This window comes from Siphateles boraxobius, unplaced genomic scaffold (assembly GCF_051911475.1).
Source record: "Siphateles boraxobius isolate OS27281-9 unplaced genomic scaffold, OSU_SipBor_1 84, whole genome shotgun sequence".
In the NCBI taxonomy this organism is placed as follows: Eukaryota; Metazoa; Chordata; class Actinopteri; order Cypriniformes; family Leuciscidae; genus Siphateles; species Siphateles boraxobius.
In genome coordinates this window covers 1,948,035-2,069,930 of record NW_027509213.1, presented here as the reverse complement: position 1 = coordinate 2,069,930, position 121,896 = coordinate 1,948,035, and the positions used below count along the sequence as shown (strand labels likewise).

The 121,896-nt window shown below is 38.8% G+C and overlaps 4 protein-coding genes and 1 long non-coding RNA gene across 6 annotated transcripts in view; 3 read left to right on the top strand and 2 right to left on the bottom strand.

The window, feature by feature from the left end:
- Positions 1-3,238: 3,238 nt before the first annotated feature.
- On the top strand, positions 3,239-6,517 carry LOC143730908 (uncharacterized). Its single transcript, XR_013200678.1, has 3 exons — positions 3,239-3,371; positions 3,811-3,871; positions 6,387-6,517. It is a non-coding gene; the product is annotated as an uncharacterized LOC143730908 (long non-coding RNA).
- Positions 6,302-9,649, bottom strand: LOC143730907 (leukocyte elastase inhibitor-like). Its single transcript, XM_077221479.1, has 8 exons — positions 9,519-9,649; positions 9,181-9,357; positions 8,506-8,661; positions 8,203-8,355; positions 7,979-8,096; positions 7,620-7,762; positions 7,358-7,525; positions 6,302-6,780 (listed from the first exon to the last, which is right to left on the bottom strand). Exons 2-8 carry the CDS (start codon positions 9,346-9,348, stop codon positions 6,382-6,384), a joined length of 1,305 nt encoding a protein of 434 aa, XP_077077594.1. The 5' UTR covers positions 9,349-9,357; positions 9,519-9,649; the 3' UTR covers positions 6,302-6,381.
- A 3,819-nt stretch (positions 9,650-13,468) lies between these two features.
- Positions 13,469-27,449, top strand: LOC143730932 (uncharacterized protein C1orf232). The gene is made up of 4 exons (XM_077221520.1): positions 13,469-13,778; positions 16,402-16,479; positions 16,711-16,814; positions 25,974-27,449. The coding sequence occupies exons 1-4, from the start codon at positions 13,698-13,700 to the stop codon at positions 26,323-26,325; spliced, it is 615 nt and encodes a 204-aa protein (XP_077077635.1). The 5' UTR covers positions 13,469-13,697; the 3' UTR covers positions 26,326-27,449.
- A 26,272-nt stretch (positions 27,450-53,721) lies between these two features.
- Positions 53,722-70,049, bottom strand: fam110d (family with sequence similarity 110 member D). Its single transcript, XM_077221596.1, has 2 exons — positions 69,937-70,049; positions 53,722-57,548 (listed from the first exon to the last, which is right to left on the bottom strand). Exon 2 carries the CDS (start codon positions 56,923-56,925, stop codon positions 55,618-55,620), a length of 1,308 nt encoding a protein of 435 aa, XP_077077711.1. The 5' UTR covers positions 56,926-57,548; positions 69,937-70,049; the 3' UTR covers positions 53,722-55,617.
- Positions 70,050-103,544: 33,495 nt separating this feature from the next.
- slc9a1a (solute carrier family 9 member A1a) overlaps positions 103,545-121,896 on the top strand; it is a 44,259-nt gene continuing 25,907 nt past the window's right edge. Inside the window, exons 1-2 of one of the 2 annotated variants that reach the window (XM_077221590.1) lie at positions 103,545-105,007; positions 121,858-121,896. The exon at positions 121,858-121,896 is cut by the window's right edge and continues 422 nt beyond it. In XM_077221590.1, the coding sequence (XP_077077705.1) occupies positions 104,749-105,007; positions 121,858-121,896 (298 nt within the window). In that variant the 5' untranslated portion in view covers positions 103,545-104,748. Of the gene's footprint in view, positions 105,055-121,817 lie in introns of both variants that reach the window. The other variant, XM_077221589.1, reaches the window with a different exon arrangement.

Below are 121,896 nucleotides of genomic sequence, written 5' to 3'. Positions count from 1 at the left end.
CACCTGACTCAGAGAGCGTACGGCCACTTTCGTCGCTCGGAGAGCAAGGTCAGTGGCGGCGCGCAGCTCACTGAAGAGCCTCAGGTCAGTCCCGCCCTCCTGCATGTCCATGAGCATCTGGGTCAGGTAGACCAGCAGAACGGTAATGGGATGCATTGAGACGGCTGCCTGTCCTGTGGCACTATAGAATTTCGCCACAGATCAGTGTAGACGAAAAGAACTACAGGCTTTGGACGGGTGCTTAGGATTGCGCCGGGAAGCACTCTGAGGACACAGTAGCGTGGCAACAGAGCGTTCAACCGGGGGGACCCCAGTGTACCCATGGGCAGCGGCCCCTGAGGGGAGGAAAGGCGGATGAGACCAACGAGCGAACCCCTGTTCTCATCATGCACATCCGGGAGGAAAGATATTGGGGTTTGCCGTGGAAACGGGTCGGCGGCCTCACCCAAAAACTAATCGTCCCGGGAAAGCATGGCCGTCATCTCCGGATCAGACTCATGCACAGCCGTATAGACACCAGAGGGTGGCAGCTGTGACGAGTCGTCATTTCCAGAAGAATCAAGCCCACCTAGTGATGCTGCTACAGACACAGCATCATCCTCTGTAGCTTCAAATGAAAACACACGGGCCACACGAGGGTAGACTCGTGGAATCATCAGTTCGCTAGGGGGCACCGTCATTAAAGAGGGGGGCTGGGGTCGCGGACACAGAGTCGGCGCCTTGTTCCAGACCAACACCCTCAGGTCACCCTGGCCACCAGCCGAAGATCGGGGGGTGGATGAGGGGACTCTCACTCTTGAGAGTTCACCGAGTCTCGACCTATATATGACGCGATGATCCGTTCCCAGAGAGTACATGAGTCATCCACGAGCGCTGTTCAAGCATGATCAAAGCCCAAACACACTAGACAGCGCTCGTGCCCATCAAGAGTCCGATACCAGTCCGCTGCAACCAGAAATGCACGGGTGAGCCGTCTTTAAAAAGACGTGCCGCGTGCGAGCTCTTTTAAGAGAGGAGAAAAAAACTCTCAAACCAACATCGGAGAGAGAAGCTCGTCTCGTAGAGCGAAGTCAGAGATGACTGTGGAGTGAAGAAATATTCTTGGCTCCGAAGGAAAAACCTTATCTGCATGTTGCCGGCGTCCTCCTTTTATACCCACGAGGTAAGGCGGGGATACGCTATGCAAATTCTGCAGACCCATGGCATTTCTTTGCCATTGGCTCGTTTTGTAATACTCAAAGTCGATAGGTGTTCTAAGCGAAACCCCATTCGTCGTCATCCGACGTAACTCGGAGTGACAACGAAAGGGAACTAAGTGCACGATATTTAAAACAAACCGAAATCAAGAAACAAGAAGGACAAGAACATAAACAAACTAACACAGCAAACAGTGAGGCTTATATACACAGAGAAAACTAGATGAACAAGATACAGTTGCAAACAATTAGAGAGTACTGAAAGGGAAACCAAAAGAACTACAAAGGCTCTGTCCGAAAACTTAGGCAGCCGACTTGTTGCCTCGCTGCCTTATAGGAAATGACTTTGCAGGCAGCTTTTGAGCACAAAGCTTCGTCACTAAACTCATTTTGGACAGACTTCTGAGGCAACGGGAAGCACCGGATTGTGGGATATCAAAGGCAGCAAAGGATACATCTATGCTAAGAAATTACGGTATTTCAGAAAAAGTGACGGTGCGCTAAAGGTTAATGTATAGAAGTGACTGTAATGCGGCCCACTTCAAGCACTGAATACAGATCATTTGATGTTCTCTCTGACAATCTTTCATATTGAGATACTCTCTCAGCTGTTAAGAGTGCATGTGTCTGATGGATTCTTGTGTAGAGAAACAGGTTATACAGTATGTCCCATTAGAGAAGTGAAGTGCATGAGTTCAACAGTGGTAACACAAGCTGAGTCCAGTATTACAATTGATTTCACTTTATTTTGATGGTCCCTTTAACACATTCTGTTGACTACAAGCAACGTTGTAACTCTCATTAGAGTGTTTGTAGAGTATTAGTCGCTTGATAGGGTTAGGATTAGAATAAGATAACATGTAGTTGCAAAGCTACTTATAGTCAGTAGAATGTGTGTTGGAGGATCATCACAATAAAGTGTTAGCAGATATTAAACAGACAATCTACTAATACTCTAATGAGAGTTAGACATGTGACTTCTGTGGAGCATGTGGCAAACTTATAGTCAACAGAATATTCAAATGGGACCATCAAATAAACCTTGAAATTTAGTGTTTTAATAAATTGACAGTGATGCCATGTCACGGGTCAGGGTGTCACGGGTTCTTCTCTTTGGTTTTTGATGGTCAGCCCAGTGATTTGAGCAATGTGCGCACAATCACAAGCAGATCTCCCACACATGTCGCTCGTTCCCTTTACTCTATATATTCCCAGCTGTGTCTACACCTTGTTGTTAGTTTATCCCTATTCGTGGTGCGTGAATGTTTCATGTCTGTGCTCTCATTCATGGGTTTTGCTTCTGTGACTTACCTGTTTGTTACATGAGTTTATAGCAAGGAATATGTAGCAAGGAGTATGTAGCAAGGTGATTTCACTTGGAGGACTCAGGTAAGTCATCAGTTGGTCGTCTTGCTTTCGTTTCCTCTTGGTGGTCTCCTCAAACTGTGTGTCCACTGATGTGTGTGCGGAGAAAATGGGAGCTACCATAGTCTACAATCTCACTGTGTCACATTGACTGTTCAAGTTTGTTCCTAAAGTTTTCTAATAAACTTTATTATGTTTGCTCACCGCAATTGAGTCCTCCATTTATCTGAAGCCTGGCAGAATCAACTGACCAAGATGGACTCAGCGGATGAACTTAAGTTGCATCGAGCCATTGCTCAACAGGGCATTCTTTTAAGACGGCAGCGGGAAGAAAACTTACGGCTTCTCATCAGGCCATCTCGGAGATGTCACATCAGCTAACCGGGATTACTCAGCAGCTCGAACCGCTTCAGAACAAACCTCCCGTTGCCCCAACTGCATCACTTCTACCCGACGCTGAGGTGGCCATTCCCTGCCGTTCCAGACCTTGCCTTAATCCACCTGCTCCTTACTCTGGTGAGCCAAATTCATGTCGCTCATTTCTGTCAGAGTGCTCATTGACTTTCTCACTATAACCTTCCTGCTTTTTCAGAGAGAAGTCCAGGTTGGCTTTCGTCATCATGCACCTTGATGGTCTCGCGAAAGAGTGGGGAAAGGTCATGTGGGACAATGAACAGAATTGCTGCATATCCTACGAGGATTTCTTACAGAAGCTTCGTAAAGTTTTTAACCCTTCAGCATTGGGTACCGAGGCGGAACGAGCATTGTCGCTGTTACAGCAGGTAGCTCACCTTTCAGGGGACAAACCCGGTGAGCGTTACTAACACGCTACTGCCATCTGGGGGTCGTTCTTCCCTCCTGGCTTTTCTGCAGTCGGAGGGGGCTGCCTATCAGGTGTCAGCTTTTATTGATTCTGGAGCGGCGGGTGATTTTATGGACATTGGGCTGGCTGAGCACTCTCCTGACCAAACTGATTTCAGCCATAACCCTTTGTGGTACTCCTCTCACCAGGATTACTCATTCCACTAAGCTCGTCAACCTCACCATTTCGGGCAATCATGCAGCGGAGAATCAATTCTTCCTTATACACTCTCTTTCCGCTCCAGTGTTTTTGGGGCACAACTGGCTGATTAAGCATAACCCTCACATTGACTGGGCTCTTAATTCTGTGTTGGCATGGAGCTTATTCTGTTTATCTCAATGTTTAGTTTCTGCATCATCTCTTTTGATGTTTGTTTCTGCATTACAGGATGAACCGGTGAACCTGGTGGATGTACCGGAGGCTTACCATGACTTGAGAGCGATGTTCAGTTAGTCCCGAGCTTAATCTTTCCCTCTGCACCGCCCGTAGGATTGTGCGATAGATTTATTGCCTGGCACTTCTCCACCCTAAAGGGCGCCATTACTCGCTTTCTGATCCTGAGAGGGAAACCATGGAGAGATACATCAGTGATTCTCTGCTAGCCGGCATAATACGTCCTTCTTCCTCTCCAGCTGGGGTGTGGTTCTTCTTCGTGAGGAAGAAAGAATGGTCGTTGTATGCCGACATTTAGAAAATATGCAATTGCATATTTAAGTAAATAAGTCTTATCTACCACAAAAGAACTGTACGTCAACAGGGTTGCATCAGCTTTCTGAGCACTGATTAGCTGTTGCTTGCCAAAAGGAAAATCAAAATTAAGCCCAACAATCACATCTGAGGAACCATCATTTTGGTTTCCAAAATATCTTTCACTTTCATATCTGACACCTCTGAACACATAAATGAGTTGAAGATCAACCTCACTCTCAAATTTTCGGGCTTGCGCTCGAGTGACAACACATGACTGAAATACACTGGGAAATTCCTGCACTAACACATCATCTTCCCTTGATACACACGGTATGTCTGTAACCTCTGGTAGAGCATTAACTTTTTTTACTGGCAATTGAGAAAGTACAGCGACCTTAACTACTCCGGTCACAATGCAAGAACGCAAGCAAATGGTATGTAAAGGAACTATCAGTATTCCCAGTTAAATTCCTTGAACCAACACATCCGATCCACAACTGGACTGAGGTCAGAATGATGATAGCCTACTTGCTAAAATAAAAGACTGCGCAGCCCACGTATCTCTCAGCAACATATGGAAAAAAAGAACTATGAACTAGTTCAAAATTTTAAAGTAGGAACTATAAACTGAACTAGTTCATTTTAAAATTTGTGAACTGATCTTTGAACTAGTTCATGTAGAAAGTGAACTTTCCCAACAATGCTCTTAGATATGTTGTGAGTTTTCCGCAAATTTTTCCGCTGCAGTGCTGGACAAACAGGAATCAAATGCTTCTCATGACAGTAGAAACATTCTCGAGCTACCAAAGAGGTATGAGCAATATCAAGAGACGAGCAATGGATCATCCCTTTGAGTAACTACCGCATGCTTAGAACCATGAGCACGATCTATTGAGGTGCGTTGTGAAGAACGTGATGACAAAAAAAAACGATGACAAAATTTGTGAGTGAGCACAAACTCATCCGCAAAGATAGCAGCATCAGCAAGTGATGAAACTTTCTGTTCATTCAAATAGACCACAATTTTTTCAGATATACAGTTTTTAAACTCCTCAACCAAAATCAACTCTTTCAATCGTTCAAAAGTCGTGATTTTACTCGCAGTACACCATTTCTCAAATAAAGTGGTCTTCTCGTGAGCGAACTCAACAAATGTTTGGCTGGGGCTCTTTTAAATATCTGATGGTAAGCCTCCAGAACTAACTCATACGCACATTAATCACATCATATTCCTAACACCTTCCCGGGAAGGCGTCCAAGTGTCTAAGGAAAGGGGAAGTCTATAGGCATCTCTGCTTAGACTGCAGACCCGGCCCCCGGAAAAGCCGAAGAAGAAGATGATGATGATAGTGTTTTATTTTTTATTTTTTATACAGTACACTTATACAATGCCTTGCAAAAGTATTCATACCCCCCTTTTTTCACATCAATCCACACCCCAGAATGACAAAGCAAGGGCCAGATTTGTAATAATTAGCTAATTTATTATAAAGGAAAAAGCTAAATAATTAAATTGTATAAGCATATGGATTATGGAGTGTACATTGGTGTGAAAAAATTTAAGTTTCATTTTTTTTAAAATAATTGAACAAATTTTATCATAAGGCTGCAACAAGAAAAAATGTATCTGTTTAATGTGTAGGGCCTATTTATGTTTGAGTTTGAACTCCCTCTACAGGTAAAGAAGGCAAAAATGACATATTATTCAGTGCAACTGAAGGCCACAAGAGGGCACACAGTCTTTTCCATGCAACATAGACTTTTTCTCATTGTGTTCCACATTTATGTTAGTTAGAATGTGTCAGACATCTAGCATCAGTAACTTCTACAATACTTTTGCCACAATTAAAAGTATTTGCAGACGGTGACAAATTTTATATCACTATTGATATATTAAATGAATGGAGGGTAAAGGCCCCTCTAGCTGCTTTGAATAATTTTTTTCAAAATAAACTTTTATCACTTCCTTCCATAAAATGAATGTTGCTATATTAATATTGAATGATATTCTTACTACATATAATTGTAAGCATGCACATGACATTTAACACTATATGCTACGACGTCTATGCAATTGTTATACCTATGCGTCAATAACTTTCATTTTCAAAATAGCAAGTAAATAAGTAAATGTGTAAATACTTAACTCACATGATTTTTTATATATATAGTAAACGCATACTGACAATTTCACTCAATTATTTACTATTGACTTTATTTATAAGAGGAGAACAGTCATCTAGAATTATCATGTCATCATCACTATCTTTAAGGAGAACAGAAGCGTCCATAGAACAAAATGGCATTGGAGGGATTATGCCGGATGAAGAAAAGGAACGGGTGGTCTGCATTAAACATCTGTGGAAAGGAACGTATTGTGACGACGATGCCGGTGGCTGCTGCCGCTTCAGTTCCTTCCTCGTTGACTTCAACAAAGGCTTTATGGATCACCTTCGACACCACCAGGTCGTTGTTGGAGGACATGCCTGAAAGATTCACCTTCTGCATGTCGAAAACATCCTCCATTCCCATGCTGATCAGAAGACTCTTCATGTCGTAGGTTTCCTCCATCTTGAATCTGGGCAGAGATACGTCAACCTCTTGTTGACGCATGTTGCTGGTTTTGGTCCACTGCATGAACTTCTCATAGGTCAATGCCCTTTCAATCTGGATACAACAGTCATGTTAATTTATGTTTTACATAAAATTGTATAAATGTTTCTTAAAACCATATGAACCTAACATGAATACAAAGTACTTATGTATTTGCCATTAACCAGTAATGAAACAACACACCATATACATGCTTAAAAATAAATGTTCTTTATTGGCAGCAATGGTTCCTTTAACATCCACCGTTTCATTCAACAAAATGTTCTTTATTGTGGGAAAAGGTTCTTTAGAATTTTAACTTCACACTAAGAAGAAAAATGTTTTTTTTAAAAGAAATGATCACAGAAAGTTATTTGGGGAACCAAAATGTTTTTTCTACACTCTTAAAAATATAAGTTCATTATTTGCATTGATGGTTCCATGAAAAACTGTAGCATTCCTGGAACCTTTCCATTGCACAAATGTTCTTTATAGTGGAAACTGTTATTATTCACAGAATATTATTCACTCTATGAAAAAGAAATGGTTTTAGAAAAAACCCAAAATGGCTCTTCCATTGCATCGCTGCAAAAACATCCCTCCTGGAGCTAATTTTTCAGAGTGTTTACAAGCAGAATCTGTGCTGTCTCACCTTCTGAAGGCCAGTGGTGTCGTCTTCCATCTCGTTAGGAAGGATGATCAACATACTGAGATTCTTCCCGACATACGGCAGCTCCAGAACCTGACTGTTGATCTCTGGGATGAAGGCCAGAGGAAACTGCGCCTTTTGATTCATCATCTTCACTGGCTTAGTTCGATTCTGCCAATTAACAATGGAAACACATTATAACCTCTCATATTCACTAACTGTTACAGCACAAATGGCAGAAAAAAACAAGAGCATGAAATCCCACCTTGTTCAGCTTAAACTGCACATCTCTGGTGGCATCCTTTGGGAATTTCTTCTCCCAGTTTCCCTTGAAGTAGATGGCATTCACCAAAACCAGTTTCGTCATCCCATCGATGGCTCCCTGTGGCAGCAAGTCCTTGATCTTCTCTAAAATACAAATGGACATTGTTCACTTTGAGCAGTGATTTGAACTGGTTGGTTTGATATTTTGACTATATATCTCAACTGAAGAACCCATGAAGCCAAACGTGGCCCTAGAAAAGACATTTTTGCTGAATCTAAAGTGCTGCAAAAAACATGAAAAGGATTTTATTTGTAAGAGTGTAGATGAAGTTTCGAGAATAAGTTTATGCTGGATTTCACCTTGTGTTTTTTTCTCCACCCATTTGTTAATGTTGACACGAGCAGCCTCTGATTTGTTCTTGAAGTCCACCTTCTCCAGTCCGGCTTCATAGTAGCTTTTTGCGTCATTGAGGAATTTCTGTAACATAGCAAAAAGATTGAGGTGTAAACGTTATTAAAGCTGAGAACATTTTTGTCCTTTAATAACATGAGCAAACCTAGGAATTTTTTTATTAGAGTCTTACCTCAACAAACTGGTAGGATTGTTCTCCGTAGAGGCGGTTGGCAAGACTCAACAAATACGGGACTCCTGGTTTGTTCAGCTCAGTCATGAACTTGTTGAAACTGGAATGAATTTGGTCCTCAGATTTTTGTCCAGGTACCGGCTGTGGACATTTCTGTTTGCATCAACAATATCAATCAGCAGCACTTAAAATCGCAAGATCAAAAAACCCAAAGGATACATGCACCACTACAGGAAATACAGCTGTTATTACAATCATTAAGTCATGAGGTTATAGTGTTTCATAGAAATACTCATTCTGAACCTTGAGTTCGGCAGGTATCTCAGACTTCTGGGTTTGTTGCGTCATTGGGTGTTCATGTTGACCCTTGACGCCACATGTTATCTGGGGCTTTTGGGTTGGTTGATGAGGTGCTGGAGTCGCGGCGTCGAGTTTGGGAGAATTGTTAAAGCCCAAAACCTGCACAGCATTAGTGTGGTAGAATAAATAAAAATAAATATAATATTCTGATAACTTCAACATTTTGTGAATGCTCTGCTCAGATTGTTTAAAATACTGAACATGATGCATCAAACACATTCAAGCCTCGATTTACTCCATACATTTTGGTATCTTTTTTCAATTCAAATTAAACAGACTGAGCGTTAATTCACAACTGAAACTGTAACAACCCAAACAGCCCAACCCATAATGACCATATTTTTCAGTGTCCTGGCCTTTATGTGAAACTGCATGAGACTATGTTGGTATTGTCTCTACATGCACAAATCTCATCATCACGCAAAAAATCACACATCAGTACAGGATTGTGGCAACATTATAAATAGAATCTAGAATCCTGGCTTGACTTCCATTTGAAAGAATGCAGAATTTCAACACAACACATTTCATAATCTGTGTTTGATGCATTTCATGTATAGAAATCTGTCCTTTTTATTAAAGGAAAAACATAAAAAACGTGCATAAGTGTGAGATCACCTTAATCATCTGAGCTGCTGTGTTTCCTCTTGCACCGAGCGACACCATGGCCAGAGCCGAGGAGATGCTGACAGGAGAGAAGAACACATTTCCTGATGCGTTTCCTCCGCTGATCTTCTTGAACAGGTCGAGGGAGAACTGTGTGTTTGCAGCAGACAACGTCTCCATTTTCACAAGCTGAGCAAGACATAGCAGTTTGAATAACAGCAGATTTGAAGGTGGACATTTCTTCTTCATCATGACACACAAACAAGTTCTATTAGATCTGTTTTAATCAATACATGTTTAGAATTACTGTGTGGGTAAATTGCATATAAAAGTACCTCTAAAAGCATTACCTAGAGTAGTCGGTAGAAATGATGAAGTTTCCCAGCGTGTAAGGTGAATGAATCTGTGGTTATGAGTGTCGTTTTAATAAATGATGCCTCACCCTAAAACGCCCAGGCTTTAATCCAAATCCAACCCTTCTGTGAGATTGAAGCAGTTTCTGTAATTTATAAAGTCTGACATGCTATCATATACACTTCAATACAGTCATAAAATACATCATAAAATATTGTTCAATACATCATAAAATATTGCCTATAGCACATCCTTACTGGTATAGCCAATGCTGTAAATTGTGTACCGTTCATAGAATATCCAGTAGGCTGTGTTCATTTTATCTGACTGTCTCTATTGTTATTGCATATTTATAATAAAAAAGTAATAATCACACTTTTGGTCTTTATCATGATCACAGTTAGAAGCTCTTCGCTCACAATTGTTTGATAAAAAAATAAAAAATATATTAGGGGTAAAATGTTGGTGGAAAGGACACCAAAACTACAGATTATTGGTGTTTGAAAATTAGGAAAAAATAAATGATGATGGTATGTTTTCAGGAGAGGTTTAATCTAACAATAACAGTTAAAAACTGTTGTTTTGAATAAAAATCAATACTGGGAATTAAAAGTGTACATAGCTGAGGAAACAACCCTGAACACAAGAAACAGTTATTCCAAACTGATATTTCATCCAGAAAGTTAGGAAAATCTATTGAGGGTTCGTGAGGTAGCACAATTAAATTCTTGACTTTAGTTATGGCATTCAAAATGAATGCATTGAAATACAATGATACAACGCAATGATGTTCATTCTAGACAGGGTTAAACTTCTTACTAGTCCTTTTTAGCCAGAAACAATTTCTGTTTTATTCTTTTTTTATTCTTGTTTAATCCAGTCAGCTAGTTGAATGAGTTTTAAAATATCTGGGTATTTTGCTCTCTTTGAACTTCCATTTGGATGGATCCTGCTTTTTTCACTGGAAATGAATCACTATAAATTCTTGTGTGTATGGATTAAAGGATCATGGATATTACTCTCCTCAGTTTCGCCAGTCACTTTCCCCACATTTAAACTGCATTTTTAGCCAGGGTGTCATAAATAGAAGTCAAATAAAGGTTAAATAAATTAAATCAAATAAACAGCTGAGTCATCTTGGGTGTTTCTGTATAAGGTCACTTTTATGTGCAAACATGATGTTGTCATTGTTTGACTGGATTTGTGCCAATAGCTTTGATTTGAAGCCAAATAGTTAAAATTTTCAAATTTTTTCTTCTTTGTAAAGGTTTCAAGTTTTCAAGCCTTCTTTTTGCCGTGCCGCTCTTCTTAGCTCTTTGGTAAAACCATAACTGATAGAAAGGTTTTTGCGGATGACATAGACATCATCAATCAGAGATGATGTTCAGGATCAGGTTCAAACGGGCAAAGTGTGATGTCAAGCCTGTCAAATGTAATTCTTCTGATATATGTGGAGCTTTAAACATCTTGTTGGTGCCTATGTCGTGCTTGATCCTGTCTGTGAAAGGTTTTAATTCACACAGTGTGTACACTTATGTCGGCCCTTGGGTTTGTAGGGCCCCACCTGTAAACTGTCATAGGCAATGGCATTAGTTCACACACCTGAGGACTTACAGTAGGACTACACTGTATGTTCAAGGTTTCTTTGCAACTACTTAAACCAAACGGGGACAGAATTGTCATGTTTGGATAAACAACTCATATAAAGTAGTCAAGCTCTGTCTTTGGCACAACTAGCTGGTTTGTAGCAACATGCAAATGAAAGTTTGCATGCAGATGATTTGATTATTAGATGTTTACAGTTGCCTGGGCTGTTGTTGTGATTGGTTGATCTGTGTGCGACAGGAGGAGGATTTGGTTCCCAGGCATGAATAGCCGTGCCAGAGCCCTCTGAATAATGGAAACTAGTGAAACTCAATGCAGCACATCAAGAGCGCTTGTTCTCAGAGAGATCTGCCAGTTCTGCATGTGATGCGAGTCGAAATACAGGGTTTCTATCTCATGCTACTTAAAAGTTACGACCTCAATGGTTTCAAGCCTTAATCTGGTTTGCATTTAAAGAAAATGTTGCACTTAAGGCACTTGAAAAGGTTTAAGCTCCAGGTTCAAATATGTCTCAGATTTAGTTGGCTATGCTTCTAAACAGCAAACTGAAAAGCTATAAATCGTCCTCTTATATAAAGTGATCGCCATCTGTTGCGAAGGTAAATGACACCTCAAAAGCATACATTTTTAATAATGTCTGTCTCCATATATTGCGTTGGATACTTCAGATCAGGTTAACAAGAAACAAGCTACAGGAAACTAATGTGTCAGGTGAAATTACACAACAAACATTACCATTCTGGTAGCTGGACTCTATTCGCAGGCCCTTATAGTAATTCTGAAAGCGCAGGTCAGCGACCCCCTCTTCTGAAAACACACAGAGGCAAAGGGGCAACTTTAAACAAACCTCGTTTTGATCATCGCTTTCTTTTTTTCAGATGTTTGTTTGTTTCTGGCCATTGATATTTTAAAATTAAAAGGGATGAATCTCACAAAAACATGTCCTGGTCATATTTTATGCCATTAAAAAATGTCAATACAAAAAGGAGAAATAAATAACGTATTTTGCATAAAGAAAATGGACTTATCTAGGGCCATTAAGATTTTTTTGCATCGTGACATTATTTTAAAGACATAGTTTACCCCAAATTCTCTTTACAGTAAAGTGAAGAAATAACTCTAACGATATTTATGATCTTTTATTTATATTGTTTCGTATTTCTGTATCATGATACATTTGTTATACTTTCTTTAATTTGATTAAAATAAATCATTTTATTATAGTAAAATAATTGGTGTTATTTTAGTTTGATTTATTATTTGTAATTTTATGTATTTGTATTTTTTTTTGATTTCGAGTTAATTCTATTTCAGTTTTAATTTTCATAATTTTTAAGGCAACATTTCTAATTTTTAATTATTTTAATTTAAAAATGTTCATCTAATATTTATATTTTGCAGTATTCAGCTTTATTTCAGTTAATAAAAACAATAATAATCAGGGATAATCAAGCAAAATGTGTGGATGCATTACAGTAATAGGAATTTAAGGTAAAATATGTCTTTAAAATAAAGTCTGTTCTGATGCATCACAGACAGCAGAAAAAAAAATGCAACTAACATACATAGTTAGTATAGCAAAGTCTTATATAGTTTCTAAAACTCTCACCTTATCATTTGTTGTTGATGTCACTTCTGCTGTGTGTGTGTGGATTTACAAATCTGACACATTTTCTAATAAAGATACAATAAACACAGTGTTAGTGATTTTGGGCCGTCACTTGATATCCAATGCAAAAGTCCTCAAATGAAACCAGTTGAGAACCACTCCCTTTACAATTATGAAAATTTGAGGAGAATGTGCTTAATTGTCATAATTATTTTGTTTAAGCTATTTTCTCTTTTATTACTTTCTTTTAATTTCAGGGTGAAATAGGCTCTAACCTGGGCATGTTCACCTGTGGAGGTTTGCGTTTGTGTTTGAATATCCTACTTTGAATAATACAGTAATAATATCATAATAGCACATTGTCACAACCAAAGATCTGACCTTATTGGTGTCTATATATGTTCATTCTGCAGGGTTAATGTTACACGGTCTGCTCTTCTTAAAGCAGCCAACAATGAAGGCTCAACTATTAGCGGAGCTGCTTGAAATATTCAGTAGGAAACCCACACCTGTTTCCAGGTAACCGATGCTGGGCTTCTGAGCGTGCGTGTGTGTGTGTGTGTGTGTGTGTGTGTGTGTGTGTGTGTGTGTGTGTGTGTGTGTGTGTGTGTGTGTGTGTGTGTGTGTGTGTGTGTGTGTGTGTGTGTGTGTGTGTGTGTGTGTGTGTGTGTGTGTGTGTGTGTGTGTGTGTGTGTGTGTGTGTGCGTTCACCTCTGCAACTGCCCCATTCATCTACTTCACACTGAACTCAAGGACTCGACTAGCAGCACTTTTTCATTCAAAGTGTCCGCATAAAGACAATGAGGAGAAGCTTGTTTTCATTCTGCACGGAAAACTGATTGTCTTTTACAGATGGAACAGGAATATTGTTAAAGATTTAGATCTAATCCAAAGCTGGGTGGCTCAGAAATACCTTGGGTTGTTTTTGTGCACATCTGAGGAGTTTTTGAAGGTGTCCGTCATGAATCCCATGTGGAAAGTGTATAAGAGTAAAGTCATGAAGACCCTGAACCCAGAAATGGACGAGGAACCGGTGGAAGAGGTACATCCCAGAACAGCAGCAGAAGGCAAAATGGTGGTCAGATATGAGTGAATATGCACTCAAAACATATTTAGGCCTACATTCAAGATTTGTATTATGTATTTGAATTGCATATAAAATCTCCATGCATTTGAATTAGAGCGTTTTAACATAAACAAACTAATAAACTTAATGTGGTGCTTATTTGTCAGTCATGAATGAAACGGGTAAGATATGTGAACTATTTGCATATATATGGTTTTATTAACATCATCATATTTGCAAAATGTATTTATTTCTTATTGCTTAGAATGTGTTAGTTGTAAAAACAATTTAATTTATTCAGTTAAAAAGTATGAACATGGTTAAAATACGGTTACCTGTGGAACAAGCAATAGTTGATTAGTATGTTATAGAGATTGGATTTATCGAAAACCAATGTAAACCTGGTCATTGTGCCTAAAACGCATTACAGATATCTTACTTAAAAGTTTAGTTTGTTTATGTTAAAGCTGTATAATCCAAATGGATATCATTTTTATATGTAAATTCAGTTGCTTAAATCTTGAATTTAGGCCTACATATTTTTGAGTGCGTTTATTTGGCAAATCTTTATAGTAAATAAAAGCTGTTTGCACTGAGCAAGATAAACCTAAAGTAATTGCTCAAAATGATAAAATGAATCGACAAACATTTAAATGAGGAAAGAACAACTAAATCCTAAGTTTCAACGAAAACTTTTTCCTAGAAAAGCAGGATTCCCAGTGGTTGATTTATATACATAATACAATTGTATTTATAAGACATCAGCCGGTCCAGGATATCAGTCTATTGCTAGTACTGGGCATGTGATCGCATGGATATGCATGAATATGCATGAACGTAATCAGTACTCAACGTTAGATTTCTCCCAACTTAATAATGTCACAAAATGTCTTAAACATTTTAAGTACATTGAGTGACATCCATATGAAATAAAATAAAAGATAAAATAAGACCCAGCTATATGAATTGCATCAATTATCAGTTTATTCTTGTGGATTCCTATTTGATTATAGACAGTTTTCCCCTCAGTTCCTGTACTATATGTTGAGTGGCTAGAGCATGTGTTTTTAAAGCACTAATTGATGCATTTCTGAGTTTCTGGATGCATTCGAATATTTGAAACATTCTTTCAAGTATCTGATCAAGGGAAACCTTGCCCCACTTTTCAAAGGCCCTGTAACGGGATCTAATGGAGTCAGTGATAGGAATAGGATGGCATTCCAGTGATTGACTGGAGACGGATAACATAGTCTAGGGTGTGTTGGACTTGTTGGCAGATTCCCCACAGTTCTCGCCCGTCTGTGAAACCTCTCACTTACCAGTGTGAACTTGCATAGTTTCTATAGTCTGATACAACACACAACAATGCCAACAGATTACAGCATCGTATTCAAGATAAACATCGGATGCATGTTTTTATTTTCTTTCAGCGCTGACTCAGCGCTGACTCTTAAATGCATAAAGTAAATGAATGATGGGAGTTGCTCCAAATTCATAACAGTAATTTAAAAGTATATGTATTGTATTGAATGTATTGTTTGCTGGTCTTAGCTGGCCATCAGGCAGATTTCCACTGGTCAAGCTGGAGTTTGATGGTTTTTACAGCGGCAATAATAGTATTATTTGAAATTTTTGTGCATCCTTTTATTAAAGTCGTCATGAAACGGAAATTGCAATAATCGTTAGTGACGTATATCCGAGTGAAACTGCTTCGCAAACAAGAACAAATGGAGGGTGGGGCTTGATTTTGTCTGTTGGGAATTGATTGGATGGTTGTGGTTTGCTATTGGTGGATCTCAAGTGATTGACATGTTGCCCCGCCCTCGTCATCAGAGAAGAGATGAGCTGCAAGAGGGAGGGGAAGATATTTTAATTAAAGATTAGGCTCATGAATTTAAAAATAAAATAATGATAAATCATTTAAAACAAATACTGCAATATTCCATGAAAAAATAAGAATAGTCAATTTTGATTTCATGGTGACTTTAAAAGGACCTTGGTGTAGTTTCACCAAACACCACAATTTATTCCTGTATATGTAAGCACTGTAAGAAGTGGTAATTGCAATTACTACTTTAAAGAGCGATTTCTATCTGATTTTACGCATAAATTTATCTTTTGTATACCAATCAATGTATTTAGGTGGATTCAGTAATGTTAAGTAATATATTTTTGACTTGAATGAAATGTACAATGTCAATGTACACATATTGTAAATATGTAAGCTCTCTTTATCCATCATTTGTTTTTACCTCTTACTGACCATTCAGTCACCTTTATTATAGTGCTTTAAAGCAGCTTTACAGTGATAGCAGGGATATGGAAATTACAGGAAACAGTTAATTTGGTCTGTACAGCAGCTCTAACAGAAAACACTGTCATTGTTCAGCTGAAGTGTTCTTTGAGTTCTGATGTAAAGATCAACAATAATTAAATTAGTTCATTTCATCATTAAAGCTGTTTTACAGAAAACAGTGATGTCATCATCTATCTCTGTTCAGTTCTCATACAACAGCGTCAGTACAGTCAGATCAATAATATTATTGAACATTAGTTTCCCCATTATAACTTTGTCTTTGATTAATATTTGTCTGTGAAGGTCAGTGATGCGGCTGAAGATATAATACCTATCCAGACTGATGAAGGACCCAGTGCAATGACACAGCTGGCCAAGAGAGTAAGTTTTATTGAATAAATAAAAACAAATCTACTGCACACGGTAAGAGTGTGCTTCAAACACATGTGCAGGGTAAGTTAATATTTGTACACAAACATAAAAAATTTGTTACACAAATTCTTTTTTAGATGAATTAGAGTGTCAACCTTCAGGACATTTCATTTCAACAGCATTTAGACATACTGATTTTTGTTGGTTTGAGTGTGTGAATGTGTGTATATTCCTCCTCAGATGCAGGGAGCCGGAGCGAAAGGTTGGAAAAGTGTTTCGTCTCTTTTCACCCAGGATGATGAACACCAACTTCTGGAGGCCGAGAACCAGCCGGCAGCAGATCAGTGAGTGTTACGGTGAAAAGCCAAGTTTCCATCTTCCTAGAAAAGCCAGTTTTATTCACTAATTGTTCTGTATTGAACTAATTGTTCCCTTTCAAGGGAACTCGAGCTGCGTTGAGACGCGGTGGGAACGCTCTGCGTGATTGCGTCGTGAAGCATGTGTATAATCAGTCCAATGGAAGAACGAGACGTCACCGGCGGTGACGTCATAGACCAGGAAGCTATAAAGCACACCAGAAATCAGACCGCGACAGCTTCTGTTGCCTTCAGCAAGCGCTCTCTGTATACTGTCCTTGTCTATTTATTGTTGTCTGTCACAAGCACATTATCTATCTATATATATATATATATATACTATGGCGAAACAAGAATTCAAGCGTTGTGTTGTCCCTTGCCCTCCTTTCATCACGGGTGGGGACACACATCAGCTTTGTGTTGCTTGTTTGGGAGTGGAGCATGCCCAGTCAGTTCTCGAGGGAGCTGACTGTGAGCATTGCGAGAAGCTGTCCGTGAGGACGCTCCGCTCTCGCCGGGCGTTCTTTGAGGAGGACGGTTCTGTTCGCGCTCCCCGGGGTGCGGGTCCCGCTGCTGCCGAGGCACAGCGAAGGCTTTCACCTTGGGGTTCGCATATGGATCTAGTAGCGGGGCTTGAGACGGGCCCAGCCCTTTCTCAACCCTTACCTGCTGGATCCGGTGCCTCTGCCCAGGAAGGAGCCCGCGCTGCGGCTTCTCCTTCCCAGGTTGGGGCACCATTGTTGCGGCTATCCAGTTCTGAGGATCTGGATGTCGTCAGTGTTGATATGGGGGATGTTGAGTTTTCGCCAGCTCATGCCTCCGATAATGATGAGGAGCTTATGGAGGTTTTATCTCGTGCTGTAGCTAGATTAAATATTGAATGGCCAGCCGATGATTCTTTGAGTGTTACTAGAAAAAGTTTATTAGATGAAAGATTTTTACCATCTAAAACACAGCCTCCACGTCGGGGACTCCACAATGAGGTTTCGAGATCGTGGAATAAACCGGCGTCATTCAGAGTATTTAACCCACAAACTTCCTGTTACAGTAATGTTTTGGGTGCATCTGATTATGGTTATGTTAAGGTGCCTCGGGCTGAAGAGACGCTCGCGAGCTATCTCTCTCCCGAGTCATCGTCATCATTAAAAACCCCGACGTTACCCACCAAGCCATTAAAATCTACATCTTCGCTGGTGGGTAAAGCTTATTCGGCAGCAGGTCAGGCTGCGTCATGTCTGCACACTATGTCTATACTGCAGGCATACCAGGCTGATCTGCTGAAGGATATCGATGAACGTGAGGAAGTCAGCGCTGACGCAATTCGAGAATTGCGTCGCGCAACAGACCTGTCTCTCCGGGCCACCAAGGAGACGGCCAAATCAGTGGGCCGTTCTATGGCAGCCCTGGTGGCCACGGAGCGGCATCTTTGGTTAAATCTGTCTGATATAAAGGATAAAGATAGGTCTGTTCTTCTGGACGCGCCACTGTCACCTTCAAGTTTGTTCGGCGACGCTATCAACTGTGTCGTCGATAGGTTTCAAGAAACGAAAAAACAATCGGCTGCGTTCCAGAGGTTTCTTCCTCGACGTTTCAATATCCCCGAGACTGCTGGGCGAAAAATGATTATTAAATCCGAGCAGTCTCATCCGAGTACAAGCTCCTCACAGCACAGAGTGCATCAAAAACAGAGCGTCGCCACTCGGGCTCCTCCACAATCTGGGGAATCTGGGTGGCGGTCGCAGTCCAGGCCAGCTAGGGGTAGGCAAGATCTGAGGACTGTCATCTCTAAGAAGGCTTGGGCTAAGAAGAAGTCCTGACGCCCAAGGCGTCAGGCTTCTGAGGGTGGTCCCCTCCGAGGAGGGACGATTTCGAGAAATCGTTCATCCTCGGCACCCTCTGGGGGGCGATTCTCTGAGGAGAGTCGCAGCGCTGCCACATCGGTTGTTCCCTGCCGGTTCGCCGCTTCAGGGCACCGAGGTGTCAGCGTCCCCATACGATTCTCCGAGGAGGATCGTAGAACGGTCAGTTCGGTTGTTCCCTGCCGGTTCGCCGCTTCAGGGCACCGAAATGTCCGTACAACCGAATCCCGAGGCCAGTCTCGAGAGACTGGTCCCCTTAGTAGAATTTCTGGCAGCGTGGAAACTACTGCCAAATATTTCTCAGTGGGTCCTGCATATAATAGAAAAGGGTTACAGAATTCAGTTCGGTTCTCGTCCGCCCAGATTTCAAGGGGTCCTTCCCACAGTGGTGGACCCAAGGCAGGCTCGGGTCATGGAACTAGAAGTACTGACGCTTCTGCAAAAAGGGGCTATAGAAAGGGTTTCTCCTCCCAGCAGAGAGTCAGGGTTTTACAGCCGTTACTTCATCGTTCCCAAGAAGGATGGGGGGTTGCGTCCTATTCTAGATCTGCGTCAGTTAAACAGCAGAGTTCAGAAACTCAAGTTCAAGATGCTTACACTCAAACAGATTGTATCACAGATTCAGTCCGAGGACTGGTTTGTCACAATAGACTTGAAGGACGCTTACTTTCATGTATCCATTCATCCTCATCACAGGAAGTTCCTGAGGTTTGCTTTCGGGGGCGAAGCATACCAATATCGGGTCCTTCCATTCGGCCTAGGTTTGTCACCCCGCACCTTTACGAAATGCGTGGATGCAGCGCTGGCTCCTCTGAGACTCCAGGGCATTCGCGTATTAAACTATATCGACGACTGGTTGATCCTGGCTCGTTCCGAGCAGTTGGCAGTTCGGCATCGAGATGTCGTTCTGTCTCACTTAAAAAGGTTGGGGTTGCGGCTAAACACCAAGAAGAGTGTGCTCCTCCCAGCCCAGAGGACCACTTTTTTAGGGGTGATGTGGGATTCGACAACTATGCAAGCACGATTGTCTCCAGCTCGTATTTCTGCGATTCTCACAGCCGTAAATATGGTAAAACTAGGCCAGTCACTCACTGTGAAACAGTTCCAGAGACTGGTGGGTCTCATGGCAGCTGCGTCCAACGTAGTTACTTTTGGCCTTCTGCACATGAGACCCCTGCAGTGGTGGCTCAGGACCAAGGGGTTTTCTCCGAGGGGAAATCCGTTTCGCACGATCAAGGTCACGCGGCTATGCCTACGTGCCTTGGTCATGTGGAAGAAACCTTGGTTCCTCGCCCAAGGCCCAGTATTGGGGGCTTCTTGTCGACGCGTAACGCTATCGACGGATGCTTCCCTCACAGGCTGGGGGGCGGTCATGAGTGGCCGCTCGGCGACAGGTGTCTGGCAGGACCATCAGCTTTCGTGGCATATAAACCGACTAGAGATGATGCCGGTATTTCAGGCTCTCAAATACTTCCTGCCAGACCTGAGAGGCCATCATGTGCTCGTCCGCACAGACAACACATCGGTGGTCTCTTACATCAACCATCAGGGGGGTCTGAGGTCCCTATTATTATGCAAACTGGCTCATCAGATCCTCCTATGGGCCCAGGGAAAATTACTGTCACCCAGGGCAGTTTATATTCCAGGGTATTTGAATGTGGGAGCAGATATCCTGTCAAGACAGGGGCTTAGGCCCGGGGAGTGGAGACTTCACCCCGAGGTGGTGGAGCTCCTATGGGAGAACTATGGTCAAGCTCAGATAGATCTTTTCGCATCTTACGATACAACCCATTGTCCGCTTTGGTTCTCCCTCACATATCCAGCTCCTCTCGGACTGGACGCTATGGTACAGGAGTGGCCGAGGCTGCACCTGTACGCATTCCCCCCGATATCATTGCTTCCGGGAGTTCTGGAGAGGGTTCGCCGGGAGGGGGCTCATCTATTATTAGTAGCCCCGCACTGGCCGACCCGAGTGTGGTTCTCGGACCTAGTGTCCCTTCTGCACGGCTCTCCCATGGAGATTCCTGTCAGGGGGGACTTGTTATCTCAAGCAGGGGGCACGATATTTCACCCTCGCCCAGAGTTGTGGAAACTGTGGGCTTGGCCTCTGAGGGGGCCCAGCTCTTAGAATCCGGTCTATCGACTGAGGTCGTTGAGACCATCCTTCAATCCAGAGCTCCTTCCACGAGAAAACTATATTCATTGAAATGGAAATTGTTCTCTACATGGTGTGGAGAACGTTTTTTAAATCCTGCTAACTGCCCGGTTGGTACAGTTCTCGATTTCCTTCAAGACCGTTTCTCTGCTGGATTATCTCCCTCCACCTTAAAGGTGTACGTAGCGGCTATATCTGCTTATCGCTCCCCTTTGGGGGCTTCTTCTCTTGGGAGAGATCCTCTTATTACTCGTTTTCTCTGTGGTACACTGAGGCTTAGGCCTGCATTGCACTCTAGAGCACCGGCTTGGGATTTGGCCATTGTACTTGAGGGTCTGGCCCTGGCTCCCTTCGAGCCTATTGAAGAGGTTTCAGAGAAGTTCCTTACACTAAAAACTCTATTTCTTCTCGCTATTTCTTCTATCAAGAGAATTGGAGATCTGCAAGCCCTGTCGGTGGCTCCTTCATGTTTGGAATTTGCACCTGGTATGGTGAAAGCATTTTTACACCCTAGGCCGGGTTACATTCCTAAGGTCCCCACTAATGTGGCGGGCCCTATTGTGCTGCAGGCTTTTTGCCCTCCACCTTTCGTTACCCCAGATCAGGAAGGTCTCAATCTGTTATGTCCCGTTAGGGCTTTGGATGCCTACGTTCACAGAGCTGCCCTGTGGCGTAGATCAGAGCAGTTATTTGTCTGCTTCGGTTCAACCAAGAAAGGTTGCCCTGCATCTAGACAGGTAATGAGCAAGTGGGTAGTTGAGGCTATCTCACTTGCTTATGAAGCGGCCGGACAGCTCTCACCTATGGCTGTCCGCGCCCATTCTACTAGGAGTATGGCTGCCTCTAAGGCTTTAATTTCAGGGGTTTCTCTGCAGGACGTTTGTAATGCGGCAGGCTGGTCCTCACCGCATACATTTGTCAGATTCTACGACCTAGACCTCTCCACTCCCGAGGCAAGGCTGCTTGTTTCTTAGTGTGCGCAAGGACTCCACACAGAACGGGCATTTCTCATTATGGCGTAGTGGACATGGGATTCCCACCACGTCTCAACGCAGCTCGAGTTCCCTTGAAAGGGAACGTCTCAGGTTACGTATGTAACCCTGGTTCCCTGAGAGGGAACGAGACGCTGCGTTCTCCTGCCATACTTCCTGCATGCCCTGATCGACTTGCTTCAGGCCTTTTCAGAAGCTGTCGCGGTCTGATTTCTGGTGTGCTTTATAGCTTCCTGGTCTATGACGTCACCGCCGGTGACGTCTCGTTCTTCCATTGGACTGATTATACACGTGCTTCACGACGCAATCACGCAGAGCGTTCCCACCGCGTCTCAACGCAGCGTCTCGTTCCCTCTCAGGGAACCAGGGTTACATACGTAACCTGAGACGTTCTGCTTGCAGCAGACAGGAAAAAAAATACAAGTATCATTTCACAGTTACACAAGAGCTAAAAATGTGAGCTAAAAATGTGATTTATGCTACTGTTCAAAAGTTGGCACGATCTTTTAAATATTTTTTCAAAGAAGTCTCTTCTGCTCACCAAGGCTGCATTTGTTTGAACAAATATACAGTAAACGCTGTAATATTGTGAAATATTAATACAATTTAAAGTAGCTGCGTTCTATTTAAATATGTTTTAAAATGTAAGTTATTCCTGTGATGCAAAGATTACTTTCAGCATCATTACTCCAGTCTTCAGTGTCCTTTCAATATGCTGATTTACTGCTCAGGAAACATTTCTGATTATTATCACCCAGCAAACAATTTTGCTTTTAAAAGATGTTTAATAGCCGTCCAAACACAGCCCTAACGTCTGTTGAAACAAGGCAAAATTTGGGCTGTCAGTGAAAATTTACTAGACATCTAACCGTAGCCCAATAATAGATGCACAGGCTACGCATGGGACATGTCAAAGAAATGAAACCAAACACCTTGTAATCACTGTTGACTTTGCTTACATGATGGAATATGATGCATCTCGCAAGTTATTTGGGCAAAAACGACATGTAACTAAATTCAAGGTTATTTTGGCTAGAAGTGGGTTACTCATAGCCGGACTATATCGGGTCTATAGTTAACCTATTTGGTGAAATGACAGCTATTGCTTGCTGGGCAACGTTGAATTCAGTTGCGTTATATTTTTGTAGAAACTGTGAGACATTTTTTTCAGGATTCTTTGATGAATAGAAAGTTTCAAAAAAACAGCATTTATTTTTAACCTTATAAATGCATTTACTGTCCATTTTGTTTTATTTAATGCATCCTCGCTGAATAAAAGGACTCAATTTCTTTGAATAGTAGTGGTTATTTTTCTTGCAAAAAACTTTATTTAAAGGTGCAGTGTGTGATTTTTAGCGGCATCTAATGGTGAGGTTACGAATTGCAATCAACAAAAGTTACGGTGGCCGACAGGAAAATATGTCATTGTCTGAGACAGCAGAGAGTACCAGTTCAGCAATGAGGTTTCTTTACAAGGATAAATTAAGAAATGATCAGAGTTGGGTATAACGCCTTACAAAGTAACGCGTTACTGTATTCTAATTACTTTTCGTGGTAACGCAGTACTGTAACTCATTACATTTTAAATTTATGTAATTTGATTACAGTTACTGATGTCAATAAAATTAAGTTACTTGCGTTACAAATGTATTGTTAAGAAAAAAATATTTAGTAAAATGCCTTTCTAATCACGTTTGGCCAGCTGCGTCAGCATGCGCTTTAATGAATTACCGGAGAACGCGCTTCATGAGGCACACACACACACGCAGCGCTACACGGTTAGGAGCACAGTCTGGCCGTTTCTCAATAGAAGTAGCCTACGCAAACTTCGGACTTGCGTCCTTGGTAGTTCAGACTTGCCAAGTTCGACTCAGGAGAACGAACTCCCGAGGACGAGAGGACGCGAGTCCGGTTATTCTGCAAACGGAACCGCGGCGTTCTTGATCGCGTCACTCAGCACGCTCTGGCTACTCCGGTTATCTCTTTATGTAGCTATATTTCAGGCAACAATTAAACGAAATATGGTATAAAGTACAACACTGCCTCTTTTCGTCAACAATAAAACAAAATATGTTATAAAACACAACTTTGCCTCTTTTCATTTAAAAAGATCGTAAACATATTAGGCTAATGGCCACACAAATGTAACAACACGATATATAAAACCCTGCTTCTTTTTGTTTTCATTTTAAAAATATGAAACATTATTGATCATTAAAACTGACATTTAACAGAGACAGACTTGTCATTTTATTTTATTATACATATACAGTGAAGAGAATGTATAGTAAAATAAATATAAAAATTATTCTATATATTTTAAAATATATAAAATAAAATTACACAACCCTGTCTCTTTTTGTTAAATGTCAGTTTTAATGCTCAATAATATCCAGTATAAAAGTATAAGTAGCCTAAAAGGTATACGAAGCTGTACAATTAGAAATAAAGCAAACAGTTCAGTCAAACATAAGTCAGCTCTCTAATAGGCTACAAAGTTAAAGTCACCTCTCGATGCATCCTGGGTAAAAGGGGCGGATCAGGAACACATCAGGGGTCTCGTACTGGACTTGGCTAGATGTGAACTTTGAATTGGAACAGTACTTGGGCAGCGACTGATGACGTTTCACAAGTCCACAAAAACATATTTAGAAACAGCCCTCTTTTCTGTCTCGCATGCGCGCTCTTTCTCACTCGCTCTAGATTCCGGGAGATTTGAACTAATTTGCGGGCATCAGGGAGCCGCTATCAACATGCGGGAGACTCCCGCAACTTCCAGGAGACTTGGGATGTCTGTATTCTGCAATATTAAATTACTGAAAGAACTGAGTTTCACTTTGTAGTGTATTCTTGTAGTTTTAATAGGTTTTCAAAGTAACTTGAAAGTAAAGTAATTAGTAATCTGATTACTTTTTACATGCAGTAATCAGTAATGTAATCAAATTACAATTTTAAAGTAGTAATTAGTAATTTGTAGTTACTTTTTTTGAGTAACTTACCCAACACTGGAAATGATGTTTACTTAATTATTCAGTAAAACTATATGTTATTGCGAATATTATTGTCAGAGTTTTATTCGCTGAACTAAGCTTGCTTCCTTGCGCGAAAAGCAACATAGTAACGAAACGCATTTGTCCGTTTAGGGCTCCTGTAGAAACATGTCGGCGCATTTCAATGTAAGGGAATCTTAGACTGTAAAACAAGATGGACGACGCCCCTTCGCTCTCTTCCATTGGCGAGAAGTGAAGCCGCCATTGTACCGATATGGCGCTGACATCTTGGGACTTTAAAGCTCCAATCTCCTCAGTCCTCCAAAGATCCCGAAAAAAATTTCCGTTGTTGCTTCAGTGACTACTTTGCTCAGAGAACCTGTCAATCACAGCTGTCAATCATGTACACCACAGCGCCGTTTTTATAGCATCAAATAACTAACTAAAAACAAACTTATTTTAAAAACAAACACTGGAAATTACATCAGCTACAGTAAATGACAGAAACTATCTTTGGGAAAAAGATATGTGAAGTGTAATTTAATTGTTTAGTTGGTCTCACGTCCCATTGAATAACATGGGGAGGCGGGGTTTATGACCTATACTAGGACCGGTCACCGGGAGGCGATCGAGACGCTTTGGCTTCACTTTTCAGGGCTTGTGCGGCACGCTTGAAGGGAACCCGCGGTGTGTGTAGAGAGAAACTGCTCATTCTAATATAAATATAACGGTTCATTAAGTAAGGTCTTTATACACCACTGAAAACTTATTTTTCAAGGTAGTGAGGAAACACGCTCTGTAGCGCTGTGTGTTCGCTGTAGCGCTGTGTGTTCGCTGTAGCGCTGTGTGTTCGCTGTAGCGCTGTGTGTTCGCTGTCGGCTACAGTAGAAACATGACGACACAATATGTCGACCTCCATAGAAGGGGGTGCCCACGGTTATGGAGATATTAATCTCTCATTCTAAGGTAATAAAAACATAACGGTTCATTATGCAAGGTCTTTATACACCACTGAAAACATAGTTATGGATCTTATATTGCTTTTCTGTCAATAGATCCTCAGAAATATTACACAATGCACCTTTAATCAGAAAAAAATGTAATTGCGAGTTGCTAGTAGGCCTATGTTGTTTCCTTTATCATCCACACAGTCCATTGGCAGTGAAACCGGAGGAGCCTCCACGACCCAACAAGCGAAACACTGGATTCTGGGATAACTTTTCGACTAAGTGGCACCAGGCAGCAGCGATGAAGCAAGCGGAGACCGAGGAGGCCGGAGGAGACGGCAGACAGGAGGAGGAGGACAACGAGAGCGGGGCGAGAGCTGAAGACACCGAACACCAGGAGAGAGAGGAGAAGGAGGGAGAGGGAGGCGTGGGGAACAGCTTCTCCAAGTACACCACACTCGCAGGAGGGAGTGAAGACACACCGGCCTTCAAGTGGAACTTTGTCACCAGCAAACTGGCTGAGCTGAAGACCAAAAGCATGGCCAAGAGCAACTAGCCAACAGTGGAAGTAGAGAACTAGAGAAGGGTTATCACAGTTCAGACCACAGGGGCCACAGTGCTTCATATGAGCCTTATCGCACAGATGTGATCGCATTTCACCCGTTTAAAAGCATCGACCGTGACCGACACTGTGGCCTCTTCTGGCCTGGGCTGGTTTGGCATTCGTGTGGGAACTGCCGGTTACAGGAAACTCGCACAAACGTATGTTATTAAAGGTGATGTGTGTAATTTTTTGTGATTAAATACTGAATCTGCAGCAGAAATTGCATGCTTCACCTTTAACAAACACTGTAAAACATCAGGAAATGATGAGAGTTAAGTACTAATATCTGAAGCATGTAGATGAACAGTTTATTCAACTTGATGAAAAAAAAGTTATAGCCCACAAATAAGTTAAAGTTAAGTTTATATAACTACTTTTTTCTTTTTGTCAATTGAAATCAGTTCACTACAAGCAAGGTTAAGCACAATAACACGCTAGAAACAATTTATTTTAAATAATCGTTATTTTTGCAAATCCATGTAGTTGAGCTTAAATTACACACTTCACTTAAAAAAGCAACACTGTAAATTATAGGAATGAAGTATATACTGTAGCAGGGAATGATGTCATAATGAGAAAGAAAATCCTCCGATTTTTTTATTATTAATTTATGTAATATGCATAAATAAATTCCTTACAAGTAGTTGAAGATTAAGCCCAATAATATAAAGCCCATCATCAAGATTAAATGTGATCTGAAAAAACTAGTAGAACATGCACCTCAAGAAAAGAGTATATCAAATAACTGATTTTGCTATTTTATATCACATATACAACACTTTTTATGTATTGCATATTTAGAAATGCAATTGATAAAGTTGGGGAATCTATCATTTAATTTAATTTTATTGGGTGAAGGTTTACAGAATATGTGTCCGGTGTAGTTTATGCAGTGTTCTGTCTGTTTCATAATGTTTCATAACTCCTGAAGTCCAATGTGATAAGTGTATTTACACAATATCTCAAAGGTGCTTTGTGTCTGCTGTCAGTTCAAAGTTTGCTCTCACATTGATTGATTGATTTTTCCTGCTTTGATGTTTTATTTTATGATACAATAAAGTTCTAATGCAAAAACATGTAATTCGATTTTAATATATTTATGACTAGGTGGGTTTTCTTGCTGTTACCAGTAGTGAACAGCAGGTGTCAGTGCAGGACAAAGTGTTTATCCAGCTTACTAAAAAGAACCGGTTCAAAGAACGATTCGCTCACGAAACGAACATCACCAAAGCTTGTTCCTGAGATGTTTTGGCTATAAACAGAAGCTTTTCTATTCTACCAGAAAGCATGTGTTTTATACACCTACCCACAAGGTCTGCACAGCGTCTTTTTAAAGGTCATTTACAGCGCATTTGACCTAGTCAAACCACCATAAAAATCATATAAATCAAATAAATCAAATAAATGAATGGGTCATCCCTCAAACAATAACGTTGGTAAGTAAACAGAATCTTTCTATCATTTTGTTCATGACAGTGTTTCCCTATTTTTATTGTACAACCAATAAACACCTAGTATTATGGTGGAAACTGGTAAATAGCAGCACATTCAATGCCCTGTGCTTCATGGAGACGCTCATGACTCCTCACTTATTGTCTCTGATTCTGAGGCTGATGAATGCAGATCCATGAAGATCCATGAGACAGACTTGAACTCCTGTTTTTATTGTCTCACAGTAATATAACCCGCTCTAAACCTGTCATAACATATGGCTCCATGCAGGATCTGGATAGTTTATGGCCTGCAGGGATGCTTTCCTCATACAGGTGATGTGAGAAGAGGTTGCAGGCGTGCACCAATAACTCATTACAGCAGACGCATAGAGCTAATGGCAACCAAAGTGATATGAATCTGGATGGATTGACTTTCAGTTTTTAATGAAATCGCCCAAATGGTGTCTGCGTTCATGGTAACACTTAAAATGTAAAACTTTGTGTATGTAACAAATGCAGCCGGTATATGAACAAAAACATGTGATTTTATGAATTCAGTGATTTTATAGAATTAAACGGATAGGTAATTTGTATAGTACTTTGAAGATTATCACCTGTTTTATAATACATCATCTACAGTATATCCTGCACTGCATTTTGGAACTGAAATCAAGAGAGTATTGTGTGTCTGGAATGAATAGATCTTGCGAAAATAAAAATTTGGACCATATTTTTAAAATTGATTTAATGACAATTACACAAATTACAATCTGTTATGCAAAAAAAAAAACCTATAATATATTTGCTATGTTGTACAACATTTATGCAGATTAATAAAAAATATGTTTTACAGTATTATATTACAGTATTTTTTGTAATAATCTATTGGATAATGAGCATCATTAAGAATAATGCAAAACACACACACACACACACACACACACACACACACATTTCATTTGGGGGTTAAATGTGCTTAATTGTCGTGAACATTAATGCCTGCAAAAAAAGTATGTAATGTCGTTATCATCATCATCATCATTTGTGTTTGCATACAACTGTCTGCCATTGTCTGTATTAATGCACCACTATTGTAAAGGATACTTAAGCTCTGTAAAGGGCTTAAATTAAACGTATTATTATTAAAAATAAGCTTTTTGTTTATGCAAAATATTGCATTCATTGCAATATATTTGTTATTTTTCTTTTTGATTTTAGATGACATAGGCATGCATTTTCCTTCGCATTCAGCCTAGTTTGTTGACGTCTCAGTCTTTTGTGAGGTAAGGCATCACCATGAGTGAAATTATAAGACACCCATATAATAAAAGGCATACCAGCTCAGCCCAGACTTTAGTCATCCGCACATAAAACAGACAGACATGCCTGTCAGCAACTGTGGGGGACAGCGGCTCGTGACTCATCTGTGCAGGCAACAGGTCCATCTGGAAGATCACCGCACAAACACATGCATATGCCTTCACCTTACACACACAAAGCCGCCTGAGGCCAGGTGTAGTTTCCCATGATACAGAGACACACACACACAGACACAAATACAATTACTACGGTGAACAAATGTTAGCTGTGACAGAGGGAAGTGTTGACCCCCTCACCTGAGCTTCTTCTCTGATGTGGCACAAATGCCCATTTGTTCTCGTTTGATGTCTGAGTGAAAGGCAACTGGACTATACTCTTTAGTGGCTTTCCTTTCCATTAAGCTGTAGCTGAGATTTTCTTAGGGAATATCTGAACGTGGGAAGAAAATGTGTTGGTTATTTATGCAGCCTAGCCTGCAGGCCACAGGAGACGCTTCCTGAGAAACTCTCAGCTCTACTTTTCTGCTTGTTCATAGATTTCAAGAGATTACCGGCACTTTCATCCCCCCATATAATATACAAGCAATAATGCTTACAGAAATGTTAGAAGTGTGGGGAAAGTAAAATAGCCTGGAGGTGCTTATGCATATACTTTACCATGAATCAAAAATAAATTGAGATTTTCATATTAAAAGAAAGTAAATTACAAGAGGAAAAATTGGTTCTGAGAATGAATTTTGAGCCAATTTTAACATTATTACATGGATTAAAGGCCCATTCACACCAAGAAGCATATATTTCCATGCACTGCACACCAACAAATGATAACATTCTGTTTATTACAAGTACGCGCCACAGTTTTGTCGTCCGTCGCTTAAAATGTTCTTAAAGCAGGATTGATTCTGATTGATCAGCTGGAAAAGATCGTTCAGAAAGTGAAGCAATATCATTTCTCTTTTCCGTTATTGTTATAGTTGTGGTGTGGACTTTTAGAACTTTTTGGATTACTAGTACTATATTTGTATCGTTAAAGTTATCGACCTTGATGCGAACGAGCCTTAAAACTTAAGTTATTTACATAAATGAAGAGAGGAAGTTATAGGCTGAAGAACAACTTGCGAAAGTGCGAATTGGCACAAACATGTCCTGGAGAAAAAAAACTCTTCTGAAGCCTCTGGTTCTCTGGAAAGTGTGACCTAGTTTACGTGCAAGGGAGCCAACAACGTTTCAAATTGATTTCTCTGTATGTTATTAGTCATTTTTTCTGTCATGCCTCTGGATGACGCTTGAAGGGAAGTGAACGGGAAACATGGGAGGCCAGCTTTTTCCCCATGACACTCATTCACAAATCAATATTGATTTAGTTATTTGTGCATTGCCAATAAACATGAATATTGATGTGCTCTTATAGCCTACTTACATGCACGCTTAGACCTGAAACATGTCAGTGTTGTTTTTGTTAACTAAAACTAAATCTAAAACTATAAAAAATAAGTTTCAGTCATTAAAAAAAAGCTCAAATAAAATTATGGAGCATTAGATGGAAAATTTCAAACCTAGAAATTGAAATAGGCTAAATAATTTTGAGTTGAAGTACTAGAAATAACTAAAACAAAATTAAATTATTGAAAATTAAAAATATAAATAAATACTGTAATAGTACATAAATAATACAAGAACATGTGTACACGTGCTTAAAGCTATGATATTTTGTGCATCTTGAATTGTTGCATTCTCTGAATTACCTGAAGGGGTGCTATAGTGAGATTTCAATTAAATTCTCTTCTTCTATCTGTTTTCTTTAACAGGTCAATACTGTCATAGCACAACAACAGTAGAGCAAGAGAATCTTACTGATGGCATTTGCATTTTTGTGCAAAGCATGTTTGAGGCCTTACATGTGAGCATTGTTAGTGAGCAGGTACAGGAATTGCTGCATGTGTTAATTTTTGTTGTGTGTTTGTTTGTTGTATTTCAGGATGAGAGTGTGTCTTTGACCCTTCTCCCTACTGCTTCAAATCCACGCTGGTGTCCATTTACTGTTTCTACAGCTGTTTGGGATGTTGTCTTTACTTTGCACCCGTGCTGCTAATATAGCTTCAAATCCCCTTCCCCCTGTTTCCTACAATCCTCTAAGACCCGTCTAGAGTCAAAATGAGACCTAGTAGCATGAGTCTCATAAGTGACAAGACTAGAGTTGCCATTTCCATAATACCAAAAAGGAGGAGGATAAAGGACAGGATAAAACTGAAAAATAATCCCAAACCAGTGGCAGAAATAAACTTTGCCCCTTAAATTAATTCCATGGGCATTTGATTGCCGTTATAATGGCAAACTTTGCTAGTCTTTTTTAAATGCATGTGTCATTTCCTTCATTTATTCAATAAATGCACTAATAAGACCAATCAAATCTTCACTGCCATTCATAAATCCTCTCCTGTGGCCTCATAAGATAGTAAATTGTCCATCGTATGTGCACTTCAGAATATGCCCGGAAGTATTCTGGGATCTTGTTGCATACTCTTTTATAAATACTGTGAATTCAGACTTACTTCTTTTGTCACATACAGTTTTTCGCCTATTTTATAGCAGGGAAGTAAGCGATTCCGGACTCAGCCATTGGTTTACTCATTCAACTGATTCGTTTGATTGAGAATCACTTAGGAATGAGGCAAGTTATGAATGGCTTATGGAATCATAGACTCACTTGATTTGCTGAAGAATGCTGAAATAAGTGCCTGTATTTTGATTGGAAATGCAACTGTTCTGTTGCGTCTTTGTTTGGAATTGGCAAAATAGAGCAAAACATTCAAAATAAACGTCATTTAATACACTGTAAAATCCAATTTGTAAACCTTACTTAAAAAAAGCATGCAAACCGATTGCCTTGAAAAAACCGAGTAAAGTGAAACAGGAATAGTCTGTAGTACTAACAAGTGTCTGTCTAGTATTGTACACTTACAAGAGAGTTCTAGTAACTTAAAACAAATTTGTATAGTATACTTGATACTTTACTTTAGATGTACTTTTCTTAGTATAGACTACTCAGAATTACTATTTTTAACAACTAAATAATTTCAAGTAAAATATACTTTGTGATTATTCCTAACTACTAATTTATGCTAGTTGTGTTAACTCAGATGTTTTCTGCATACAACTTGGAATTACTGAGTTTACTTTACTTCAAAAGCAATTCAGTTTACTTGTTAAAACCATGCAAACCGATTGCCTTAAAAATAACAAGTAAGCTTTACTCCAATAACTTAAGTGTAGATTAATAGATCTATTGTCTATTATAAATCATTGAGAATAGGTACACAATTTTACAAAGATAACATTTAAAGCTGGACAAATAAATTTAAGGCAATGATACAGTTCAAAGGTACATTTATTATATTTGTTTTATTAACAACTGACAGGGGTGGTCCATACAACTTTCTTTGGGGTATAAATATTTAAGTCACTTTCTTTTTTTTTATAAAAACCTTTTACAGTACAGCTTTACCAATTCAATAAATGGCAATAACTCACTTTTATCAATAACACTTTGGAGTAAAACTAGCTATAGGCCTATAACAAGTGCACAAAGTGGCTAAATTCATTAAACAATGAAAAAGAAATGTCTCTGACACACATGCACTTTAAAAATTAATACACTGGCAGCCTCTAAACTTGCTTATAAACCTTACTTAACTTGCTTATAAATCAATTAATCTATTTCCACTTTCATAAAAAAATCAAATGCCAAACATCATCACTCATTTGATTCGGTTACATTCTAACTCATCAGGAGATTTTTTAAGAGATTGTAGTTTTGGTGGGAGTTTGCTCTGTCCCAGACCAAGCATCACTTTTTGAATAAAATTAAGAGTGTTTTTCATGTCTTTTGGGTAGTCCAAATTCAAAGCATAAGACAGCCCAAACAAGACGCAAATGGCCTGAGGCAGGTTCTGCAAGTTATCCATCACGATACCTCCCTCCAGAATAATTGCAGTAGACACTGGGCAAAGGTATAGCTTATTTGGAGAAAGAGCTTCTTTATCCATGACAGTCAGCAGCCCAACTGATACGTGTGCCCAGGCTTCATCGACATCACATACCTGAACGAAACCAAACAACAAAAATATTACAACAGGGAAATGTGCCAAGGCATGATTAATTGTCAGTTATCTGTTGCAGTTACCTGCCTTTAATACATGTCCCATTAAGTATTTATCATTTATATTCTTTGTTTTATCCCCGACACTTAAATATTCATGTATATTAATTAAATTGTATAAGAACTGAACAGAACTAGGAGATAACATCACTGTTTTCACAAATTATGGTCTTTACAATGATGTGATGAAGTCAACACTGAACTAATTAGTTGTAATATTACACCATTTTCTTTGGAGAAAAGTTTGCATCACGGAATCATTTTCCTCTTGACCAATAGAAAGCAGCTTTGAAAACCGGTATTGTATAAATGCTACAAAAATAAAGGTGACTTGCCTAATTTTTTCCTGATCACCCTTCTGGCTTACACTGAATTGACACATTTTGGAACCTTTGTCTTTGTACTGCACTCATAGGATGTAATCAACATGAATCTTTATCGTCGTCTCAATAAAATGGCGCAAATACACTTGTGGTGAAAAGTTTGTAAAAAGCAAGAATTGTCATTTTGTCAAGAAATGCTGTTTGATTTTAATACTTATGGTGCGTTTACACCGGACGCGAATAGCGCGTCAAGCGCGAGTGATTTCAATGTTAAGTCAATGCAAAGACGCGTTACGCGCGTAAAAAATTCCTGCGGCTCGAATGAGGCGTAGAGCGCGGCGCGGCAGACGCGAATACGCCTCATTCGCGCGTCAGGTTCGCGCGAATTGAGCGTCTGGCGCGTTAAAGGGATACTCCACTGTTTTTTCATATTAAACTGTTATTCTCTTATCTATCTCCCTGTCATTTCCGTCAATATCAACGTGACCTGCACGCCTGCAGTAGTAGTAGTTTTTTGTGCAGAGTTGACGGAGGGAGAGGGAGAGGGGGGAGAGGACTTTTCACGAGTGAAGATATTACAGCGCCGAGTCGAAGTGCTCCCAATAAGTGCTATTCCGCCATACATTATAGTTATCCATTTTACCCGCTTATAAAAAGCGCCACATTTTATTTAGTGTCACCATACTTGGTCGTGTAACTACTCGTGTAACTATATTTAAATAGAGAAAACGTGGATGTGTTTGGTCGCTTCTAACTTCATCTCTGTTTGGCCCATATACAATGAATGGGGCTAAGCTAACTGCTCTCAAAGTTCTCCGCCCGACAGAGCGATTCAGTGCACGCACTGAGACGAGAGAGGTATGTGTCAACTCGTCTTAGATAAGAGAATAACATAGTTTAATATGAAAAAACGGTGGAGTATCCCTTTAAGCGCGAATGATTTAGTTAGTGCTATTTGTGCATTCACGCGTTTGACGCGAATTCGCGTCTGCCGCCCGAGTTGAAAAATCTGAACTTCTGCGTCAATTCGCGCCGCGTTAACCAATCAGGAGCCTGCTTGCTGCTGTCATGTGGTGAAGTGACAGTAATGTTCTTTTATGTTTGGCCTCAATAAATTATTTTGTAATATGACTAAAATGCATGGTGTGATGCACAACAAAGCAAATCTTTCACATAAGAACTCGATTTTAAGAGAGATAGTACTCATTTTGTATTGAATGCTATTTATTCCATATCTATTCTATATGATATGAAACATTATTATTTTAATGTAAACACAACAAACACTTAGTGTAAGGAATAAAAAAAAAATCACTGATCTATTCTAACTTCTGTAAAGGAAAAATCCTTACCAGTGTATCAAGACCTGCGCTTTGAACGCCACTCAGGAGACAAGCAGGCAGAAGGACTTCTAAAAAAATTGAAAAAAATAACAATAATTAAGTTCTGCTTTGCAAGATTAAAGACACATTCCTTGATATGCATGTTCTTCAAGCATTACAGAAAACATACCTTTAGTCTCCCAAAAAAATATAAAAGTGCAGCGAAGTAAACACTGTCTGTTACACACTGATCTATTATGACTTCTTTAAAGGAAAAGTCCTTACCAGTGTATGGAGACCTGTGCTTTGAACGCCACTCAGGAGGCAAGCTGCCAGAAGTACTTCTAAAAAAATAAAATAATAATTAAGTTCTGCTTTGCAAGATTACAGACTATAGAAGCTTGTTTCCACCACAGAATGAAAAATAAAAAAGGTAATTGCGACTTTTTATCTCACAATTCTGACTCTTTTTTTCTCACAATTGCGAGTTTACATCTCGCAATTCTGACCTAATTTCTCAGAATTGCGTTATAAAGTCAGAATTACGAGATATAAAGTCAGAATTGTGAGATATAAAGTAAGAATTGTGAGATTTAAACTATTCTGAGGGAGAAAAAAAAGTTGGTATTTTTTTCCCCTTAAAATTGGCCTGATAACTCGCAATTGCGAGTTTATATCTCACAATTCTGAGAAAAGATGTCAGAATTTCGACATATAAACTCGCAATTATGTGTTAAAGTCAGAATTGCGAGATGTAAACTCGCAATTGTGAGAAAAAGAGTCAGAATTGTGAGATAAAAAGTCGCACTTCTGTCTTTGTTCTCAGAATTGCGACTTTATATGACGCAATTCTGACTTTATATCTCGCAATTCTGACTTTATAACACGCAATTGCGATTTATTTCTCACAATTCTGACTTCATATTGTCAATTGTGAGATAAAGTCGCAATTATTTTATTTTTTATTCAGCGGCGGAAACGCTTCCATAACAGACACATTCCTTGATATGCATGTTCTTCAAGCATTACAGAAAGAAATAGGTACCTCAGTACAGACAAAAACAGTGTTTCCACTGATTAACGTTACTTTCAGTAATGGTATGCAAATAAAAAAATAAAAACGTTAATTTGATATTACCATTACTCAGTTTAACTTCACTTACGATTACTAAGTTTGTCATCTTGTTAAAATATGGCTCATTAAATAAGCAGTGAAATAAGGCAGTTGTGATTGAGTAAAAAAAAAAAAGAAACCTTTACAGTGCTTGCATTACATTCTGAATTTCAATAATAGTATAGTACTAATGCTGTTGTGAAGTCACAAATACTGACAAATATCATAAAATTCGTCTCTGCATAAGCTGCGGGTTACCTAAGTTACTTTAAATGTGCGCCATTTCAACATATTAGTAACGTTAATAAATGGTAAGCCAATTCAGACAGAGGAGAATGCATCACGGAAACAGTAAAATAGAAAATCATAATTCCTTATACTTTTTGGACAATTTAAATCCAGGAACCGTTGTGGTAAGTTAACGTTACCTGATCGTTTTACAAAAAAAAACAGGTCGAACAACGATCTGTAAGCTCCGAATAATATCAAAATAATTTGGTACACATTAAGATGAAAAGTAAAAATAAGCGACAGAGAGTAAAAAAAAAATTCACACACAAGTTTAAAGTTACTTACCTTATTGTTGTTCCAAAAACAAATTTAAGCTCCAGCAGTCTCTCAACGTCTTTCCAGTTTCCTCAGCTGCAAAATTGGCGCCGACTCTATCGCGCATGCGCTCTCACAAGGCCGCTTCTTCTTCTTTATTTTTTTCTGCACATTAGGCACGCTTTAATGCACTGCTGCCTCACTGGTTTGGTAACGTCATTGCATTATTTTGCTACTTGGTTTTTTCAAGTAAGCTTCAATTAAACATTTGAGTAAATAGTTATTTTCACACTGCAATTTACTATAACTAAAAAAAACCTTGTAAGAAGTATGTATTTTATATTAGTGAGTAAAGTTAACTAAGTAAATGTGAGTCAGGAAAGCTATTACATTTTACAGTGTATAAACTTTAACATTATTTATTACCATTGGATAAAGCTATATATAAAATAGTGATGATTCTAAAAGGAGGACAATGGCTTGGCATTGGATATGGCATTTGCAAACCAGACTGTCCAACCTAAAGCTTGTCGGATGGCCATCCTAGACAGGACTAAAAGACGTCTTTATGCTTTTATACACCGTACTTGGCAGTGCCTGGCGCTGCACGGTCTTAAACAGAGGGAAGATCTCAACTATCTGCCTCTATTTTCACCTACCGTGATCTGCTCAGGGTCAAACATCCCCTCCTGTCCGGCCTGTCAGCAACAAGTCATTAAAAACAGAGTTCCTCATGACATTCCTCTGGACGTAAGCTCCCATGTGTCTGTTTGAGGAGCCAGCCTGTGCGTGTTTGCTAACTCAGCAGTGAATTAGGGTTACTTTGATATGAAAATCACCTTAGGATGTTTATTTAAAAAAGTTAGGAGACAGTTCGCATCTGATATACTCACTAGAAATCGGCATAATTAGCCATTTATGTCCAGGTGTCTGACAAAGCCCTCGCTCAGCGCCTCAGGTGACAGCAGCCCGTTGTTTGTGTCGTAGTCAGATTAGATTGAGATAACAGGTCTTTTTTTCAATGTGGCTGGTATGATTGACTTAGAGCTTTTAAGTGTTTGTGGTGTTTTCCCCCACTGGGTAACTGACCCTGAAGTAATACACACAGAGCTCAGTTTAGCTGTTCAAAGGGGGCTCATTTTACTTAAATATCCCTTAGAGACCAAATGCATTCCTACATTTTTTCTCTAACAACATAAATTCGAACAATCATACCTCAAATGTGACATTTGAAACTGTTGAATTCTTTAAAACCATAAAACGGAGGGACGTACTTCTGTGTCAAGCTGACCAGGGTTAAATACAAGGATGTAAATTTATGTGTATTTTACAGCCTACGTTATATAGAAACTACATTTTAAAAACATCAGCTTGGAAATTCATGTTTGAAGTACAGCTGTAACTTAAGTTGTAGATTTAAAAAAAAGTGAGGGTGTCTTCAAGAAGTAATGTTAACATCAGAAATGGGCCAGCCATCATGATTATAAATAAGCTCTATTAGTAGGCTGTAATATTTCTCAGTGAACTGTTATGCCAAACAATTTAGGTATTCTGTAAAACGGGTCACGTCACTTCTGGTTCAGTCTTTAGAGGCTTTTTACTCAAGATATCTCCAAATGAGCGAGCAAAGATTAGCACCAATGTCCGTCACATGTAGAGTGATATCTAAAAGTGTTTTATTATTTTTCAGCAAAGTTCTAAATCTACATGTCTATGAATGACTGTAATGCATGTAAAAGATATTTATACTAAAAGAGTAGAAAAAAATGAACTTAACAGTGCAGGAAAACACTAACATGATCTAGAAGTATGGCGTGACCATATTCTTTTGTTGCCAATCTGGCTCCTATGAAATATTTTCAGATTTTATCCTCCTGTTTTATGTCGGTTTAACCCCACAATATGTTACATAATTATTATTAATATTATTGTTCCCTTTCGTTGTCACTCCGAGTTACGTCGGATGACGACGAATGGGGTTTCGCTTAGAAAGCCTATCAACTTCGAGTATTACAAAACGAGCCAATGGCAAAGAAATGCCATGGGTCTGCGGAATTTGCATGGCGTAACTCCGCCCCACCTCGTGGGTATAAAAGGAGGAAGCCGGCAGCAAGCAGATATGTTTTCGCTTCGGAGCCAAGTGTATTCTTCTCTCCACAAGCCATCTCTGAATTGTCAGCTTTACAAACGAGTACCTCGAGTGTTGGTGTGACGGCGATCTACGGCGAGAGCGTGCTTCCTGCTGATCTGTTGCAGTGGTCTGCCAGTCGGTGCGTTTCTCCCCGGGTGCTTCAACACTTGAGTTTTCTCTCACTAAAAGAGCTTACACGTGGCACGTCTTTTTAAAGACGGCTCGCCCGTGCATTTCTGGTTGCAGCGGACTGGTATCGGACTCTGATGGGCACGAGCGCTGTCTAGTGTGTTTGGGCTTTGATCATGCTTGAACAGCGCTCGTGGGTGACTCATGTTCTCGCTGGGAACGTGATCATCGCGTCATATATAGGTCGAGACTCGGTGAACTCGCAAGAGTGAGAGTCCCCTCATCCACCCCCCGATCTTCGGCTGGTGGCCAGGGTGACCTGAGGGTTACGGTCTGGATCTAGGCGCCGACTATGTGTCCGTGTCCCCAGCCCCCCTCTTCAATGACGGTGCCCGCTAGTGAACTGCTGATTCCCGCGAGTCTACCCTCTGGTGGCCCGCGTGTTTCAGTTGAAGCTACAGAGGAAGATGCCATGTCTGTTGCAGCATCACTAGGTGGGTTTGAGTCTTCTGGAAGTGAGGGCTCGTCACAGCTGCCACCTTCCGGTGTGCATACGGCTGTGCCTGAGTCTGATCCGGAGATGACGACCATGCTTTCCTGGGACGATGGGTTTTGGGTAAGGCCGCCGACCCTCGTCCACGGCAAACCCCAATACCTCTCCTCCCGGACGTGCATGATGAGATCTCGAAGTCCAAGAAGACCCCCTTGTCTTCTCGGGACCGCTCGCTGATCTCATCCGCCTTTCCTCCCCTCGATGGGGCCGCTGCCCATGGGTACACTGGGGTTCCCCCGGCTGAACGCTCTGTTGCGATGCTATGTGTCCTCAGAGTGCTTCTTCTCGGCGCAATCCTAAGCACCCGCCCGTGGCCTGTAGTTTTTCGTCTACGCTTGTGGCGAGATCCTATAGCGCCACGGGACTGGCAGCCGCCTCACTGCATGCCATGGTCATTCTGCTGGTCCACCTGACCCAGATGCTCATAGACCTGCACGAGGGCGGGACTGACCCAGGGCTCTTCACTGAGCTGCGCGCCGCCACTGACCTTGCTCTCTGAGCGACGAAAGTGGCCGTACGCTCCCTGGGTCAGGTGATGCTCACCAGTCTGTGGCTGAACCTGTCTGATGTGCTGGATGTCGCGCGGACCCGTCTGTCCGACATTCCCATATCCCAGGTCGGCCTCTTCGGCGGTGCGGTTGAGGGCTTGCCCAACAGCTCTCAGCCGCCCATGAGCAGAGTGAGGTTGATTCTGTCCCGACGGCCCCGCCGTCCGCTCAGATCCCTCGTCTGCCCACCGCCGAAGGCGCCCTCCCGCGGCTCCCACCCCGCCCGTTCTCGGGCCGGCTCTGGGGGCCGCGGGCAGACGCCACAGCCCTCTCCAGCCCCGCCCCCCGCTACACGCCGGGTTAAGCGGCGCTCGTGAGACGGGCACCTCGGCGATGGAGCAGACTGAGGTTGATTCTGTCCCGACGGCCCCGCCGTCCGCTCAGATCCCTCGGTCTGCCCACTGCCGAGGGCGCCCCCCCGCGGCTCCCACCCCGCCCGTTCACCCGGGTCGGCTCTGGAGGCCGCGGTCGGACGCCACAGTCCTCTCCAGCCCCGCACCCCGCTACACGCCGGGTTAAGCGGCGCTCTTGAGTTGGGCTCCTCAGAGATGGGACTCAGTTCTTTCCAGGAGTTGGTAGCAGGACCACTCCTTTCCCCGGGGAGGGCCGGGGAAGAATCCTTATTCTCCAAAGAGCTGATTCTCCCGTCTCTGAGCACAGAGTTCTCGGACGTCACAGAGCGCCGCCCACAAGCCGTGCTCTCCTCGTCCCCCTCTGTCCCAGAGGCGGTTGACACGGCGTGCCGTCCACGGACCGCTTCGCCCCTGTCCCCCTCTGTCGCCAGACCCCTGGCAGAGCAGGCCCCCGCGGGACGACCAGCCTGGTCCTCCCCTGGCCCCCTCTGCCAGGGTGCGGTTGCTAACTGTGCCCCCTCTCCGGGCCGCTATGCCGTCCACATCTGGGCCAGTTACTCCGCCTCGCTGCCCCTCCGGGGGGACGCCTGTGGCTCGCATGATCCCGTTGGTTCAGTTCCTGGGAGCCTGGCTAGAGCTCCCCGTCTGTCCCACTGGATCGCGCGTACCGTCAGGCTCGGCTATGCGATTCAGTTCGCACGGTCTCCTCCCCGCTTCAGGGGAGTCCGCTCCACTTTGGTCGGTGGCAATGCCCCTATCATGAGAGCAGAGATTGCCACCCTGCTGGCGAAGGGTGCAATCGAGACTGTCCCTCCAGCCGAGATGAGGTCCGGCTTCTACAGCCCCTACTTCATTGTCCCCAAGAAAACCGGTGGGTTACGGCCAATCCTGGACTTGCGCGTGCTGAACCGCTCCCTTCACCGGATGCCGTTCAAGATGCTCACCGCCAAACGCGTTTTCGAATGCATACGGCCCCAGGATTGGTTTGCAGCGATCGACCTGAAGGACGCCTACTTTCATGTCTCCATTCTTCCTCGACACAGACCGTTCCTCCGGTTTGCTTTCGAGGGGCAGGCATACCAGTACGCGGTTCTCCCTTTCGGGCTAGCCCTGTCTCCTCGCATCTTCACGAAGGTCGTCGAGGCGGCCCTTGTTCCCCTTCGAGAGCAAGGGGTTCGCATCCTGAGTTATATCGACGACTGGCTGATCCTAGCTCACTCTCGAGATCAGGTTTGCGAACACAGGGACCTAGTGCTCCGGCACCTAGCCCGTCTGGGCCTTCGGGTCAACTGGGAGAAGAGCAAACTTTGCCCCGTGCAGAGGATCTCTTTTCTCGGTATGGACATCGACTCGGTCGCCATGTCCGCGCAGCTTACGAGCGAGCGCGCGCAGTCACTGCTGACTTGCCTAAGACAATTCGAGGGCAAGAGTGCGGTTCCACTGAAACTTTTTCAGAGGCTCCTGGGGCATATGGCATCTGCAGCCGCGGTCACGCCGCTCGGATTGCTTCATATGAGACCGCTTCAGCTTTGGCTTCGCGACCGAGTCCCGAGGTGGGCATGGCAACACGGCACGTTCCGAGTACCAGTTACTCCGACCTGCCGTCAGTTCTTCACCCCGTGGTCGAACCTCGATTTTCTCAGGGCCGGTGTCCCCCTGGCACGAGCTTCCCGGCATGTTGTTGTCTCAACAGATGCCTCCACCACGGGCTGGGGCGCCATGTGCAATGGACATGCTGCTGCGGGCTCCTGGACAGGACCCCAGCGGCTGTGGCATGTCAATTGCCTCGAGTTGTTGGCAGTACGCCTTGCCCTGCACCGCTTCCGGGCGTTGCTCAGGGGTCAACACGTACTAGTCCGCTCAGACAATACCGCCACTGTAGCGTACATCAACCATCAAGGTGGTCTACGCTCCCGCCGTATGTCACAACTCGCTCGCCACCTCCTCCTATGGAGTCAGAAGCATCTGAGGTCGCTTCGAGCCATCTTCATTCCCGGAGCGCTGAACTGTGCAGCCGACGAGCTCTCACGGCTTCAGCCCCTCCCTGGAGAATGGCGACTCCATCCCCAGTCGGTTCAGCTGATTTGGGACCAGTTTGGGGACGCGCAGATAGATCTGTTTGCCTCTCACGACTCGACCCATTGCGCCCAGTTCTATTCCCTGACCGAGGGCACGCTCGGCACGGATGCTCTGGCGCACAGCTGGCCGCAGGGCCGCAAGTATGCGTTTCCCCCAGTGAGCCTTCTTGCGCACACTCTGCGCAAGGTCAGGGAGGACGAGGAGCAGGTCATTCTGGTTGCCCCTTACTGGCCCAACCGGACCTGGTTCCCCGAACTAGTACTCCTCGCGACAGCACCTCCCTGGCCGATCCCTCTGAGGAAGAACCTTCTTTCTCAGGGACGGGGCACCCTATGGCACCCTCGTCCCGATCTTTGGAACCTCCACGTGTGGCTCCTGGATGGGACGAGGCAGGTTTGAGTACCCTACCACCAGCGGTGGTGGCTACCATCACTTCCGCTAGAGCGTCGTCCACGAGACACGTCTATGCGTTGAAGTGGAACCTCTTCGTCAACTGGTGCTCTTCTCACCGAGAAGACCCCCGGAGATGCTCGATCAGTGTTTTGCTTTCCTTCCTTCAACAGGGGCTGGAGCGAAGGCTGTCTCCCTCCACCCTGAAGGTCTATGTTGCCGCCATTGCCGCACATCATGACCTCATCGAAGGTAAGTCGGTAGGGAAGCACGACCTGATCATCAGGTTCCTGAGAGGAGCGAGGAGACTAAATCCTCCTCGTCCTCCTCTCGTTCCCTCTTGGGACCTCTCAGTGGTTCTAACTGCCCTGAAGAGTGCTCCCTTTGAGCCCCTGCAATCAGTCGAGCTTAAGTTCCGGTCTATGAAGACAGCGCTCCTGGTTGCACTGGCCTCCATCAAGAGGGTTGGGGACCTGCACGCATTCTCCGTTGACGAAGCGTGCCTGGAATTTGGGCCGGCTTCCTCTCACGTGATCCTGAGACCCCGGCCTGGATATGTGCCCAAGGTTCCTACCACTCCCTTTCGGGACCAGGTGGTGAACCTGCAAGCGCTGCCCTCGGAGGAGGCAGACCCAGCCTTGGCACTGCTCTGTCCAGTACGCGCTCTCCGCGCCTATGTAGACAGAACGCAGTGTTTCAGGACCTCAGACCAGCTCTTTGTCTGTTATGGTGGGAAGCTGAAGGGAAAGGCTCTCTCCAAGCAAAGGTTGTCTCACTGGATAGTGGACACCATTGCTTTGGCTTACCAGCAGCAAGGTCGACCGTGCCCCCTTGGTGTGACTGCCCACTCCACCCGGAGTGTGGCGTCCTCTTGGGCTCTAGCGCATGGCGCCTCGCTAACAGACATCTGCAGAGCTGCAGGCTGGGCGACACCTAACACATTCGCCAGATTCTATAATCTCCGAGTGGAGCCTGTGTCCTCTCGTGTACTCGCTTCAACCAGCTAGTACCGGACCCGCTCAGGTGTCTTCGCTTGCTCGCCATTCCACTCCACGGACTGGATACGTGCGATACTTTCCTCAGGTGAGCTTCTCCGAAAGCCCTGAGCTCCTCCAGCACTCCTGACGTCGGCGCCAGTGTCTATTGCCTGTGCGTCGGCTAGGTGCCTCCCGTGTGCATGGTCCCTCCTCTGAGCGACCCCCACATGTGTATTTCCACTGTAAGCCTCTCTGAGCGTGTGTCTTTCCCTTGGCAAGCCACCTTGCCACCCCTGGGGTTTAAATATTCCACCTGCGGCTGGACACCCCAGTGTTTCCCATATGCTTCCTTCGGGTCATATTGTATTCTCTAAGTCCCCCCCCTCCGGGCTGGCATTAATTGCATACTTCCCCTAAGCTTGGGATATGCTTCCCAGTGTACCTTGGTATTCCTGTGTTATATGGAGTCCTTTGTCCAGGTTGACAGGGATCTCGATTTACGCAGGGCACTGGAAGACAGCTGAGAAGGTGGCGTGATTAGACTGGTAACCCCATTCGTCGTCATCCGACGTAACTCGGAGTGACAACGAAAGGGAACGTCTACGGTTACGTATGTAACCCTCGTTCCCTGAGTAGGGAACGGAGACGTTACGTCTGCCTGCCACTTTCCGCTGTACCGCGGGGATCGCCTGAGCTCAGTCTTGGCTCCTCAGCGAAGAAACATATCTGCTTGCTGCCGGCTTCCTCCTTTTATACCCACGAGGTGGGGCGGAGTTACGCCATGCAAATTCCGCAGACCCATGGCGTTTCTTTGCCATTGGCTCGTTTTGTAATACTCGAAGTTGATAGGCTTTCTAAGCGAAACCCCATTCGTCGTCATCCGACGTAACGTCTCCGTTCCCTACTCAGGGAACGAGGGTTACATACGTAACCGTAGACGTTATTAATAATTATAAGGTATACTATTTAGCTATTTGTTTTAAACGACTTTGCAACAATAGGTCTGTGATAGTTATAGACAGCTGGTTCTCAGACATATACAATCATGTACATATTTCCATAAAGACTATTGCCTAAGGTGTGTCGTGCAAACAATGGGTTTTTGTGAAACTAATTTCTAAACTATGAAAAAAGCAAAGCCTCATTTCTCTACAGGATATTGGTTGCAATGAATTCTTACTCAGACTGCTAATGAATTCCTGCAAGCTTGTTGCCTAGTGCTTATATTAAACTCTATATTTAAATGTAAGCATGCATTGACCAAGTGTGATTTTTGAAATGATGTTTCTTAAAAGCAAGCACAATTATAATGCATATACCTTCATTATGGAGCCTGTGATGTCTTAAAAAACATATGCAGATCACTAGGTTTTGGAATAAAGCTAATGTCTATCTCATTATACAGAGCAAATGGACCACATTTTGAAGAGCAAGTCACCTGATTCGCCCTGTAGCTGGTAAAATCTCATTCATCATGGCCCAAATGGCACATGACTCCATTATGCGATCATAAACATGTTCTGATTGTGATAAAGCGTGTTGCTCTAGCTGTCTGCCATCAGGGGGTTTGTTTGAAGCTCTGCACTGTGGCGGAAGGACGTACTTCTGTGTCACGCTGACCAAGGTTAAATACAGAACTGCTCACCCCAAAAACTGTGGGCGAGGTCACACCCCAACGAGTCTTTGATGCGTCTCATTTGAGCGCTACAGACGCTGCGAGTGCAAGCAGGGACACACGTGCACACAAACAAACACAGATGGTCCTTTCCCTTGGAAAACATATGGACTTTTTCCAGGTCTTGGAGCTAAACTGGCTAATTCCCCCTATCTCCTGTCCATCTGATTTAACCTTTCCAGAAGTACCTGATCCCCAGAGAAAAACCCTTAAAGCCCAGCGTGACCGGCCTCGAGACTGTGGGAACTGCACTGTTGACTCTTGCCCATAAAAACTGCTTGCAATTACAGAGAGAAGGACAACCAGATGTAAATTAGACGGAAGTCCAGCTGCCCATCACTGCCCAGTGCTTTATAATCAAACTCAGCAGACTTTGAGGTCAGTAGGAATGGGCGATAGCATTTCTTTCTTTTTTTTTAATCCCATTCCATGTACTATGAAGGCTGACATCGCTCTATATAATATATTGATAAAGTGTTGATACCCATTTTAAATTTAAAGTTGAATGATTTTTAAAATTGGGAATTAAATCCATTTAACATTAAAAAACCATTAAGAATATAAATTGATTATTGTAATATTGTAATGGAATCATTTTTAACAATAATTATAGATCATGGTCAGTCCTTTAACTTCATATGTTAAGATTCAACTTTGAAGATTGATATGCACAAATTGTCATGCTAAATAAATAAAAACATTAGTAAAAGAACCTCACAATTCTTTCTGTTTAACAGTATAGTAAGTACACTATCTGTTTTTTGTGAAATAAATTAGTACTTTTTATTCATTAAGTACACATTAAATTGATCGCAAGTGACAGTTAAAACATTTATAATGTTACAAAATATTTTTATCTCAAATAAAGACTGTTCTTTTGAACTTTGAACAAAAATTAATTAATTAGTTAAATTAAAATTAAATTACAATGGATACGTGTCTGTGACCCATTATAAATAAATGAGTTTTGTTCAGTTTTATATGCGCAAATAGCAGCTTAAACAACATAACATGAGGATTCATACATTGTCACACCACGCACATTCAGCTCTTCTGTGAATGGAGAAAAACAGAATAAAAAAAATATAGGCTATATAATAGGAATAAATATACGCAAAATATATTTCACTTAAATACAGATTAACAAAATGAAAGACAAAACTGTGCGACAAGTACTAGACTATACGCTGAGTTTTGATTCTATTTTGTGACATGCTCCACAAACTTCATGGAAAGGGAATTCGGCAGAAAGCAGCATCCTGTTTGTTTTATTCATTTTGCAGCAGCACAATGATTTGTTTTTGGTGTAAATGTACACAAATAAAAACAGACCATTGACAGTTTCCAATAATGCCTTACTCTTATCTGTATGACCATAAATTGTGAGTAATTTAAGTTGTTTCCGCTATTATAATATGACAAAACCATCTGGCATTGTGTTGTGGAATTTGTGTAGATTTGTGTCGTGGAAGTCTCACTACTATAGTCTAGTGATGTAATATGTGTGTCCAGGAACTGTGAAGCCTCAGGTGCCGCTTCACTCGCTGTCTCCTCGAGGAAAGGTGAAGTAGGCCTAGGCTCTTTTTCACCTTCTCGTTCAAGCATTATATTGAACTTTGTGCACTCACCATTGTCACCGCATGTTAATTTTTATGAACCCGGTATGGGTTAGATTTGTTGGTTGTTTGTTTTCGCTGTGTTTGGTTTGCAGGATGGAGTTAGGGTGAGTGACGTCATTGAAGACTGAGGAGTTACACCTGTGTTGGAGCTGATACCGGCAATTAAAGCAGTTCCCATCCTCGTGCCGTTTGCCTACCTGTTTCAATTGTTTGTTTTCGTCTCGTCTTCTTTCTATTTAACTATTCTTACTTTAATAAATGTTATTCCTTTTTGAGCATTATCCAACGTGTTGCCGCGTCCTTTGTTGCGGCTTGCGAGCCGGCCGTGACAAATGGGGGCTCGTCCGGGATAAACTCTCACGCACAAAGAAAATTGCAGAGTAGGCTATACGCACATCACATTAATCAAACCAATAAGTTTGAAAAACAGCCGCTGCAGCATTGGTCAGACATGTAAATGATGCCTCGGGCTCTCAGGCCCCCTCGTGACTGCGCTACTGGCCTGAAAACTCTTTTACCAAGATGCCTTTTGAATCACCTTCATTAGCCTATACATGAAACATTTGCACATCTGTTTTGAGAAAAAAAGCAAATCTGACTTGACTTAAACAGTTTGGAAAAGTAGAAGGCATGGCATTTGAAATAATGTGCTATTTAATGTGTTATCCGTATAGTGCGTTGAACATGGAATAAACATGGCACAGCTGTTGGCCTGATGTTCCTCCTGGTTTGCCTCAGTGAAATTCAATCACTTCACCGGAGTCTCTAAATCTCCACGACGGCAGCACTCGATCACAGACATGCACGTTCATCTGCCTCATGCATTTTTTACAATCAGGGATCATATTGATTCACACAAAACATGGAACACAGTAATGTGATGGATTTATTTGTAATGAAATTTCCTTGTTAATTTGCATGGAGAGCTTATACACAAACTTTAACAAGATGGCAGTGGGTCGCTTGTACAGAGACGTTAAGCATCGCGTTACTGTCGAGACCTTTTACCCTCAATAACATGAGAGTCTGTATCTTACTCACTGTAGACTCTCCAACACGGCTTTCCTCTCAGATTCACACAGCTCTAAACACTCGAAACTTAGGCTAACACCATTATTGCTTTTAATAATAATAATTCATTACATTTATATAGCGCTTTTCTCAGCACTCAAAGTGCTTTACTTACCAATGTGCAGCATCACCTGGATGATGCGACAGCAGCCATACTGCGCCAGAATGCCCACCACACACACACACACACACACACACACAAACACACACCAGCTTACTGATGGAGAGGAGACAGTGATGAAGCCAATTAGTGCATATATATATATATATACTAATTGGTATATATATATATATATATATATACCAATATATATATACCCCCTCACTTTTGTCAGGTTTATATGCAAATAAAAAAATATACATGTATTTAATTAGAAAAATGTGTAATTTTGCTACAGTGAGACTGAGGGTTAAAGACAACCAGCCAAAAAAAAAAAAAAATGAATTAATTAATTAATTTTTATTCACATATTTTATTATAAATAGTCCAAAAATCTAACGTTGTGAGCTGGACCAAAAAAAGGTCAACTTCTGTCATGTTTTCCTGTGATTTTCCACCAAACACTTTCTGACCTTCATTCTCAGGTCCTGATGTCAGGAGGTCATAAAAAGAGCCGTAATTCACATGGCATGTTCCCACAGAGTCTCTCTCTTTCTCTCTCTCTCTCTCTCTCTCTCTCTCTCTCTCTCTCTCTCTCTTTCTCTCTCTCTCTGTCTCTCTCTCTCTCTCTCTTCTCTCTTCTCACTCTCTCTCTCTCTCTCTCTCTCTGACCCCACAGAAGGGAGGTTACGCCTGAGAGACAGAAGTGAAAAGGCCTGTCCTCTGATTTATGACCTTCTGCCGCCATCGGATCTTCTCCTTCACCGAGATGTTTTTTTGTGAAGCACCGAAACAGACCCTCCCAGAAACCCCCAAGAGTTTTAGGTTTCCATAGCCCATCGAAGTAAGTTGTGAAGCTTTCACACACGTGCAACGATTGCTAGATTTTGGGAACTTAATTTAACACTGATAAACAATTTGAATATGGCCATTTTGACAAGATGTTAGGTTAAAATACACTACTGTTATCAAAGATTTTAAATAAATGCTGTTCTTTTGAACTTTGTAATTCATCAAAGAATCTTGAAAAAAAAAAATATTACAGTTTCTACAAAAATATGAAGCAGCACCACAACTGTTTTTAACATTGACAATGATAAGAAATGTTTGTTGAGCAGCAAATTATCATATTAGAATGATTTCTGAAGGATCATGTGACACTGAAGACTGGAGTAATGATGCTGAAAATTCAGCTCTGATCACAGAAATAAATTACAAAATATATCCACATAGAAAACCGCTATTTTTAAATGGTAATAATATTTCACAATATTGTTGTTTTTACTCTATAGTTGATTAAATAAATGCATGCTTGGTGAACATAAGAGACTCCACAATCCCACATTTTTGAATGGTAGTGTATATATGAATAGAAAGCAGTACATGTATTTAGAGTCTTATGAAGGTCTGTGGAAAGTCAATACTATAATGTGTCCAATACAATATAAAAAGATAAATGTTACTCGTGGTTCCTGTCTGAGGATTTTTTTCTCTATAAAACACCTTTTTTAGGTTCAAACTATGTTTCTTTGGCAGGTGCATGTCTGTATTTCTTCCTGGTGTAATTCTGTAATCTGTTTAGCCTTGTTATTTTACTCCTCCATCCTTCCTCCACAACACTACAACACCATTATCATGCATATTTTCATCTGGATTATTTTAGTTCTCTTCCGTTCAAATACGACTGCAGTCGTAATCATGTCGTGTGGTGTTTATGCCGAAGGAGGAACGGATCATCCTGGCCTGTTCTCCGTCCTGACTCATGCACGGCACTGGCAGATTGGAGCTGCTGGCCCAGAAGAATTAGGCCAGATTTGCCACACTTCACAACCCCAGCCGGGCATGATGCACATTCCCTCCAAATGCACGAGGGCGATTGTGAACAGAGTCTCATTATACCACCGTGGCACAATGCGAGTGGAAATCTTGGCACGCTCCTTCCTTTCAAACCCAAAAGCCTTTTCAGACAGAGTTCAGATGTGTGTAGTGCTGTTCGTCTGATGAATGCTTTGTAGGCTTCTCAGACTGTGTAATTGTGCTTTTACAGTGCGTACATGACCACCCACAACACCACAGACATCAAGACTCAAACCTAAACTTACCCAAAACATGATCACTGTTCTTCTGCTGCATGCACTGCTCACAGGTGCTGTTTCCTTCAGGAAATGCTGATCTACATTTTCATCTCCTTTAGTTTTTTGAGGGAAATGCATTTCTTTCTGCCTTTGCTTTCTTCTGCTTTTAAACACGCAACATGAATGTGTGTCAGCTGTGCACTACAGTATAAGCATTACTTTTTCATCAGGAAGTTTTTCATCCTAAATATAAAATAGTCTTATATTGTACTAATAAATAGGTATAGATAGACAGACAGATATATAGGTATAGATAGACAGATATTCAAAGTTCTGGCATGAAACTCTAGATGGCGGAGGCTAATAGGTCCTTTACTCACCTGTTCATAATCACATCACTATCTATATGGCGCAGCTGATTGGTTCCTGCCGTATCAGTAGCCAATGAGCTCACGCTTTCAGAAACCCTCCACCTTCCCCAGCTCCACCTGTACCTCCACAGACAGACAGACAGACAGATAGATATAGACAGACAGACAGATGTACAGACAGACAGATATATAGATAGGTAGACAGACAGACAGATATACCGATAGATAGATAGATAGATAGATAGATAGATAGATAGATAGATAGATAGATAGATAGATAGATAGATAGATAGATAGATAGATAGATAGATAGATAGATAGATATCTAGATAGATAGATAGATAGACAGACAGACAGACAGACAGACAGACAGACAGACAGATATAGGTAGGTAGGTAGACAGACAGACAGACAGAAATACAGACAGACAGACAGACAGACAGATAGATAGACATACAGATAGATAGATAGATAGATAGATAGATAGATAGATAGATAGATAGATAGATAGATAGATAGATAGATAGATAGATAGATAGATAGATAGATAGATAGATAGATTTACAGATAGACAGACAGACAGACAGATATAGACTGACAGACAGATATACAGACAGACAGATAGATAGATAGATAGATAGATAGATAGATAGATAGATAGATAGATAGATAGATAGATAGATAGATAGATAGACAGACAGATATACAGATAGATAGATAGATAGATAGATAGATAGATAGATAGATAGATAGATAGATAGATAGATAGATAGATAGATAGATAGATAGATAGATAGATAGATAGATAGATAGATAGATAGATAGATATACAGATAGACAGACAGACAGACAGACAGACAGACAGATATACAGACAGACAGACAGATATACAGACAGACAGATAGATAGATAGATAGATAGATAGATAGATAGATAGATAGATAGATAGATAGATAGATAGATAGATAGATAGATAGATAGATAGATAGATAGATAGATAGATAGATAGATAGATGGATAGACAGATAGATGGATAGACAGATATACAGATAGACAGACAGACAGGCAGATATAGATAGATAGATTCATTATATAAAAAGAAGCGTTGAGGTAATCTGTTGTGGCTAAAATGCACCATTGACATCACACACTTAGAGATAATGTTGGAGGACCGAGACAAGGATTGCAAACGTGATCTCTCGACCCGTCCCGTCCCCCGCAGCAGCTGCCCGAGGGTGATGTCTGTGTACGAGGGAGGAGAGGAGCAGTTTGATAACCAAACGTGTTAAATAAACTATATGGACAGGACCAAAAACAGGATGCACAGCAGGCTAGAGTGTTTGGATGTCAGGAAGACGACTGCTGTTTCATTCACATATGAATCTGACGGAAGAGAGGAAAGAGAGAGGTGGGGTGGAAGAGGGTAACCTGATCAGGCCGGCAAAATAGAAGAGTTATTTTTGTAGATTTGAACCCTCAGAATCTCAACACAGATGATGTATCTTTATTCAATGCCCTTAAAAGTGTTTTTTAAGAAGTGGCAAGAAGCACTGTTGTGCTAAAATCTTAAACCACTTAAATCTTGCAACATTGATTCTGAGGGTTAAAATCAACATGCAATAAAAATGGACCCTATTTACTTCAAAACATTAATGGTCTTACTGTGCACAATTTATTGGTGTAGGCTATTTTATATAATAATAATAATAAAATTGTCTTCAAAATCTTTCATTTAAATGTTAAAATTGCACTATCTCTGAAATGACTTTTCTTTTTGCATGCAGTCATCAAGCTGTTTTAGTTCTCAGCTCATCCCCTTCAACCACCTGTGTCCCTTTTAACGACCACTTTTGACCATCCAATCAAATCCTTTGGAAAAATAAACAAGTCTCGCCCTACATTTTTCACACTGAAATCCTGTTTTACTTGGAAATGTCACAGTAAAATGGGTTGCAAAGAGTTTTTTTTCCTAATTTGATGTGGTGTATTGGTGCATTTTACTAAAGTGGTTTAGATGTTGTGCGAATGTTTTCAGAATAACAGGCACTTGAGCCTTAGCGAGAAACTAGCTGTGTGCTGGAAAGAGACAAGAAAATGGCAGGATTTGACTGAGGTGAGACTCAAATGAGGAGCGGATCAAAATTATGTAGATTTATTGTGTCCCATTTTGCCCAAATGTTGTTTAGCAACTGAGTTGTGTGTGTTTCTAACAACATTGAAGACTAGAAAGAAATCTAAGACTGACAAGTGTGTAATCATCAGCTCTGTACTAGCATGTAGCTCTCACTTTGATTTATAGCATTACACAGTTGGACCGTGCAATCATTTTTATTTCCACTGACATCATCTACAGGGTTTCTTCACCTTCCACACTTATCTGGTTTGGGAAATATGACACAACCCATGCAGGCTTTTGTCTGTGATACTGAATAATGATTTAAAATATTTATCTTACAGACTGCATTTACCAAGAGCAATTTCTATATACACTACCATTCAAAAGTCTGAGGTCAAAAATATTTTTTTTAAAGAAATAATATTTTTATTTTAAATTGATTAAAAAGAGACCAAAAAAATTATGTTACAAAAAAATCTATTCAATGCTGCTATTTTAAACCACCTATTCATCAGAGAACCTGACTATTTTTTTTATCATCACGGTGCTCAACAGACACGTTTTCTGCGTTATATGCGTTTTCAGCATTGATAATAAGAAATGTTTCTTGAGCAGCAAATCAGCATATTAGAATGATTTCTGTTGGATCATGTGACACTGAAGACTGGAGTAATGATGCGGCTTAAATTAAATTTTGATCGCAGAAATAAATTACATTTTAAAACATATTCAGATAGTTATTTTAAATAGTAATAATATTTTACAATATTACTGTTTTACTGTATTTTTGATGCAGCCTTGATAGGCATAAGAGACTACTTAAAAACAAACATTCATATTTTATGTAGACATTTAGACTTGGAAATCTATCATAAAATTCCCAGATATTTCCAGGTTTACCCAGCATACAACATAATTAACACAAAACACAACCAACTACAGTCATTCAGAAATAGGACTTTATTTGAATTTTATCTGTAATATCTCTTTAGGTTGAAATCTAAATTCTTCTTTATAGACACATATACAAAAACTTACATGGAGTGTAAACATACATGCAAGAGAGAGATTTCGGGTGCTCGGGAACACTGAATGCATCTTGGACGTTGGGGATGAAAAAGTGTAGGAATTCTGAAAGAAAAGATCACAGTTCTTTCTCTGCGGGCCGCAGTCTGACCTGTGCATGCCGCTGCGGACCTTTGCTTCATTTATCAGTGGTATCATAAAGACTGATTCATTACCACAAAAGAGAATCAGTGTCTGATTGATGTTTAGATGGGGAGGCGTGTTCAAAGGTCTCCGTAAATATGAGAACACATCAGCATCTCCCACACTGAATGAAAGTTCGGCCATCTGATCTCTTGCTGTCATGTCTTCCTCTGCTTTGCAAAAATGGCCACAGGAACGGTCACTTGCATTAAAAATATGCTTTTCCTTGAGTCAAATGTGCAACCAACCATGATTTACCATCCCAGTAATCAAAGTAACACAGATATTTACCAAACACGGGAATGAAATTGAGCAATTTAGGGGCAAAATAATGGCCGTTCAAAACCCTAGTGAGCTGCTTATCTAGAGATTGCCAGTTTTTCAATGCCTGATTTTTAAACTTTTATTTTAGGTCTCCCTTAATAATGAATATTTGGAGCTATATATCTTTTTTAGAGCAAAAATACAATGCTTTGTAAAATCAAAAAATCTAATTACCGCAACATGCATTTTGCATGTCAGGCAATTGTATTTGGATTAAAACAGGGGGAAAATCTAATCTAATCTAAATATATAGCTGTACTGAAAATTATTGATACAAAATATGCCATTTCACCTAGTATTTACGAACTCTTTAGATTAGCAACATGTTGATGCCAAACTCTGTGAGCATGATTCTCTCTTAGCAGCTCGATAAGGTTTGGAAAGATATCAGTTCACAGCACATTTCTTTGGCATAAGTTAAAGAAACTCAAAATCAGGTTGTTTTTAAGGCCCTGCGTATTTATTTGCACACACTCAGACAGTGTTAAAAATATGTATCATAGCATTATATATAGCTCTCGCTCCGTCTCTCTTTCTCCAAATCAGTGCATTAATATCCCCACAGGGGTGCTCTGTGTGTTTGTTCCAACGCCTGCGTTAAAGGAAAAAAGGCAACACAGAAACTAAACTGGGACATTTGGGAAATGAGGTACACATGGTTCATTTAACACTCATGCATTGGGTTTCCCAGCCCCAGAAAAAAGCTTAGTGGTTTTCAATGTTAAATTATTCATCAGATGACATGTTCTTTAAGTTACGCTCAACAAATAATTGTTTCTGAACTGAAGTAACAGGACGGACTCATGTCTTTCTATATACAGAGAACAAGAGATGACATCACTATCGCCCCTATACCCTTATACAGTGCACTAAAAGATCAGAAACCATAGTGGACATTATTGAGTGTACTCATTCAATCCCACAATGCACTGCAATGCAGTGTACAACCAGCTAGAGAATAGCCATGCAATGTGAGAGTGAGAGTCTTGCCAGAATTTGGCTTCCACAGCAAAAATTGTTTACTTGTTTTCATTGAATCCCTTTAAGTGGACTATATTAGTAAACTGATGTATGGAATAGTGAATGAGGGTATAATGGGGCGATTTCAGACATAGCCACTGTGTAAGTCATGACAAGAACTGTCGGTTTGCAGCTTCATGTGTGACTGACACAAAGTAATATAACTGTTCTCATACTGGCTGTGAAAAGCAAAACAAATCACTTAAATACAAATGTCCCACATGAAATAAATACAGCACAGTTTTGGAACAGGGCTCCAAAAAAGTTTCAGTTCAGTTACCGTGATAATCAAACAGTAGACTCTTTAGGACCCTCTTGGGCTGCGTTCCTGCAGCCGTAGAGCCACTTTATGACCCGTGCATTTCTCTCAATAATTGAGACACCTGTAGGGATCTGCTCGGCCAGTTCCTCCTGGAAAAGCCCTTCCCCGGAGTGTCGGGAAAACTCACTGGGCTCCGAGCCGCCGCCTCCGACGCTCCTCAGTAGCAGCGAGAGCGTGTCGATTGAACTGGCCCCTTTTAGAAAGTTCTCCGGTCCGAGCCTCTCCACCATATCGAAGTCCAATCCACAGTAGTCGAAGAAGCGTTCCTGCTCGGACATGGCTAGCGAGCAGCGCAGTCGTAATTCTGACTTGGACCGTTTCAAATCGCCCCGTATCCGAGGAAGGACGGGCTTCCATGGATCCATGTCGTTATTGTTGGAGTTGCCCATGCTGTTTCGTATACTGTTGATCTTAGATAGCTTCTCTTGAAGACCAGTGTAGCTGTTTTGTGTCTCTGGTGTCGAGTGCTCTTGCTCAGATTTGCTCGATCGTCTGGTCTCGTTTCCACCGTCGACAGTGACTTTGTCATTGGACCAGGACATTCGCGAATCCCCGTCTCGAGAGGAAGACGCCTTCTCCTCATTTATCACCAATTTTTGAGCCTCATTCCGACTGTTCTTTTCACGCATGGATCCCTGGAAGAGGCGTCGCACAAAACTGTAGCCCTTGACCTCCACATTGGTGTTGCCGTTTTCGCCTCCACTGCTGGGACTCCTGCACTCTTTCTTCTGTCTGTAAATGACCAGGGAGTCTGGACGCAGCATGCGCTTGCCGTTACTCCTGCGCATTATTGGAGCACTATGTGGGGCGACTAATGGAGCAATGATTGGAGTTCTTGGGGAAGGTACAGGAGGCTTGTTTGCATTGTTGCGATTGTTGGTTTCCACATCAGTTTCATTCTGACAGTTCTCTTTCCTGGAGTCATCCTCATTTTCATCCCTCACGATCTGCGGTGCAGAGAAAGCCGCCATTTGATTTCGAGGTGGGAGAACGGGAGTCAAAGGAGTGGACACAGTGAAATTTCGACGGGGCACCGGTGGAGGGGTTGCACAGGGCACTAATACGGACTCCTGCTTGTTGTTTATGACCTGTTGACTCTTGACGTACTTCGCCTTGTCTGCTTCCAGCCGCTCTACAGCGCTAATGGACCGACCCCTGCTTCCGGCATCCATCTGCCTGCGAAGGTAGTCTGGCCCCTTGTTTAGGAGCCGCAGCGGAGAAGGTGAACCAACGGGAGTTAAGGGCTTCATTTTAGAGTTCTGGAAAAAATGCATCCAAACAGAAAGGACAAAGCAATTGCTTTGCCCTACAAAGAGAAGGAACCCCTCTTGAAAACTACAGTTTCAATGCTTCTTCAAGATCTAACGTGTCTCAGAATAGTAGCAGGATTTTTATCCATTTATAGGATTCCTATGAATGTAGATTTTTCTGCATTTTGAAAATCTGAGGTTTAAGCGACAGAGTTGGCTGTTGGGCTTTCGCTATATTTAGTCTCTTTACTGGGCGCTTTTGGAAAAGGGACAAATCTCCATGCAGTATTTACACAGGCATTGGCATGAGGAAATCCTTTTTCTGCAATCCAAAATCTCAAATCCCAAATGAGATGTTCCCTTCACCACAAAGTATCAGAAATAGCCGTCGATGTTCACCCTCTTTCCCCCTCTTGTTTGGTCCTCTTTAACTTCCTCTCTTCTGTTGATCTTTTCAGAGAAGGTCGTCTTGGGGGAAGAGAGCTAATGAGCTTGATTATTTGCTTTTTGATAACCGTCTAAGGTCTTTGGGTTGGGCTCCTATTGTCCTGCCTTGTTACGGTCGGGTTGACCTATACAGCTGGCACCGGGGCACTTCAGAATTTGATAGACAGAGGTCCTGTGCTTCTCCCTCTATACCTGGAGCCCTGTGAAAACAAAAACGGTAGAGACACAGTTCAGTCTTTTTTAGCATTTCTCAAGGGAGATCTAATCTCCCAAGGCATAGGCCATATGGCAGTGTGGATAGAAGTCCCTGTAGCTTTTTGTGATCCGATGCAGTTGGCAGAAATGCATGTCTGGGGCCACAGGCAGTGCCATTAGCTCATGCATGGACTGAGTTGACTTCCCAATGCTTGAACTAGTCCTAAATAACCATTCACTCGTACAAATGTGTTGTCCTGCACAAATTTAGTGTATTTATCTCTGAATGAATATGCATAATGCATGACATATACAGTGAAGTCTGGATTGACATTATAATTTTGCAAGTGGAATTTTACCCATTTACCCACAGATGCATTTAGAAAGTCTATTAAAGGAAACTGTGACCATGTGCATACAGACTGCAGAAGTAATGGCCTTCACCTTCAGCATTAGCTTAACCCACATGCCACATTTGCATTCCTTAAGGGCTTTGCTGCTTCCATATTTTGTAGATCCCAAATTTCCTTTAAAGACGTAGAGGGACCACTTACTGTATTTAACACATAGTGGCTTTTACAACTCCACAAAACACTGCATGGTTTTACTGCTTACTAATAGAACAGCAGAATGTGATTGCAAAGCAAGAATTTTAGCTTTAAACAATTTTGATTGCATGGTTGGTTCTGAAAGGGAAGACATTCAAAACATGATGCATCAAAGTGCTATTTTTGTACACCCTTGAAGGAAGAAACCCAGCATTTTCAAGTGAATATGTCCCTGTGACCTAGTAAACGGGAAGAACTGCAGAACTCTCTCTTTGTTTGCCAGTTTCACTATGAGTAGTCATTTACTGCAACTAAAAACAGGTGTGCGCTGTTAAATTGCAAGCTCTATTTTTTTCAGTATTCAGACTTAGTGGGGGAAAAAAAGGAAATCCACTACAAAGACAAAAATCTGAAGGAGAAAAAATCCCTAAGATAAAAGAGAGCTCATGCACTTAAGATGACTTTCTACCCTATAAATATGGCACCTCTCATATGTACCTCGAACCCCCCTGAAGCCCTTCGCTATAAATCCCGTCAATAGGGGAACTGCAACATTTTCCAGATGTCAGACAGTCCCGGGAAAAGCAGCCATTGTTTGGGAAAGTTCCGGGAAAGAATTCTGAACAGGTGTTGAGCATGAGATGGATCTGGATTCAGGGACTTTCAGAAAGTGGTGAGCAACAGGCTGTCCAAACTCAGAAAACGGCTCTTGTTTAGTTAGTTGGTCTGAGAAATACGGCTACAACAGCCTCAATATTTTTCACCCTTTTGATTTTATGATATTCAAATATATATTTACTCTGAAATGGCTTAAAACAGATTTTATTAGATGAACCATCAGTCAATTACACAAAATGTTTAATGCAAAAAAAGTTTTTACAAAAATCTAAATTAACTTTTAATTTATATATTTATATATATTTATATATATATATACATATATTATAACTCCTAATACTGTGACAACTTTGAAAATGTTTCTGTTGATTCAAATGAATCACTGAAACACGTTTTGAACTTAATAATTAAAACAGACATTTTAACCAATTCATGGAAATGAATAGGCTATAACTTACAAATTGTACTGTTCTTGCTGAAATTTAAATGAGAGACAATTAAAACACGTCTTAAAACGCTTTTAAGTTTGTGAGATACATTGTGAATTTTAAATATGATGCTCAGCCCGTGAGTTGTGCATGATTAATCATCAGAATAACCTGTCAGGTTAATGTAATATAAATATGGGGCACAAACTACTGCACAGTAGTGTGTTTCAAATCTATAACACACTTATTAGTCGTATCTACATCAATCTGCACTCAAAGGCCATTATTGGCTTGTAGATGCATTACAGCATTAATATAGATCTTTCCAAACCAGCGTTAAAGCTATTTGAATGCTGGATCGTCGTGTTTAGGATGGAAACAGGGCTAATAATAGCTGAGCAGAGGCTTAAATTAAAACATGCTCTGAGAGATTTACTGACTGGTAAATTCTCCTTCGGGCACCAAACATCCCCAAAACAGGGCCTAACAACTTTCTAAACAATACAATTATTATTTTTATTATGTAAACTAAGATGCACTTATTATAACAAAACTCTTTTGCCGATATGTAATAGGTTCAGCGAGTCATGTGAGCTGATTCAAAGAAGAAATGAGAGGTCTGACTGATTCACACGGATGACTCCTGTCCTTTGATTGATCCAATATGAATCCGGTCAATTGATTCATTAAAAAAAGAACCACATCAATCAGCCTATTTGTTTACGAACTGGACATTCAAATTTCAAGCTCATAACTCACCTAAAAAAAAGTATGAGACTAACTGAAAATATGAAAATAAAACTGCAGGATTTTGAACATTTAAAGAAAAGTTTCTGTTTATCACTGATCTACAGAAGGATAAAACATTACAGTTCACACCATCATCACCCAGAGCGTCTGCTGCTTTACAATGGCCTCTATTACTCTCTATAGAGGCAAATTAGTGACATGAAACTGTCTGTGCTCCTCTCTCGTTTGAGAGCTTGAACTGCGCTGGTAATCGCAGCGGCTCGGCTCGCAACGGCTTGTAATTAACCCCTGCTAATCCAGCCTCCTCTCATCTCAATGGCTTTCGTCTCAGGAAAGCTGTGGGCAGGTCGTCTGCCACGGGGGGGTGAAAACAGACGACCAACAAGGTCAAAGAGAAACCAGATGTTTTCTCAAGCTGCATCTAAGATCTACTGAAGACTTCACGCAAAGTAGGAACACAACCATACAAGGCCTCATTTCTGGCTGAATATCCTGAAATCTGTTAGATTATGGAAGGGAAATGATTCACAAACCGCTTAATGTTTAAAGTTGCATGTGTTGTTTGGTACAGTTTCCAGTCAACCAAACCTTAAATGGTGTTCACAATAGGGCTGCTTGATTATGGCAAAAACAATCTAGATATTATTCCAAAGGGGAATCTCCAAAGAGGAATTTTGCATTCCTCCCCAAAGAGGAACTGTTTATGTTTAATAAAAAAATAATATTTTAGAATAATGGAGATACTATTAGTAGTTTTGTTATTTTTTCAATTGGTTAGTATTTTTCCATTTTATGTGAAGATTGTACTTGTAGTAAAAATTGTGTTATTGTAATTTTATTATAGTTTTTTAAATATAAAAAAACGTTTATAGTTTTTATAGTCTTTATAGTTTTTAATAGTTTTTTTTTGTTTTAGTCATTTTAATACATACATTTCGTTATTGTACATAAAAAAATAAGAAATAATAAAATAATGTTTAAGATTTTATTTCAAGTAACAAAAATGTTTTTAATGGTTCGTTTTAGTTAACTATAAAAACTCTGAAAATAATATTAATAATAAAAAAAAAATTTGTCTAACCGTAAATATTAAATTCAGGAATTGAAAATTTGTAAATATTCAAGTCAATGTCTGTATGAATTACATTTTAATGTTTTGGGAATAATGTAATAGTTCCATACAATAAAACAAGCCCCTGTTATGAATTTCTATTGAAAGATATTGCATCCAGTTGATAAAACTTTAAAGCTTGTAATCAAAAGCCTCCACAAAGTGTCTGTCCCACCAAGTCTGAGCAGCCCAATTACACATAAATGTCCCATGTTGGATATAAAACTACAAAAGCTTAAGTCAGGACGTCCATCACAGACCAAAATCCTGCATTATTTATCGGCGTAGACAAAAGCCCCCTCTGGCTCTGGAGATGAGATGCTGAACTGAAGACTGTGGCTCATTAGTAAGAAAAACAGAGAGAAAGAAAACACATGACAATAAAACTCAACAGACACAAACACTCTTAACAACACAAAGGCAGAGCCAGCATATATCTCCTCACTCTTGAGGGCCATTATGTAGCTGATGTATGATGGGTGGGGTGATGGACTGGCATACGGGCCACAGGAGGGTCACAAGGGAGCTCTTTAAAACATAACAGACCCCCCTAAACCCTCTCCAAATGATGAGGTGGACACTTAACTGACCCCATTGTCATTCAAACGTGACAAATGCGAGTCGCTGGATTGCCGGAGACTTTCGTGGGCTTGTCAAATGATCAGTGTTTACACCTGGTATTAACACCCGTCTCGGCTGATCCGATCACAATTGCTCAGCGATGAATGCCGGTGTGAATGGGCTCTGGAACGTTCTGCCATCCAGTCGCTCAAACTACATTTAGAGCAGTGTTAGATTAGTTGGAAGCCAAAAGCTTAATTGAAAATAAAACTTGATTCATCGAAAAGACACTATCTTTCCGTAATCTTATCTAACATATGTCAGAAGTTTCAATGAGAAAAATTATTGGATAATGAAAAGAGTGTAACATTATTTGATTATAATTATGAAGACTTATTATTTTCATTGGAACAAACATTAAAATTTTTTATAGTTTATTCTAAAGAAAAAAAACCACTCCTTTTTATTTCACTTTTAGTTATTTTAGTATATCAAGTTAAACTAAATGAAAACAAGAAATGTTGCTTTTGGTAATTAGCTGATATAACATAAGAAATGATAAAATATAATAAAAAACATTATTACGTTTTTTTTTTAATGGTTTATTTTTTGTTAACTAATAACTCTAATTCTGAGGTTGACAGAAACATTTGCCAGGCGAATCTCATAAAACCATCAGGAATATATTGCATCTAAAAATGCTTAATTTTCTTTTTGCACAATATAATTTTATGTCACCTAATAAAATTAGCATAAATTAAACTTTAACTTTTCATAAAAAATTAAACAAGTTTTCATTATTGTAAAAAAAACATAATTCCCATTAAATGTAAATTCAAAGTTAAAATGGAAATGTGTCCTAAACGACAACAACAAAAGGTGGTTTATTGACCTATAAATTAACCATTGAGCTAAAACACAGTTTTAAAAGAACTAATTGATACATTTGGAGAAGTGTATACATATGCATTCACATCTATGAACTGTTTCTTTGGTCTTTAACTCAAAATGTCTTCCTGCGATTCACTAAATCATTAACAAGGGACAGAGTAATGATTCAAAGCTGAATGTGAATGTGTGAATGAATGAATGTAGTTCTCAGGCTTATCTTTTTAGACGCTCACACCAGGGGAAAATCGATTTAAGATAAACACTACTGTAAAAATACATGTGTTGGAAAAACCTGCTCCTGTTATCCGTGGCACATTTGTTCAGCATGCTCACGTTTCCGCTCTCTCTTATCACATTCACTTGCTAAAGCACTTTTTAAAACACAGTCGCTCCTCATACTTGTGACTTACTCAAAATGTGAGTCTCAATCAACAACCATAACAAGCTAATAGGTTCTCATGGTCATTTACCACTCTCACTTTGACCCTTAGATTTAAACAATGTTTTGCTACTGCAAATTTAAGGATGGTTTATGCAAACTACCAGCTCAGCAACACCCAAGATCATGGGGTTTTCATTCAGTGAATGCAAGAACCGATCAAATATACATCATGGATGTCACAGGGTCAGCTAAATGCATAAACAGAAATGTCATATCAATCCGTCTGTCGTCTGATTGATAGTTCATACATTTATTTTTTTACTAAGTAAAAGTTATTTTAGTTTAATTGTAAAAATGTTCACCGTCAGGTTGCGGTTTATATGTATTTTTGCTGTGAAATCTTTAATGATTTTTATTAAGTAAATAACTTTTTCATTTTGTTAGTAATATTTTAAGATGAACACTAGATTTACCTGATTATACATATATTTTTAGAAAAATCTGTGAGTATCAAATATCAGACTTTTGAGGTCCATATTCTCAGTATATAAATACTATATGAGCCATAAAGCCTGATCAATACCAAATATGATACAAAACGTAAACATGCAAACTTTTAGGTTTAAATATTTTGTCTAAAGGTTCAATAACTGTTCCAATACATTCCGATTATGCCATACTGTATATCCAGCATTACAGGATTAAGATGTTGTGTGAAGGCGTTAACATATCACATCAGTGGACTTTACCCTACTTTTCCATTAGTTACGTCATAAACCGCTTTGGGTCCTTCTTTATGCCAAAGATATGCCTGATAAAGGTGCTATAAATTTCCTTTATTTAAAAAGTATCCTCCTCTGAATCTTCAATAGATGCACGACCTGGACTCCATCCATGGCTCAGTGCCGGAAAGTGAAGGCAGGAAGAGAAGGAGTTGCCTTGAGACATGAGTGAGGTGCTAAAGGTTGTGCATGTCTGTTATAGCAGAGGAAAAACACAAAGAGGCATGGAAATGTCTTGCTTTTCCTGAGAGAATGTGCAATGAAAGGAAAGGCGAGGTTTTGAATAGGGCTGCACTATATTGAAATTAATGAGATTTTTGTATTCTATTGTATTTTGTTCTTCACCAGATGACTAGCTCTATTTGGAAATAATTGAACATTCTAGAATGATTTTGTTGGGAGATTTTAATAAAAAGAGCCGAAAATGAAAACGTTTTGGGTAAAAATTTGGGTGTTTAAACTTGGGTTTACTCTTAACAAGATCCAACTCAAACCATAAAGTTTTTTATTTTATTTTAAACTCTTTCCATTTGAGTTTTTATAGACTATATTCACACTGTTTTTATGGGAGTAATATTTTTTTACAGTAAAATTACAATACTAATATTTACATCTTAACTTCTTCATTTTCAAACGTTTACAGTCATGCTTTTAAATAAATGGGCTGCCGGTTTGTTGTATGTTCATTCACACATGTGCCACAGAATGAATGTAACTAAAACATGTTATCATTAACTTCATGTAGGTAAATGATGCGCTTCACTCTGAGAACACATTGAGAATTGCAATATATATTTTATTTTGATATATCATCCAGCCAGTTAAGAACTTCTGGTTCTGAGAACTAAAGCATATGTATGTATTTGATATATACTGTAGCTTATGTATACTCGTCTTTCATGTCTCTGCACAGGACTGCTTCTGGAGATTGCCTAAATTATTTATTTCTGAATCCAATCCAAATGTTCACATTGCAGTATAGTATTGTAAATCTGCCTAATTTTACTGTACATGTAAATTTTACACGGGGAGTTTGGTCTACTTACTGTGCCCATAACAAAGGTTTGGCGTATTGAAAAAGTTCTCTAATAAAAAGCGTCTGACGTGAAATACTAATTTAATATATTCTAGGCATGTAAAGGAGAAGTCATTTGATCTACATGCAGCCTTTAAGAATCAACAAAACTGAATTTTACAGACTGTCAGTGAAGGACAAAAAGAGCCATTTAAATGCAGTAATTCAGCTGATCAAATTACATTACGGATAATGTGGAAGGTTAAGGCTTAACTTGATTGTCATGATCCAGAAAAAAAACTGCTCTCATGGGATTGAAGTGATAAAAGTTGTTTAGCTTATTCCTCCAGAGCCTTGTTTTCTCAGATAAATTGTCTGTTTAAGCTTGTTTTCACAGTGCTTGCTGACTATCCCAGACACATGTTAAAGTCACTGCAGACCCAAGTGTTAATAGCAGCGGTCCAAGCAAACGTGTCTTGTGATGGGGTCATAGGGGTCATGATGGGCTGATGGGGGAGGGATCCAGTCCTCCTGTCTAACATCAAACCATCAAATGGGACACAACAATACTGAATCCAATTTTCACTCAGTGACAACAAACACAAAACACTTCCAGTGATATTGCATCGATTGCCCATTGTGACCTTAATCCAACAACTGGCCCATAAAAACACTTAACAAATCAACAGTAAGTTGGCAGCACAAATAAATATGGGAGAGTTCATATTTAAATAGAAGCAATAATTATCTATTCTATCAGCCTTTTCTCAACATAGAGGAAACTTATACTTCTCAGAGGATCCTCTTTCATACCTCAGAAGACTTAAAGGGATAGTTCACCCAAAAATTTAAATTCTGTCATTAATTACTCACCCTCATGTTGTTCCAAACCCGTAAGACTTTCGTTCATCTTCATAACACAAATGAAGATCTTTTTGATGAAATCTGAGAGCTTTCTGTCCCTCCATTGACAGCTACGCAACTACCACTTTGACGCTTTTAAAAAGTTCATAAATAGATCGTAAAACTAATCCATATGAATTGTTCGATCAGATTTCATCAAAAAGATCTTCATTTGTGTTCTGAAGATGAATGAAAGTCTTACGGGTTTGGAACAACGTAAGTAATTCATGACAGAATTTTCATGTTTGGGTGAAATATCTCTTAAACTGAGTTTGAAACTACATGAGTAAATAATGAGATTTAAGTTTGGGATACATTTTTCCTCTACTAAAAATAAAATGAAAGCCAGCTCTCAATCACTCTCAACGGCCATGTGATTCACTGCCATTTCTTCTTGCTTCATAACCTCCACCGAACCTGTCAGCTGTCCTCTCTCATTAGCCGCTAGTCTGGCTCGTTGGTCGCAAACAGGGCCAAAGTGCCACAGAAATAGCCCCTAATCTCCCCTCAAACCCCTCACCACATCATCGAAGCCAGCGTCGAGTTGAGGGAAAGCTCATTGGTTACCGGCCCTGTCAGAACAATGTCTTGTGAGCGTGACAAAGGACACAAGCCCCTTCATGTGTGATGAAGGATCCGCGCGGCGCTAGGTTTGATTGGACCTGGCAGGATGGCAGTGCTACCTCGCCGAGCCCAGGACAATTAAAGAGATGTGTGACTATGAGCGACCCGCTCCCACAGCTGTCAGTCGGGCCGGCGGGGACGTCCCGCATCGGGATTTGTCCATTTAATATTAATACTAAAGAAAGTAAATAAATCATGAAGGGAAAAAAAGACTAGATGACTACAGTACATAGAGAGTGAAATGCATCAGTCAGCCCATAAAACACACACACATAAATATGGAATAAAAAATTCAGTAACACTTTAGTTTAGGGTCCAATTCTCACTATGAACTAGTTGCTTATTAGCATGCATATTACTAGGATATTGGCTGTTTTTTAATATAAACCACATATTAATGCCTTATTCTGCATGACCATATTCTACAACACTTAATCTACGTAAATTTAACAACTACCTTAATAACTATTAATAAGCTGTAATTAAGAGTTTATTGAGGCAAAAGACATAGACTTTACAATTGGACCCTAAACTAAAGTGATAAATTTCTGAGGATGGTTTGTGAGAGATAAAACGAGATAAAAAGTTACCTTTTTTAATTCAGTGACTGAAACACAGAAACATAATTCTGAGATGTAAATGCAGAATTCAGAGAAAAAAGTAAAAAAGTAAAAACAGATTTCTGAGGGAAAAAGTCAGATTTGCGAGATATAAACTTATTTTTGAGTTTATGGCCTGGTTTCACAGACAGGGTTTAGATTAAGCCAGGATTAAGCTTTAGTTTAAGCCTTAGTTTAAGACATCTAAGTATAGTTTTATAAATTTACCTAGGAAAAAAAACATTATTGGTGTGCATTTTGAGACAAAACAATGACACTGACATATTTTAAGATATGCCCGTGCAAGTTGCTTTCAGTTAAAACAGCTCATACATGCATTTTTGTCTGGGATAGCTTAAACCTTGTCTGAGAAACCGGGGGTATAACTTTCAATTGCAAGATAAAAGTCAGATTTGTGAGGTGTCAATTTTTTTCTTTTAATTCCTTGGAACAAACAAACTTCCATATACCAATAAGGTGGTCACACTAAAGAATCTGCAAGACCCTTCAGCCTCTAATTAGTAACCTGAGCTTCATACTTTTAACACATAGCCACACATTAGTGCTACAAATGCGAAGTTTCCTTATGGGAAATGACTGGGGAAATGACTGTTTACATGATTGCACTCGAACTGCTGAAAGAAGAGAGCAACATTTGGCTTGATGGAGTTTACGCGATAAAAAAACAGCTGCTGCCTTTCCGTCCTGGACCCATAAAAGACATTTGTGGGATACAGTATCACAGCAGTTGAGACTGATGTGGTCACACCGGGATGAGTATGTGTTTGTGGAATCTCTGAGATGGAAAAGACCCAGTAGGGGTTATAGTGTGGGCCATGCATCCCGGAAGCCGGAGTGGCTCAGCACTTGCATATAATCTGAAAAAGGTCATTGCATGCGGCCCGTGGGCTTCTCTTCTGTGCGTCCCCCCTAGTGGTGATCCGAGTCCTTTCGCATTTATTCATCTCAAAGTGGTTGTCAGCACCTCAGATGAGATGCAGCCAGCTAAGATCTGCTACTTTATATAGTTATTTTAACCCTAAAAATTATAAATAATATACATATATTTTTTCTCTCTTTTTATAAGTGACAAATAAAATAACACCTTAGAAGAGAGATACTAATATATATACTGTATATATATTTTATTAGAGCATGATTTATCGTCCACGCAATCTAATTCCTAAATGACAACGATTCGACTGTCTATTAAAGCTTTGACAAGTGCGATCGCAGTGAACATTCAGATCTGTGTTGGTGCTGTTGCTGAGTCAGAGAGAGCAGTTGTCATGAAACAGCTTCATAAACAGTCTTTTCAACCACACAGGATCATTATTTCTGTGTTACAGTAATTGAAATGATCACAGAAGTACTGGGATAAAAGTTTATAGTTCTGATATGAACATTGATGTCTACGGTGATGCCTGAGGCCCGTCACTGATAATAAAAAGCATGCATTAAAGCAGGGTTGTAACTTTTGCAGTGAACTTCAGGGCATTACATTCAGCAACACTGCAAAGAGTTTATTGTGATTTGCCAGTTGATACTGGACCTTAATGTAGGCTACACAACAATATCTTAAAACATCTGCACAAGGATAGGAAAGGCAGCAGAGGAGCATTGTAGCCCTCGGCATCATGCTGATGTTTACATTTTACATGCATCTGCACATCAGACACGTGTTTATCCTATTTTGGGGCTCGGAAGACAATACACCAGCATGAAGAGACATCACTTGTGGTTCAAGGACAGATGAAATCCCTGCGTTTGGTCTACTTTTTTGGAGTGTTTAGACTGGTTTCGAGTGGTTAATACTGCTGAACTTGCGGAAAGTTAGTGCATGGTCTGCACACCTAACCTAAGTAAAACCCTTTGGAAGGGGAGGGTCACGAGCATTACCCGTTCCATTTACACAAAACATAATGCATTAAAAGCATACAAATTGAGAAAAGACTCTTAATTTGCTGGAAAACTGTCTTTTTGGATTTGTGTCAATTGTATTAGACTACTGTGTCTGGGGTTTCCAAAAAAACACATGTGGTCACCTCGCTTTCCTCTACATGGAGTCTATTCTTTTGTTTAAAGCTTCTCCTACAACACCAACCCAACTCATCCTTTTACCTCTCTTGCACTGTTTAAACTTCATGTAATAAACGTACATAATTTCCTAGTCTAGATGAGAGCCGAGGTCATACTCAATGCAGAAACAATTCCTTCTCTAAAATGTGGTATTAATGAGGTCAATATCTTGCATTTCCAAAACAACATTTTGTCACAATATGTTCTCAATTAATACTTTCTTTCATCTCTGTTTAATGTGTTAAACTGCGTCTCTGTTCCAAAACCAAATGAGCATTCTTGCTGTCGACTGCCTACACAAACTGCTGCCATTTAAGGCCGCATCCTAACTGACTGTATGAGTGATTTTGAGTTTTTTGGCACATTCTAGGCAGAACCTAGACATGAAATACGTTCTCCATTCAATGCAGTAGATGAAGTAATGGGAATTTAGTCTCAGTATTATTGCAATTCGATTTGGTGCCGCTAGAGGCGCAGGAATTACATACTACCTTTAAGAAAAATATCTTTTACAAAATAAATACTATTACATTGAGTAAATGATAAACCAGACTAATTTAGTTATTACATACATTAATATTCATTCATCTAAAGAATAAATAAAAATCAACAATTTAAATGTAATGTAAAATATGCCCATATTCTACTTTATGCATATGCAAATTACATTAAAGGACCAAAATATTCCGTTTTCAAAACTATCAATATTATGCACTTAATGTAGATAGGCTCATTTAGGCTATATGAAAAACACATCTCACCTATTAATTTATTTATCTGTCTTATTTAAACACACAGACTCATAATTTGTATTTCCAATAGTATCCACATAAACCTCAACGAAAGCTGCAGTCACATCAATTATTTATAGAAAACAAAAATAATAATTATCCGATTCGTACATCAAACTGAACTTAGAATATTTTTAAGATCGATGTTTATGTTAAATGAACTTACTCCGCTGTTTGTTTACACAGACTCACGAACACGAATGAATGCCAACATGACTCTGTAAATTAAAGTCGCTATAAATGCTGAATGAACATTATCTGATCGGATATTTATTCACTGTTCGTACACTAAGTGCTAGATTTGCGCTTACCGTGTGTCGTGATCCGTATCCACATGTGAAAGCTCTGGTAATCTCCGTTAACTGACTAACACGAGCTGTGTCTCATTGGTTTCTGAACTGAATGCCGGAGGAGCGTCTGTGGCTCGTGGATGTACCGGGATCATCCCACTCCGGTGGGCGGGCAGGTATGAGTGTAAACTGACCCCCTCCACAAACACGACAGCAGAGGGAAATTGTTTGGGGGGATTGACCTGCACTACAGCAAGCAAAAGTGTTTAAACAGGTAGATTTATATCTATATACTGGCGACAAGCATTGTCATTGCATTAGGTGGAAAAAAATATTATCAAGTTTTCATAGACACACTTTGTGTATATTTCTCAAGATGTGTTTCTACAAATGTGTTTCTGAACCTTTCCCTGCTGACTTCAAACACCCCACCCCCCAACACAACCAAACATACACTTTCCCCCCTGGTTTTGGTGATTTTTTTAGTAAGTTTACACAAGCATCCTATAGATCTTGAGGGGAGCAGACTTCATGTCTCCTCTAAAAATCACCTTAACACCATTTTGATTAGTCACTGACTAAAAATGATAAAGAAACGTGAATGTATATTCTGAAGAAAAAACTAATGTATTACATCTGAAGTGTCCATGTACTTTTCAACGTCACTGTACGTGTCAATCTGTGCCATGTATTAATGCTTTTGAAAAACATCTTGAATCTTAACATTGTTTGGTGAACAGGGTTACTTTTGGCTTTTTGTCAACATGCAGTCTTGGGACAAATTTAATTTACAAGGATAATCAATTACACCCAGCAATATAAATAATGTAAATATAGACTACTATTTTTTGTTTTGCACAAATTTGGATGGTGAATAGATAACTGCAGATAAATAGATAACCATGATAAGCTATCAGCAACGGCTCCTCCTCCAGAAAACATTATTTAGAAGAAGCTCAGCGCTGGCCGTCTACGTCTGAGCATGTTGTTCATGCAGTAATGAAGAGAATGTGGAGATTAGATTAGTGATTAATGTTTGGTGAACCTTGACTCCATAATGTTGTTGGGATTGCATAAAGGTACCCTGCAGGGGATCATCAGGAAATCAGGGGTGGGAGACAGACACGTCAAAGTGGGAGAGTACAGATAATAGTGCATGGAATGCATTTACTAATTTCTAATTCTAATGGAGTATACATGGGTTATTGTTACTAAAACCATAAAAGTATTTTTGTTACTTGAAATATAATAAACGTTAACTAATATAACATATAATATATATATAAAAAATTGAAACTTCAAAAATTATAAAAATGTTTTCAAGCGTTTTCCAAAATTTGCTTCTCCTCACTGAAACATTGGAAAACTCTTAAATCATCTTTGGTGCTGTCCACAGAATGCGCTTTTCCACAGCGCTACTTTTCCATTTTTTTTTCAGTGTAAACGTGCGCTAGACGGTCATCTTACCTGTTGAGCTTGTGTCTTTTGCATTCTAAAAACACACGCTCAGGTTAAAAATAGGTCTGTCATGACAGATCTGTCATCTGAGTGTTTGGCATGGAAATGGATTTGACAATATTGATGTGTAATGCTATTCTTCTGGCACAGTCATTTTATTAGCAAAATATGTCCCACCACTTATTGGTGTGTCCATGTTGCACTCAAAATCGCTATTCAATGAATGGTCTAAACTCAGTTGCCCTCATGTTTTGATGCAGCAGGAAAACAATTCTCTGTCATCTTTGCAGGAATGTCAAATGAAAATGAATAGCAAGCACAACGATGCCGGTATAAACATAGGCTACATCTACATTAATCCTGATTCAGCTTCAAAATGCTTTCCGTCCACACTAACATTTTCCAAAAGTTTCTCATCCACTGAAACGTCGGAAAACGTCAAATTGGCCTTATTAGCATATTACCTACAGTTCTCAAGCTATTCTTCTGGCAGGAACATTTTATTTAGCAATCTCACCATTCACTGATGTGTCCAGGTCGCACTCAATCATCATTATATGTTTGGACTTTGGTTTAAAACACAACGGCTCTCATGTTTTGCCACAGGATAGCAAATGCGAGCACATTTTTTCATCTTTGCAGGACTGTGATATAAATACCGGTATAAACATCGGTTCAATATGCGTCACATGACTTAACATGCGCCATCGTTTTCACAGTCCACTCTACAACGTGATATGGAACGTGTGTTTTTAAAATGCCACATCATGTGCGAGACCCTGCAAAAGACATAAGCTCTACAACGTGATAATGGCGTTTTCACATTTATCCACTTGGGAAAGCGTTTTCAAAAAGCTCTGTTTTCACAGGACAAAAACTCGAAAGGCCAAAACGGAGAGAAAAAGATGCGTTTTAAATGAAAACGTATTAGTGTGGACAGGGCCATAGATATATGCACAATATGCATCACATGACTAAACATACATTGTCATTTGCAAATACCTCAATTTTTAAACAGTCTACACAACAACGTGAACACAAAACAGTGTTTTCAAATTTATCCTCATGGGATAGCGTCTTCAAAAGCTCAGTTTTCGCATGGACTCAGTATGGACTGTGAAAATGTAGAGAAAAAGATGCATTTTCAAATGTATCCGTAGCCTAAAATAACACTGTTCCAAGCACACATACACTGTGTGCAATTCCCTCATACCAGTACAGTACACTGTAGTGATGGGAAAAATGATAAGCCATTTTTACAACACCTCTCATTGTTCAGAGGTCCAGGTTCTCTGCAGCATCTCAGTCCATCTGAAGGAGAAACCCAACACCATTTAACCCCGGTCCTGATACGGCTGACCCTTGGCCTGCACCCGGGGGACCCTGGAAACCAGACTTCCTGTAGGCCACCGTGTGTGGGGTTGCCAAGGGCCCCGACCCCAGCGTCGCCTCCCCAAGGGATTGAATAATCTTTTTAACGTCAGTCTTACACAGCAGGTGACGAAATCCTCGCGTAATTTGCGGTGCCAGACAGCTGTTTGGTCTCTTATTATCGAGTAGCGTTAATCTCCTAGACTGTGTCGTGATCACGTAGGAGGACGGGCCGGTTCCAAAGTCTCAGTAAGAAAGTCCTTTCAGAATAATGTTTGACATGGCCTGAGGGGCCACAACTAGCTGATAAAGTGGAAACTGCACTCTGTTTTCTTGTGATGTCCCAATAGGCAGTTTGTGATAAGATTAGTATTCAACCAATATGAGATTTTCAGTGGCTGATAGTGATACTGATATCTAGGGTCCTGTTTACACCTGGTATTAAGATGTGTTTTGGTCGATCGGATTACAAGTAGACGAGGGAGACACAAACCTGTTTACACCTGGTGTTTTAATCCGTCTCTTTTGTCCACTTTCATCCACTTCTGTCCTGATTTCTTTGAGGAGAGGGTCTATGGCCAAATAAATGTATGGGTTTTTCAGATCTTTTGATCTATTGGGCAAAGCACGCATTTACATATGAACACGACCGGTCCTTTGCGGCTGTTTGAACACAATCGACCACATGAGCGTCTACACTAAAGCAATTCGGTCGAATGCGTTTTCGGCTATCTATGGAAGTGGTGGAAAGTTGACAAGCTCAAAATATTTTAGACCTTGTTTACACCTGTATTTAGTGTCGTCCACTTGTGATCCGATCGACCAAAACACATCTTATACCAGGTGTAAACTGGGCCTAGAGAGCAAGGTGCCTGATAGCATTTATAATGCAGTATACACAGTGAAAATGCTTCTTTTCTTATTTTATTTTTAACATAAAATCAGATGCAGCCATTTGTTACTCGAATGTATAAGGCTTCTAGTGTCAATCGCTTCCATTTATTTTAGTACAAAACATTCTGATAGAAGGCAGTATAAAGATATCATATTATCTTGATTCATTATTATAATCATAAATCGGTTTGTAGCGCAAATAGTTTTACGGTTTGGTGCACTTTGTTATTCTTCTAGTTTTTTCAAAGAAAATAGCTTACTTTAGCATCGCAAAAAAAAAGTTGGATTGTATCAGCATTATAATTTGAGTAACAGTGAAATGAACATGAACAAGGGACCACAATGGAAATAAGTCTTCGGGCTTTATTGTGTTATCCCTGACTACTTATGTATTTTATTTTAATGTATGACACAGTTTTATACTGTTTCATATTTTTTTATTTTTTTATTTTTTTATTTAAGTGGTCAAATAAAATCAATCAATCAATTTGAGAATGTCTTTGTTTGTGTCTGTTTTGCTTGAATGGCAGCAGCAATGAACAAAACCTCATGATCGTGTTCTTCAGCATGATTTGAGATGATTCAAAGAGCTTCAGTGGAGGTGTCAGATTTTTGGACCCTACTCATAATACAAGTTAATGATGAATATTTGCTGAATAGAAAGCCTAATTTTCAATATATTTACTTAAAGATTTATAATATATTGACAAGTTTGTTGATAGATGTACTTTGCTAGATCTAATTGATAATTTGGACACGGTTATCAGACATTGAGAATGATCTCAAAATGGCCAAACATTTTAGGATTAATCTACCTGAGTAATATCAGTCTGTCACTCGATAAGACAAGTAAATGATTTTAATAATTTACACTTTTGTGTATTACTGCTGTGAACATGCACGCATGCACACACTCCGTCCAGGTCGAGATTAATGACACACCTTCAGGGTAGGAAGTCACAGTAAACCCAGCTTCCTGTCTGAATGCTGGGAACATTGGCATCTCTGCATTTGAGGCCCTATACGTTTGAAGCATACGCTGGCTATTAGAGGATCAAGCACGTAATCACATCACCGATTGATGATGTCCGGATGGGGTTCATTTACTTTTGCTAAACAGCCTTTTAATCAGTGAAATCAGAAATCAGACTTTCTTACCTGAGCATGTAGCCTTTGATCCGGATCTGTGCATACACCATCTGTGACTTTATAGATTTGGTTTGGAAATGTGCCAGCTTACTTGAAAAATGAATGCTTTCTAACAGCAAAGTTCTCCAACAGAAACATGCAATCTATCAGATTCAGCATGTTTCAGATGAGGGGATCTTGTGAAACCAGGTCACATTTTATTGGAAATTACATGTTTTTTATGTTGCTTTATTATTGTGCATTTTTGCATTGTGATATTTTCATGTTTCAATGTGCCTTCCATTGTTTAAAATGTGTTTTTCTGTAGATCTTGGACTCTGGACTCTTCTACCTTTCCCTTTGCCCTGACCTTTGACCTACCACACTCCCTACCAACCCCATCGTGACTCTTTTGTTTAGAGTCTACATCTGGTCTGGAGCTCCATGCCCTCACGTTGTTTAGTTTAGCGCTCGTAATCCCTCAAATGAGACACACAACCAGAAGAACATCCTTCTTCCATGTCTGTCTTGGATGGTTGACTTCTATCTGTCTGTCTTTCTGTTGATCACTCTATCCATCAATCATCTAAATTAGACATTGGAGTCTTTTATCATATTGCTTTTGCTGCCAATTTATAAAAGCAGTAATTTTGTTCACAGTTAAGAGGGTTTTTAGCCATTCTGATTCACACTGCGCTCATTGTAGTTGAATTTTTAAACTCCATTTCTGTGTAGTCACAAACCTCTTATTAACTAAAAATACATTATAAATGGTTTATTAAAACCACATGTTTTTTATGTTGTTTTATTATCGCAGTTCTATACTCTTCTTATAGGGCACATTTGAGTGTTTTTAAATGGATTGCTGCAACTTTGCCAACTAAATGTCTGCATCTAAGCTGTAAAGTTTGATAAACACACCAGGCTTGGCAACACATAACACAGAGATCTTTATCAGATATTTAGTTTTCTTTCTCTGTTTTTATGAGAATACTCTTACATATTACTTCCACAGAAGCACAGTTTGAGCTTTTTATGAAATCTATTTGTAGATGTCTGTGAATCTTCACTTAATATACTGTATATACTAATGTGCTAAAGTGCTTAATATACTAATGTTATAATATACTAATGTGCTAAAGTTAGACTACATTATGTGCATTGATATGCATGAATGAGGTTTCACTGTGTCATGCATATTGTCTCAATAATGGCCATTAAGGAAACTCTTTTTCCCATTAGGTAGCATTAATGTGCACTTGCAAGTTTGAAGGCTCTGTTTTCCCACATTTCAGAGAAACAAGCAGGAACCTGCTAAATGTCAGTTGCACAGTTCTGATGCGTTCCCATGCAGTATTAAGAGAAAAATCAAGTGTTAAGTACACCGTAGTTTATTTACATTATGCAATTGTCATTGGTTTGCAGCATAAAATGAACTGTTTTTAGTGAATTCCCCCAATACGTTTAGACTTTGGTGGTCTGTCTGACATGTCCCATTGTCTCGTCTTTCTCCGGTGGCCTCTGGTGGTCTTTGTGCCGGTCAGGAAACACATCCTCGGCTTCCTTTCTTCCATTCATCTTGATGTTTAGATGTCGCTGTGGTCAGGTGAAACCTCTCGGAGAAACTTCACCACCTGTTGCATTTACAAAACATGTTTCTAAGTGGACCGGGCTTGTAAGGACAAGAGATCAGGAGATTGCCACTTGTTCTTGTGAATTTGTATCCAGTTTCTCCTTTTCTTTCACTCCCGTCTTCATCACCGTTTGGGTCTGAATGACAAGGACCTGTCCACAAAACACAGGAATGCTGAGTGTTATATTAGTGTTGCATGGGTGTCTATGTCTCTGATGCTAATGGTTTTTGAGGTTTATTATGATGTCTTTAATACAGTAAATTGTTTTTACACAACATGTAAATTGTGATCATCTTTTCTTCCCTATTCTGACATCAGGGGGAATTCAGATTGATTGGGAAACTTTTTCCCAGTCATTTCAATGGAAGAATGTGTCCCATGGTGTCCTGGATTTACCACTATTTCTCGAACGAACGATAGAAAATGTAGGTCGGAACTTGATTTTTTTCCATTGAGAATTGATTAGATTGTTGTTTGCTTTTGTGTGCGTGAATTAAAACAAAAAAACATAACAATGTGCTTGGAAAAATCATTTGTAATAAACACTGCAATATTCTAAATCCATTCCAGATACTATACTTGTTTTTTCCAGCCTGAAAAAATCTTTCTTTCTCTCTTTCTTTCTTTCTTTCTTTCTTTCTTTCTTTCTTTCTTTCTTTCTTTCTTTCTTTCTTTCTTTCTTTCATTCTGTCTTTCATTCTGTCTGTCTGTCTTTCATTTCATCTATCTATCTGTCTGTCTTTCTTTCTTTCATTAATTCTGTCTGTCTGTCTGTTTTTCATTTTATCTATCTATCTATCTATCTATCTATCTATCTATCTATCTATCTATCTATCTATCTATCTATCTATCTATCTATCTATCTATCTATCTATCTGTCTGTCTGTCTTTCATTCTGTCTTTCATTTCATCTATCCATCCATCCATTCATACATCCATCCATCTATATATATATATATATATATATATATACAAACAACATACAAGGTCCAAAGGTGCAGTTTGTAAAATGACGGGATTGGACCTCATGCCCACGTCAAAGTGTCGCAACACTCATAATTCTTTTGTTTTGCTTTTCACGGACACATTTATTCCATTCCAAGACCTTTTTAAGTCTAAATTATAATCATATGAAGCATCTGTTTTATTTTTCCCTGTAGGTTCTCTGATTGAAAGCACGCAGTGTTACAGGGGTCAGAAAGCCGCTGCTGAGTTTGAAGGGATTTGCTCCCGTCAGAGGTTTGAATGGTCTCAGTCATGTGAGTGTGGTCTGGGTTTCGGGGGTGAAGTGGTTGTCTGAAGCGGGCCGTCACTCTGGCACCGCTCTTGCGTAACCTCAGGGCTCGCTGTGACACGCTGGTTAGGCTTTGCGACCACCATTACCCTGCATGAGGGGTCGATTCTCACACCACCGCCCACCACACTGCTGCCCTTTATGTGTTCATTACAAGGCCTGTTGGTCAATGTCTGTGTTGGACAGTTGACATAATGGGCTTCTTTGATGGACCTTTAGGGCCGTATTAAGCCAACAGGTCACAGGGATTGAGCAGCCTGCGGGGTCATGGTGCGTGACAGCGGGTCTGGCATGCTGTGGATTAACTCTGGCCTGCAACACGCTGAAGGCAATAACACACTGACCCTTTGAAATGATTTTAGAGCAACCAGAAATTCTTTCTTTCTTTCCGTCTGTCTGTCTTTCATTCTGTCTGTCTGTCTGTCTGTCTGTCTGTCTGTCTTTCATTCTGTCTGTCCTTCTTTCATTCTGTCTGTCTGTCTTTCATTCATTCTGTCTGTCTGTCTTTCATTCTGTCTGTCTGTCTTTCATTCTGTCTGTCTTTCTTTCATTCTATCTCTGTCTAGCTTTCATTCTGTCTGTCTGTCTTTCTCTCATTCTATCTGTCTGTATTTCTCTCATTCTATCTGTCTGTCTTTCTTTCATTCTGTCTGTCCTTCTTGCATTCTGTCTGTCCTTCTTTCATTCTATCTGTCTGTCTTTCTTTCATTCTGTCTGTCTGTCTTTCTCTCATTCTATCTGTCTGTCTTTCTTTCATTCTGTCTGTCTGTCTTTCTCTCATTCTATCTGTCTGTCTTTCTTTCATTCTGTCTGTCCTTCTTTCATTTTGTCTGTCTTTCATTTTGTCTGTCTGTCTTTCATTCTGTCTGTCCTTCTTTCATTCTGTCTGTCTTTCTTTCATTCTGTCTGTCTGTCTTTCGTTCTGTCTGTCTGTCTTTCTTTCATTCTATCTGTCTGTCTTTCTTTCATTCTGTCCGTCTGTCTTTCTCTCATTCTATCTGTCTGTCTTTCTTTCATTCTGTCTGTCCTTCTTTCATTTTGTCTGTCTTTCGTTTTGTCTGTCTTTCTTTCATTCTGTCTGTCTGTCTTTCTTTCATTCTATCTGTCTGTCTTTCTCTCATTCTATCTGTCTGTCTTTCTTTCATTCTGTCTGTCCTTCTTTCATTCTGTCTGTCTGTCTTTCATTCATTCTGTCTGTCTGTCTTTCTCTCATTCTATCTGTCTGTCTTTCTTTCATTCTTTCTGTCCTTCTTTCATTTTGTCTGTCCTTCGTTTTGTCTGTCTGTCTGTCTGTCCTTCTTTCATTCTGTCTGTCTGTCTTTCTTTCATTTTGTCTGTCCTTCTTGAATTCTGTCTGTCTTTCATTATGTCTGTCTGTCTTTTTTCATTCGGTTTGTCTGTCTGTCTGTCTTTCTTTCATTCTGTCTGTCCTTCTTTCTGTCTGTCTTTGATTATGTCTGTCTGTCTTTCATTCTGTCTGTCCTTCTTTCATTCTTTCTGTCTTTCATCCTTTCTGTCTTTCATTCTGTATGTCTGTCTTTCATTTTATCTATCTATCTATCTATCTATCTATCTATCTATCTATCTATCTATCTATCTATCTATCTATCTATCTATCTATCTATCTATCTGTCTGTCTATCTGTCTGTCTGTCTGTCATTCTGTCTGTCTGTCAAAGAAGATCTAATCTTTTGCTTACCTTTTTGCCTTTTCGTTTGTCTGTATCCCTAGTGAAAATTAAATTTACCAAAATGTATTATCTAATGTAGACTCCTATTTATTTAATGCTAAGTATACTACAAATACAATTACATATTTATGTACTAAATACAAATACCCTGCAATTGTACTTTTGCTATACTAAACTGTTATACTTAAAGTCTGCTAAATTGGAGGAACTTATTTTGTACTTAATGTACTTTAGTTATCCAGAAATAGTGCTAAAAATAAACTCAACTAAAGATTTACACAAGTATATTTATTGTGCTAAAATTGAACTATTGCAAGTACACTTTAGGTACACTTTAAATATCTTGCATTTAAAGACTGATATTATACAGAAATCATACTATCCTTTCTAATTGTGATATTAAAACACATTTTAGGCGTAATATTAAGAAATGTGCATTGTGCAATAAAGAAGTACTAATTATAATTTTTATACCAGTGAGTCTCAAGCGATATATGCCAGTAAATATGTAATTGGATTTGTAGTATACCTATGAAATAATGTATTTTAATTACACTTTGGTACAGTTTATTTTTATTTATTTTTATTAAACATACTACACATTATGTATATCTAAATATACTTTTGTATGTTTGTAAGGAATTACAAACCTGCGCACATATATTCAAACGCACATAACTATAGAATCAATTCTTAATGCGCATGTGAACGCCATCAGCGTCTATCACAGGTTCACGTTTAAAGTCTGTTTAGAGAGAACGGTGTCGTCTTAGCGGCCCCTAATTTAATAACAAATGATCATTTAGACGGAAGTGAATCAATCAAAACTAACTTTAGCTGGAAAAAACTTTTTTCAAGAACCACTATAAAACTAAACCAATCTCTGTTACCTTAAATTATATGTTTATCTCTGTAAAGCTGCTTTGAAACAATCTACATTGTTAAAAGCGCTATATAAATGAGGATGACTTGACTTGACTTAAACACAAAAGGGTTTTGATATGTCAATACTTATTGTAGCGACGACAAGTAAGACAGCATAAATGTCAGAAAGACAGGATAATTGTGGGAAGGAGAGCAGAATGACACATCGGAGGGTCACATCTTGATAAGCATGCATGCCTCCACCATATAATCAAAAACAGAAACACTCAAACATCTCATATTTGAAACTTTCAGTCACTTCGTGATTGGTGAAATTCTCTCGTCCAATCGCCATCGGCTGTTCTTTATTTGAATCTGACCCTGAGAGACCAGGACAGCATAGGGTTGAATAAATAGGACGCATCCGGTTCTAGAACCAACCCATAAGGGGAAATAACGGCACACATCCTGTCCTTTATGAGCTCACTTCCTGTTTGGCCTGAGTAAGAATAGAATTTACTGGTATCACACTTTTATTCAGTTCCCTGAATCTGTCATCACACAGAACAATAACAAAGATACATTTATCTAAAGCAGAATCGAACAAAAGATCTGACTAGTCTCTGTGAATTCCTTAAAGGAACACAAATATTTTTCATTATTTACTCACCCTCATGTTATGTCAAACCATTTGCAGTTATTTTTTCCTTGCACAAAGATATCATAAGAATTCAAATTAAAAATCATTTTGTTTAGCTGGTTGATAATAAATACTGTTTATAACGATTGCCATTTTATTTTTAGATTTTTGAATACCGTTAAATTGAAAGGATTAGTTGTTGAGTGAGGGGAACTAAAACTAAAACTGTTTATAGTGTTTATAATGTTTGTACTGTTTGATTTACTGATACATTATTTTTGAATGTAATAGTAAAATGTGACTTATGCACCAATACAACTTTTCTGTGATTTATTTTCTCTCAACAATCCAATTTCGACCCAGTGTGACAGTCAGGTGTGAATTATTTTCCAGGATATATGGTAATTATAAATATGGATATTAATAAATATAAGTATTATTTAAATTAATTTAAATGAAAAATATTATATATATAGACATGACAAAATAATTAAAATTATTACAATTATTACAACAAAAATAATGTGGTCATTTAATGATATTCATGAAAACTGCATGGATAATAATTACAAAAGAAATTCAATGTTTTTCAAAAAGCATTTAATGTCATCTATTTCTCCGATATCGGTTACTGTTTCTCTCGTGCCCCATATTGGAAAAAAGAGAGAATTATTTTGTGTTAAATTAGTTAACACTAGTCTGCGGCGCGCTACGGCTGCGACACGGCTACCGGAGCTCATCGCGCCCACTCTAGTCAATGCTTGTGTTTACACCAACCTCGACGCGCGTTTCAGAAGCATCCCAGAAGCGGCACCATAAATACAAAATAAAAGTAAAAAAACACTGTACATTTTAAAATAAACACCCTGTAAGGACTCCCAATTGTATTGCACACCAATATATCCTTGGTAGAAACCATAGACTGTAAGGTAGAAACCCAAAAATCAAGAAAAATCACATCAGACAGGCAAATCACATGGTCTCGCGCATCCAGTCGCGTTGCTTCTGAAATGCTACTGGTGTGAGTTGGCACCGCGTGGAGGACGGAATAAAATCTTGTCGGAGCCGTAATGCACTGCAGACGTGTGCAGTGTACAAAAGGGGTAAAGTCGAGAACAGTTCAGACGGTTCTCGTTTATAGTTATCTTATTCATAAGTGTTTAGAAAAACCCTGCACGAACGCTTAGTCACATAATCATCATTCAGATCACCGCTAGGGGCCGGTACATTTATTAACGCCGGGCCTGCTCACACTATAGGCTACACATTGTTTTTCGAAAAACATTTGGAACAATATTAGGGTGAGTAAATAAAGACAAATTGTTTGTTTTATTTAGGCTGAACTATTCCTTTAAGAACGGTGACATGATAAACCCGGCTGTGAGTTTTCATGTTCTCGTAACACAAAACTTCCAGAATAGCTGTATAAAAGTGCTTGCCTGAGCAGAACCAGCCTCTCGCGCTCACACATGGAGTGTGTTAGTCCAGGCCTGATTCACAGCTGCATCAGCACAAGCAGAATAATATGAGGAACAATAAACCAGGGATGAAGGGAAGATAAGGTGGAGGGAAAAGGAAATGCAAGGGTTTGTTTGTGTTGGACTGTCCCTTCCTCTCGTCCCTGAGGACTTGAGTGTCTCCGGTGGTTCCTCCTGAAGTCTCAGACAGACGCGGAGCTGAGTTCGCTGACTGAGGACTTTTCCTCCTGAGCCGAGACGCCCACTGAGACTCAGACTCCACTGCCGTCTCTGATCGCACATTTTGAGCTCCTTGCTCCAAAAAGGACAAGATCCACCATAAAATAGTCTTTACCATCAGTGTTCTGAAGGAGTACAATCTCATTCAGACTCAAAATAACTCCTTTTTCACTGAAAACCCGGCCATAGATTTGAAATAAAGGATGCCAGATTGGCTGTCTAATGACCAATGTTCATTTATTTAATATATTATATGTTTATTTATTTGCAAAATCTAATGAAATTATTTGTTAATTACTTTTTCTTTGTTAATATCTTTTATGTCAGACATTTTAAACCCAGAGCAGACTGCCATAAAAAAATTGAATTGGTTAATTATTAAAAATAAAGAAATAAAATAATAATACATGTGTATGTATATGTATATTTTTTTTATTTAACTTTATATTTTAATTTGTTCATGCATTTTCTGGGAATCAAACCCTTGACCTATCACCATTCTGTAGGCTACTCAGTTTTGGTCTGTTTCTCTCACAAAGCTATTGTATGACTTCAAAAAATAGATTCAAGAACTAACAATAACACACATAAGTCTGAAATTATTAACAAAACAAAGTTTGAATGGTGTCTGTACATTAAAGTAAGTGTTTCAGGATGAATTAACAGCAGATGTTTAATAGGCGAGGACGAGCGCTCAATATAGTTGGCATGCGGTGAGTGTAAAAAGTGTATGGCAACTCAGATCTTTTGAAATTCTTTTGAAATCTTTTGAATGAGAAATGTTTGAGATATTGAGATCTCTGACGTTTGATTGCAGATTCTTAGACTTTTGGGCAAATCGGAGATCAGTGTGAGACCTTTATTTTTCTGAAATTTGCTCTTCATTTCATCTGATTGTTGTCTAGAAACAATTGGGATGCCAAAGAAATCAGTGATTTTTCTTTTCTTTTTGACTGTTAATATTTTGAGGAGCGAGCTATACTCTTGTAGCTGGACCTGAAGTTTTGTGAGCCGGCATTAGTATGCGACACACACCTCCAGCTGCTCACACACGTCATTGGCAGCACACAGACTGAACGGTCGTTCCTCCAGCGCTGCTCTCATGATGTCTGAAGGTCTGTGCGCTGAAACTGTCTCTGTAAATATAGAGCTGTGGCTCTTGTGGAAATCTGACCTAGAAAAGGCATCCTTGAATAAATTATTTTGGAAAGTATTTTTATCACAGCAGTGACGACCCATGAACATGCTTGCATTCTGCTGACTGTTAGTCATGCAAACCCCTTTAAACTGACACATTTAAGAGACAGTGACAAGAGAGACAGAAAGTATGTTCGTTTGGAGTCATTCATGTTGCAGTTGCCATCGTTTGATGAGTTCAAACTAACTCGGTGCTGACTTAATCATTATCAGCCTCAGAAATCATAATCATACCATATTGAGATCATGATTATTTAACTTGATTACTCATTGACTCTGAAAACATCATTCATTTATTTAACTTTTTTAAATGGTGGACTTCCTTGAACTTTAATTTAAATGAAAATGTATAATACAATAAATGTAACAATATCATGAATAAAATTTATATATTTTAATTAAAAAAATTATATATATAAAAATATAGTCTTTACTTTTGGTAGTGTAGTGTGTATTGTTAAAAAATATTTCTATTTTAAATAAATGCGGTTTAAAACAAAGAAAACATTATTTCAAACACAAAAAAAATTATTCATCAAAGAATCCTGAAAAAAGTATCACAGGTTATAAATAATTATTGCGCAGGACAACTGTTTACGATATTGATAATAAGTCAGCATATTAGAATAATTTCTGAAGGATCATGTGACACTGAAGACTGGAGTAAGGGTTAATGAAAATTCAGCTTTGCATCACGAAAATAAATTATATTTTGAAGTATATTAAAATAGAAAACCATTATTTTAAATTGTAATAATATTTCACAATATTACAGTTTTTTTCTGTATTTTTGATCAAATAAATGCAGGCTTGATGAGCATAAGGGACTTCTTTCAAAAACATTAAAAATAGTAAGGCCGTGTGTCCACCAAAGCGTTTTTTCACGCAGCTGGCGTAAAATTCCAATTGTTTTCAATGGGAGCGCCGCGTTTTTTAAACGCCATGAGCGTAACGAGGCGCTGAGCGTGTATTTAACGCTCAAGCGCTGAGCGCCCCGCGTTTTTTACTGGTCGCCGAGAGTTGAAAAATGTTCAACTTTGGGTAAAACGCTGCGCTCATCACTGTCACTTTTTACACAGCCGTCCAATCACAGTGGAGGAGGGACGGGACACATACCACACGACCAACTGTCACAACATTCTTTCTGTACAAGGACGTCAACCAGCAGAGCTAACCGAACAAAATGGATGAAAAAATAAATTTTTAGTATGAAACAAAATTATCTGCGAAATCAGTTACAAGTAAAGTGTGCTGCGGATATTCTGTATCATAGCAACGAATCGTCTCAACTGAAAAAACGCAGCGCTGCCAAAACGCTCTCAAGCGCCCACAGCTAGGCGTTTTCAGCAGAGCGTCTAGCGTTTTCAGCCGGCTAAAAACGCTTTGGTGGACACATGGCCTAATGTTTCTAAACTTTTGACTGGTACCGGTATATATATATATATATATATATATATATATATATATATATATATATATACACACACACACAGTACCGGTCAAAATGTTTTTGAGGGTTTGAGGGTTATATATATATATATATAAATTCTCAAAAAAAATCATAATTGTTAGAAGCCAAACCCATGATAAGTCATTGACAAATTGGCCTTAGTGATTTTTACGGTATTTTAGTCTAATTTAATTATTTTAGACTTTTTAGTTCTAATGCAGGCTTCATGTCACCTTGCAACAACTGTATTTGTAAGATAAATGCACATGAATGACACCAAAATGTTCCTCAGGAGTGTTGAAATCAAGTTGCAATTGTGAATGTTGATCGTAAAATTTATTTCCATGCATTTTGTGTGTTAATAATGAAGAATAGCGAGAACACTAGGCAGAAAACGTAACTTTTTTACTTGGTCAATAAGAACTTTTGTGACAAAATAAAACACATTTGCCATCATGCTCTTCGACTTCATTGCTCACGGAAGGATAAACCTAATGCTCATCTTTTGCTCCTCATTTTGTTGCATGAGGACTCCAAATATGCAACATCATTTTTTTGAGAATCATTTGAACTCTCATCCCAACTCTAGGGGGCGATAGAGTTTCCTTCAAATGTCTGTGCCATTAATCCAGATTTCATTCAGGTAGCAGCTGTAAATATGTTTAAATAAGATTGTCTTCAAACTGATTTCTTCAAATGCTGTCAATCAGTGATTCCACAAGTATTTGTCTGCCTGTCTTCTAGCACAAACAGACGCAAACAAACACGATGACAAAAGGCTCTGTCTCCCATTCTTCAGGACTTGACGTCACCGCACAATACTTCACATTTTCCCTGAACAATACAGATCTGTTCACTTTTTTCCTCCTCCCTGTTTTATAACCACACAAAAGCATGAGTCTGGGCAGTTGTACTTGTCGTTGCTGTGATCTCAGCCACATATAAAAAGATTTTCTCACTTCTCACATCATTTGAAGGCAGTCAGCTAGAGAGACGTTCCTTTAATCGTCTTCTTTGAGGTCGTGTAATTTGGCACGGTGAAACACGTCTGGGAGAACCGGCTGGGACAATGTGTTTATTGTGAGCGGTTGAACTGGACCTGAGAATATGATGTTTTCGGGCTGTAATCTAAAACCGAGAGGGAGATTTGATGTGGATTTTGTGATGACAGACAGACGGAAGAATGTGTGTTCCTCTCAGACACACAGCTGTTGTCTCTGTTTCTGTCAGTACACTGATTCTTACTCATATGTGTTCGGTCTGACCGCGGTTCTAAAAGCAAAGCAGCTTGACTCAAATCTGAAACGTCCTCTGCCATGTGTCTCATTTCTGCCAAATGTGCCCTCAGCGTTTTCATTTCCACAAACTCTCGTTTTCTCACTCATTATGCCACCGTTGGTCATCACTGTAGGGATTTCCCTTGATAGAAATGACATGCAGGCTTTAACCCGTTAGCAGTGTTGGGGAAACTCGAGTTACATAATCGGATTACTTTTTTCAAGTAACCAGTACTTTTAAAATTACAAGTCACTTTTTCAGATAATAACGCAAGTTACTTTGTTTTCCCATTTATTGACTGACATCTCTCGTCCCCATGTTGAGAAAAATCGTGAGTAAGTGCAGTGTGTGTAAACATGATTCACTTTATTGAGCAATGTTCTTGCTTCTGACCTTCGATAATTCAGATAATTCAGTTAAACCATAAGCAAAAATTTAAATTAAAATTAAATTTTTTGTTTTTTATTGGTGAAGTAACTTTCTTCTCCTGGATTCTATTCTTCTGTGATCCAGAATGGCATCATAGTTTGCTAGAGAAGACAATGAACTACAAAATAGCAAAGATAAAGAGAGACAATATGTTTTAGTTTTTATTTAAACAAATATATATTTTTTTAGTTTTAATATTTATTTTTTATTAAAATAACTAAAAGTGTTTGTGATGTTACACTGCTAAGATCTTAAAGAAATTATTTTAAATTATAATGTTTATTTATTTATTTTATTATTTTGTATTATAATATTTGATATTTTTATGATATTTTTTCAAATATTATGTATATATATTTTTTTTTTATGATTAGTTTTTTTAAAGAGACATGGTTTGGATTGTGACGAGGGTGTGTGTATGTGTGAGTGTGTATGTAATGGTTATGAACTGTTGTTGTGTCTTCTCTTAGTTTCTGGTTTTTGTCATGTCTAGTTCAGTTCATTTGCCCTCATTGTGTCTCCTTACCATTCGCATTTGCTTCTGTGTGTGTGTGTGTGTGTGTGTGTGTGTGTGTGTGTGTGTGTGTGTGTGTGTGTGTGTGTGTGTGTGTGTGTGTGTGTGTGTGTGTGTGTGTGTCTGTGTGTGTGTGTGTGTGTGTGTGTGTGTGTGTGTGTGTGTGTGTGTGTGAGTGTGTTTGTATTAAATAGCAATTGTTTGGATTATCTACGTCTTTGTGAACTCTATTGAATTGACCACATGCAATATACGTATATATATATATAACATTTTAGATCTAATATTATTATATAATATATGTTTGTTTTTAGAAACCGATGTTTTAATGAATAGTTTTGCTATACGGATGATCTTCTTGGCTATAATAATTGGCAGGTCTTCAGGGTCCAGCGGGAGCACAGATGCTCTGGCCGGTGGTTTGGAGAGTGTCCAGGTCTGATCCAGATCCTCCACTGATGTCTTCTCTCCAGCGGCTCCTTATCGTGTCGGAACAGAGATGTTGGCCTGAAGAAGAGCTTGTGGTAAACCACAGCAGAAACATCTGACGTTCAGTAGTGAAGAGTGCATCAGGGAGTTGTCTTTTCCTTGTATAACCATGAGAGATCATTTGTACCAGCACTTACAGAACTATACTTAGTTTAATGATATTGCTGAATGCTGGGAATATAGACGCTATATATAATCACTAACTATTCTGTGATGATAGATAGATAGATAGACAGATAGATAGATAGATAGATTATAGATAGATAGATAGATAGATTATAGATAGATAGATAGATAGATAGATAGACAGATAGATAGATAGATAGATAGATAGATAGATAGATAGATAGATAGATAGATAGATAGATAGATAGATAGATAGATAGATAGATAGATAGATAGATTATAGACAGATTTTTTAGCTGATAGTGATTACTAGAATGTTAATAGTGCGTTACACATTTGTTCATGTGTACTTCATTAATGACGGAACAGTATTATAAAGTGTTACCAATATTTTTTACTGAAAAATGAATCAATTAAAACCGTACTTTAGCCTGACAAAAACTTTCTTCTAGAACTGCATACAGCCAAATCTTTCCTATTATCACTGTAAAGCTGCTTTGAAACAATCTATATTGTAAAAAGCGCTATATAAATGGAGGTTGAAAACAAGACAAAGAAAGGGAACCGGATTTGATCCGTGTTGTACTATATTGTTATTGTGATTCTGAACTGGAGGCAGTCAGTAATCTCACGTGACCCAGAGCAACAGCATCAGAAGTGTGTGTAATGCATCAGAAGTGTGTGTAATGCATCAGAAGTGTAATAGATGCAGAAGGACATTAAAGCCTGCAGTGATCTGTCCATGAAGACCACCGAGTGTGCTGAAGAGATGGACGACTACAGGGTGCTCAGCAAGGCTGTGTGCTTCTAATGCAATATTTAAATGGCATGTTTGTGTGACGCAGTGTTGCCTGCTCCCGCAAGCCATGTCTTTTCCCATATTCATTCATTCTGATGCACGTGCCACATACGTGCACTCTTCCCTGCTGATGTGAAGCGGTGCACATTGAAAAACATCAGTCGGAATCACTATTTTTCAGGAAACAGAAATGTGCTTAAAGCTGAAGTGTGCCATTGTTTCCAAAGTCACTGGTTGGTTCATTTGCCAATTGTGACAGTGTGATATTTCCAGTCATTGCTTTGTTTGTTTGACCAATGGCAGATGGAGGAAGTGTTCTGGGAATATGTTGAAAAGACAAGTGATGTCCGGCCTAGGAAAATTGACATCTTTAAACTTTATTTAAAAATGTGTTAAAGATTTTGTAAGGATGTTGCGTAGTTGTGCTTGGAGTCAATGGTTTTATTTGTGATAATAACGCAATGAAACATGACAAATTGTCCCGACATTATTTTTTGTCCAGACTGTCATACAAAGAAATTATGAACACATGCAAAAATAAGAGAGAACCAACAAAATTTTAATAACTGATTAAAGTTGTGTGAGCTTTTTTGTTTTTCTATGAATTATTTATTTATTTATTGCATAAAGTCAAATAAAACCTGTAGTTGGTTTAATAAGTTTGTCAGAAAAATACCTTAAACAAGGTATAAAACATATTTTAAATATAAAGAAAATTAAAAATTAAATATTTTACTCGTATTTGATGGTTTAATGTACATGTAGGGTCATTAAAACAAAACAAAAAAATGTAAACAAAAATACTCTCCTTTATATATAACTAGCATACTGCAAACTAAAGTCATCTTCAAGCACGGCTCATGAAGGCACATCAATATCACATTTTAAACATAAATCAAAAGGAAATTTGCTTATAGGAAATTTTAAGAACCATTTAAGCTTTTTTGCATTGTGATATTCTTTGCATTGCATCATGAGGATTTCTCTCAGTTGATTTTGGGGGTGAAATGGTACTTTTGCAGGTTCTTGAGACTCAATTGATACAACTACTTTAAAATCACACTAACAATCACCATATACAATAAAATAAATAAAATATTTTAAAATATGTAATAAATGCGTAACACAAACCATCATCCATTAAATTGAGCTGCCATTTACCAGATGTCCATTCCTCTGCTCACATCATTGCACATAAATCAACCACATTTAATGAATGCATTGGTAAAGTTACTAACTCAGCTAATGTTAATGTTGTCCTGCACAGCATTAGCCTCTTGGTGTGTAAAGCGCAGAGACAGGACTCTCCTGTGTTTTATTAGTATTTAGGTTACCCATAAACAGCAGACTGTTCGCTGAACTCGCAGGTAACGTGTCTGCAAACCTTCTGGCCTTGGTGAGAAACGATCGGCCCGTCACGGTCTCATGTCTCTTAAAAACAGCTCTCAGTAATCCTGTTGTCCATGTTCAACTATATAAAACACGTCTGTAAACCTCAGCCTCACCCTTCAGCACACATTCTGAAACTGTACGGCAGAAATAGAAAACCGCCTCTTTATTTTACCTTTCTAAGTTTAGAGGATGCCTCTGTTTAGATTGTGGTGATGTTGTGATGAAGAGCACCGTTTATAGCCCGTCTCTTATGTGGGTAAGTCATGACGGCAGACGTTTGGGATCTCTGGCCTTCATGGTGCCACTTTCACGGGTGGATCTCAGCAGTGGTTTGATGGAAAGCATCCGTGCTCGCGACTGATTGGCTGCAAAGACAAAAACTCTTGTGATGTTCAGCAGGACTTCACGACTTCCAGGCTCGGCTCCAAAAACACACTGAGCTGCCTATATAGGCAACATTTTAAGACATCATATGGCTGTTCCATATGGTAGGCATCTTAATTATGCTGCCTTTCTGTTGACCAAATACTAAGGTCAGTCACATAATGCATCGGGACAAGCGTATGAAGAAAAAAAAGTTATATATAATTTATATATATACACTGTAGCTATATATCATTTTTATTTAAAATAATAATTTTAATTAAATTAATATTCTCATTCATTGTCTGGAACAATGATAGCAATTAAGCTTCAAAATTTAACATGTAATATTCTTTATAATTTATATATAAATGTATGTATATATAGAAAGTTGAAGCAGTTTTTTTCAAAAAGACAACTATCAGTAAGCCAGATGCCCATTTTCTAATATAATAATAATATAATATAATATAGTATATGTGTGTATGTATATATATATATATATATATATATATATATATATATATATATATATATATGTATGTATATGTCACAATCTGTGTGTTTGGTTTCGTTTTCATGGACTTTTAGTTTGCATTCGTCAGTCGCCTGTTTCCTGTTTCCATTGTTCCCAGTTTCCTGTCAATCGTTAGTTGTCATGGACACTCATTAATCATTACAGCTGTTTGACTCATCACCACTGTATTTAAGTTCCTCCATTTCATTCAGTTGTTGTCTGGTATTGTTTGTGTAGACACTGTTAGTTTGTTTTATTAAAGAACTTTTTGTTAGGTTTGACATTTTTTCATCTTCATCTGAACAAACTGTGACTATATATGTCCCCATCATTTTCTAAAATATAATGTTTAAATGTAAATGCTCATTAGGGTATCACAGAGCAAGGCAGCTCACTGGGTTTTGGAACAGAGCCCTAGTATCTAATTTAGATGTTTTAAAAAGAACGCAGTAGGCTACAATACTATATTTTGTGGTGGCAAAAGTCTTACTATCCGCTTATATGTTGGAAAGTTAATTGTTATCATTGTTCCGGACGATGAAAGAGCACCAATAAGTTCCCATATGAGCTGTTCTCATGCTGCATTTGCACTTTCCTTTTTAGATCGCTGAGAGTGCGGGAGCACAACGTCTTTCAGTTTTACACGCGTGCCTTTCTGCTGCTCTAAATGAAAGGTTATTTCATTTAATAATATATGGAGGAGCCACTTTTGCCCCTGTGAATTATAGATGTGCACCTCAGTGACTCAGAGTATAAGAAATAGAAATAATTTTCATTTTTGGGTGAAAAAATCTTTTTTCCTTTAAAATTTACCCAAAGGTGATTTTAAAGATCATCTGCAGACTTTAACAGGAAGGTCCACTAGTGGACATCTTCAACACAACACTGCAAATTAAATGGGGTGGTAAAACACGATTTCACTTTTCTAACTTTAGCTAGTGTGAAGTGTTGCTGTTTGAGCATAAACAACATCTGCAAAGTTACAATGCTCAAAGTTCAAAGCAGAGGGAGATATTTGCCTTTAAAGAAAAGGACTACCACAAACGGCTGGTAGGGACTACACCACATTTCTCCCGGGTTAGTGACATCACCAACCCTAAAATGTACATAAGCCCCGAGTCCATGTTGAGAAGAGGAAAACTTGTTGTATAAGAATACATTTGTGAGTCAGCTCAAACTTTAGCATACTTCTTTTCACATGCAATAAAAAGTCACTCTGTGTGCATCTCACAACAGTTCCTATACGAGCGATTTATAGATTATCATGACAGAATATGCTAATTGAAGATAGTTAACTCCACATCAGCAACATAAATTCATCAACTAATCATTCAGAGACGTCCTGTTGAATTCTACATGCTGTCACTTCTTCTTGAGTCTCTCCATCTTTGTCTGACTCTGTTTTAACATTAAAGGCAGAACAGTTTCTGTCATTTTAGTGTGTCTGCCTGAGGTAATCACACAAAGAGCTCTTGAAACCCCGCCCCGTGAGGCAGCTCATTTGCATTTAAAGGGCCAGGCACAAAACGGTGCGTTTTTGCTAACCCTCAAAAAGTGACAACTTTAACATGCTATATAAAAATATCTGTGGGGTATTTTGTGCTAAAACTTCACACACACACTCTGGGGACATCAAAGATTTATTTTACATCTTGTGAAAAGGGCATTTTACCACCTCTTTAATATTTATTTGTATTAAAAACAAACAAGTATGTTAGTTCATTTTCAAAATTATAAAACAAATAGTTCCTGCTGATTCAAAGCTTTTGTAAAATGCTCATTAACACACCTGTGACTATAAATTCTATATTAATACGCCACATTGTTACATTGCTTGCAAGCTGTTAATAATAGCTATAATGAATGAATTGTTTACTCCAACTATTATTAATAATTAATTATTAAATTATTAGAAAATTAAATGATATAAACTATTTACTTTTTTACATATTTACACATTTTATATATATATATATATATATATATATATATATATATATATATATATATATATATATTATATACATACCGTTCATATGTGTTCAGTAAGATTTTTTATTACTACTACTTTTATTCAGCATGGATGAATTAAATTGATCTAAAGTGACAGTGAACGCATTTATAATGTTCCAAAAGATTTCTATTTGAAATAAATGCTGTTCTTTTCAACTTTCTATTCATCAAAGGATCCTGAAAAAAATCTCGGAAATAATTTTACCACAAAAATGTTAAGCAGCAGCACAACTGATAACAATACGAAATTTCTCTGAAGCATATAAATCATTCTATTATGCTTATTTGGTGTGCAAGAAATATTTTTTGTTATTGTCTGTACTGTTATATATATATATAGAGAGAGAGAGAGAGAGAGAGAGAGAGAGAGAGAGAGAGAGAGAGAGAGAGAGAGAGAGAGAGAGAGAGAGAGAGAGAGAGAATTTATGAATTTTTGTCCTCCCAATATCTCATATAAGTACTGATACATACTGATATATACTGATGTTTCAACATAAAACGGAGGTGAACAGTTGAACACTGGTGACACACAGTGGAGTGGAGCAGGTACTGGAGCAGGCTCTATATGTTTTTCAGACTTCTAAGGATTGTCTATTGTCCTCAAGAACCAGATGTGTTTCTGGCACCTTTCATCATTATAGGCTGAGGATTATGGGTCACCCTGAGGTTCGACTCCCTGGAACAAAGAAACACGATTATAGTCTGGCAAAGCATCAACGTCCAGACTCCTCTAAATCTCACATATTCTGATGGACGTCTGCTGTCTTTCTTTTTGGCTACTCAGAACATGAAAGTTATTGCTGATTCAGGAGTGAAGGCCTATTTATTAGTAAAACTCATTTAATGTAGAATATATGGTGATTTGGAGAAAATGTGGTTGTAGAGCAGTCAGAGACAGTGAAGTGCGTCAGTTTGGCTGATTTGAGTTAGTCAAGCTGAATTAACTTGATTGACTTAAAAATGCATCACAGCTTTCCATCATTTGACTAACTTCTGAAGACAGACAGCGCCCTCTGCTGGAAAGACTTATGCTTTCTGTACACCTAAAGACTTTGAAAAGATTTAGAAAAGACTTTATACGATTATCAGCTCACATCTAAAGACTTGGGTTCACAGTTTTTAGTCTCAGACTAAAGACTTGCGATAATATCAAACATGTTTGATATGGAAGACTAGAGAAAGACTGGCATAAATCGGGTCGCCGACTGCAGATTATCACCTCACATTTAACGATCGAGACGACAGAAGCGCGCCGAGACTCCAGTAAGATTCCTAAAGACTGCCGGTCTTTAGTCTGGGACTGTGAAAATCCTTTGGTGTACGCCCGGCATTACGCACAACATTTAGGTAGATTATGGGGTTCTCTCTATCTATCCATCTGAACACAAATAAGGTTAAATAATATCCATATTTAGATGACATTCAGACTTCACTCGCTAATTTAAACATGCAATATGATGAGGTCATGTGACAAGTATTCAAATTATTTATTATTGCACGTTGCATGCTGTTTCTGCATACTTAAATAAGCTACAGTATTAAATGAAAACATCCAGTCTTGGTAGCAATTGCATAAATATCATCAAATATTGACTCAATGCCCACATGCAGTTATGAGTTATGTTTATTCAGACATTACAGCATGGATATAATCATGTTGTCTGTTATTATCAGAGACATTTTTCTAAAGAGACATTTGTCATAATTGTCCATGATGTCATCATGGTAAAGAAAATCAAACCATTCGGCGTTTACTGCAAGATCACTGTGGTGAAAAACAGTCACTTCAAAAACAACAATTTGACCTCAATGTGGGTCAAAAGGAAAAGGTTTTACACACACTGCTGTTTTAATCTTACAAATGAGTGTTTTAGTTTAAATTGTCACTTGTTTGTTTTCAGAATCTAAATGCTTCTTGCATGTCAGTCAGTATTGGTTCCCAGTGAGACAAAATTGTTGAACCACTCTTTTTAACCACAAGTGCAAAAGCAAAAAAGATAAAAAGCAAAGAAATATTGCACTACATATTCTGAAATGATATCCCCCTATGATATCTCATATATTCAGTAACTGTCTTTAGAAGTTTCTCATGGCTAATGTTGTCACACGGACATTTCTTCATTTCCTGTCGCTCACAGACACCAGAAGAGGTTTTACAGACACAAACATTCTCACGCCCGAGGGTCCCGGCTCAACCCTCCCTGATCCTGGAAAAACAAGAATATTACAAAAATGCAACTGTGGATTTAGTGCTCAACTATTTCATGTTTTTCAAAATAATTTTTCGAAAAAATACAAACATGTATAAACATTTAAAATGTATAAACAATATGTATAAACACATTTTATATTCAGAGTCTTTCTAAAAACATTTTGTTTTATAATAATTATAATAATAATAATAATTAAAATACATCCAATGTATTATTAAAGGTCTCTGAGGAAGGAATAGATGATGATGTGAATCTCACATATTTCTTTGCATGTTTATTTTATTTTAACCTTTCCTTTATAATATTCTGCTCTACCAACCTCAGTTTTAGTAAAACTGATTTATACACTTTAAAAAGTCAGCAAAAATAGGGCTCGATGTGTTTAAATATTAAAGTAACACCAGGTAACTTTTCAACCTTCATAATATATTTCCAAGTCTCTTGTGATGGTACATCGACTTACAATAGGTTGAATGACACGTCTGCCATAGCCTGACGGGGTCTGTAGCGTTTTTAATCGTACTTTTAAACTTCGGGTTTCGGGTAGCAACCGGCGAACAAAGAGAACTACAAAACTTGACTGCTTTACAGCATTTACGGCACTTCCACCACCACCCCCACTTCCTTAAAATCGCAGGGCTGTCAAGTGTCACGCATTGAGTGTGACAGTCACTCATTTCGGTCTTTTGTCACGCTCTCCCGCCACACATTGTATTTCTCACGCTGAAAAACTATTTGTAATATATTTAATATGCCGCAGCGCCCAAAACTCTCACTGTGGAACAGGCATGAATTCAAGCGCGTCTCCTCTGATGTTGTTCGTCTGGTGTTGTTAGCCAATCAGAAAATAGCACTATTGTATCTGGGTAACATTTAACGCAAAAACCAATGACACCCCGTAGTCTGAGGTGTTTTTTTGTCTGCCTGACTATGTTACGGAAACTATCTTATCCTCCGTTTATCTTCATGAATCAGCTAATGATTATTTGTCTTGCCTAAAGCTATAATGCAAATGATTTGTAAAATTTGCAGATTTATTTATGGTAGCTTGATATTATAATATTGACGATATATGGTTATTATCTACCACTCAAACATTGCATTGAAGTATCATATAGATTCAGTAAATGGTAAGCAATAGACTAGGCTACTATATTGACACTGGCTTGTAAACGTGATCATCGCGATCATTTGTCGTTAGAAAAAAAATAAAACCCATGAAATTATATTCATATGACATGCTGAAATATATGCCACTGTACCTGGGATGAAGACATTTCACACGTGACGCAAGCTGAACACCTGCATGTGACCTCCTCCTACAGTGTTCAGGGCTATCATGGTTGTCAACAAATGCACGATGACAGAGTTTACGACAGTAGTAGAGGACAATACTGTTTCCCAACTGTAGGGGGACCCCGAGAGCAAAAGTTACCTGGTGTTACTTTAAGGAATTATAATTTTTTTCTTCTTTTTTAAAAAACAGGTGTTTTACCTGTATTTTGAATCATGCATTGCATTGTGTTGTGTTTAAGGTTAAAATAAATTGCATTAAAATTATAGGATAATGTCCTGGCAGAAAATTACCAGTACATTTTGCATTTTTATTTTTTACAGTGTAGTTTGTGTTAATATTTGACATTATATTTTCTGTTTTCATTTTAACTCTCCTTTTTAACTGCCATTTTAACTTTTAAGATTGTCATTTTGTTCTGTTTTTTTGGGGGGTTCTTTTTACTGTTTTTTTCCCCCAACTGCTTACACCCACTTTCAAAACTTTGCCTCTTTTTTTCAAAACTTTACACACAAATCCAAGAATTGCACACACAAAATGCAAAATGTCTCACATCTCTTTCCAAATGAAGCACTGCATTTAAAATATCACAAACAAATCTCAAAAGCAAACATTTGTCTTACGTTGCAAACTCCTTTGCCATAATATTATATTTTGGATATATCATATACACACAGTTATTCAAAACCTAAAGCTCTTCTTTCATGATCGTCTATGTACATTTCTGTACAAGAATGAATGTTATTTGCAGAAAGATTCACGGTAAACAGGAAAGCAAGATTGAAACCAAACTATTTTTTTTTAAGTGTAAGCGTTTGTGGTTGTGAATTACACAGTCCGAAAAACCTAAAGCTTGACCTTTGGCCTATTTATAGGCCTATTCTAAAGCCATGATTGGTTGGTGTTAAGTAAAGCAATGAGTGTTTGCACATGTGTGTAACAGTCAGTCACCACCCCATGATCATCGTATCTATGGCTGCGTCCGAAACCGCATACTCAATGAGTAGGTACTTCATTTCAATAAGTACTTACTTAACGACCGCTAAAAGAGTAAGTACTTTATAGCCAAATCTCGTTGAGTATGAATGCGAACCGGACATCTGCCATGTTGACGTTATCATGTGACCTACGACGCGTTATCACAAGTGCAACAACTTAAAAGATATGAACGACACGTTTAATTAATCTCTGTAATATCTTGATATTGATTAAACCTGCTTATTTTGTGATTGTAGTATAACCAATAAATTTAGGTCGATTTAAGTTCTTATTTTTAACGCTTCTAATGTGACCCACAGTTTAAATATGCTATATATATATATATATATATATATATATATATATATATATATATATATATAAATACTTATATATAAAACCTTAGATATATAATTTTTCATTACAAAAAACCTAAATCGTCATCTCTTGAATATGTTTTTAATTTCTTTATTTTAAATCCAAAATGTTCACCCACAAGAAAAAACAGTTTTCCTCAGCGTTTGTAATGTCTGCACATTGCTCACAGCACACGACTGCTCGAAGATCTCACCTATGGAGAAGACTGTTGATTTTTATACTTAAAAATGTAAGTATCGCTCCTTAAAAAACAAGATTACCCCAGAATGAATTGCATCGCTAGCCCACCCCAAAATTTACACAATAATAATGATAAATGCTGACCAAAACTTTTTTTACTGAAAATTGTATATTTTAGTAAAACAAGCAAAATGTAATTTGTTTTGTCATATGCATGAATACACACTAGATAAATGCAGTAAATACAGTTATAGTCAAGCAATGAATTAAAGCATAAATATATTAAATAATTGTATTTTATTTACTGACAACAACAATAAGAAACATGGATAAGTAAAATTATGAATAAAAAAGTAACCATCAGAATAAACAAATGCATATACAAGTCAACAAAACATGAAACAAAGCTTTATTAAAACTACAAGCATGTATTTACAGGCGCTGAACCCCACATCCTACTGCCATCTCCACACAGCGGTTCTCATTCTGTGGCTTTATTCTGATGAATCAGCTGACCACCGGCTGACCGTGCCTCCGTGCCGGAGGTTGTTCTGAGGCGATAAGGGCCGGTGGAGTGATGGAGCGTCTCATCCATGGCACCATTTCCAGGATTCAGCTCCGGGCTCTCCATCCTCAGTGCTCACACCAGTCTGCAGACATTTCAGAACCGAATGAGAAAAGTGCTGTAATAACTGTGTTTGAAATTACAATAATTAAAATAAACTACAACTTAAGATTTAAATAGATTTTGTTATTCATTTCTGTAGTATACTCATTCAAAGCCTTTGATGCAGCATTCAGCTTCATGAGCCACTCTCCACTCCCCCAAATGTTCCTCAATTATCAACAATAAATGGACAAATAAAATAGATAACATGTTTAGTTACTTTATAGATTTGTGTATTTACCTTAGTTACAGCACATTTATCTAATGTAAACAGTGTTGCCACAACAGTAAATTCTAAAATAGCACACATACATCAGATGTTTATTTCATGTTGTGATGTGCTCATCTGCAATACTTATATAAGATTTTCTTGTCAGATCTAAATAGACATTTAAAATAAGCATCTTTAAGAGGTATATGGTTTATGTACATCTACTTTGGAGATGTGTGCTTACTGGAGCTCTCCTGATAGCAATACATAATAACGTGTTTTTACAGCAAAATCACAACTATACTATACTGTAAACGTCTTTACACCTTCAACAATTCGACAGTTTACTCTAGTCTACTGTATTTCAACACATTTTAACACAAGGAACCGTGTTCACTCACATTTGAAAACACCCGCGTCGCTGATCGTCATTATCCTCTGCCGTGGCCTCCTGGGATAGAAAAGTATCCGTCGATGGTTGCTTCAGAATCTGGGCTGAAGCAGTAAGCCATCCGGGAACGTCTCGCCTTCTCTTTTATGAGTAGGCCTACTGAGGTTTCGGACATATATACTCCTTTCAAATACTGTTTTCGCCAACTATATAGTAGGAAAGTAGGAATATTCGGACGCACTATAAGTAGGCTATACGTGAGCCCGAATCTCGCGATAATTAGTACGTCACTCTGGAAATTCTCGCCTACTCTTTTATGGATACTAAGGATTCGGACATACTTATTCGCTCGCCTACTGCTTTTTCCCTACTATATAGTAGGGAAGTATGCGGTTTCGGACGCAGCCAGTAACTGTCATGTGCCAGTCCCCGTCTGCACTACAGTTCCCAGCATCCTCCTTGGCCCTCACCTGCGCCTCCTTCAACATTACCCGCACCTGCCCGCAGTCATCATCATCACTCACCGTCTTCAGCTGTTGTCTTCAGTATTCACCTTTTGTATTTAGTTCCTTTCTGTTCAGTCAGTTTCTGTCCGTTCTACTTTGTCAGTTATAGTAAGTGTGTGTTCATCCTGCCTGTCTGTACCAATTGGAATTATATTAATAGTAAAAGTTTGTATTGGAGCCTTTTGCCTCTTTGTCTTCTGCCTACACCACACCGTGACAATGTGTGTAGTGTAGCTGCGTCCGAAATCGCATACTTCCCTACTATTTAGTAGACGAAAAACAGTAGGCCTATGTGACAAAAGCTGTATGTCCAAAATCACATAAAAGAGCAGGCAACAAAGTACCTGGATGATCTTACTTCAAGCGAGATTGGTGTTCATATTACACTATATAAAACATACTTGTTTTTTTTAGCAGCCCTGAAGTAATTACTCGAAATCAAAATAAGTATCTACTCATGAGAGTATGCGATTTTGGACGCAGCTTGTGTGTGAGGCTCTGATGAATTTACTGTGGCAATTTGATAGGTTGTGATTGAAAAATTCAATCAAGATACTTCCTGTTAGATTTGTGTTAAAGAGAATTGTGTGTTGTGTTTTGCAAAAACTGTTTTATGAAATTGAAAACTTGGCAGGTTTGGCAGATTTGGTGTGGTTATGGTGTTTGAGTGTCAGGTTTCAGGAATTGTGTGACAGGGATTTTGTGTGTAAGCAGTTGGGGGAAAAAAAATATTTTTAATGTCTTCATGGTTTTTAAGTTTTAGTTTTACTTTATTTCATTATAGTTTTTATTCAACTAAATAAAAATGAAAAATGATGCCTTGAAAGTTAGCTGAAGTTAAATGTTTTTATATTTTTGTTTATTGTTTTTCAAATAATGTTTTTTATTATTATTATTATTATTTTAATGGTTTTAGCTAAAATAACCCTGCCTCAAAATAGGTTCCAGTTTTCCTGTAATGTAAGGTTAGGATTTTTTTTTTTTCGTCATTCCTTTGACATGGATCGCAATGCAAGACCTTTTAGTCTTTGAATTCAATGCAACAATCAAGTCACAAGAATAAACATGGCATGTATTTAAGACATTGTCTTAAATTTGTGTTTTTCCTCTGACCACTCCAGCTTGTCTATTTATTTTCTGTGTTTGATGCAGCTTGAAATCCCAGTGAAACTATTTTAGCACATGAAAAGCTCAAGCAGCCACAACAGAAAACAGACAATTGCAGGATCCAGAGAAACCTCTTAAATGTTAAAGTCAAGCTCCAAAGCTCTGCTGGCTGTAGGTTGAATACGAGGTCGGCTATTTCTGCCTGGCATTATACACAAGATCAAATTTACATGCAAAGTATGACATTTAAAAACGCATTGACTGAAAATAAATGTTTCAGAATAAAATTTTGCCATTGAGTGAATCATACAATATTAAGGTCATTTCATTCCAATAGACTAATATAATTACAGACAAGAAAATGTGTTTAATGTTCATGAAAAAAATGTATGTCTGTGTAAATATAAGTTAATTGATTAATAAAAGCTATTTATGACATTATTTTTGAAAGCATCACTTAACAGCATTTTAGACATGCCTAAAACTTTTCTCGGTGGCTTTGCAGGGCGGTTTCTTGTCTTGGAAACGTTGCAGTTCTTATGAATTTTGTCCGTATCAGTTTTTTCTTTTTCTTAATGTTGTGTGTGTGTGTGTGTGTGTGTGTGAATAAGAAAGAAAATTTAGCATGTTTTTTTCTACTCTGGTGTGAAATATGACCTGTACTTGTTTTATAAGAATTACTTTTTGTTTGTGACCTTTTGCATCTTTCCTCTTCAGGTTTCTGTTCCCAGATCAGTAGATATTAATTCTATTGTTTATTCATTCAGTTGTGTTTTGCATCTATCTTCAGACAACCCACAAATCACATTAGGTAAGATGTGGTTTTGTCTGGACACGAGGATATCATGTTTCGGGATACAGTAAATAAAGCACAGACCATGTTTATTTTAAATCCACAAAGATATATGTAAGGGATAATATACAGTCAGCTTATAATAACAGATTTTCTTTAACATGCTATTGGGGTGAGTAAACAAATGGGTAGCCAATTGTATCTAATTATAATTAAGACATGGCCAAACGATTTAGGTAAATGTATGATACAAACATTAGATCTTTTGTACACCAGTGAGTCAGTCAAACTTCTCCCTCCTCATGATTATAGTTATCTGTGTTGTTTACTTGGTTCCACTTGTAGACAGTTGGGTTATAAGTCATAAGAGGATTATGAAACTACCTGTTGGCCTCATTTGGTTATTTTGGTGACTGTTAGTTCATTTGGTTTCATTTAAAAACACTTATGTCTTATGACTTAGATTCAATGACAGTAATTTAGACACAAAATGCACTTTCCTGGCTGTGTGCCGAGCTGCATTGCAGTTTTTGGGATCTAAGTCTCGTTCAGCTAAGAATGAAGGACAACCAGTTTATGTGCAGTGAAACGGCAGTATACATGATGTACGGACAGGAGATTCGAGGGAGGGAACCACACTCATTCTTGGAAAGCAGCACAAATAATGTTGTATGACTAACAATAGATTAGGGGTGAACAATACAACCATGAGTTTGTTGAATCACCCTGTCACAGCAAGCAGGGTTGCCAGGTCTGCTTGACAATAATAACCCAAACCCCCCCCAAAAAAAGAAAAAATATTTTTCTCATTATACACATAGACCTACTTAGATTTGTCTTGCCCTTAAGGTATCAGCATAATAAAATAAAGAAAAAACGAGTCTGATCATCATTATAGCCAGGTAAGGTAATATCTACAAAGTAAGCATGCTACCTAAATTCATTTAAACTGAGATACATTTTAGGGGTTGCTTGAGTAATATAATAGAAAAGTATACATTACATGCTTGAACAATTCTTGCATTAAACATTACTTCTAACTGTACTCTTTGCCATATAATGAAAGTGAATGTGAAATGAAATGACGAAATAGCACCTTAAAACCAACCATCTGAAAGCTTTGTATGAGCAAAATTGTTATTTCTTGAAAGTTTTTCCCTCTGTCCACATCCATTCAAATAATATACATGCAAGGAATCACAACTATCACGTCTAGCCAGTTAAGAATGCCATTAATTTTAAAACAACGGCAGAAGACAAGGTTTCCTGTAATACATACTTCAATTTCTGTGTATTAATCATATGAAGATATCACATGACTTCAGAAGTTATACGTTGCTCTCTACGATGATGCTTTTTTTTGTCAATTCAAAGCTTGACAGATTCAGTCTCCATTTACTTTCATTTGGTCTATCTGGAAAAGAGTGATGGTACTTTTTTGTGTTCCATTGCAGAAAGAAATTCCTACCGGTCTGAAACGAGTTGTGAGAAAATATCCTACAGGATACAGGATTTTTTTAATTTTTATTTTATTTTTTTATTTTAGATGAATTATATCCTTTAAGGGATAGTTCACTCAAAAAAAAAAAAAAAAAAGATGTCATTAATTAGCCTACATTCCAAACCCATAAGACTTTCATTCATCTTCGGAGGCCATTTACAGCCCACGAACATACAGTAGGCTACTTGAGCTTCCGTTTACCACAACTGGTGATGTGATCTGATCATCATATGAAGCGATCATGTCTCTTTAATAAATTCGGACTTAACTGCTCAATTCATTTGGATTTGTTTTAAAACTCTTTATGAACTTTTTAAACGCGTCAAAGTTGTAGTTGAGTAGCTGTCAATGGAGGCACAGAAAGTCCTCAGATTTCAAAAGTCTTACGGGCTTGGAACGACATGAGGGTGAGTAAATAATAATTTTCATGTTTTTTGGGGGGTGAACTGTCCCTTTTAAGGATTCCCCAATTCGACGTGTCTTGGCAACCCAGCGACCCTCCTCTCCACTGGATGCCGCTGCAGGCCAACAAAGAGACCCCTCCCATTGACTTTTCGAAACCTGCCTAAAGGGTGTGTTTTTAGGGCTGTACGTATATTTGTTCTGCATCGCGCACTGCAGACATGGGAAAAGAGTCGGTGTGTGTGTGAGAGAAATGATCAGTTGAATCGCTAAAGGACATCGAATAAGTTCTTTAAGGAGCGCTGAAATGCCGGCGTGACGCTATACCACAAACACAGAAACGTCATTCGTAGTTAAAAGACTTTTCTTGTCATCCGTGATCGGGACAGGACAGCAGGATGAGATGTTATCAGAAGAGCAAACCAGCAACATGAAGAAACCATGACTGGAGCCTTGGGACTGTATCGTTGAGGAGTGTTTTGGAGTTGTCATTGAGTGTCCTTTTCCATACAGTGTTTCTGAGGGGCTGATGGTGAGGAGGAGGAGGATGATGATGATGATGTTGGAGGACGAACATCATTTCTACCTTTAAGTGAAATGTTTTGAGGGAATCTTCTAACACAACTCTATTTATCTGAGGGTAAATACCCGCACGTTTCCTAGTTTAACGTTATATGCTGATATAGGCTATAGCCTACACACACACGTCTGTATTTCCTGGTTGTCTCTTCACCTGGAGAGGGTGTTTTAAGTGCTTTATCCAAGAGTCCAGGAAGCAGGAAACCAAAGAGCCTTTAAGATTTAAGTCAATCCGAAGTCAGAAAATGATCCAGGAACTATCTAGTAGGTTAGAAAGGAACTTCACTATAGAGCCAGTTAAAGCATCGACAGACCTGGTCAGATAATATCGTGTTATTCGTGCATCTGGAGAAGCTTGATTCCTCTCATCTTCTGAAACGCACAACTATCATAAAGATGAATATGTTCATTATTGTCTCGGGGCTCCTGGTGGGCAGTTTGATGCCCATCGGAGGGGCTGCCAGCTCTCCAGACACGGGCACCGGTCACGGGATGTCCCGCACGGGAGATCACGGGCTCCCGAAGCACGGAGGCGAGGGAAATCACACCAGTTACATCAAGAAGCCCTTCCCGGTTCTGTCTTTTGATTATGAACACGTCCGGCTGCCCTTTGAGATTTCGTTATGGGTGCTGCTGGCTTCCTTGATGAAATTGGGTGAGTATGTTTATATTTTTATATTCAGTGTCATAATATTTGTGTGTGTGTCAGTTATATATATATATATAGCTATATATGTATGACCTATGACGTGTGTGATGGTGACCTATGACCTGTGTGGTGACCTCATCAGCCCGGAGATACCCCTTAAAGGGATAGTTCACCCAAAAATGAAAATTCTGTTATTAATTACTGACACTCATGTTGTTCCAAACCTGTAAGACTTTCTTTCATCTTCGTAAGACAAATAAAGATCTTTTTGATGTAATCTGAGAGCTTTCTGTCCCTCCATTGACGTGGAGATTAGATTACTGTCCCTCCCTCCAAGTGGTAAATTATGTCGTTGTTTTTTTTGTATAAAACATTTCATAGGATTAAACCACTGGAGTCTAGGGATGTGATTGTGATGAAGTATTTTACCAGTTGATCGATGTGTGACAACGCCTGTAATAGCTGTATCACCAGTGGCAGGGACAAATGGAGTTTCTTCCATTTTTTCCACCTCACGTTTGAATGGCTTGCGGTGCGTGTCCACTGGCTTTTAAATTACCCTCTGCCCAGAGGGAGTTTCTTGTCTGTTCTCACGCTTCACCGTTTACCGGTGTAAATATTCCTTTTCCACACTGTGACCAAGTTGCTCAAATCTCTACCCACATCACTTTGTGTGCACAGTCATCAGAACAGTGTTTCTCTCTTGCTGCCAGCCTAAAGTCTGGTCCAGATTGCAGTCTATCCTGACAACAATTGTCCACTTGGACAGGAAGACTGGCATGTAAAGTGACCAGTGGTACTCTGTGTGTTCCTGGGCAGTTTTGCAGCATCAGTTTTTGTCTGTATGTATGTATGTATGCATCAGACCGTCTGTTAGCGTGCCGTCTGAGACTAGAACACTGCTGGTCACCTGAGATTCTTACACGCTTGCCATTAGATGATGTCTATGGAAGCTTGTTTCCACCACAGAATAAAAAATAGAAAAGGTAATTGTACGTTTTTATCTCATAATTGACTTTTTTCGTCAGAATTGTGTGATATAAACTCGCAATTGCACGTTTTAATGTCAGAATTGCGATATATAAACGATTGCGAGATAAAAGCTTAGTTACTACCTTTTTTTATTTTTTGTCTCTGACCCAAGTGTAAGTACTTCACTGGTTCTGCTTGATCAGCGGTGGGTTTAATATATGGTTTAATAAATAATGTTTTACTTCCTGAGTGAGTTATTATGGGTGGGGAAACGAGTTGTGCATAAGGTGGCGATTGTTGTCAAAGGTTTGAGAGTAAATGGAGAATCATGATGTTTTGGGGAAATGCAGCAGTCATATGTTGCGCGAGGAGAGGAACAAGCTGGTGAAGAGGGAAGATGAGGTCACGTATGTGCAAACGCTGAGTTTCAGGATTCTTCCTGTTTCAGAAGAGCGAGAGGTTATTTGCCATGACAGTTTCAGCTTCCTGACATATCACTCTCCTATAGGAGTCTGAAGCGTTCTGCTCTTCAGCCTCTGTGTTGTATCAGTGACATCTCAATTCTCATTCCCAGCAGGAGCGTATTTTCATCGTGAGGCATCTTGAGCTGCACGATTCTGGCTAAATTTAGAATCACCATTTTTTTGTTTCAAATAGAGATCACGCTTTTCCCATGATTCCGAACAGACAAACAAAATAACAAGTGATTTACTAGAGGTTCTGACAAAATTTTAAATGCTTCAGTTAATTTAAAAATGTTTCATTAATTTAAAAGAATAATATTTTAAAAAATCAGTTTCATGATGTATGAAACAGATTCAATGACTCACTCATATATACTTGTTTCATTACTGGATGAGTCAGACAAGCACATGCAAATCATAAATTAATCCTGAAGACTCAAGTATAGCATGAGTTCTGAAGTCATATAGTTTTATGTGAGGAAGAGACACTAATTTATACAATTATTCGCTCATAAGATTTTTAGTGGCTACATTTTCACTGGATGTTAGAGCAAATTTAACTTTTATTTATTTATTTTAAGAATTTTCTCTCAGATCTTTTCTGTACAACAGTTCATAGTGAACACACATCTGTCAATCATAAATTAGTCAGAAGATTCAAGCATATTATATTGTATATTCTTCAGAAGTCATGGTATAGGTTTATGCGGGGTAGAGAAATTTAAGTCATTATTAATCACTGATATGATTAAGCAATTTAAGGTGACATTTTCATTGACTGTTAGCCTGGTTAAAACCAGACCATTCTCAGTTGTAACTGAGTTAGGGTCTGGCAAAGCTTCATAGACAAATCATTTCCAAAGGGACGTCTCCAACAGACGTAGCTCAAATGCCTCTGGGCGCAATTGGATAGACCTAAAACCAATCAGAGCGATGAAGGAGATGACGTATGCAGGGCGAGGCTTGAATTCGTTCATCCTCGGATGCTGCACCGCGCTCGCTGTTACAAAAAACCTGTGCACACAGGTAAGCGAAATGGGGTCTTGCCGGTCTTGCGCACCGAACCGTCATTTTTGCGCACCTTCGCGCTCGTGCGGACCCGTCGAGTATAAACAAGGCTTTACTCCGTGTCAGCGCGCGCTCTGATCGGTAAAGGGGCACAGACCTCTCCCGAATCATCTCCAGCAGTAGCAACCTCCGATCACACCACTAACTCCGCCTCCGTTTCCGTCGTAAGCTGATATTAGTATTTAAACATTCTCTATGATAAATGTTTGTGAAAAAAATATTTTAATAAAATGGTTTTGGCGGTTATAGAGTTATAATGACGGTGTTCAACTATAACCGTCACACATAGTTCCACAGCGGCATCCATCTTTGTAAATGTACAAAATCTGCTTCACCGTCGCTGTGCTGTCGTCATCGTGTAAAGCCCGCCCCAACGTTTCTGATTGGTGCCGCGATTTCGACGGATTGGAAATGGACTTCAATGAGCTCTTTGCCAGACTAACTTTCAGAGCAAATCTAAATTTCCCGGATGTTGTCTGGGTTTTCCCAGGCTAATTGACTGTTAGAGCAAATTGGACTTTTATTTATTTAGAAGAATCCTTCTCAGATATTTTCTGTTCAACAGTTCATAGTGACCACATCTGCCAATCATAAATTAGTCAAGAAGACTCATGCACTACATTAAATAGTATAATGTTAGTCTTATAAAGTCAAATACATATATATGTGAATAAGAGAAATATAAGTAATTTAAGATTTTTACTTCTCATGGCTACATTTTTATTGGGTGTTAGAGCAAATTTATTTCTGTATATTTTTTAGACTTAAGTGGCCTGAACCCTTTGGTTTTTCTCTTGACTTTCTCGGTCAGTCAGGCTGTGTTTGGTCTGGCTCCTCTCCTCTGCTTTTGTCATTTCTAGTGTTTACATCAGTCCAAATGCACTGGCACCTGTGCAAGGGTTAACATCAATGTTTCAGAGTCTGTTACTTCATTATTAATAAATGGTCATCATGTGCAGTGAGTGCCAGGTCTCACAACTTGAAGACTGCAAGTAGTAGTGAATAGAAAAGGGAGTGATTTATAGCTCACACTCAGGGCTTATTGGCATGGCTGAAACTGAAAGCAAACCGATAGAAAGGTGGGGTTTAGATTAATTAATCAGAACAATTTAAATGAGCTTCTGTTCCTCAGGGTTTGTGCATTGATTGCTCTGGTGTTTGCTGTGTCGATGTCTAGCAAAGAAGGAATTCAAGTTGCAGTCTTTCAGGAGACCATGTTCAATTCTTTAATGACTGGAAAAGCAGCCATTTCTGCTAAATTGTTGTCATTTTGTTGAAATTTGGTTAAAATTGTTTACAGACACTTGTGGTTATCTGATAGTTGGTTAATTGTTAATTCTGTTTTCTCATTTGCATTCTTACATGCTACCTCTCAAGTTATCTCAGGCTGTGAAACTGGTTTGTGCTGGTGTAGTGTCGTCTTAGTCTTTTCACAAGACCACTTTCACCCTGTTAACTCTCTTAGTTTGATCATCTGGTTAGTGCTCAGACAGGATAGAGATCCGGCCTGACCAGTGGGATTACAATAGAGCCGCTATTTAGATTAAAACGAACCCTGAGTTCATTTGAATAAGTGTGTAAAGATGTAAAGATGGGAAGATTGGTCTTGGTCCTCTTCCAAGTTCTGTCGTAAAATATACATCATAAAAGCCATTTTTTCAGTTTTGTATCTTAGGTTCAGTGTTAAAAATGACTGTGAGTGCTGAGTGATCCAGGACTAAATGCATTTTCTTTTTTCGGACCAAAAGAACCAAGAGTGTGAACGCACCCTAGGAAATCTCAGAGCTCAACAACTGTAAAGCTTCTGTTGATTTAATGTTGCCTCTGACTGTTTGGCTTTGGCAGGGACTTATTAATCATTTATTGGTATTCTGTGTTTGATCTTATCAGCATTAAAGGCAACCAATAATGTGAACCTTGTTTGCCTTTGACACAGCTCTTATGCCATGGTATTTTTTTTAATGTAGCCTATCTTGTAAGTACTAGAGATGTCACGGTGAGGAAGTTTTTCCACTGGTATATAAACTTGCAACAAACCCAGTTATTAACGATAATGGTAATTGCTTTTGAATGCTTGCTTGCTTCACTTTGGAATTCGTCATCCCCAGGAATACTGTGTAACATAAACACTGACTATCGCAGCAAGCCTAGTAAATACCATAGTATAAGAATCTTGATCATTCGGTTCCATGTTGTATCAAAATGCCTTAGCATAATTTAATCCATGCTTTTTCAAAAGTATTTCATTTGTCCATTCCACATTTTGCTCTTTTCACAGCATACAAATTCAGCAATTCTTTTATTATTATTATTATTATTATTATTATTATTATTATTTTATTTTTTATTTTTTTACATTAAAATATAATTGTATATATAAAAGTTTTGGTTCAGAAATATAATTTTAAAGAAGTTTAATACTTTTATTCAGCAATGATTCATTGATCAAAAGTGACAGTAAAGACATTTGGTAATAAATAATGGTACAAAAGATTTCTATTTCTTAGAGATTTCTTATGCTGTTCTTTTGAACCTTATGTTCATCAGTGAATCCTGAAAGTTTTCAAACATTGATAATAATAATAATAATAATAATAATAATAATAATAAATGTATTTTTGAGCAGCAAATCATCATATTAGAATGATTTCTGAAGGATCATGTGACACTGAAAATTCAGCTTTGATCACAGGAATAAATTACACTTTACAATATATTCACATAGAAAGCAGTTATTTTAATATCAATGTTACTGTTTTTTTTTTTTTTACAGAAAAATGAAGCCTTGGTGAGCATAAGATACTTTTTTCAAAAACATTAAAAATATTACAGACACCAAACTTTAGTGTGTATATTTTTATGCTCCTTTTTTATTTTCATTTGGTTGAATGATTAGGTATTTTTCCACTGCTTGTTTCTCTCTTGGTAATGGTTTTTGTTAGCGATTAATAAGATGCAGATAGTCACCTGGCAGCCAATCCCAGTCTCTCGCTGAGATGATACTGGTTTTCCCCTAGACAGGCTGTTCACTTGTGACCAGGGTCAATATGACTCATTGGCGCAGCAGTTACAAGCACCGGGCGTAACACACAACAGAGTCTTCTCATTTGCATTTCTTGTCCGTTTACCTCTTCGATTTACATGGCAGATGTTTGTTTAGCATGTTCCATCTGCCAAGCCAGAAATTTGACTGACTGCTCCAACATCTAAGGCTCAATGCGATGAACAAAACAAAAGCTTGTTTGGTTCCAAATTAGATTGTTTGTTGATGTTTGAAATGCAGATGCATGCAGTTCTTTGCTACTCTTATGTGCAAGTAAATGATAAAACCAAATGTCTACATGTTAGCACATTTCAACCATTGCACAATGCGTAGATATCATCCCAGCCCGAGACTCGAGTCCCTGTGCAGGTTGAGGAGATCTGACATGCTCAGTATATCCCTGGAGGTTTGATGTCCCTACTCTTCTGCCAGGCTGCTCCCATTATAACATTCCCCACAGGCAGCCATGTGTTTCACTGCAGAATGCCTGGCGACCAGAACGGCCTGCAGACTTCACTGTGCCCTTGAGAGCATTCTGGGTAAATCTCCTGCAGCGATGCACACTAATCAGGCTGAAGACAGAGATTGACTTAGGACAGTCATGTAGATAGAGTCTTCAACTCTTCAATTGAAAAAGTAATCAAAAAGTTTTGGTTGGTGAAAATGGCAACATAAAAGTTTCAGGGGTTCTCAACTCTGGCCCTCGAGATCCAACCAAAATCAAACACACCTGAACAAGCTAATCCGTGTCTTCAGGGTCAGGAAGTTACAGGCAGGAGTGAAACTCTTCAGGACAGTGGACCTTGAGGGCCAGAGTTGAGTTTCACTTAAATCAAGGGATTTTTATTTGCTGTGCCACATTTGAATTCCCGCTGTGAATTGATTGGATCTAGAATAGTAGCCTTGCGTTGTCAAAGCTCGCTGCAGAATGATGGTTTGAGTGCATTTCAAACAGAGAAGGAAGGACATTTTTCAGATTTTGATTAAAGATTATGAAGACAATTTTTTTTTATTCTGGGGATTAACATGCATGGTTGAATTGTTTACAACAAGACTAGTAATGTGTGCTAACAAAGTAAATAGGGGGAATTTTTATTTAATGCCAACTTTAGGGAAAAAAGTAAAAAAAATTATGCACTCAATCCCCCACTTTTGAAAATATGAATTTACTGTAATGCAAAAAAAAAACCTTATGATTCACCGCTGTGATAAAGAAAAAAATAACAGTTGTGAAATATTTTCAAATGAAAGTAGCATTGTACATTCACTTCATTTTTGTTGTGATTCAAAATATCACCATTAAGAATAATGGAAAATACATACATGTATACAAGATAGTAAAACATTTATATGGTAAAATATTCTGAAGCAATCCAGTAGTTAATTCACATAGAAATGTCACAATGCAATTTTTTTATTATTCTTAATGGTCTGTAAAATAGGCTTTACTTTCTTTATACATCAATTAATTTCTCATTTTTTTATTCTTTTCATTTTCTTTTGGTTTTCATGAGATGCACTCATTAATGCATTCATTTATTTATTGGGTGCTGGTGTTTTAATTGCTTAAACACAAAGCCTTGAGTGTTTTTACCTTGGTTAGGGGGTTAAGTGTCATGCAAACAATTAACCACAGTAAAGAAATATGGGATTCCAGTAGAGACCACACACACACACAACCTCTAATGCCTCTCTGTCAGGCTAAAGCAAGACTGACCGACCCACCTGATCAGTTTGGTGTGGAAGAATAACCTGTTGATGCTGTTCTACAGGTCTGAACACACAACACCCCATAGATGACAAACATCTAAAAGACATACTATTCATTTAAGTAAAGTAAATGATGTAAAGCAATCCTGTCATACATGAAACATGAGACAGCAAAATCTTCCCAGCTGACACTTTTCTACCGCCACAAGGTATATATCATCATGCTTGGCTCTCGCCTGACGGGTAATTTAACATTCTGTACATGTCCATCTCCAGCGGCTTGCAGAGGCAGTCATGATGACTTGTAATTAAGGGCTGTCAGGACCATTATCTCTAACGCCGGCAATTTATTGCAGTCTAATGTTCCCTAAAGGTCTTTGTAGTGGCATGAAAATGCTTATAATTTTACAGTGCACATTTAAATGTGTGATTTTATAAGACTTTTGTACAGTAGATTAGTATGCAAATTATGCATTTGAGTCTAAAATTCTACACAAGCACAAGAATGCAAATGCTTCTTAATTTTTAAATCTTTCACATCCTTTACGTAAGGAATAATTGACGCCACCACCTAAGACATTTTTCAGATTTCAGATTTTCAGTATTTCAAGACATTTGTCTGGTTTTTGTCCTTAAAGGTGCCTTGTGCAATATCCGCAAAAAAAATCAATTAATACTCCACATTCCATACCAGATGGGGGCAGTCTACCTCCAGAAAGTGAATTGATCTACTCTAGAGTAACAAACGAGAAATGGCATAGTCTCTATGCTCCGCCCCTACCTTCACAACGACCCTAGAGCCATAGCCGAAGCCGAGCCAACTCCTAATAGAGGACGTTTTGAGTCCAGAGGAACGTTGGTTGATGTCAAGTGATTTTTAAATGACATCTTCAAGCTACTCCCCTTCACCAGTGAATGTTCATATTCGTTTTGTTCATATTACATTTTTATTGTTAGTTTGAATTACATTAATTTGACAGACAGCATTCGCTGCTGTTGACCAAGCTAGCGCCATTCAGAGCTGCCAACTCTCACGAATTCACCGTCACCAATTCTGTCAATGTTATTACGCAATTCAAACAAAAAATACCGTTTTGGCGCTTGTAAATGTTAACGTTACACGACAGATCCCTAGCGCACGTGAACCAATCATCTCTACTAGCTAATAGTAAAAACACACGAACACTGTTGAAAGATACAGTATGCTACAACTTACCAAAATGTACTCTTCATACATAATACCGACCAATCATTTTTTTAATCAGCGTGCAGAGGTCAATAACATAGCTGGAGAACAAATATGTCAGATTTACCTCAGGAAAGCAATTTAGTAAACATAATATAGCTCACGTAGTTCTCATTACACCTTTCAATGTAGCCATCGCTAACTTTAGAACTTATATCGAACATCCTTCGATACATTTCTATGTTATAACTTCCCGAAAAAACTAAACAAACATATAAAACAAACTTCTAGCGAAATACTAACAGCATCTTACTTACCAATCCAAAAGAAATGTTGCAAGTTCTGAGTCAAACCTCATTTCTTTCATTTCCATTAGTTGTCTCTCCAACGATGGAAAGCAGTGCCAATGTTAAATCTGGTTCTGTTCAGATTTTATTTGTGATTCCGAGCGCGTTTTTTCCCCTTGCAGCGGGTGGTTGTGGTAAGGGTTTCTTGCCAAGGGCTTCAGCCATTCTTCCGCTCTCTTCCCTGAACTGAACTGTAGTAGTGGGGTGTACTTTCCACACGAAGACACGATTGACATCAGGTTCAAATACGCCCACAAGCCGTGCGACTTATTCGTGTATTGCAGTTTGGCTGGTGTTGCCCGCATACCGCCTCCCATGGCCGAAACTGGTATTATGACATCTGTCGGGCCGGGGCTAGTAATTTAGCATGCTAATCAGGGCTGTCACTTTTGAGAAAAATCAAATTCGAACGGTTATCGAATATCAAGTAATGTATTCGAATATATTCGAATTTCTACGAGACCCCCCCCCCCCCCCACCCCCCCAAAAAAAAACACCGTAACGGAGATTGAATCACAAATCTGCTAACAGTCTGACAGTCATAAACAGGACTCAGGCCTGTCTGAAAACATTTTTTTGACTTAATGTTTTAAACAGAAGGTTATCAATTTAATCTATATAAAGTGCCACTAAGCTACATGGAAAAAAACTGCATCGGAACAGCACGGCACAAACAATAACGTGACGGCTTAAACAGCAGGAGTAAGGCCTATAGCCTAGCCTTATTTTATTTCAATTCATTTCTTAATATTGTTTGCTAGAAACACCAATTTATCAACTTGATCTGGGTCAAGTGCGGCTCTCTTTTTATTGGCGATGTTCCCCGCGGTGGAGAACACGCGCTCAGTGCGTGCACACGTGCCTGGCACACACAGATTTGCGCGTCAATGTTGAGAGAAGTGGTATACGGTGTAGCTGTAGAACCCAAAATATTTCCAGACTCGACTTTTTAGATGAGTTGAGGTCGTAATTCTCCGCTCGGGCTGTCGTTCTGTGCGTTATCTTCCATTTTCAAAACAGGGAGGCTATTATTCGCTTGATTTGGTCATGGGCTTACGCTACAATACGTTTAGAGCGCCCGCTCCTGGATGAGATGGCAAACAATAATAAAAAACAAAAAACGGTCTAATCATAGACTGTAAAACATGCGCTAAACATGGCACTTTAAAAACCGGATGGTTTATTTATAGTTCGAATACGGATATTTCACGTCATGTTCGAATACATATTCGAATATCGAATAAAAAGTGACAGCCCTAATGCTAATTCAGGTTGATATCTCTGCAACACTATAACTTTTCATTTTTTTAATGACATCATCACCCTTATTTCTTCTCATTCTTTTGATCCATGTAACTCATTTTTTTGTATATTTTTAACTCAATTCTGACACATGGCACTTTTAAAAGCTCTTGTGTTGGACTAATTTCTTTGGCATCTCATTCCACGCTTCCGTTGCTAATTCCATTAGAGCTAGTAATGGAGGCTTCATCCACTGACAGCAGTCTAATGCAGTTAATAATGCAGTTATCAATGCAGTTATTAGAGAAAGAGATTAAGCGTGTGTATTTTACCTGAGTCTGTGTGTCTCTCAACCGTGTTCGGCAGCAGCGTCTCTAATAGCGAAATTGTAAGTGTATCTGCTTCAAGAACAGCACTGTTATTACATCACTAGTGAGAAATATTATGTAGCTTAACTATTTTAATGATAATCACCATTGCTTTTGGTAATTATAAAATGTAATTTTGAGGTAAAAAACAGAGAAATAATTTTATGTTTTTTTTTATTCTCCTATATTTATTTGCTTGGTCAGTGTCGTTGTGGGTTTTGATTATTTTGCTGTTGTCGGATGTAAGGACCTTTAAAATAACTTAAATCATTTGTTGAAGTGAACTGGAGCTGTAATTCGGTCAAGAACTGCCTGAACTACTTTAGCTGTGCGTTTCGCTGAAAATAATTGCACATCTTAGAACGTTTGTCAACCAATCAGATTCAAGCATTCAACAGCCCTAGTATAAGGTCATTTGATGTTGTTTTCCCTGTAACTTGTAACCGTAAACAAACATTAGCATGCTAAAAAGGTCCAACTTTACTAAAAAGAAAGTCAAACCGGTTGTTGTTCGGTAGAACCAGTTTAGAAACGTATTTAAAGCACCAAGAGCATCCAGTGACCACATTTCCCACATGACACTGGTAGTTTCAGTTGCACTTTAAATAAATTTGTCTAGGCTTGGTGTTTATAGTAGTTGTGAGTTGTTTATCGTGAATGCCACCCTAATTTTTGTTTGTTTTAAACTTAAATTTTTTTCATTCTTGCTCTGTTCTGGATACTGTTTAATTTAATTGAAAGGATTTGTTGTTGAGTGAAGGAAGATTGTTTGTGTTTGTAAATGTTTCATTTTATTTTCCGGGATTTCACATTATTTCTGAATGTAATAATAAAATGTGATTTCTATACTGATGCAACTTATGTTGTTTTTCTTTGCTCACTCAACAATCCAAGTTTGACCCGGAGCAATTTATAGGCAAGGTGCGACTTATTTTCCGGAAAATACAGTACTCTCCACTGTATAAGATTTGGCTCCTGAAAGTGTAATGTAGTTTGAATTTGAGCCAAGAACACACACTTGTTCTGTCCTTGTTGATCCTCTGCAGAATCCAGAAGTCCTTCGAGCAGCTGCTGTGATTTAGTAGTGCGGATCATCTTTGAGGAACAGCCTGTCATGCATGCCGTTACAGACAGTGTTTTATAATAATGATTGGAGAACGTTTATGTGGAGCTTTACTTTCATTCCATGTGATAATTCATTACAAATTAAACATTTTCTTAAGTGACCATTTCATATGCAGAAGAGATTGATTATATATATATATATATATATAAATATATGACTATATTTAGTAGGAATGTATGGGCTAATAATATGTATCGGTTGATAAAAGCAATTATTTTCTCTATTGGCCATCAGCCTATTGTTTAAAGTCCCCCTGTGGTGAAAATCAAGCTATTAATGTTCTTTTTATATCTATGTGGTGTTTTTAATATGCTTTAAGAGAAACCATGTGTAAATTCATAAGTCGACACCATTTTTGAGTATTTTCTCCTTAAAACTGCAGTGAACCAAAGACAGTCTCAAAAACACGGTTTGAATTTGAAATCGCTGGTGTTTCTGATGTCACAAACTACCTTGTAACCAATCAGATCAACGTGTGGATCTCTGAACTGAGTGAGTGAGTGGAGGCGGGGCTCATTTGCATATTCATAGAACCGTGCATACTAAATGAGGCAAGGGTGTAGAGTTACATTCAAGCTATTTTAAGGCATGAAGACATTTCTTTGTAATTTTGGTGATCAAAGATGAGTTTTAAGGGATAAAATGATTGACTACAGTGTAGGGCTAGGCGATATGGCCTAAAAAAAAATCCCCGATTTTTTCACAATAATCCGATTTACGATTTAAATCGTTTTTTTTCTCTCCCTACTTAAAATCAATCTGCAAGAAATTGTTCAAAACAAGTTTTAACTTTATTTTGTTTTAATATTCCCTTCTGTGATTTGATCTCGATTAAAGTGCAATCAGAAACAACAAGCCAAAAAGACAAGAGGACAGGCCCTGTCTTTGAAAACAATGAAAATGTAACAAAATAAAATGGGTGGATTGGGATTGGGGGGATGTGAAAAAAAACAAAAAACTTGCATCAAATTATTTGGTAACTAAACATAATTTTATTAAGTTTACTGGTATGCTACTGTTTTTATTATTGCTTAACACAAATTTCACAATTTCAACTTCAATTTGATTCTGATCTTGATTCAATATAAATTCCTTTGGATAAATAGGTACAGTAGATACATTAATGTGTTAATTGTTAATTGTTCTCCAAAAATTTTTTTTTAAATCACCTAATGCTGTAAACATACAGAGAGCCCTGTCAGTTGGTATTATTAAAGGTTAAAACTAACTCAAATTAAATATAATGCATGTTTTATAATAACAACGTTATACTATTTTAATGATATAGGTAAGCATATAATAATAATAAACATATAATAAATGTGTAATATAGTTATCATATTTAGCAAAATACTCCTCTCTATAGCAATTATTTTAAGTCCAACTAACATACGTGCTATGGGTCATTAAAAGCCATCCTGAGGTAAATATAACGTTACGTGACATATGTTGTTCTCCAGTTGTTTTATGGACATCTTTCCGCGGTTGAAAAACACTGATCGATCGATTTTATTACATCTCGGTAAGTTGGTAGTAAAGAGTAACAGATGTTGGGTTCACGTGCCGCTTGAACTGAGATCTGTCAGAGTTCTTTCACATCACATTTACAAGCGCCAAAACGGTGTTTATTGTTTGAATTTCGTGATAAAATTGACAGAATCTGAGAGCTGAGAATCTGTTTCATATCGATAGTAACCTGCTCTGTCTTGTCTGTCGGTGTCAGTGTACTCTTTGCTTCGCGATTTTTCTCTGCGTGAGACAATGGATGTGTGGCGTGAGAGCGTGTAAAAAGTGCGTCTCTCACAGTGAACTCGTGAGAGTTGGCGGCCCTGCAGATTCAGCTTGTAAATGTTTTCGGCGGGTGTGCTTCTGCTGCCGCGATCTTGCTCATTTGCCATGTTGTTTGTGTATCTCTATCATGGTAAGCGCTGAGCCTGGTGGGAACTACGGTAGCCCAGATGGGAGCGTCGGCGGTTGTTAAAGAGAAAAACGATTTTCCTTAAAAAAAAATCGGCGTAAACTACACATTCGAGTTAATCGATAAAATCGATTTATCGGCCAGCCCTAATACAGGGGGACTTTAAAACAGCCGATGATCAGGGCTGATTATATCCAATCAAAAGGGTGCGGAAAAAAGTGTCATACTGTTTTTTTTGAGGAAAATGGCTCTTGTGTTGAATTTAGGGCAAGTTAACGCGACAATAACGCATTGACAGTTTAAAAAAATTAGCAACGTTAAAGCAGGCTCTATTTGACCCTATTAATCACTCGTAGTTCAAGCCAGAGTTTCCGAGTTGTCTAACTATAACTGTAAGTGCAGTATCTTAGTACAGTATAGAAGTCTCTTTCAATTAACGTCTATCTTTTTATCGTTTTTTCGTCTCTTCAGCAATTAACTAGAAAGATGTGCAAAAAAGCAAGAACATGTAATGAATTATTTAGATCACAGCTTGTATGCAGGCTTCATTTTTGTAGCGATGAGATGTTGACATTTGTTGGGCGAATGACCGGTTTTAATTGGATGTGCTCAGTGTGTGTTGTAACATGTTTACACTATCAGGCCTCACACTGTTTTCTAGTCTCTCGACACGTGCCAGCATGCCTATCAGCCTCAAGACGCGTGGCACGCTGGCATCAGGCTATGGGCTCTGAATTATTCAGTCTCCCGGGTGTCATTGTTGGGTGTTTGAGGGGCCGCACAACGGGGACGGTGCCAGCGTGAAGGTTAAATGATCTCGTAATAGCTGAGGGATTCTGGCTCCTCTATTTTGAGTCTTTTTATATAACACTGATCTAGCGATGGGCCCGATGAGCACAACCGTATCACAGTACGAGTAATTCTTTATCACAGTTTTATCACGGTAACAGTATCACAATATAGATTTTTTTTATTAATTTGTTTGTTTGTTTGAATGTTTTTGTCTTCATGATCCAGTAAAATTGAACTGAATTAATACAATTATGTATTTATTTATGTGATGATGCAGTGAAACAAAACTAGTGATTTTTAGCATTTTCTTATTATATTTTAATTTTGATAATCCAGTGAAACCTATCAAGTTGTTTATTTATTTGTTTTTTTTATAATTTTTTGATAGTTTAGTTTTTATTTATTTGTTTAGATGTTAATTATTTATTTCAATTTTGATAATATAGTGAAACTAAGCGAAAAAACATTTGTTGAGTGTTTAGTTTTTATTTGTTTGTTTATTTATATATAACTAATATTAATTAATTTATTCCATAAATTTGATAATCCATATATCAAAATATTTTATTTTATTATTTGTTTTATGTGAATTTATTTTATTTTATATTAATATTATTTTAATTATTTTTTTATATTACACAGAATCTTACAAACCTCAGTGTTTGAACTACTTTTAACTTGAAAAATTGTCTCATTGCGTCAAAGTATCAGGCAGCTTTTGAATGATTGTCATTGGAGAAACAGACTCATTTCCTCCATTAGCTTCTGGATCAGCTAAAACAAGGTTTGAGCTGGAGAAATGGATCTTCCTATAATGACTTCTCTCATCCGTTACTCCCCGATAAAGCCTTTCGGGCTTGAGGAGGTTTTAATTCAGCTTGTCTCCTGGGTCTTTTATCTGCTGACTGCTGTCGTGTCACACAGAGTTGCGTAGGCGGTTACGTAGACAATTGTAATGACTTACTTCAGTTGAAATGAAGAGGACGTCAGTCTTCAAATAAACATCTTATTCATTACTGTTTCATAGACAGATTTAGGCCCGGTTTCACAGACAGGGCTTAGATTAAACCAATTAGGACATTTAAGAAGGATTTATAAACGTGCCTTAGAAAAAAGAACATTAGTCTGAATCTAGAGACAAAACAATGGCAGGAACATATTTTAAGATGAAAGTTGCATTTTAGTCTGGGCTAAGCTGAAACCTTGTCTGTGAAACCAGGGGTTAGCCTAGTCATTGTCACATGTTTGACCACCGATGGACCAGTCAGATTGATGGAAATCAGTCACGAGATGAGCACATATTTGTGTGGGTTTCTCAGAGAGTATGTGTATGTGCCCTTTAACTATTTCCTCGTCTATCTTGTTCTCACTGTGGTATGCTGTTACTTTCCACGAGTTAAGCCCTGTGTTTGTCTCCTGAAAACATTCAAAGCGGTGAATCATGACAAATGCACTCAAAATATCTGAAGCCAACTGCAACAAACCCCTTTAGTTAAGAAAAACTTTGGTGATAAAACCCTCAAAACTAAAGCTTACGACAAACCAAAGATGATAGACTTGAAGTCAATCAATTGTTTGAGTGTTTTCGGCTCTCAAGAAAACAGTCTGACTGGCATTCTGTTCTCCGTGACCTTTTCATGATGCTCTGATGCTCTTGACATTATTCTGGAGATCTGCAGAAGTTCACAGCAGTTTCACACGTCAGCAAAGCAACAGCAGGATCACAGTTTTCACACTTCTGTGCCACAGAGCGGCTTTACACTGAAAATAAAGTCATTTTATTGGCTTGGCATTTGGATAGTTCCTTTATGGCCATGAAAAAGCTATTAAAAATGATAACAAACGTGATTGTCATAAAATCTAATTTAGATGAGGAGAGGAGGAATTCGTATCCGAATGCTAATTAATGTTCATAGATCTTAAGCCAGACAGTGAAGTCAGACTATAACCTGCAAAAATCATCAGATTTACTGAAGATAATGTGTTTGTGTGTCTGTCACTTCCACCAGTTCAGTTCACAAAATCTTGTTTCTAAACTGTTTACATTTAATACATTTAAATACTGTTAATTAAACATGCATAAAAATTCGAATCAACCATATATTATATTATATTATATATTTAGTGACGCACTGAAATTTCGGCTAACGAAAATAAATATACAGGGGGAAAAATTACTTTGTTTCAGCCATTCAATGTCCATTACTCATTAGTTAGCTAGAAAAAACTAACTATAAAACTAACTACATAAATAAATGCACTAAATTACATATTCATTTTATTTTTACTTAACCGGTCTTTGTTAATTAATGAATGTTTGATAAATCATTTATAAAAACAGTTTTTATTTACAACCATTTAAATGTTTATATTCGAACAGCGAATTGAAAAACATAATTATATCATTAAAAAATTGGTATAAAACTGCCTTATGTGCAATTTAAATGACTTTAAATTTTATTTTAGTGATGATTAAATTAGATAAAAAAAAATTTTCCCCCAGTTTTCAGCTAAATTAAAACATTTAAAACAAACAAAAATAATGATTTTGGATGCATCACTAATTATTATTTTAATTAGCTTCTGTCTTCATCCATCCTTGTTTTTCTTCCTCTTTTAGGGTTCCACCTGATCCCTCGTTTGCCGTCTATCGTGCCGG

Coding starts and splice junctions, on each gene's coding strand:
- LOC143730907 (XM_077221479.1), bottom strand. CDS start 9,348: ATGGAGACGTTGTCTGCTGCAAACACACAGTTCTCCCTCGACCTGTTC. Junction 8,097..8,202: donor AATCCTACCAGTTTGTTGAG/GTAAGACTCTAA, acceptor GCTATGTTACAG/AAATTCCTCAATGACGCAAA. Junction 7,763..7,978: donor GGTGGAGAAAAAAACACAAG/GTGAAATCCAGC, acceptor TTTGTATTTTAG/AGAAGATCAAGGACTTGCTG.
- LOC143730932 (XM_077221520.1), top strand. CDS start 13,698: ATGAATCCCATGTGGAAAGTGTATAAGAGTAAAGTCATGAAGACCCTG. Junction 13,779..16,401: donor ACGAGGAACCGGTGGAAGAG/GTACATCCCAGA, acceptor TTGTCTGTGAAG/GTCAGTGATGCGGCTGAAGA. Junction 16,815..25,973: donor AACCAGCCGGCAGCAGATCA/GTGAGTGTTACG, acceptor TCATCCACACAG/TCCATTGGCAGTGAAACCGG.
- fam110d (XM_077221596.1), bottom strand. CDS start 56,925: ATGCATTTTTTCCAGAACTCTAAAATGAAGCCCTTAACTCCCGTTGGT.